Genomic DNA, 144179 nt, shown 5'->3' with positions numbered 1-144179 from the left:
CACACACACACACACACACACACACACACACACACACATACACGCAAGTAATGGAGACTTGAGAATGCTTAGGGATAGGGATGAAATCTTCTTCTTTACACAAAAGAACTAAGTCTACAACATGATAGAAGACTAATATGAAAGTGCCACAACGTATGTACATGCGGTCACTAAGTGTGAACCTGCTAGGAAAGAAGAGATGGCACAATAAATGTGTCATAACACCAAGGATGGACTATGTGGGTGTAGCCCAATTGTAGAATCAATGGTGTATCCTCATGTTAATCACCTAACACACTAGTGAATAATATTATGCCACATCACCAAGGCACATAGTGGATGCCAACTCATGTAGAGCTTGACACCTCAACACTCCACATCAAGCTCAACATGAGCTCATGAACTCCAAGCATAGACTTGAATTGTTGAAGCTCCTCAGCTCCCAAGGCCTTGGCGAAAATGTTAGCAACTTGATCCTTTGTGCTAGTTTGATCCACACATGATACATTGGGTTCCCAGCCAATTGAATGATATTAAGGTCACCACAGTAGATGATCAATTTCTTATCTACATGCATCCCCAAATCACCAAGTAGCCTTCATAACCAAGTTGCCTCACATGTGGCAACTATAGCACCTCTATACTTTGCCTTTGTACTAGACAAGGCAATTGTTGGTTGTTTCTTACTGCTCCAAGTAACATCAGCACTCCCAAAGGAAAACATAAACCATTAGTAGATCTCTTGTCTGCAATACTATTGGCCCAATCTGCATCTGTGTAACTATGTAACTCTAATAGTATACTTGCATCATAAAATAATGCATAGTCCAATGTGGACTTAACATAGCGCAATGTGTGTTGCACTATATCCAAATATGGCTTCCATGGAATCTACATGAATGGACTCTCCAAACCAATCTTGTAATTTAGGTCTAGCCTAGTGATGGTAAAATGGATAAGGTTGCCCATAATCTTCCAATAGATAGTGACATTCTCAATCAAGCCACCCTCATGAGCACTAGGCTTTAGCATTAACATCCAAAGGTATAGAAATAGGCTTGCAATCATCCATACTATACTTTTTCAACATATCCAATGCATACTCTCTTTGTGACAACCATGTACCCTTTGGAATCTTGATTATCTCTATATTGAGAAAGTAGTGCAACTCTCCTAAATCATTAATAAAAAAATCAGCCTTTAGAAGACCCTTCACATTGTCAATCTCTATCTTACTATCACCCACAATGATAAAATAATCCACATATATAGTAATGACCACAATACCTGCATCACTCTCACATACATAGAGTGAGTGATCAACGTGTGCTCTATGTAATCCAATGTTGGCAATGTATTCTGCAATCCTATCATGCTATGCCCTAGGTTCTTGCTTTAACCCATACAAAGCCTTATAAAGCAAGCATACATAATGTGGATGATTCTCATCCACAAAATTAGGTGGTTGCTGCACATAAACTTCCTCTTATAACTCCCCTTGCAAGAAGGCATTTTTAATATCCAATTGAAGCATGATTCAACCTTATGATGTAGCCATTGCTATGACAACCCTTATAACGGTCATTTTAGCCATCAGAGCAAAGGTCTCCTTATAGTCAATACCATGAGTCTGTGCATACCCTTTGATAATCAATAGTTACTTATAGCACTCAATATATCCATTTGACTTATGCTTAACCTTGTAAACCCATTTGCAACCAATAGCTTTCAGGTAAGGGATGTAACTCCCATTTGTAGCCAATAGCTTGACCTCCCATATGTCATTATCCATGAGTGCAACCATTCCTTCATCCACATCATGATTCTAATACTCATTACCCATTGCATCCTCAAAACAAGTGGGTTCCACATCTTGCACAACCTTAGCCATGTATGCATAGTGATGAGCACTTAACGTGCATGGACCTGGATCACTACTAGATGCTTTAGCATCTTGTTGTGCCTTCTACATAATAGATGTTTTAATAGATGGAATCTTCAATTCCTCATCCAAGCTCTGCTCAAATCCATCTATATCAGCATCAATCTAAGAGAAACTTGATGATACATCTATCACAAAAAGTAAGTCCCCAACTTTCTCTTTACCTATTCTTGACATCTGTGATGTACTTGGTGGCGTAACCTGTGATCTCAATCTGGCACTCCAAGGTCTATCACAATAGAATCATGACTAGGAGACTCTTGTGGTTCACTCAATGTCTGTGATTGCTGACCTGTTTTTTGCGTAGCCACACTCTCATGCTCATCAATCCCAACTACATTATGCACATCACTGTACCAACTACTCATTTAATCAAAAGCAACATCCCAGCTAACTCTCAACTCACGTGCAATAGGGTTATGACATCTATTTTTTTGCTTTGGGATCCAATTTACTATGCAACTCAATAGGAATATGGACAAGCAATACATAAAAATATTTTCAAATGGGATAGATTTGGCTTTCTACCTGTAAACTTCTCTTCAAGTGTCATATCATGTTCATCAACAATGGGTGTCCTGTTCATAACTTATATAGTAATAGCAACTTCTTTATCCCAATAGTAATGGGCAAGTTTCTTTCTGATAGCAATACATGAGCCACCTTTGCAATATGCCTATTTTTGCACTCAATAACTCCATCTTGTTGTGGAGTATATCTACATGTATAATGCCTATGTATACCATTTTTCCACAAAAATTTAGAAAACTCATTGGAGAGATTAATCATGAAAAATAAGCAAAAAGTACTTACGTTGACACCAAGGGCCCCTTTTCTATACTCGTAAAAGTATACTTCCTAATTACACCCTATTCTTCAATTATTATCTTCTTTCCAAATTAATAATGGACTCCTTCATCCTCTGTTGTCCTTTACTGCATACCATCCCCTCCTAAAATAGCTTTGTCCTCAAAGCTGGAATCAAAGAATTTCCATAAATAACTAAAGCAGAAAGAAGTGTGTGAATGGAAGCATAAGATGGTAAAGTATCTCCCATGAGAAAAAATGTTCACAAATATGGCAAAACTATAAAAACCCAAGTCTTATCTAGAACAGGGCTACAATAGAAAAATGTCCATAACTTTGGATGGGGATGTCCAATTGAGGCATATGAGGTGTACAAATAAAGTAGACATCATAGGTATCCACTCATGTCATAAAAGTTGAACTCTAACAAAGATACACCAATTATTTTGATGACAAAAAATTATTATAGCAAGTTGTATCCTATTCCAAGACATCATGAATCATGCAAAAGATCCATCTAGATTGAAAGGAATCCCATTATAAAAGTCATCACACATCCAACAATGATCATCCTCATTCGGACTGAAAGGTATCCCAACATGATGCCTGTCTAGGATAGGGGAACTATCACTAGCCATATAGTCATAGCCACCCGGATCAAATGGATATAAGGAATGATCCCCATAATCCACAAGATCAATATCTTAAACATCCAAGTCAAAGTGGATTCATAATCAATTGCATTGAGTGTAACATGAGACTCTTCCCTAGGTACATGTATACCTTCATTAAGGATGGGTTGATGTGCATCATCATTGAGATTTTCATGATTCATTTCATATTTCTCTGCCTTCTCCTCTTCATCTACCTCTTATTCATCCTAAAACTCTATAATAAGTACTAATTTAGCATTCACTTTCCTGCATTTATCTTTGTGATCAGAGGATATTAGTTTAGCACATGTGTAACATAAAGCTTGGCATGTAGTCCTCTTATATCATCACTACTTTAGGAGTTTTCCTCAGATAGCACCATGCTATCCAATATGACGCTCATGCTTCTCATAATGGGGTGGCTATTTATATCATCACTACTTTAGGAGTTTTCCTCAGATAGCACCATGCTATCCAATATGACGCTTATGCTACTAATAATGGGATGGCTATACACAGTCATGATCATAATGCTCCTTATAAAGATTTTCCCGATCATTATATGTATGTTGTCCATAAATATACACATGCTACTCCCCATGAGAGTAAGCATGACCACTCGTAATACTGACCATGGAATGGCTGACCAGCATAAGAAAAATTCCCATCATAAGAAGAGTGTTGCTCATAATATTGATGATCATCATGAGGTTGATGTCCATGCCATGCATATGCCTCATGATATCCATGACATGAATATGTTTCATGATGTCCATGCCATGCATGTGTTGCATAACATTCATGATAAGAATTTTGCATATCTGTGTGGTATACTTGTTTTTCCTGCATAACTGCTCCAAATGCATAGAAAGATGGTGGCATTTTCCTCACCCTACTGAAGTTTCCAAAGGGCATGAAATTGATGTTTATTCCTTACCCTTTCTTATCCATTCCTTGATCATAATAAAGAGCATCACAAATTATTACAAGTAATGAAATAGCTATTCATTTGCAACATTTTCCATCTTCTTTACCTTTCAATACTTTAGATCAATATGTTGATCTGAACTAGCTATTCATTTGCAACATTTTCCATCTTCTTTACCTTTCAATACTTCAGATCAATATATTGATTTGAACTAGCTATTCATTTGCAAAATTTTCCTCTTCTTTACCTTTCAATACTTCAGATCAATATATTGTCAACTAAGTAATTCTCCGCCAACAACAGAAACCCTGGTGCATGTACGGTCTTAATCTAAAATGTGGTAGGATCTGAGACATTTCATTACTACAAAAACCCACATAGGGATGACTTGTTGTCTTTCTCAAGAGAATAACAAAATTGATTACACCAAGCTCAAAGAGATGGTCAGTAAATTGTATATTCTTGTTGGTGTCTCATTCAGCTAGTCTATCACTTCCTATAGTCTCTGGGGTGGAGAAAATTCCAAGATTGACCATGTATTTGCTAAGAGAGCACACTCTAGCATGGATCAATAAACTTGTAGGAGAAAAACAGAAAAGCAAATTGAGGTTGTAGCTCCTTACAAATCATGTTTATATTTGGTTATGAAAATGTTATTAAATGGACTTCATTTGTTGCCAAATTCAACATCAATGCACAATCAACCTCACCCACACTTCTTTTGTTGGGAGATAGTAGGGAAATTGCATCTAAAGTAAGAGCCCTTGTGGACGATGAGGTTGTAGAAAGTATCTAGTGATGTTTTAACAACAAAGCTACTATAGAGGATTATGAATTCAATTTGCAAGAGCTTGTTAGGACAAGAGTGGTTGATGTGTCTCCAAGTTCTAACTATCCTTGATTTGATTTGATTTTACTTGGAATGGGACCACGAGATGGAGATGTTGCTTCCTTGTCTATAGGTCAAAGTTCCTACTCCTCCTAGAGCCCTTTTCCTTCACAATCCAACTTTTTTGGGGCTAAGCTTGACCAACCACAATTTAGTGAATGTCATCCAATTTGATAGACATGTTGAGGGCTATAAGGGCTAGTGAATGGTTCTCATTGACGCAACAAAGGGTTGTGGAACATCACCAATTGATCCTTCCATCTCAATCTTAGCTTTAGTGTGACAACAACTGAAGCAAGATCTCTCTCTATTTGTTGAGCTGTAATCTTTGCTTGAATAAGTGATTTCTTTTGAAAATGGCCCTTTACTTTTGCTGTTCAAGTTGCATAATAAGGAAATATTGGCACTTTTTTCTTGTGGAAGAATTTTAAGCAACTCACTATTGAAGGTGGCGCAAGTAGTACACACAAGACATGAGTTGTCAAATAGCCTCAAGCATTTGCAATATCAATACTGAGAAGTACAAATTTTTGTAAGGTACAAGTAGATGCTCTAGTGATACCAATTGTTCTGCCATTGTCAAGCTCTTGAGAGTAAAAATTGGAGAGTCATTGTAGTGATACTAAGTGAAATCCAATCTAATGCAACTCAAGCTTTGGTCAATAATTTTCTTCTAACTAAAGGATATGTGGACACTACAATTAAATTCCAAATGAAGACAAGAACTAAGGTAGATATGGACATTGGAACCATCACAAATAGAATGGCAATCCACAAATCCATCCAAAGTGGCAATGTTGAAGATGCCACAAAGAAGGCAACGACTTGAATCCTAAGTTACTCTCTATATGGTAGCAACACTAAATCCTCTTTGACTCAACTTCCTCAGCCTTAGTTAGTTGTTCTCTGATGCTTTGTGGAGTAGCTACACTCACATCACCATCTTTGTTGTCTCCTACTGTGCCACATGCAAAGATGTGGAAGTATCCATGTTCAGATCTAACTAATAATGGTAGAATGAAGAAAATCTTGGATTTGTGTTTGATGGGAATATAACTCTCAAGTTGAAGCTCATCCCTTTCAAGAGTTTTATGGCTATACCATTTGCTTTATGCTCATTATTCTCCACTCCCTTGTATGGTACTTATAGAAGAAGGGACTGCAATGCAACAAACAATCCAATAGAAGCAATCAAAGACTTGTTGGTTAACAAACAATGGAGTGAAAGCCTGATATAATGATAGAGGAGTGCAAGTTATATGGATTGAATGTTCACAAAAAGAGCTTCATTTGGAGCTATCATACACCCCGATTGGATCAACCTATCAAGAGATCTTGTTGATTTAGTACATCAACATCTGTAATGGACAACATGGTCACTTCCCATCAAAAGAGCTCTTACTTCATGATTCGATTACCAAAGCCTTACCTTTATAGCTTGGTTGTTAGTCATATCTCTCTTTCTTTCCTACATTTATCTCTCCACTTCTAGTATTTCTCTCTCCTTTGCACTTTTTTCTCTCTATCCTATAGTCTCTCCTCTTTCTCTCTCTCCTTTCAAGTCCCTTCATCACAAATTAGAGTGAGATTGAAGGAATATGTAAATACCATTTTTAGTTTTTATATAGGCAAGAAGGTCACCTAGACAACCAAGCAATAGTTGAAATCTTAGTTTGTGAAATGTCATTTTAGAAGACATCAACACCATGCAAGGGACTTCATAGTAGATGAGCTTTAGGAAACCCTAATAAGTCTAGGAACCTGGAAATCACTTGGATTTCATGGTATATATGTGGAGCTCTAACATGGGAGAAGCAAAGTAGGTCATGATTGGCCTAGATAATAAATATAAGAACTTAGGTCACCTACCTCATTTTTGGACCCAAAGCATTATCTCTCTGATCCCCAAGTATCCCTTTTGCTCACAATTGAATCATTGGTGCCCATCTCCCTTAGAAGCATGATTCTACAAGGTCTTTGCAAAAATGACAGCACTTAGACTTGGCTCAATCTTTTAGAAGCATCTCCACCCTCTCCAACATGGGTTTATCAAAGGAAGAAGTCTACTCAATAATGTACTAAATGTTGTTATGGCCTCTAACTAGGTAGCCAAGTCCAAGGAGAAAAGCGCAATGTTGCATATTGATATTGAGAAATCTTGCGATATAATGGGTTGGGAGTTCATTAAGAGAACTTTATTGAGGATGGGTTCTATAACAAGATTGCTAAGTTGCTACTTATGCTCATCAACAAAGGTGTGGCTTCTATTTCCATCAAAGGCTTCTTGATCCTAGTGGGGGTAAAGGCACCCATGCCTACACCACCTTGTATTTACCTTCACACATCGTGACTACACACCTATACACTGCATGTGGTAGCCACATATCACTATCACTTTATTCTTGATTCTTTAAGTGATTATTGAATAGGAGAAGGTTGATCACATGTAACGTGCCCGCCTAACCGGGCATGTTTTAGTGGTCCACGAATCCAAGCGATGCTGCTCGGCACTCCCATGGAATGTTACAGGGTTTGTCACCTAGGGTTTCTTGAGTCCGCCTCGTAACGGAACGTTCGCGGCTGGAACCCACTCAGATCGACTTGAAATTCAGGTTCCTAGTGGTCAAGGTCTCTTAACATCATTCTAGTGTCGGATCTTGGATATCATACTTTACGCAGAGATACCCAAGCTAAAGCAGATCTATGCCACACTTGGTTCAAAGAGAATGGGAAATGAGAGGGATGTGTTGCTCAATCTTTCTACCATAGGGCCATAGTCCCATTTTGGTCCCCTAAAATGGTATGAATCGGGGTTCTAACCTTACAATTTCTAAGGGTCGCCGGTAAAACCTTGTGAGAAGCCTCTGAGTTCTCTGGGACCACCCAGTCGTAAAGCGGATTTGTTGGGGATTCTGCCCACCCGCTTCCCTCAATAGACATTCTTTAGTTATTTAATTAGGTCCTACCACATTTATGTGTGACATTTAAAATCAGCTTCCTTAATTAAGCCTTTTAGGGAACATGGTTCATTTGTGTAATTTATAGCATTAACATAGAAACAAAGTAAGCAATCCTTTTGACAAACAAGTTCCTTAACTTATCTTCAAGTTAATCTTTGCCTCTTGCCCATACATTGAGAAATTATATGTCCCTTCTACACTGCAGAAGTAGTTGGTTCAAATCACACGGCACCACAATTTTCATCCTTTATCTAGAATAGGATCTTTCAATGCCATAGACATTGGGACCATGGAGGTCTTCAACTTCATTTTGGACTTGGCAAGGGGTGTCCAGAGCTCCACCTCACCCGCAGCGTGCCTAGGAGTGAAACATTATTCTTGTAGTTGGCCTTTTCACCACGACCTTTAGTCCATGAATCGAGTAGTGCCCTTTTCGGGTTGATCCATGGTGTGATCATGGAGGTGATCCACCCGTGCAAAGAACCTTTCCTTAATTAAATCATTTAAGAGTCAAGCACAATCAAAGCAATTAGTCTAATATCAACTTTCAAGAAAACATTCATTTATCCCCATGGCAATTTGTTATCATAGACCCTTGCAATGAATTTACCATCAATCACAAGCACTTGGAATAATCATCCGAACGACAATCCAACAATCAGTTGAATGCAAAAGCATTTAGGATGTTATTTGATCAACCAACAAAACCAATTGCATTTTTCCAAACAATGCAAGAGTAGATGCAATAACACTTCCATCCGCATATTGCTCTCCCCCTTGGGATCTAAGAGCTATTCTATGTATAATTTTTCTTAACACTCCCTTCTTTCGGCTAAGGCATATGTTAAGGTCTCATACAACTATATAAGTTGTAGGGTCCATTGATCACTTCCATTGAATGACAACCCAATATTCTTTCCAACAAATATAAAAGTATTGGCCTTTACTTTGAGGATTTCCTAATCCTTGAGCTCTCCACTTGCCTTTGAGGCCTGGAGTTGTTGTTTGTATCTAGCCTAGCACCGAATTGGATTGATGAAAGTAGTAGTTATCAGATGGATCTCAAGGCATCTTAGTTTTAATCCTTATGATCATAGTTTGTACTAACTACGTAGCACATCATCAAGATCCCAATCTATCAAACATGAGCTATCATTTCGTGATATCAGCAAGAGCTTGGACAAAGATCTAGAGTTTCTAGGATGGATTTCCTTTAGGCTAGGTTGCTTACCATGTAGTCCATCAAGCGTGCAAGCTGAAAAAATATACCTTTAACGTAGCGAAAACATAACTACTAATTTGCAAGAAGAGGGAGTTGATGATACCTTGGAACCTTATATGTTGTTCATGCTATGCATGAATTTATCGCATAGCATCTAGGTGCCATTAACTTCTCTTGATACATGCATTTTGAAGACTCAATCTTTTGAATATTTGAGACGAAGTTTATTCTTTTCAATGAACTATTCTCATGTGGTATAGTTCAGGACCTAACGTATCTCATGCAGGAAGCAAAGCAAGCATCTTTCAATTTGAAAATTATTACTTATGTCCGGTACTATAGTTGGATTGACAGTGATGCCGCCACCCGAAGCTTTGTTGGTGGTTGTGGGATTGCCATCCACACTCAACATTCTTCGCTTGGGGGCCATTCTCGATCTTCCTCTCTTCTAGGTGCAATCCCTGTAGGAATTTCAGTAGACTCTTACTCAAGTAGAGGGGCAACAAGGGGGGAAAAGCTCACGGGATACGGAATAAGTTAGCGAAAAAAAGGAAAAGGAAGAATGCGTGTATACACCCTCTAAGGAGGGAAAAACCTTCAAGAACATTCTCCCTCTCTCTCTCTCTCTCTCTCTCTCTCTCTCTCTCTCTCTCTCTCTCTCTCTCTCTCTCTCTCTCTCTCTCTCTATCTCTCTCTCTCTCCCCCTATAGCGTGTCGTCTCTCCTTTTTTTCCTTCGATGGGGGGGGGGGGGGGGGAGGGGGGCTTTATAATGGGGGAGGTGGGGAGAAAGTGGAGTGTGGTGGTGCCACCACCTGTTTGCATGGTGGCGGGAAGTTCAGCGTCCCCTAGGTGGCTGCGGACTGCCTGGCCGAGAGGGCTAGGGGGGATAGTAGGCCACATGGTCTCCCCCTCGTCATGATCATCGTCACCATCTTCTCTCCCTTGGAGAACTCGAGATGTCTTCATCTTGAAAGAATTGGGGATTTCATTCTGGAACCGATGGGGTAGGACCCATCACACATTCGTTGCGACACTCTAACCACTCGTAAGCATGCGGTTTGTTAAAACAACAACTTATTGTATTTGATATATCTGAGTCTAGATTACAAGATAAAATTTTATTGTAGTTACGTCTCATGAATATCCTGTAGGTTTTATCCTAAGTATCTGATAAATTTCTCGTAGATTCTGGATCACTGAAGCTTGTACAACTCCATTTCTTGTAAGTTCAAGTTCTCTTTGAGTCTTGTTGGGACAATTGACGTGGACATGTCCAATGTTGTGGCACTAGGAGCATCGATGTTTAGGGTGCTTTGAACGTTCCCTTTTGAAATCACCTAGCTCCTTGCAATAGAAACAACTTGAAGCTTTATCACTAGGGGTCACAAGATCCTTGGTTATCTTTGGTAGGATTTTCTTCTTTAGACCAAATTGCAATAGGATCCTTTTAGCGGACCAAAGTGGTCCTTTATCTCGGAAACTCTGTTTCCAAATTGTCCTCTTTTTAGATCTGGACTGACATCCATGGACAATCGTATTTGCTTGTATTACTAAAGAATACTCCCAAGCTTTGACATTCTAGTAAGACCCAATCTATATTAGTTGAGAAGAAACAACTTAAGATAAATTCATTGTAACTTATGATTGTCATTCCTTGCTAAAGTATCTCTGATCACTTGTAAGTTCTAAACTCAAAATTTATGCAACTCATTTTACTTGGGTTAATTGTAGGTAGTTTGCTTGGACGTGTCCTAGCTTGTTGCAGTGGAAGCATCATTAGTTGGGACATCTCTTACAAATGTGCCCTATCTCTCCGCATATGTGGCATCTCTTGTTCTGATCTCGAGAATCATCTTTGTCATAATTGCCCGATTTAAGTTCTTGGATGATTGGCTTTGCTTGAAGTAGTGCATCTTGCAAGTCTATTGGGCGCATTGCTTTAAGAGGTGGTTCAAAGGAGTGTTTAGGCCATGGCAAAACTCGTTTTAGCGGTCCATTGAGGGACGAATCCAAGTGACACTTCCCAGCACTTCCATGGAATGTTACGGGGTTTGTCGCCTAGGGTTTCTCGAGTCCGCCTCACAACAGAATGTTCGTGGCTGAACCCACTGGGATCGATATGAAATTCGGGTTCCTAGTGGTCAAGGTCTCCTAACAACATTCTAGCGTCGGATCTTGGATATCCTACTTTACGTAGAGATACCCAAGGCGTGGCAAAACTCGTTTTAGCGGTCCATTGAGGGACGAATCCAAGTGACACTTCCCAGCACTTCCATGGAATGTTACGGGGTTTGTCGCCTAGGGTTTCTCAAGTCCGCCTCACAACAGAACGTTCGTGGCTGAACCCACTGGGATCGATATGAAATTCGGGTTCCTAGTGGTCAAGGTCTCCTAACAACATTCTAGCGTCGGATCTTGGATATCCTACTTTACGTAGAGATACCCAAGCTGAAGCATATCCTTGCTGCACTTGGTTCAAAGAGAATGGGAAACGAGAGGGATGCGTCGCTCAACCTCTCTACCTGCAAGGCATAGTCCCATTCCGGTCCCCTAAAATGACATGAATCAAGGTTCTAACCTAACAATTTCTAAGGGTCAAACCTTGTGAGAAGCCTCCGAGTTCTTTGGGATCACCCAGCCGCCGTAACCCATCAGGGGTTCCGCCCACCCAATTCCCTCAATAGACATTCTTTAGTTATTTAACTAGGTCCTACCACATTGATGTGTGACGTTTAAAATAAGCTTCCTCAATCTAAACTAAAAGAATGAGAATGAAAGGTATAAGATAGGTTTAAGATAGAGGTTTAAGATAGACCCAGCTCTAACTCAACTAGAGTAAAGTGACTTTGACTCTAACTCTAAGAGCGGTGACACAACTTATAACTTTAGGTGTGTTCACACTAAGAACTAAATAACATAACTTGAAACAAAAGAGATTCAAACCCTCAATATCGTGGTTCGTAGCCTTCCTGCATGTCCATTGACTTGTAGCTAGAACATTTCATCATAAAAGGCCTCTATTCAAGGCTTTCCTCCCGGTAAAAACTGAAAAAGAACTAAAGACTAAAACATTGGGCATTGCCCATATAATTGGCAAATTCTAAAACTTTGGTGTTAGGAAAGATCCTTTGAAGCATGTCATTGAGAGATGTAGGAAGTTTGAAATGTCATTGAACCCATTTAAATCAATCTTTGTAGCTAAAAGAGGGGTATTGCTAGGTCATGTCCTATCAAAGGAAATGGCTTTGACCCAAAGGAAGATATCTGTTGTCCAAAAGGCTAAAGCTCCAACAAACATTTAGAAGGTTATGTGATTTGTGGGGCAAGTGAAGTGGCACAATAGGTACTTAAGGTATCTTTCTCATATATTTTCTCCACTTACTACACCTACTAAGAAAGGCATGTAGTTCATTTGGCTAGAGGATCAAGAAAAGGCTTTTGTGGTGCTCAAGAAGATACTGATGGTAGCTCGTACTTTTAAACCTCTTGTATGGGATCTACCATTCCATGTATATGTTGATGCTTTTGACTTAGTTGTGGGAGCTATATTAATGCTAGAAAAGGTGCCTAGATGGTTTAGGCCGACTTATTATGCAAGCATGAGGTTTGGTTTAGGAGAGAAAAATGATTTGGTGTCGAAAGGATACACTAGGGATGGTGTACTCCCTTAAAAAATTTAGGCACTATCTACTGGGAATTCATGTTATCTTTCATGTTGACTATCTAGCATCGTTGTACCTAATAAGCCTCAACTCACTGGAAGATTAGCCAAATGGATGGATGTTATTGTTTTGTGGAAGTTTCATTGCAAGGTTATAAATAGTCTAAGAAAAGAGTATGTCATTGCAGATTCCTTGAGTAGAATTAAGAATGATGACCCTAAGGCAAGAATACCTGATCAATTGTTGAATGCAAAGCTATTTGAAGTGCAGGTTATGGATCCTGACTCATATTATGATCAATTGTTTCATTTTCTAGTGGAAGGAGTTATGCATGCATACTTGTTCTTTGATCAAAGAAAGAAAATTGACCTTGAGGAATAGATCCTACCTAGTAATATTAAATACTCTATATAAGAGAGGAGATGATAATATCTTAAAGAGATGTGTTTCTAAGCATAAGTAGGCAACTGTACTTTGTGAGTCACATGCTCATTTATCAAGAGGCCATTTTTCAAGAGAGAGCTTTTGAAGTAGTTGTACCATGGAATTTGTTATGCGCTCTTCCAAATTTGCAACGAAGCATAAGTCGGCAACTGTACTTTGTGAGTCACATGCTCGTTTATCTAGATGCCATTTTTCAAGAGAGAGCTTTTGAAGTAGTTGTACCATGGAATTTGTTATGCTCACTTCCAAAATTGCAATGAAACATAAATTAATTCTTGAAAATTTAGTTCAACAATGTTTAGAGGAGTTAGTGAAGGTAGAAGAAGATAGAGTCCTTATAAATTATGGTTTAGGAGTGACCCAATCTAGGAAACAAGCATGGGTCAATAGACATATTGAGGATTAAACATTTGAAGAGGATAACTTGACTATTGTTGTAATTTGTGATTGGGTAAATCTTCAAAAAATTGAAAGTTTAAATTTTCAAAGAGGTTGGCCAGTGTACATTTCTTCTTGAAGATTCATAAGGTTATGTCTTGAAAGCCCCAATAAATGGATTTAGACTCTAAGTATTAGTTCAACCTTACTATTCTAGCATAAATCTATTTGTGACTAGTTTAAAGAACGCACTTGATGTGAATATTCCTGTAATGAATGAGTCACTTCTAGTTGACAAAGAAGTGACATCTTGTGCAAGTTTCCATGAATGTAACTTAGACTTTCACAAAGAAGGGATGGACTTTTCTCCCTACTTTTCAACATTGCCTTCATTCTTGAGCAAGTGACCTACCATAACAACCCACATCATGACTTGAACATGCAGTTTATCATAGCAAGAAAGCCTAACGTTTTCAAGCAAAGTGACTCAATGGTGATGAAGAAGAGGTATTGGAGGTACCATCGGATGATCAACCTAAAGAGGGAGAGACCATGGCATGTAATGCTAGAATAATACCAAGCTCTATAGGTATCGTTATCCCATTTACATATTCCCAATTTACACTGGATGTGATTGAGTCAAAGAAAAATGCATGGCTTAAACAAATTGGCTTGCTTCAGTATGTTATGCTTCCTTTGGGAGTGATGGACAGCCAACATTCACGCTTTAATTTAGCATGACATATTGTGCCAATGTGATGGAAAGATTATTAGTTGTGTAAAATTGACACTGGAGAGTATAGCCACAGCATTTTCACTACTTAATGTTTATCTACTCATGAATGAGAATCCCACCATGTGGAAGTGTATTGAAGCACAAATGTTGGCCACTTTTAGATATCCATGTGGGCCCAGGAATGTCTATGTCTTAAACTAATTGGATGCTAGCAAGAAAATGCATTTATGGTTATTCATGGAGAGATCTATTTTTCTTATCAAAATGGATAGTATAGCTAGGGATACTTTTGGTATCATGTGGTTTATGGAGAATGTAGGGATACCTAATCGGGATGGATTACTTTTGGACACAAATTAAGGCTGAAATCAAGGTTACTAATGCTCAAAAACTATTGTGGCTTATTAAAGGGTACATGACCTCTAATAAGGCATAATAGGCTTCTCTAAGTCAATTTTAGTATTAGACATCTACACCTTGTGGGTTCAAGTCTTAATTATTCTAGTCAACTAGTGGGATGGGCTAGGTGGCCCTACATTACCACTATAGAACCTTAGTCTTTATGCATATGCATGCTAGATGTAAAGTAGTTTGTGCATTTCACCAAAAAGAAGGTTTCCCTTATGCAATTAAACATGATGTATGATTTCTATCTTAATGTCATCTATTTAGGGCATTGCCTTCTTTTGGCTATATTTGATGCTACGTGAAATTGTGTATCATTTTCTTGCATATTAATTTTGTTATTTTCTATGTCCTTCTTATCTAGGAAATACATGGACTAAACTATGAGTTTTTGTGTGTATTTAAGCAAATTTTCTATATGGGCTATTATTCTTGGTTGTGAAGTCTGATAGAAGCTAGAATTGAGGAGCAAGAAGACGAATTAAAGTGCCATTTTTTTCAATCAATGTAAAATTTGAAGGATTTAATGTATTATTTTAGGCACCATTCATATCTACGGTGCACTTCTAGATTTTTGCTACATATTACTCATGAGTGATGAGATATTTTATTTTTATCTTTGTAAGATAAAGTGAAATTCGGAATCACTCTTGTGAAAATTGTAAGATCACCTGAGATTGCAGTAAAATACCCATAATAGATGTGGAAGTTGTGGTCATCTCTACCAAACCATGTCAACATGGCCAAAGTAGAATGGTAAAGGAGAAGAACCAACCATAAGTGGAAAAGGGTAGATGGTATCCTAACTAAATGGACGCCCTAGCTCTAATGTATATAATATGTAAAAATCAATAGAAAGCCCATTCTTGTGTGTATTATTTTCGAGTCCTCCACTCTTCCATGTTATTGTCTACTTGCTTGTTGCTTCCATTGCTTGAGAAGAGGGAGGGAGAGTGAGTGAGAATGTGAGATTAAGTAGGGGACTAGTGAGATGAAGCTGAATCTTAACTCCTCACTTCCATCTCTTCTGTACCTCTTGCTTCTATGGCTTGAAGGGTAGAGAGAGAGAGAGAGAGAGAGAGAGAGAGAGAGAGAGAGAGAGAGAGAGAGAGAGAGAGAGAGAAGTTCTTCTCCTTCTTCTGTTCTTGATGTTTGGAGCAATGGTCGTGTGGATTAAAAAAAGGTGAGATGGTGAATTAAGGAGCTACAATTGAATCATAAGACCATTGATGAGTAATGTATTTTGGACACACCCTTAAGCTCTACACACCCTCTTGAACTCTTTGCTTTCTTGCATTCAAGAGGAATGTGGAAGGACGCTTAGATGGTTTGAAGCTAGCTAGAATATGAGCCAACAAGTGAAAGATAGTTTAGTCATAGGTAACTTAAGCTCTTGAAAAACTAAGCTCCTCTATCCATATCCCATTGTTGAGCTATTGTTGGGACTAACAATATTTCCATAGAGTTCGATTTTCTTATAAAATAATGTCTCATTTGTCAAATGGTGCATCCATCTTTTTTACAATTGGCAATAAAGACTATAGTTGAATTTTTTGCCCCATTGCTCTTAATTTTTGCTTTGTGACAAGATCTCTATATTTGTATAAAGGATTACATAGGGACATGGTTTTAACTATTTGTTTTTCTATTGCTTTTGCTTTTGCTTTATTGAAAGGCTTGCTCTATTCGTCAATTGAAGCAAATAGGACATCATTTTAGAGAAGAGAATAAAGGCAAATTATGCTTCATAATTATATTATAAGAAGAGTAATTTTATAAAGATGTGTATATCTTGTATTGTGCATTTATGTATTAGCAAGTGATGGATATGGCGAGAGAGAGAGAGAGAGAGAGAGAGAGAGAGAGAGAGAGAGAGAGAGAGAGAGAGAGAGAGAGAGAGAGAGAGAGAGAGAGAGAGAGAGAGAGAGAGAGAGAGGGAGAGAGGGAGAGAGGGAGAGAGGGAGAGAGGGAGAGAGAGAGAGAGAGAGAGAGAGAGAGAGAGAGAGAGTGTGTGTGTGTGTGTGTGTGTGTGTGTTTGAGCAGTACATCAATATAACCATATAATATGCCCAGATCCTAGGCATGCAAACATACTTGGGACGATTGCCCAACATACAATCTCAAACTATAGCTCAAAAATCCTCCGACATGCATTAAGTTCTTTATTGTACAAAGTCCAAAATCAAAGATATGCACCTCATAAATCCATTTATAAATTCAAATCTTTGTAGTACATAATGCGTATTAATGCCAAGGAGTGATACCAAGCATCAAAATCACTATTTATCCATTAGGGGGCTTCAAAAACCACTTCATCCTTGTATGATAAATTTATTACAACAAGAAGAAAAGACTTCTTATTGCTCATAAATTTATTCTAAACTTGAGTTTTGAGGATACTCGAACATTCTCTAGTATTAGAGAGTTTGATTCCATCAATAGATGCATTCACAAGTTTGTTTGAAACTCATGGATAGCATGTTGCCCTGTTTTACCCTATTTTGGACATCAAAGATACTTAAGAAATCACTTCTAAAACCCTCATTCAAATCCTTTTATCATAAGCTTTGATGGCTTTCCCTTCGGCCTTGTCTTGGGAGCTTCCTATTGAGCACAATAAGCATACATCTCTCCTTCCCAACCTCTCCACGTTTTTTCCACAAACACGCTCGAAAAATTAAACCTATTTTTTCCCTTTCTGGCTCTCCATGACTAGGCTCACACAAAAGTCCTACTTTTTTCCTTCTTAAGCCCTTTTCATGTTCATTATATTTGGACACTTTGTCCTTGTCCCATAAGCAATGGACACATTATCTCAAGCACTTACTTGTTCTTGACACTTTTGGTCCTAACCATTTACATCCTTTGCAAAGTACATTGTCACCGACTTGACAAGTATATCATATGTAAACTATCTCTTACACTTGATAAGTCTTTTATGTATCTTGACCTATCACTCATACTCCCATATAGTCTTTAAGACATACTCAACTTTCATTTTCCCTACCTAGATCCTATCTCCAACTCCTGTATCTCGTACATATCAAAATCCTATCTCTTGAAGAGCTTTATTTGCTTACTTGCTATAGGAATCTGCAATGTAGTACCATCCAACTCATTGAGTGATGTTCAGATATCAAGCTCTACATGAGCTTGCATCCACTACGTGCCTTAGTGATGTGGTAGGATATTATTTACTAGTATGTTAGGTGATCGATATGAGGATACGTTGGTGATTCTATAATCGGATTACACCCACATAGTCCATCCTTGGTTATGGCGCATTCATTGGGCCATCTCTTCTTTGCTTTTAGCAGATTCACATTTAGTGATTGCATATACATATGTTATGGTACTTTCATATTAGTATTTTATCATGTTGTAGATTTAGTTCTTTTGTGTGAAAAAAGAAGAAGAGGAAGAAGATTTCAGCCCTATCTCTCTATGTTCTCAAGTCTCCATTGCTTTTGTGTGTGCTCTTGGGTTCTTCATCTCTCTTCCATCTTATCTATTTTCATGGTATCAGAGCCATCCCACAATTAGGTAGAGCTCAATTGAAGGATGAGGTAAAGGCATTGGAGTATGAAAATAAGCAAGTATGTAATGAGCATGAAGCTTCTTCACCTTGCTCAATTTGCCTTGGGTTACAACCCGCAGGAGGCTCCTAAGGCTAGCAAGGCTACAATCTCTAATTGCAGTGAAACTTGGTGAGAAAGAAAAATAGTGTATATATTGCAAATAGACCCTTTAGGGTTGTCCCGCTATGATTTTTGGCATATGAGGTCATTTTGACCTTTGTTTTGGTCCTATAAGTGGTCTTGATAACAGTTTTTGGATATACTATAGTCTTTTCTTTTCACTTAGTAAAGCTGTAGCTTTATGGCCTTTTGTGTTCCTTCCTGCTCACCAAGTTTTGAAGCTCTGGCTTAAGCTATAGTTTGACTAAGTGAAAAGAGGGATATATCTATGTGATAGTTGATGATGGTGATTTTGTGCATACATTCTTAGGTAGACTTGGAGATTAATACAATAGCTTTAAGTCATCCATGAATACAATGGATGATTTCCTTGATTTTGTAGACTTGATTTCTATATTGATACTTGAGGAGAAAAAACTTGGCTTGGATTCCTCTTCTTCTCAAATCAAGAATAAGTTTGAACAGGTGTTTTACTCTACTAACAAAGATAGAGTTCATAGTAGAGGCCAAGGTGGTGGTGTAGTCAAAGTTAACAAAAAAAATAGAGCAGGATAGTCTCAAGAGGAAGGGGCAGTTAAAGAGGACAAGTTACATATTCTAATATGCAATAGAATTTTGGTGATAGCAAAAAGTAATGGCATTGTGATCAGAAAGGCCACAAAAGCAATAAGGCAATTATGTATCCAACAACAAAAACAATGATGATAAAAGTGAACAATTGTTTGTTATGTAGTACTTTATGAATAACATGACTATTGATTGTTCATCCAAGAATTATGTATGGTATGTAGACTTAAGTGCCTCTAACCACACGATTTCTCATGGAGAGTGGTTTAGAGAAATATGCAGTCTAGACTGTCCAAGTTATTGGAGATAGGGGATGATACAACTCACCCCGTTACTCATGTTGGGGGGATGATATAACTCATCCCATTACTCATGTTGAAAATGTTTCTTTGTGTATGCATGATGGTAAAACTAAGTACTTAACTTATGTACTGCAATATACCAAATATTATTTAAAAACTTGATTTTTGTTGGTTAGATGGTGGAACATGAATTGTAGGTTTGATTCACATTACATTGCTATCATGTAGAAGATCCCAAAAATGATTGTTGTAAGTTGATTGCAAAAGGAAAATGTGTTGGTAGATTGTTTATTGTTTATGTAAGTCTACCTGAATGGATGTTGCCATGTTTATACAAGGTTCAGATGTTGTGGTTGATATTGAAATTTGGCATAAGAGAATTGGTCATGTAAATGTGCAATGTGACTGAAAGACATGTAGTCAACATAGATTGTAGATAGCTTATCCAAGTTTGGGGTTGATGGGATGCATAAAGTATGTGAAGCATGTCAATGTGGAAAGTAAGCAAGGTATGCATTTCCATGTGAAAAGTATGTATGTAAGAAGCCACTTCAATTGGTACATTCTAATGTGTGGGGTTTTACAAAAACAATAACTGGGTTTACTTTATGTGTGAGAAAAGTGAGGTGTTCACTCACTTTAAAAGTTTTAAGGCTTTGGTTGAGAAGGAGATGTAGTTGCATATTAAATGCCTAAGGTCGGATGGAGGGGAAAATATCTCTCCACCAATGAGTTTTCTGATTTTTTACAAAAAAATGGTATAGAGAGGCAATATACATGTAGATATACTCCATCCCAAAATGGAGTTATTGAGCAAAAAAACATGCATATTGCGAAGGTGGCTTTTGCGTTGATGCTAGAAAGAAACTTACCTCATTACTATTGGGCTAAAGTAATTACTAGTGTTGTATACATTATGAACAAAATACCCACTACTGTTGTATATGGTATTACACTCGAAGAGAAGTTTACAAGTAGGAAGCCAAATCTGTCCCATCTAAAAGTATTAGATGTATTGCTTATATTCATATTCATGATGATAATTTGTATAATAAATTGGATCCCAAAGCAAAAAAATGTGTATTTTTTGGATATTCTCTTGAACAAAGTGAATATAGATGTTCTAATCCTATTACACGTCAATTGAGAGTTATGAAGGATATTGTTTTTTATGAAGAAAGTAGTTGATATAGTAATGTGCAAAATGCAATTGGGGTTGATGGGCATGAGAGTATGGTTATGCCAAAAACAAGTCAATAGTCACAGACATGGACTAGATCACAAAGAGTCTCATAGTTGTGGTTTTGTTGATAAACCTTGGAGTGGTACATTGAGGTCACGCGTTACTCCACCAAGTACATCACAGATGTTAAGAAAAGATAAAGAGAAAGTTTGGGACTCATCTATTATGAAAAATGTATCATCATGTTTCTCTAATGTTGATGTTGATTTAGATGGCTCTCAGTAGAGCTTAGATGAGAAGTTTGGGATTTGGTCTATTTAAACACCTAGTGTGCAAAAGGCATAAGAGGATGCTAAAGTACCTAGTAGTGATCTAGGTCCACACAGGTCAAGTAGAGCAAGAAAACCAATGCAATGATTGACATATGATAGCTATGTAGCTCATTGCTATGCATACATGGATAAGGTTGTGTAGGATGTGAAACCCACTTGTTTTGAGGGTACAATGGATAATGACTATTGGGATCATGCTATGGACGAAGAAATGGTTACACTCAAGGATAATGTCACATGGGATTTGGTGACTTTATTAAAGGCAAGAAAGCTATTGGTTGCAAATGGGTTTACAAGGTCAAGCAAGATGGATCTATCAAGCATTATAAGGCACGACTAGTTGCCAAAGGGTATGCGTAGACTCATGGTATTGATTATAAGGAGACTTTTGGTATGGTAGCTAAAATGGCCACTATAAGGGATGTTATAGCAATGATTATATCAAAAGGTTGGATCATGCATGAATTGGATGTTAAGAAGGGGGGAGTTTCAAGAGGAAGTTTATGTGGAACAACCACCTGGTTATGTGGATGACAGTCATCTAGATTATATATGCATGGCTTCGTAAGGCCTTGTATGGGCAAGTATCCATGGCATGGCATGATAGAATTGTAAAATACCTTATCAGCATCGAATTTTGTAGAGCACAAGCTGATCACTCACTCTATATTTGTAAGTGTGATGCATGTATTGTGGTCATTATTATATATGTGGATTATTTGATCATTGTGGGTGATAGTGAGATAGAGATTGATTATGTGAAGAGTCTCCTCAAGATTAAATTTGGGATGATGGTTTTAGGAGATCTACACTATTTTATTGGCATAGAGATAATCATGACTCCAGAGGGTATATGGTTATTAGATCAACAATATGCATTGGATATGTTAAAGAAGTACGGCATGACTGATTGCAAACCTATTTCTATGCCTTTGGATGTTATTACTAAGCTTAGTGTACATGAGGGTGACTTGATTGAGAATGTCCCTATGTATCAAAAGATTATGGATAGATAGCCTTATCTATTTGACGACTACTAGGTCATTCCTAAACTACAAAGTTGGTTTAGAGAGTTAGTTTATACAGTTTCCACAAAAGCCACATTTGGATGCTGTGTGGTGCACATTGCGCTATGTCAAGTCCACATTGAATTATACATTATTCTATGGTATAGGCATACCATTGGACTTGCATAGTTACACAAATGTAGATTGGGCTCGTAAATTTTCAAATAGAAGGTCTACCAATGGTTTATGTTTTCCTTTAATAGTGCTGGTGTTACTTGGAGCAGCAATAATTAATTGACAATTGACTTGCCTAGTATATAGGAAAAGTACAAAGGCATTGCAATCACTACAAGGGAATGGGGCAATAGCGACGGCCATTTACGATGCAAAATAGCAGTGTCGCTAAAATCATTGCTATCAATGTCACAAATTCTATTTACGACGCATATAGGGATGCTAATAGCGACACACATGGCGATGCTAAAAGCGATGCCGCTCTGAGAAAAAAGTTTCAAAAATCCGAGCGTGACATTTTTTGAAAACATTTGTGAGAAAGAATGACAAAGAGAGTGAGAGAGCTTAAAGCTTTGAGAGGGAGAGGGAGAGAGAGAGGAAAAGAGAGAGAGAGAGAGAGAAGGGGAGATCACCACACCATCGGCTTTGTACACGAAGAAAAAAGAGAAGTTTGCAAGGGAGAAGGGAGGGAAGGTGCGAAGAGGAGGCACAAAGGGTTTCATCTTCAGGCCTTTTAGATAGGTGCATTGCCTTTTCTTGCTTTATTTTTATGTTCTATTCTTTTCATTCTTTATTTTTCTTTGCAAAGAGATGTATGGAAAAAGAGGAAGGGAGAAGAATGAAGGGAGAGGAAGAGAGAAAGAGAGAGAGAGAAAGGGGAGAAAGAAAGTAAAGAGAAATAGGAAGAAAGAAATGAGAGATGAAGGGAGGGAGAGAGGAGGATGAGTGAGAGAAACAATGAGGGAGAGGGGGAGAGAAACAAAGAGAGAGGAAACAAAGAAAGGAAAATAGAGAGAGAAAGAGAGGGGGAGAAAAATAGAGAGAGGGAGAGGGAAAAGGAGGAGAGAAGGAGGAGGTTAGAAAAGAAAGGTGAGGTAAAGAGAGGAAGGAGAGTGAAAAGAAGAGAGAGGGAGGGAGAAAGAGAGATAGAGAGAAAAAAATAGAGAGTAAGAGAGAAATAGGAAAACAATGAGAGAGAAGAAAAAGAAAGAAAAGTAAAGGGACATGGGGGAGACACAGAGAGATAAAGAGAGATGGGGAGACATTGCTTTCAATATCTTTGTTTTTTAAAATTTTTATTTTCTATCTTTGATTGTGTTTGTAACAAGATGCATTGAGTGAGAGTGGGAAGGGAATGAGGGAGAGAAATAGAGAGAAGGGAGGGGAAGGAAAAGAGAGATGGAGGTAAGTGTATTCTCTCTTCTTTCTTTGTTTTTCTCTTTTCTTTACTTCTCTCTTTCTTTTTGTTGATGAAGATATGTATAGAGAGAAGGCAGAGAGATCAAAGCAAGGGATATTGAGAAAGAGAGAGAGAGAGGTTGTTGCCACCGCCATCCACCACGAAAAGAGAGGGGACAATTGCAAAGGAGAAGGAGGGAACCTGTGAAGGAGAAGAAGAAGAATGAGAGAAGCATGAAAGGATTCTTCTTCAAGCTTTGAGGTAAGTGCATTCTCTGTTCTCTCTTTGTTTTTCTATTATCTTTACTTCTCTCTTTTTTTTGTTGATGAAGAGATGTATAGAGAGAAGAAGGAAGAGAGATCAAGAGAGAGAGAGAGAGAGAGAGAGAGAGAGAGAGAGAGAGAGAGAGAGAGAGAGAGAGAGAGAGAGAGAGAGAGATTGCCACCACTATCCACGAAAAGAGAGGGAACAACCACAAAGGAGAAGGAGAGAACATGTGAAGGAGAAGAAGAAGAAGGGGAGAAGCGCGAAAAGATTCTTCTTCAAGCTTTGAGGTAAGTTCATTCTCTCTTCTCTTTATTTTTCTATTTTCTTTACTTCTCTCTTTTTTGTGTTGATGAAGAGATGTATAGAGAGAAAAAGGGAGAGAGATCAAAGCAAGAGAGAGAGAGAGAGAGAGAGAGAGAGAGAGAGAGAGAGAGAGAGAATGTGTGTGTGTGTGTGTGTATAGAGAAAGAGAGAGAGAGATGAGGGTGGAAGGGGGAGGGAGGAATGGAATGAGAGAAATAAAGATAGGGAGGATGAGAGAGAAAGAGAAATAGATAGAGAGAGAGGAAAAGAGAAAAATAAAGAAAAGAGGAGAAAATAGAGAGAGAGAACACACACATACACATATAGAGGGAGAGGTAAAAGAAAAGTAGAGAAAACATAGAGAGAGAGAGAGAGAGGTTATGACAATTGAAGATGGCTCGAGACCTCAATATGAGGCTACAAGAAGAAATCATGTTGAGGTGGAATTGGGAGACTGCCTTTAGATCGAGAGAAGCCACAGAGTAGGCCGAACCATACTTGAAGTAGATGAGAGCCAAAAGAGTTCAAGAGTTGAAAAATGGATTGAAGTTGACCAAAAAAGAACTAAGGAGGCAAGAAAAGAAGAATCGTGTGAAAAAAGATAAAGAATTCTGGACAGATGAAGATGATGAAGAAGAAAAGGGAGAGGATGAGCTCAGCCTGGATCTTGGAATACCTTGGCCCTAATAAGAAGGAGCTGATTACTGCTACCTTGACTACTACCCTAAAGACTACTACCAAGAAGGCTACCCTGAAGACCAATACCTCAATAATGAATACCCTGCTCAAAGAGATGGATACTACTACCATGAATATTTCCCCATCAACTACCACCTAGAAGGAAAATACATATATACTGACTACCCCCCCAAAGAATGCCAACCTGAAGGAGTCCAAGAAGAGAAAGAAATGATGGAGTATTATGTGAAGGGAGAAGGATGGAGAATGGATGTGTGTTCAAAGGTAGAAGGTATTATGATGGAGTTAGGATAGAAGAAAGAAGACAAAGATATATGGATATGTCAGAAGGATGAACCCTTGCACGATAGGTTACAGCTCAAGAAATGGAGTTTGAGAGGGAGGAGAATGAGCTTGATTATTTTGATCTTGAAAAACCTCCATCCATTGAGATTGAGGGTGAGGTCAGGTCGATGCCCTCTTGTGTGGCATGAGATGCCTTTGATGAAGGGTGAGGCCAAGAAAGAAAAGATAGAAAATAACTTAGATGTAAGCAAAAACAAGAAGGAAGAAGTAGAGCTCAGAGACACTACTACTCCTTATATAAGTGTTTCTGGCTCCAACGCCATGGTATAACCCTTACAAATGCCCAAATGCTCCCTCAAAAAGACTTGAACAAGTTTGGAATAAGCTAAAAAGAGAAAAAGATTAATGGGACTTATTCATACCTCAAGGTCCTGACTACAATGAAAGCTTTCAGTGAAGCTCTTATTCTTGGGCCTAAGCAAGTGATAAAAAAGCTCATTGAGTAATACTTTTTTGAATTGATTATATCTAGCTTTTGCAATCATAAGCTTTTATTATCGGGCCTAAGCAAGTGATGAAAAAGCTCCTTACGTAATACCTTTTTGAATTGATTATATCTAGCTTTTGCAATCAGATGATTCCTTTTTTTTAGAAGCTCTGATGCACAATTTTTAGACATTTGGTATATGTGACATTGGTAAATGAATTATACAAGAATATTTAGTGCATATAGCTAGAAGGGTGGCAGGACTGCATGCCCTGCCACCTATTTTTTTCTCCCTATGTAACAGTCGCTATTTGTGTTAAAAATTTACTCTACAACTATCTCTATTTTCGTCGCTAATTGTATCACTATGTGCATCACTATCCTAATTAGCAATGCAAATAGAGATGCTAATAGCGACAAATTTATCATGTCACTAATAACAATGCGAATAGTGATGACAAGGGCAATTTTTTCCATGAATAATTCCATCACTTTAAACATCGCTATTGGGTTTATATGTTATAGTGAATTGCAACATGTGAGGTAGCTTGGTTATGAGAGCTACTTGGTGATTTGGGGCTGCAGGTGGACAAGAAGGTTATCATCTACTATGGTAACCTTAGTAGCATGCAATTGGCCAGGAACCCAATGTATCATGCACGGACCAAACACATAGAGGTCCATTATCATTTCTTTTGAGAGCGGGCTCTGGCAAGTGCTATGACTTGGTTTACGTTAGCATAGAGGATCAAGCTGTTGATATTTCCATTAAGGCCTTGAGAGTTGAGAAGTTGCAACACTTGAAGACTATGCTTTGAGTTTACGAGCTCATGCTGAGCTCAAGGGGAAGTGTTGAGATGCCGAGCTCTACATGAGTTCGCATCCACTATGTGCCTTGGTTATGTGGTAAAATATTATTCACTAGCATGTTAGGTGACCGACATGAGGATACACTAGTGATTCTACAACTAGATTACACCCACGTTGTCGATTCTTGCTTATGGCACATCCATTGTGCCATCTCTTCTTTGCTTTTAGCGGGTTCACATTTAATGATCACATGTATATATGTTGTGGTACTTTTATATTAGTCTTTTATCATGTTGTAGACTTAGTTCTTTTGTGTGGAGAAAGAAGAAGAAGATTTCAACCCTATCTCTCTATGTTATCAAGTCTCCATTGTTTTTTTATGTGTGCTCTTGGATTCTTTACCCCTCTCCCCTTTTGTTTGTTTCCAAGTGAATAGGTAGCATTGTCATGTATATATTGTACCACATATGGACCAAACCACTACTTTGAAAACTTACGAATAGCACAATGTTGATTCTCTAAGCTGCTATCATAAATCAAGACCCAATCACCCTCTTGTATTACCCTTGGTCTCAATTGATGCCTCTTATCAATCCTCTTCTTGTTCTAAAGCCTTGTTCCCTGCAACCTGGAAATTGTTGCCTAAATGTCTTCTGGATTTCTCTCCAACTATCTAATGTGCAAAGTCAACAATTCCTCTCTACTCAACTCTTCTTGCCAAGGCAACACACTCCATGTAGCAACCATCTCCTCAATCGAGATAAGGGGATTTTGACAATACATCAATTATGTAGGCATAAAATCTATCATTGCACTGACCCTCGTCTTGTCAACCGATAATGCAAATGATAGCATCCTTGGCCACTCTTTTATCCTACCTTTGTATGCTTTTTCTAGTGCCTTAATGATAAGCAAACCTCCCCTTTTTCTCATGAGTCTATCATTAATGGAAGGAAGCTTTTTGGAAGGCGATTGGTGGCTCAATGATGAGGTTGACTGCTATCATTAGTATGATTTTGAGGCAATATCTTGAAGTGGGACAATGTTCTCTTAATTATGTTGGAGAGGGATTTTTAGTTAGACTCCCCTTAAAAAATAAACCTATGGTGGCAGATTTGAAGTAGGTATGTTGCAATGATCACTTGGTGACTATTGATCTAATGGTGAGGAGGAAGGGTGGTGAGAAAAGGTCGCAATGGAAGTTTTGAAGAAGACAAATCATCACAAAAAAAACAACTCTATGTTGCACCACCTTTTCTTCAACAAATGCTATATCCAAAGCTTTAGCCACAATATTTTTTAATATGCATCTCTTGAGATTTAAGGATCTAACAAACCACCAAGAACAATTGAAGGAAGCATAAGCCAAGTTCAAAGAGACTTTGAAGCACGAGCTTGGAAATAAGCCATATATATAAATAGGGGTCAAGAACATTCAAGGACAAGGGAGCCTCACACCCAACAATAGTGCAAAAAGGGACCATAGAATTTTAATGGTCCATAATAGCCATCAAGGGCAACTAGGCTACACATGAACACCTACACACTGCATTCAGATTGTACTCAATGTAAACAAAATGCAACACCATCAGAAGACCAACACACTGATAAATCAACTCGGGTTTATATGTTGTAGTGTAAAGCCAACTTAATTCTCAACCATGTGAGAAGAACTCATGATCCTAATCTATATCCAATTCCCTTCTGTATGTTATTGTAATCTTGCCAACACATCCATATCCGCAAAACGCCTCTTCCAAGAGAAACATACAAATAGTCTTTGTAGTCTTCATAGTGAGAGCTCTTCCCTCCACTTGATTTGTTAGATCCTCCTGTGCGAGCACAAGATACTACATCTACCAAAGACCTATAGGCATTGTAACTAAATCAACCACCCACTTATAGTGCATCAACAATGGATAAGTCGACTGCAATCCATCTCTATGTCTCACAATAGAGTGCACCTACAAGTACTTCAAGACCATAAAGTGTGCTATATCCTCGTACATACTCTGCCACCAATATTTTTCCTTGACATTGTCAAAAGCTCCCTACATACCTTTATGGCCAACCCATAGACTTTCATGACATTCCTACATAATCTACAAAGCTGAGTAGCTCTATCCCCAATGACTCACAATGGAGGGCCATTCTTTTTCTTTTCATCCTTCTAGAGATAACCATCTTTTAAGAAAAATCCATATGCCTTTCTCTTTATTATTTTAAACTCTACATCTGACCACTCATCTTCCTTAGATAGTGTGCTAAGAGATTGTCCTATTTTTAGCCAATCATTTGCATACAAGTCCTTGCAAAACTCCTCCATGGTTGAAACATAGCATCTATAATGCTTACTTTCTCCTGTCCATGGATTTTCCTTTGTTGAAACCACTTTGTTTGTTGCTATTGAATTAACTATTACATCAACAACCTTTCTCAGTCTACATGATGTACTTGTTGCATTTAATGTTGTCCATGCATTTATGACAATTGTACCATCATTTATGACACCTATACTTTTGTTTACAGTAACTGTCCAATTAGCCCATGGAGTAAAATAAGCATTTTTAGCAGCTAATTCATCATCCAATTCATCCTCTATCATGTCTTGTTTATCATCAAACTGTGCCCTTGATAGCATGTCAGCAACAACCGGGTTATGCATTTCTGCAGTATGTTGCAACCTAGGATTAATGTCTTAATATATGCTATCTATTGCAACATAACAATGTTCGATGTGGCACAACTAACAATCATCCCCAATAGTGGCATGCAATCTGTTTCAATAATTACATGAGCACCCACAAAATATTCCTCATTACATTTAAGGGTTGTCACAGTGCCCCAAAGCTCCCGCTAATATCGTATTTGCCTCTCATTAAGCAACGTCACACAAAATTTAATGTCATACCTTTTTTCCTCATCATCATTATTTCCAACTACCCACCCAATTCTGATTGTAATAGGCCTTCCATTTGAGTCATCCGTCTTTCTCAATGTAGGAGCAAACTTTAATGGTCTCTTCAATTTCCTCGTTGCTTTAATATGCTACTTTTTCCAATAGAACCTCTGCCCCTTTCTCAATAGAAGCTGATAGAGGTCATCAAGCACATGTCTAAAGTGGGGAAGAGATAGAAAACACGCATCCAAAAACCTTGTGACTTTGATAAGCTGGAGCAAGTCTCATGCAACTTGTTCCATCAATCTTTGCTAGTGAAGACTTTTTGCCACATAGGGGCCGCACATGTGGCCTACAATCAACACCTCCTCAGTCCCAAGCTCATACTTTTGGCCAAATATACAAATATCCCACATCTATTCTCATCCAACTCCTCATTCTTTTCATGCACTTCACAACCCTTGATCAATACATCATCAAGAAATGACATAGTAAGCTAGGGAATAAAGTCTTGCAAAATCTTATTCATCACATTCATCATGTGGGCAGCAAAACTCATTGGTCCTTGCAAAAGGGTACACATGCACACCAAACGCAATTGCAAGCTAAAACCGATCGTATCTTGAATATAAATCCCCCATCGAGTAGATAGACTTGCTAGCAACAATGCTTTAGCAAACTCATCTGCAATAGGCCCTGCACCAACATTCCTTGTCGTGACTTTATTGATCACTTGCATATCTTAAATGAACCATAGTGCCCCATTTTTCTTCGGTACAGTATACCAAGGTTAGAATATGGAGATGAGGATGACTTAAAAAATTTCATCATGATCTTCTCATTTAACAACTCCATCAGCTTAGCCAAGTAGGCTCAAGGCACAAGAATTGACCTTAAATTCCATGGCACATGTAGCACTGTAAAAATGACCATGGGAGCCAATCTATACAACCAATTTTAGCAAGTGGAAATACAAAAGCCTTTCCATGTTTTGCCAACATCTTCGTGAAGCATTCTTTCTCTACAAGTAAAAGAAGCCCATCAAACCCAGCTTTCAACTCCTTTAGTGTATCAACCGTAAATTTATACCCAGCTCCTTTCGAATGCCTTAGACTCGATTGCTTGGATATAGTCTCATACATACTATCGTTGTGAGGGGGTAAAGGTAAATCAATTGGCTTAACCTTTTTATCAATGGTTTTATACTTTATCTCTAGAAGTACTTCGATTTGATTTTGTAGCCCTTTACATTCAAGTTCAACAAATTCTTTTATGACTTCAAACATGTCCAAAGTACATACATGTATAAGACAATTTTCTACCATATTTGCAACATTGGATCCCTTAGATTCAACGGCTTGGATATTGTCTCATATATATTGTCATTATCAAGGGGTAAAGGCAAATCACAATAGGCTTAACCTTTTTATCAACAGTTTTATACTTCATCTCTACAAGTACTTCAATCCGATATCGCAACCCTTTACATTCTAGTTCAGCAAATTCTTTTATGACTTCAAACATGTCCAACATACATATATGTATAAGACAATTTCTCACCATATTTGCAACATTAATAACTGTTGTAATTTTAGCCAAAGTATTAGTAAAAATCAACCCATCAAATAGACCCAAAATGCAATCATTTACAACCAAAATTCCATATTTCTTAAGCTATTTTTTAGCTTTATGCACATACATCCTTTTAGTCACACACATAGCTTCAGTTCTCTTGAATCTTCTGAAACCATTTGCTATTCATACATGAAAACCAATAGTAAAAATATTTTCTCCTTTATCATGAGGTGTAAATATCCTATGGATAACACTATCATAGCCCCTCCTTAGCATTTGATGGCACTAGATAATCCCCAAGAGTCTCTCTATTACATAGATGATTAACATGAGCATACATGCAGTTTCTTGTTCCCCAAGAGTCTCTCTATTACATAGATGATTAACATGAGCATGCATGGAGTTTCCTGTTCACCTATGTTCATAACCATTGTGCAAAGCTACAAAAGTGGATGAAAAATTGGTCTATTTGTAATGACTTTAGGAATAAAATTGCTTTCCTCTTCATCATGAGACTAATGTTCCATAATATCTTTATGAGTAATTCTGCTCACAATGATATTCTCAGCCACTCTTTCCATCATTAATCACCCCATTTTCAACTTCAACTTGCTCTATGACAACAATGGCATCATCAAGAGTTTCCCCATGAATGCCTTGCAAATCCATTTCCTCATCAATATGTATCGACTGATGATATCAATTATCTCATCATGAAATTCTCACTTAGTAATTCCAAGTACCTTGCCATCAACCCTGTTACCAAAGATGTGCCCCTCAAGCATCTTTTTAATAACTTCAAATTTCTTCTTCAATCTACGGCCTGCCATGTAACAGTCTCTATTGTCACAAATGCATTTTTTGCTACCAATTTCTCACACCACTTTTGCATATACCCTTTACCGAAAGTTGGTTCAAGAGGAAACACCATTTCTCTTGCATGAATTTTATCATCTTTTTAAAATACCAAAATTTTGGCCTCTATATCATGATAAGCCACACAATCACGCTTTTCATGTTGAGGAGCTATTACACCAAATACATCTATGTTTCCATCCTTCTCTGATAGGCCTTTGGTGTCCCCTTTACTTCACTTTTTCATCGAAATTTGTAACCTTTAGACTAAGATCACACAATCCCTTCACTAACTCGTCCATTGCATTCTCTTTAATAGATGGACTAGTAGGCATAATTAGCAGATCAACCATAGAAACATTTGGCTTTGCTACAATTTCCGGTGCTTTCACAAAGACAACAAGCATAGTCCCTAAACCTAACTGCAGTTTCATTCATTTCTCATTTACTATCATATTTATAGCTTTTATTACATATACCTATCTATTTTTAGCATTGTCTTCGATGTCTCATCTTCTAAACGGTTAGTCAAATTCTCTTGCAAGAGTGAATCTGCAACTTTCAAGAATAATTCAAATTTTTGACTATATAATGATTATTGGTCATCAACATCCAACTATGTATATCAACCTTCAAATTCACATAGCAAAGCTGTAGTTGCAAGCTCTTTATGTAGCACTTTATTGGGACTATCTACCTAATCCATGAAATTTTTGCATGTTACTAAACTAGTGTATTCAAGGAAAAACTCTTCTCTAGAGCTTTCTTAAAGACAGTCCAATCCAAATCCTTTTTATACATATCTACAAGTCACCCTTTCAATGCGTGCATGGCAAGATGAGCAAAATACCAGCTCCATGCATATTGGGAAATGTCACAAAAGTGTATTTTGAATACATATACCCATACAAAAGTTGATACATTCTAGCCATTAATTTACTTCATCTCTTGTTCCAACTACCTACAAAGCATTCCAATTGCAGTCTCAAGCTTCTCAAAATCCTTCCTTCTTTGTGGTTGCCATCGATGTTGTTATTGTTGATATTGCCGCTGCTGTGTTTGATACAACAAAGTCAAATACTAAGCCACTTGTTGCAATACATCACCTGCACTTGATCTTGAAACTCTTGAAGAATCACTCATCTCGATACTCCTTTTGTCAACTTTAACGTCGGGTTTACCAATATTAGAGTGTATAAGGTAGAAGGTCTACTACAGGGGTACAAGACAAAAGGGTTTAGAGAGAGTGAAATAGGAAACATGAAGAAAGAAAGAGTATTAAGTGTTTATATGAAGTGAAAGACAAGAATAGAGGCACAATTCCAACAATACATCAATATAACCACATGATATGCCCATATCCTAGGCATGCAAACACACTTGGGACAATTGTCCAACACACAATTGAGATTGTAGCTCAAAAATCATTCGACATGTATCAAGATCTCTGTTGTACATAGTCCAAAATCACAAAGATTGACCTCGTAAATTCATTTAATACATTAAAATCTCTATAGTAGATGAGGCATATTAATGCCAGGAAATGATGCCAAGTATCAGAATCCATCAAAACCACTATTTATCCATTACAAGGCTTCAAAAACCACTTCATCCTTGTATGATAAATTTATTACAACAAGAAGAAAGCACTTCTTACAGCCCATAAATTTACTCTAAACTTGAGTTTTGATGATACTCGAGCATTCTCTAGCATTAAAGAGTCCGATTCCATCAATAGATGCATTCACAAGTCTGTTTGAAGCTCATGAACTTCATGAATAGCATGTTGCACTGTTTTGCCCTATTTTCAATAGCGAAGACACTTAAGAAATCACTTCTAAAACCCTCATTCAAGTCCTTTTATCATAAGCTTTGATGGCTTCCCCTTCAGCCTTATCTTGGGAGCTTCCTGTTGAGCATAAGAAGCATATATCTCTCCTTCCCAACCTCTCCACGTTTTTCCCACAAGCAGGCTCAAAAAATTGCACCAGTTTTTTCCCTTTTTGGCTCTCCATGACTAGGCTCACATGAAAGTCCCACTTTTTTCCTTCTAAAGCCCTTTGCACGTTCATTATATTTGGACACTTTGTCCTTGTCGAATAAGCAATGGACATTATCTCGGGCACTTACTTATTCTTGACACTTTTGGTCCTAACCATTTACAACCTTTGCAAAGTAAGTTGTCATCGACTTGACAAGTATATCATATGTAAACTCTGTCTTACACTTGATAAGTTTTTAATGTATCTTGACCTATCACTCAGGCTCCCATACAGTCTTAAGACATACTCAACTTTCATTTTCCCTACCAAACACTGGTCATGGCACGCATATGAAATCACAGTATTTCTATGTAAATTATAAGTTTTATCGAATGGACATGTTGTGCCATGACAATGCACACGTATGCAAAGAACATCAATATTATTGTAGAGATAGAAGAAATTGGGGTTTTCTCTCATGCAATTCATGTATTACAATGGGTACACCATGGATAAAATATAATTCCACACATGTGGATATGTGCATGGACGAGAGAGAGAGAGAGAGAGAGAGAGAGAGAGAGAGAGAGAGAGAGGTATTTGATGAGAGATTAAAATTATGTTTATTAAGTTTACAAGTATCACATTAAGTATAATATGACAATGCAATTAAACATTTTCAATCTATGGATAAACTTCAAACTATTTCCTATTAAGCTCAGTTTAATTTATGGATTTGCGGATTTGAACCTTTGACGAGGGTTTAACGAGTGAAGGGAGGAACTTTGAAGTTTGGAATGCAACATAGCTCTTACAACTGCATTAACATTACTGACATTGAACCGGCAGGCTGCCTCCCAAGACCAAAAACATACCTGCAGTGCAGACAAGCTCGTGTGTCGGGGTGTGGGCCTTGTCGTCAGCATGAACGGCTTGTTGACACCTCGTCATCGTCGACTGCTTCGACCTTTCATCTATTCTTCTGCATGGCTCCACCACAAAGAGCAGCACACCCGCTCCATCAACATATTTTCGGTGAGGGATTTCATCCATTTCACTGTATGATTGCACGCAACACTCACTCTTATCGTTCCCTCATTCGCGTCAGAGAGAATGATTCAACAGGTCATTACACACACACACACACACACCCACCCACCCACCCCAGATAATGTAATTTGGGAACTCAAAGAGCCAAAATACCTCTAGTTAGCTTCTTGGAATATAAATACCTCTAGTTAGTGCGATCTGGGCCGTTTCTATAAATTTGATAAATCCATTGCTCTAAAATTCCAATTTGGAGTTGGAGGGTGAGGATGTGGTGCGGAGTTGTGACATGCTAGTCTCAGCTATTGTCAAGTTGAGTGAGAGAACCAGATAGAGAGAGCAAGTCAATAACATAAAGTAACCTTAAACCCTGAAATAACAACTACGTGTCCTATGTGTCCTTTTTGTCACAAGAACTAAGTGTCCTGTGTATCCTAATTGTCTAACCAATATACTAATTGTGTTAACCAACTATAAGTAGTCCTATGAGGCACATACCAAAGAAATAAAGGCATGAAATGAAAGCCTATTGAACCCTCCTCCATCCTATGGCTGCAGTGGGGAGTGACTAATCGAGTCACAAAAGAAAATAAGGTCAAAGCTCACCAAAAAGCTTGAAAAGAACGAAGAAGAGCCTTCGTAAAAAGATTTGCCAAGTTATGTAAGACAATTGAATATAATTGGCTGATGGTCTCTCTCGTACATATTGAAAATGAACCTCAATTTGTTTTCTATAGGCATGGAACATTGGATTTTCATGCAATGGTCAAAGAACTCCAACTGTCAATGTAGACAACTATAGGAGATGATTCACATATAAGAAGATTTGCAAGTAGCTTGGAGAGTCAAGCACATTCCACCATAGCCGTTAAGACTACCATGTATTCAGCTTCAAAGCTGGGCATGGCTATTGTTTTTTACTTCTCATTGAACCATGAAATGCATGAAGTGTCGAACATGAAACAACTGCCACTATGAGTCTAGCAATATTGAGACGGTTGTTAGACACATTACATGATAGCAAACAATTCACTCCACTTTTGGATAGAACAAGAGTAGCCACTTGCCATGCACAAGTTAATCTTCTTGCATAGGTACTTGTTACTAAAACATGCAATGTGGAGCCTATTTCTTTTGAGGATGATGAGCATCGAATGACAACCATGCAATCTGAATTGAACTTTATTGACAATTTCTTCGAGGCTTTGATGGATCTATCCTTCAGAAATAGTTGACAATGCATCTTCCTAAGAAAATATCCTTAACATAGGTGTTGCTTAGCTACAAACTCTTGTAATTTGCATGACCAAAGTGGAAATACCAAAGATATGCTACCTCTAGGTCTCTTGCAAAGATGGTAGTATGCTTTTGCCTCCTCAAAGTGATCTAGCTATTATAAGCTTGAACAAGTGACCTTGATATTACAATGATATTCTACTTCTTGGGGTCTCATATAGTGCACCTCAAACTGTACAGGAAAATTGGCTAGGATAATTCAAGATAGAGACAATAATCTTTTCTTAATATTGGGAATGTAGAGTATATTTTTTAAACAAATACATCCACTATTAGTGGTAGTGACTATAATGCTTCCAATGCCCTTAATTAAGTAAGAATAATTGATAGTATATTATACCATTTTTCAAGTGGAGACGATGCTAGGGTATCAAATAAGCTTTTATGTGAAGTAATGTGCTTAGTAGCACCATTGTCAAAAAACCATACATGAGTGGTGAATGAAGTGTAAAGGGCCTTTTCTTCTTGTGGATTATAAGTACATATAAGGAAAGACCAAGCACTTGAAATGGCAAGATTGGCCTCTTCAACTTGATGTATAGAACATTTGTTTGAGGGAACTGCCATCCCCGGGTCACCGTGATGGTGATTTTCAAGGGTTTGTTCCTCTTATAGTAGTAAACCAACTAACTCTTCAAATTGAAGTGGATTAGCATTTTTTTGGAGAGAAGTTTAGAGAGAGGTAGAAGTTATGGTAGAAGTCGAGAAGAGAATGTGAATGTGTAAGAGATCATTTTTTTGTTGAGGATTGGTTCTTCAACACTTTCAAGCTCTTCTGGAATATTTCATAGGTTAGTACCTAGGATATCAAAAACTCGTAGCAAATTGAATTGACATCGTTCCCCTTGTGTGTTGCATTGCCGCTAGCCTCTAGTCTGAGCCACTTGTATTACACGCATCGCCCCTACCTTGCTTGCCACTATGTAGCCATGACTGTGTTTGTATTCAATTCTGATTTTGTTTGCGTCCAACCTCGATTGTGCCAATCATGCTGCTTGTACTTAGCCACGCTCCCTTCCTTGTCCCTCCCTAGCTCCCCAGCCTGACTTGCCACCATCTCCTGCAGCTTGCCATAGCTCTTTTGTAAGTGCTGCTTGGTCGTTGACTTGTAAATCCTCCCCCCCCACAACTACCTTTGCCTTTTCCCTTGGTTGAATAACAACTGGCTGCTCCCTCTGTAGTAGCATTGACTCTTGGCGACCAAGAGCTCACTTGGGTGGGTCCTTGGAGAATGTGCAATGGAAACCTTTGGTTGGAGGTTGACGCACTGGTGCCCCATAGTCCAATACCTTGCATGTCTTTCTCATTGAGGAACAACTTCAATCAGATAATGCAAGTAGGAGATCATGATTTTCGGACAAGTCATAGGTCACTTCCCCTCTGTTAGATATGATCAATGCCCCACCCTCATTAGGTGCTACCAATGATCCATGATGCTCAAAGTTGTAAGGCCCCCATTATGAGGAGAAGCCAAATGTGAGCCCGGACATTGGTTGAGTCCTGACTTGTATATCAGATGAGGTCTATGTGACCGGATGGCAAAAAGGTGACTGTTGTGGGTCTAATCTTTGGGTTAGACGGAGTGGTTAAGCTGGTAGCAACTCGAGGCACATTGCATTGAGTTGTGTGGTAAGGGAGTTAAAAGGGGCCCCTATTGTGGGGTCCGGGGGCCGCGGAAGCGGCCCCTGGCTGGGGGGTCCCAGGGGGGCCAGTGGCCCCCCTGGCGGGGGTCCGGGGGCAGCGCCCCCGGCCCGATGGTAAAGGGAATATTCCCTGGAATATTCCTTGGCCGACTAGTGGAGGCTCATATGGTAGGTCGGTCAGCAGGCCGACCTAACGACCTTCGCGGGCTATAAAAGCTAAACCCCTTCACAGCCATCTCTCACTCATCCTTCACCCAGTCAGAGTTGTTGTTCCAGCTAGCCTTAAGCTCTTCACCTATCTTCTGTCTAGATCGCCATCTAAGCTTCACACAGTGGAAGCGCACGGGTGGACAGAGCCATCTTTGTATCAGTTGTTTGGAGTTAAAGAATTTACTGATTCTCCTCTTATCTGCTGTGTACTCTCTATCTCTTTCTCAGATTCTGTTCGCTGCGCCGTGTAATATTTTACACCCTCTAGGGCACGACTTCAAGATTGGATTTATTCCACCTTGCACATTGGCACCTCACAGATAATAGAGGTAGTGCTGATGGGGCAAGGCATGTTCAGGATTTGACTCACCTTTGTGGATGTGGCACAAGAGCTTATTGACAACTTCCTAGTCATATCCTCAAAATGAATCATCTATATGGTTCTATGGTATAGTGGTTTCATGGTTTTTGCAGACTTCATGCTGCATAACATATTTCCCCTATATCTTGCTAACCTTCTCTTCCCAATCTTGCAATCAAGTACCGCTAACTGATTAAGGATTTTGGGCACCTTGTTGTTGGCATGGTCCTCTAACACACTCTCTTTGCTGTTTTCTATGTAGGAAATTTGTGTTTGCAACCTTTGAAGGCTGGGTGATTGCTGCTATCAGTTGGGCAACCTCAAAACACAACCTTCTTGTGATTGATCGGCTGATTTTTGCAGAGATGAGCCATCTACAGGCTTGCAAAGTGTAGCCTTTGTAGTTTCTCTCTTTTTGATTGAGAGAAGATCAACAACAAATACAACATTAGTTCAGTGTATTTTTGCGCATACTCCAAAAGTATAGATGGATCAATTAGTTCAATTGGCTTGATGATTCCAATGAGGACTATGATGACGATCAAAGCCCTAATCGTGTATGTGATGCTTAATGTCATTGTCAAATAGGATGTAGCGAAGTCCATCACGATTGAGAAGATCGGATTGACTTGAAGGAGAATGGAGATTGGTTCACTGATCAAACAAAGATCGGCATTGTGACTGCGGTCAAGAAGATCGGAGCATGCTTCGTAGTATCCTTAGCCTCATTCAATAGAAAGCTCCCCCTACCCCACCAACAAACAAACAAAGCCTCCCTCCAAAAAAACCCCACTCTCCCTCCCTTCCAAAAAAAGAAAAAAGAAAAAAAAGACCCCTAAATCTCTTGTTTCTACTATTAGCTTGCCTGTATTAGTCATGTCAGTTTGTCATCTCCTGGTTGTGAGCTCCTGTACAAGTCTAATAGAGACACAGAAGTTCTGGTAGTTTAGGCTCATTTTATTTCTTTGTCGGCTTCTTGTGTGCATTCCTAGGCCAGTTATTGCTTTCCACGGTCTGTCTACACTTGCTAGACATTGTCATTGCCATTTGGGATTTTTTGGGGGTGTCCCCTATTTTTTTTTGGCATTTTTTCTTTAGTGAGCAGCATTTATTGTTGGTCGGCTAGTATTTATGGCCTCCTCTGGATCAGGTCGGCTAGTTTTTTGATGTCTTGGCTTTCATAGCGAGCCTCCCCACTTGGCAGACATATACACAGTCTTCAGTCTTTAGCCTTCCCTTTGGAGGTGCACACTTCGACACTTTAACTCTCCTTACTTGGTGCTGCCATCGTCATCTGCTTGATCTAGCACCCTCACTAAGGCTTTGGGCTGTGTGTAGGGACTGATCAGTCCATCATCATTGTATCAGCATTCCACTTCAGTCAGTGCAGTATTCTTCCCTCATCTTCTGCTTCCTCATCAGTTGTATCACAGTTTGTCTCATAGGCCAGTTTTGGTCTTTAGAAGACGTTAATATAACTTTCTTTCTTTCTTTCTCTCTCTCTCTCTCTCTCTTTCTTTGTGCTTCTCTCTGTATGTGTTTCTCTTTTGTTGCGCACTCGCACATGATATCATCGCCTATGTAAGGACACAGTTTGGATATTTCTTGTAGAAGAGCAAGTTTTCATCGCAGAGACGCAGCCCAAATTTCCAAAACATAGAGTTTCAACTCGCATTTACTGCGTTTACTGTCCGAATAGGTGTTCCATTACCCGTTTTTGTAACCCCAAGAAGCTAGGTGATAATCTAGAGAGACCAAGTAGCAGCTTTCTGGCATTAGACAGCCCTAGCTTTTGCATTTTGCTCAAAACATAAATTTCTTCCTTCTTGGTACAAGTGACAGCATTTTGCTGCAGGCGACTGCTCCCCGAGCCTTGGTGACAATTTCGTGTAGTAGGCGATAGCTTTCTGTGTAGGCTACAGCTCCTTGACAGCGGGCGACAATTGTTTCTCTGTTAAACGCGAACTTCTGGGTGATTGCAGGTTCGAAGTTGTCTTTCCAGTTCACGAGCTTTGATGACTCAGAGGAGGAGCTTCTTTCTAGACACTCTTTTGAGCGGAGATGCGATTATAGTCGGCATGAAGAGTCTCCCGTTCGCACCCATCCCCCTTCTATTCATCTTTATAGAAGGCTCCATGCTTAGTGAAGATGCCATCCTTGATATCTTCAGTATAGGTGCCTATCTTACCTTCGTTACCCAAAGAAGGCAAACTTGATGGTGAACTATTCATTGTGGTTGTGTAAGGCATACTCCACGCCTTTGATCTTTGGGCTTTTGTTTTAGAGGCGTACTCTCGTTTCTACGAGTGAAAGGTGTTTGTGGAGACCCAAACTACTTTCTAAGTACGTGGCATACGAGCAAATCATGATGGCGAGTTTACTTCTAATCTCTTTTCTTAGTTTTGTAGGGATCACGGCGGGTGGAGTATACCCATCCGAACACACCTTTGGAGAATGGTGTGGTGGAGTGTGAATTGGACCATGCTAGAGATGGTCATGTTGGAGTATCGAGGTCTTCCTCATACCCTTTGGGGTGAGGTGGTGGCTACTATGGTTCACATTTGTAACCACTGCCCGACTTTTGCATTACAGGACACGACTCCTTACGAGGCTTTCTTTGGTTGAAAGCCTTCGGTCTCATTTTGGCACCTTTGAATGTGATGTATTTGTGGGACAAGAAGAAGAGGAAGACAAAACTTGACTCGAAGTCTAGGAAGGTTATCTTCGTGGGGTACAACACTACCATGAAGGGATATTGACTTTATGACCCGATGACACGAAAGCTTGAGGTGAGCAAGGATGTGCTCTTCGATGAGGCTTCGGCCTCCAAGGATCGTATTGATGGTTCTATTACAGGTGATTCTTCGTCATTGATTGCCCCTCCCCCACCCTCAATTCCGTTTCTCCCTTCCAAGTTGCCTCTTTGTACCCCTTCTTCGCTTTTGCCTCCTCCCCCTCCTTCTCCTTCCTCTACTTGGGCTTCCCTACCCCCATAGACAGATGCGACTACTTCCTCTACTTCGTCGCATACTTCCATCCCTTTTGCCTCCCCTTTGGAGTCCTCTAGGGGGTGCTTAGTCATCCGATGGGGAGCCTTCTTTGGATGAGGAGGATTTACCTTCTCTTGGTGAGGAGGAATCCCTACCCTAGACAGGTGCATTGCAGGTACCGAAGACTTGATAATCTCCCTCACAGCAGGATGAGCCTAATCGGATTTTCCGTTGGTAGTGATAGCTCATGTAGAATTCAGGTTTTTCTCACTTTCTTGCTTCTCCTACAGGTCCACGCAAATTGAATCGCTTATAGGCCTAGCGGAATAGCTCACTTTGTGTGAACTATGCTTTTATGCCAGATTCTTCATGATAGTGAGCCTACTACAGTTGAGGAGGCTCTTGCATAGGATATTTGGCGTCAGGCCATGCAAGAGAAACTCAATTCCATTGAACGTAATCAGACTTGGGAGTTGGTTGTGCGTCCCCGGAAGCAGAAGGTGATAGGTGTGAAGTGGGTCTATAAGGCCAAGTACCTTGCAGATGATTCCTTAGACAAGCACAAAGTTAGGCTTGTTGTCAAGGTATTCCTTAGCGGGCAGGATTGGACTATTTTGAGACTTTTGCACCTATGGCTTGGATGTCTACTATTCAGGTTATTTTGGCTCTTTTAGCCCACCATTGCCAGCCTGTTTATCAGATGGACACAAAGTTTGTCTTCTTGAATGGTGTCTTTGCGGAGGAGATTTATGTTTAACAACCTTCTAGTTTTCTTGTGCAAGGAGAGGAGGACTAGGTCTAGAGATCGCAGAAGGCCCTCTTTGGCCTGAAGCAAGCTCCCAGAGCTTGGTACGGTGGTACTAGAGGATTGATTGATTCTTTCTTCAGATTGGCTTCCATCGATCAGCTCATGACCTCAACCTATACTTCTAGGTTGAGGGTGACAGGTGTGTTTTGCTCATCTTGTATGTGGATGATCTTATCATTATAGGATGACATTCTTAGGAGGTTGATCATACTCCAGAGATTTTGTGACAGGAGTTTGACATGAAAGATCTAGGGATCCTTCTCTTCTTCCGTGGATTGGAGATTTATCAGATGGCATAGGGCATTTTTGTTTTGCAGCTCATGTACATTTTCGAGCTTCTCTCAAAGTTTGGTATGGCCGATTGTTGGCCTATTTCATGTCCCATGGACCTAGAGTCCAAGCTTTTGGCTGCAGGAGTTCTATTTCAGATGCTACTCGTTACACGTGTCTTGTTGGCTCCCTATGTTGAGAGTCATTTCCTGGATGCGCCCACGTCAGCAGTGCCGCGTGGCAGCAGTCGGACAATTCGACTGCAGTCGGCTGCATTTAATGTAGCGGACCTGATTATTTATTGATTTATTTATAGCCTATAAATAGGCTGAGTTTTCAGCAGTTTACACATTGTCTCTGACAGATTTCAGTCCGCTGAATTGCGGAGATTGCTCTCGGTGCTGACAGAGATTGAGATTCTCGAGGTGGAGATATACGCAATTATTTTCTCTGCATGTGTATAATTCTGCATCCTTATACAGCATTCTTCACTGCAGATTTTCTGTGTTTCTGTGTCTCTTTCTCTCTCTCTCTCTCTTCTCTCTTTGTTCACTCTTTGTCATGGTCATTTGCTTCCGCATTGCTTCACTCCGAAGTTTGAGATGATGGATTTAGGACTTCTCCATTTCTTTTTGGGCCATGAGATTTATTAGTCTCAGAGGGGGATTTTCATCTCTCAGCAGAGAGATATATAGGAGCTCTTGGTGACCTTTGAGATGGAGGATCGTTGGTCCATTTCTACTCCTATGGATTTGAATTGGAAGGCCACTTCACACATAGATTCTCCTTTGGCGGATGCTACCTGCTACCGTTAGCTGATTGGATCATTGATTTGGCTCCTCAACATTCGGGTTGATCTATGTTTTGTTGTAGGTCTTTTGGCTGGGTTCATGAGTGCACCTCAACAGGTGCATTGCAGGCTGCTCCAAAGGATACTTCGGTTTTTGAGGTGGACCTTTAACCTCGGGATTTCCTATCCAGCAGGTATAGGTCTTTCTGATCTTGTTCTTGTAGGTTGGAGTGATTTAGATTGGGTTGGCGATGTGGATCAAAGGCGGTCTACTACAGGTTATTGTTTTACCTTGGGTGCTGGTGCTATCTCTTGGAGTAGCAAGAAGCAGCCCATGGTAGCCCTATTTTCGATTGAGGCAGAGTACCGCATGTAAGACTTTGTGGCTTCGGCAGTTGTTGGAGGAGCTTGGATGGCCCAAGACTCGTCCTACTATCTTGCGGTGCGACAATGAGAGTTGCATTGCCTTGACGTGGAATCTCGAGTTCCATGCCCGAATGAAGCACATAGAGATCCAATATCACTTCATCAGGCAGAAGCTTCTGAATGCGACCATTGATGTGGAATACTGTAAGACTGAAGATTATCTTGTAGATTTGTTTACGAAGGCACTTCCCCAGGCTTTACTTCATGGACACTCCAGATCCCTCCGTCTGCTTCCTTGTCTAGGATCTGAGAGGGGGTGTTGGCAGTCATTTCTTGGACGCGGCCACGTCAGCAGTGCCACATGGAAGCAGTCAGACAGTCTGAGTTGGTTGCATTTAATGCAGCTGACCTAGTCATTTATTGATTTATTTACAGCCTATAAATAGGCTGAGTTTTCAGCAGTTTACACATTGTCTATGATAGATTTTAGTCTCCTGATTGCGGAGATTGCTCTTGGGGCTGATGGAGATCGAGATCCTCGAGGTGGAGACATACGCAGATATTTTCTTTGCACCCGTGTATAATTCTGCATCCTTATATAGCATTCTTCATTGTGTATATTCAACAGTTATATCACTTTAGTTATTTTCCGTGTTCATTGTCTCTGAGTTATCCTAACCCGAATTGAGTTCTTTTATTAGTTTGTGCTTTGTCGTACGATTGCTATTTGTGTTTCTGTGTTAGAGTATTTCTTTACATCATGGAAGGTTTCCTTTGTTAATAAGGCACTGTCAATAGGATTTTCAACAAGCTGCTAATCATATGTATCAGGACAATAGAGACCTTTTGTGAGGATGCTTGTCAAGATAATGGAAGAAGAAACTTCATCATAATATACCGCACATTGGTGGTGTGTAAAAATAAGATTCTTCTTGATGCTGGACACATAGAGGACATTATGCAATGTTAAAGGTAGTGCCCAAAACAGATACAACCTACACATGACCAATGCCTTTAATTGCATAAGAGGCATTATTAGCACATGATTGATTCCCCCTTAGGCACATGTGAGAGAGAGAGAGAGAGAGAGAGAGAGAGAGAGAGAGAGAGAGAATAAGAGGCGATTTGCTTAGATGCACCACTGTTGAAATACCAAGTAGAAGCCACATCAATAATAGAAAAACAAGTATCATGAATAGAAGGATTACATTGACATTGAATGAAAAAAGTATATACTATAATCCTTAAGGCGAGAATAGTTTGTGGTCTCATGTGTGAGAGCAAGATTGAACTCCTTCTTGATGCAATGTGCTTACGACATTTAGTGATGTCATGCCCGGTCTTTCGGCAATAATTATACCTCTTGGGTTTGTTGACTGTATCTTTGAAGGATTGGAAGAGGATTGACTAGCATGGAAGGATGTCTTCAATGGAAAAGGAGTGGAAGCAGAAGGATGACTAACATGAAAGTTTATTGATTTTTGACCAGCAAGCTTGTTTTTTACTTTAGGTTTGCCCTTTCCATGATGAGTGGAAAAGGCCTATTGGGCTGACATGGTAGCATTGTGGTTGAGATGGCTTTGTTCTTCCTACAATAAGAGAGAGACAAGTTGGTCGAAACTGTAGGTAACTTGGTTGCCCATTGTTACCAACCACAAGGTGGTAGCAAAACCTTGATATAACTTTGGTAGGCCATTAAGAGTGATCGAAACGAGTTAATTATGTGGGACCTCTTCATCAATATTTAATAATTGTTCAATAAGATCTTTGGTATTGATGGGGATAGGCATCCATATTACCTCTTCCTTCCATGTGAATGTCTTCTAGATGCTTATGTAAGTAAGCAACACGTGCTTCTTTGTCCACTTGATACAATGATGAAAGCTTGCCCTATGTATCCTTGGCTATCTGGCATGATAAGATGTGTGGAATTATATCTCTCTTCACGGATAAAGTGATTAGGGCATGCGCTTGGGCGTCCCGGTCATCCCATCAAATTTGCTCGAGTGGGAAGCAATGTGGAAGAGGATGATGATTCGGCATCATGCGAGCCACCTCTGGATGTGGAGGCGGGATGTGCTGTCAGTGTTGGAGAAGCCGGCACAGTGCCATTGACAATATGCCATAAATCTTCACGCCAAGAACATGTCGCATCATTTAAGCCCACATTGGGTAGTTGGTGCTGTTGACCTTGTTGTCATGCACCAAACATACCCAACAAATCATTATTATTATTGGCCATTTGTGGAAATCAGCCATGAAATAATAATTTTCAAGCAAAGAGAGAAAATAAATGCCTAAATAATAATGAACTACTGATAGAAGGGATGCTGGGCACTTCAATGGAGTTGAATAATACGAAGAAGAATACTTTTCTCTTGCTGTTTTCCTGCTGAGGAGAGAGAAAACTATGCTGAAAATAATAATTTTCAGAACTAAATGTTACTCGAACAAGGCAGCAATCAGCTGTATGCTGAAATCAGAGATTAGTGGCTAACGTACTCCTACAATGAGGACAGCAGCAGAATTTGTGAGAATTCACCCAATAAATGTGCCAAAATAAGCGACTTTTCGTCAATGTCGGGAGAAATTAGGACCAGCAGCTAAATAATATGATTTTTGAGCATGTTGAGGCTAGAGAAAATGAATTGGGGCAAAAAGCCCGAACATCGAGTGCCTTGATGGTGAAATTGGGCAAAAGCCCCAAATTTTACCGGAAAATTAAAGAAATTGGATAAAATTATTACTTGATTGACATTAAATGCTGCACCTCAAGCTGGACTGAGCCTTGATTTTGATGAATTTCAGAAAAGCCCCAATTTTTTTGAAGAGATTGGGGTGAAATTAAGCTCAAACAACGAAAAGCCCCAAATTTTATTAGGAAATTGAAGAGAAATTGGAAGAATTTTGTGAATTTTTTACCTAGATAATGCTGAATGTTGCGCCTATTGATGAATTGAGCCTTAGTGTTGATGAAGAACGACAAATTTTAGAAAAGCCCAAATTTGCTGGTGAAATTGGGGCAAAATTTGGCCAATTCAATGAAAAGCCCCAAATTTGTTGATGAGAATTGATACATAAATTCGGCTATGAATTTGGAGTAATAGAGGAAAAGACCCAAAATTGTCTTCAAATTGGAGACAAATTGGGTGATTTTAGTGAAAACCCCCAAAATTTCCCCAAATTGTGATTGGGAAGGGGCACAAATGAGAACAGGGGCCCGCTAGAAATAAAAGAATGAAATAATATTTTAAAAAAAATTCTTTAAAAGAATTTTGGCTTGTTAGGCAATTGGGAAAACAAGGCGGCACGTTGTAAGTTGACGTGGAGATAGTGTGAGATTGCCGGTGCATTTGAAATGTGGTGAGTCAATCGTGCTAAGAGGTGATAGGATAGTGAAGTGGCCAGGTTGGTGTGGCGGTTGGTAGGTCGAGGTGGCATCTATTGGGGAAGGCTCTCCTAAAGTGTGTCAAGAGGGTGGCAACTGATCAAGGGTGTGTCGGGCGGGCATCTACACATGGGAGCACGGCAGAGCAAGGCATTGTAGGTGGCCATTTAGGAGGTTACAACAAGTCTGTGTCATCACGAGACAATTAGATGTGACAATTGGCAGGAATGTTGGTAGCTAGTCCGTGGCCAAGGTGGTAGAGCCAGTGTAGTAGGCAATATGCTAATCAAGGCAGATTACTCAGGAGGGGCTCGAGTGGTGTTGACGTGGACAGGCAAACAAGATGGTGCACTGGTGCAATCGCCAATGAAGAATATAGAGTTGGTGCGAGGCCAATGGCTTGTGGGGTAGTTGGTCAAGGTGTGGCACTCAATGGCAATGATTGCGTGAAAGGTGGTCGCAGGTGATGGTGAATGTGAAGAAAGTAAGTGGCTCTAATATCAGTGTTGGCCTAGGTGTGAAGTAATTGTGCAATTAATTGGTAGAGAATGAAAGGTACTAAATGAATTGATTGATGCATAATAACTCAATCACAAAATGAGAGGTGATGTATTAATGAGAGAGAGAGGATACAATGCCCAAGGTGACCAAAAGGAATAATGTAACATGTGAAGATATGCTAGGGTTTGCACTGAGGAAACACAAAAAGTACGACCATGACTAAAACACAAACTTAGACAGTGATGTGTAAAACTCAAACCCTAAACGCAAAATGCAAAATGTAAAACTCAAAACACAAACACAAACAGAGAAGAGAGAGAACTCTGAAGTGAATGTATGAATGCTGTAAATGAAGGAAAGAATGTACAAGATGCTCAAGGGCCGAGTTGTCCAATAGCTGATGGCTCTTGTGGAAGCGGGTTGAGGGATGTGTTGATGTGTATTGTCCATCGGAGACAGATCTTAAGTGCAGTTTTCACCAGTCCAACCAAAGGCTAATGAAGAAAAGTGCCGAAAATACAAAAATGACTTGATGTAGATGATCGAAGTTGATCACTAGCAGCGTGGGAGGCTAGACGACAGCTGTAGACAACATAGCAGCAATTGTTGGGGGCTGGACAGCTAGTGGAAGAGGCTGATGGCTGAAACCTACAAGACAAGGATGGGGCTGAATGGTGGGCAGCTGATCTATTTATAGACATGGAAGGATCCTCCCAAATTAGGGTTTTGATGTGGCACATAGAAACTCTCTAGCACCACTCCTTGTTTAATGAAACTTTTAGTAATTTGTTGTTTTGGGGCTGTTTTAAAGAGCTAATCGGTGGGGAATGAATTTTTAACTCAACACCAAACTTGCGTGCTAATGATGCACAAAGTGTCTTTTTATAATAAATGAAACCCTAAATGGCATAACCATCACAGGAAACCCTAACCCTAGTGTCACTTAGTGCCTAGGATACTAGGGGCAACAACTGCATTTAATGACAATTTAAATGCCTATGGAGTCTAGATCATCAAAAGGCATCAATGCATAGCCCATGAGATGGCCTATAGATACCTCTCATTCTAGATAGATAGGATTCTTCAGCTGAAGTTCTTTATGTTGATTTAGGTTTTAACTTTTAATCCTTTTTCTTTTCATGGTTTGACACATATGGGATCCGCATAGTCTTCGCCTAGGAGGTAGTTACTATGGAGGATGAGACCAATGGAGGTGTTGTGGACAAGTACATTGTTAGTGACATCTCACGATCGGCATTATAGTGGGCCGTTATTGCTTTATTACTAGTGTGTAGATTGGCCGCCCATTTTCTGGCACCAACATTTGTATTGGCTGACTGGTATTTTTGTGGGTGCCCTATTGGGCTGTCCTACCTATTCATTTGTATGGCTTAGTTATAGGCAAGCAGGCTTCCTCTTGATTTACTTCAGTGATCATAGTACTTGCATGGGTTTGAGAGAGGGAGCCAAGGCCTGCTACCAGTGACTCACATTCCAATTTCTTACAGTGTTTTGTGCCTTGGTATATGAATTCCATTTCTTGAGCATTTTGTTCTTGAGTTCTTTGTTCTTTGCCGTGTTTCTCTTTGTGCTTTGTGTTTGTGCATTCTCTTACAGAAGTTTCTCACACTTTCATTGTTGCTTCCGCTTTGACAAGGCATCAAACATCTGTGTTAGGTTCTGTGGTGCTGTTTTCTGCTGCTGCAAGTCTGCATTTACCTTTGTCTGCTGCTGATTTGAAATATCTGTGAAAGAATGGTTGGTCCCACCCAACAAGAATGGGACAGACAGGCATGTGAATGGATTGTGCCATGAGAGAGACAGGAGGAATAGATCTTAGTGAAGAAAGAGGAGGAGAAGGGGAATGGGAGGCAGGAAGACTCTTGGGGGGGAAAAGATTACTAGTCTTGGTTGTTCGTCATGATGAAGTTCTTTGTGGAAGGGATTTTATGGCATGTGGGCTGTTGAAGGATGCAGCTGCCATGGAATTGGGAGAGTCCAAGCCTGATGAAGAGGGACAAGATGGCAATGACCAGCATCTGAAAACGCAGCAAGGGGAAAACACAGAAAGCAGCAACAAAACATAGCAAGATCTCTCACAGGAGCAACACATTGGTGATGATATCAGGTGAGGAGAAGCAGAAAGATGCTTTCAGAGGGACAAGAAGGGGAACATAGAGAGAGAAGGAAAGGAACACAATAACCTATATAATATTGAATGAAAAGGAGCTGCTTACAAGGTTGCTGCAGCGGAGGAAGGCTTTTGCATGAGTGCGGATTGGTGGCAGGGCAGTGAGGGTTCTAAGATGGACCAGTGGAGGATGAGGAAAATGCTGACATGACTGGTGTTGGAGCCCCAAACACCCTTCTTTGACTTAGATTGAGGTTCACAACCAGGAGATGGACATGGGCAGAGACAGGAAAATATATGACTGCTAACACTATTTGGGGCTTCTACCTTATTGGTTCCCTTATCCAACACTTCATGCTCATACATTTAGTGCTATCTTTTCTTTTGAGAATGTGGTTAAAAAGCTTTGTTGTTGATTCATCCTATTCAACAATGCACATGGAGGCCTTTCACAAAGGTTTTGGAGATCAAACTTCTTTGATCAAACTTTAGGCCTTGCAACTTATGTGTCTGATGTCTGCTGCAAAGTCATGTCCTCATCCTTTGTATCACATATACAGTATCTTTAAATTTTCTAACCTTGGGGATTGTATAAAGGATTGCCATATATTTTCTAACCTTGCAAAAGTAGATTTCATCACTTTTACAGCTGTTGTATTTTGTTTTGGCTTTCAATTTTTGTTGCATGATACTAGTGTCCTTTTTTAAAATGATGTAATGCAGATTTTCAACAAGGAGGCTGTTGAAAAGGAGCGCTTAAGACTGTAATGTACATCCCCTTTTATGTGTGCTATGTGAATTCTCACACTTTTCTATCTTCATGTTGTGACGTGATTGAATATTTAGAGTTAAACAAGGCCATACACTTCCTATCATGTGGCGGTTTAGGGAATGCTCTATATAACCAAAAAATTTGATGATTTGAGACTCTACATGACAGCATTTGTTTTTCTCTTAATTTAGAGAAGTTTGATATCCAGGGGATAAGTTGGTAGGCTGCGTCTTAGTCAGATGAAGGTCCTGGCACAATTGAGGCAGTAGATACCTACATTTTTGTTGAGAGATTCAGTTTGTAGAGGTGGTGCAAGAGTAGATAGATGCATTCAGCATCCAAGCTGTGAATGTATTTGAGTTAATCATGGCACAACTACCCTTTAAGCTGACAGACCAGTACTCCATGATGTAAAAGGAGACACTGAAACCCAGTTTGAAGCTGTTGAATGTCAGGATCCTAAACCTGAAGATGGTGCTGAGTGCAATGGTATTAAGACAGTTATTGGGTAGTGATCCGATGTCCCATTTGGGAATTGGGGGTAAGTCCTCCAAATTCTAGTCTCCATACCAGCCCAAGCTGAACCTAGACATGATGTAGGACGTCAGAAGCCACAATGCTCCGAGTATGCAGTCTAGGTAGTAGACTAGCTGCTACATCTGCTACATCAACTCAGTCCAATTTGATGGTTGCTTTAACTTCCATCCAATTGATGTTGCCTTTCATGGGTTTGAACCAGAAGGTGGAGGAGTCAGCTAATTGGGCTTTTGTGTCAGCTAATCAGAAAGGCTATCCAAAAAGAAGGTGGAGGGGTCAGCTAATCGGGCTTTTGTGTTACCTAATCAGGAAGGCTATCCAAAAAGGCATGGCATTTGGCTCTATGTTCTACTCTTAGTGTATGGTGAATGGAATGGTCCTTTAGTCTTGCTTTTGTTGGAGAGTGGTAGTAGCAAGGATGCCATCTCCACAAAGGGTCACCAGCATACCAAATTGCCTTTGACTCTTTTGCCCTTGTCTAGTAGCAGGGTTTGGTGAGGGAATGCAATCTGCTCTTTAGCAACTTGCATTAGATGTCCATCCATGGGGTTCAGCAGGTTTAGTTATGTTGAGATTTTATGGCTGCACCTCTCATTGTGGGTGGTGTGACATTGTCTTGCAATGTGAGTAGATACCCATTATCTCAATACACCTTTATCATCACCATAGCTGTGTCTAGACTCTAAACTAGTGACCACCAAGGAAGATAAAAGCATGCCTAGTGCATCTCGCTTTCACTTTACAGGCCTGCATGTGAGACAGGGTGCCACTCGTGCACTTCTCTTATTGCTGCCACTGTTTCATTTTTGGGCAGCCAACCTTGTTTGCCTTGTATATGTGATTGCTGATCAGCTTGTTTTTTCGATGCATTTCCAAATCAAATTCTGTGCAACATTTATCCAGCCCAATTTTGAAAGTTTAGGCTGTTCTTTGTCCACTCATTCACAACCAGTTTGTGCAGTGACTGGTCCACTCCATACAGTTTGATACGTCTTTTTAGAGCCATTGCCCTATTACTGCTGTGGTCGTGTTTTGTAGTAGCCAGTCTTGTATTTTCTTACGTGTGATTGCATGATCAACTCGTCTGGCCAACACAGTACGAAGTCAGCATTTCTCAAGCTCAAGTTCAAGTGTTTGCCATTTGGGCTATTTGTTGTCCACTCTAGTCTCTAGCTGACTAGTCACTCCAGTCAGTGTAGAAAGTTATCTAGTTATCTAGAAAATAAAGAAAAACAAATATTCCTTTGGAGGGGGCTCTGGTGGGTATGAGAACCCCATGCAGTGTTCTGATTACTTTCTCTCAATTCTACATGCTTTCATTTCAGTTCAGTTCTTCTGAAGTGTGCTTGGAAGCAAAGTATTTAGCCTTATGGGAATATCCAAATTGCCCATTAACCTTCCTCTGTAATACAAGGGTAATCGTAGAAATTTGTTTTATCCATTGCTAGTTGGGTAGCTTTTGAATTTGTGCAAAACATTCTTTTCTGATGAAGTTACCTGGTCTCTTTGTTTCTTATGAAAGGAAACCTGCCTAGCTGAAGAATCTTAATGGCGTCATTGGCTTTAAGTGATCATTGATGACTGAATCATTTGAAACCTTGCCATGAAAGGTTTCAGTAAACTATTATGCTAATCAATGTGAATGTGACAGTGAGATGGGAACTCAATGCAAACTGGCACATTGTTAAGCTTTTGTTTTATCCTTAATGGACTGTATACCTGTTAGAGAGTGACTCTTCTTTCCTTTTTTCTTCAATGTGGATTTTTCAAAGTAAACACTGATTGCCCTTCTGCATAATCAGCTGGTCTTTTCGGTTTATCTGCAGCTTTCTTCTGTTTTTGTTGATTAACATTGATTAAAAGGTAGTAAGGACTCTGCAGGTTATCTTGATTTGCATTGATTGATGGTGAATTGGGGTTCCATGACCGTCAATGCTCAAAGATACAGCGGTAATAATGTGATTAAGAGCAAGTTAAAATTACTGGAGTTATAGTTACATGTATGTATGTTTTCTGCCCACTGGCAGTAATTCTTCAAAAGGTCTAAAATCTCTAAAACTTTTCAAAAGGCTCTCAAAATTAGGCTAGTAGTCCAAGGATTCCTGTCTCCCACTATGGGTTTAAGCAAACAATGAATTGTAAACATTTGAGCTAGATACACATCAGCCATTTGATGAGCACCTACATTATACTTTACTGAAAAAAGTGTGCCATCTTGCTGAAATGATCAATGATAGTCCAAAATGGCATGATTTTCTTTCATAGTCTCTGTAAACTTGTAATAAGATCCATGGTAATCTTTGGACCAAGGGTGCCCCACTGGGCTGCCCAGGGACCAGACCATGATTGTAGAGGCAATGGATATCTTCTTTCAAGTAGCTCAACTTAATGGGTCTTATAGTTTTCTTTCTTTTCTTTTATGGCTATAAATGGGCATTAAGACTAGTTTTTTTATATGTCCTCCATAAAACAAATCATTACAAGGTGAGAGTGGGTGGTGAAGTGTAGAAGAAGTTAGTTGCAGTGATAACTGCCATAGTGATGATGTGCTGCAAATACGGTGGATCTGGATTAGTTAGACAACCTCATGGGGTGTTGTGATGGGGACTAGTTGAGGAGGTGATCAAGCAGCCATATGACCAACGGGTCTCCATTGATCAATACAAGCACCTTACAATTGTGGCAGATATATTGTAGGTGCTGGAACAAGACCCCCTCTTGTGGAGTAGGGGTAACATTCTCCTCTCTTGATGTGCTTGGGCTCCTAGATCAAATATTGTTGAGAAACCACTTCTTCAGTTACACACTTCATTTAGCATTTCGCACTGAGAGTCCCAAAAATGGTTGATGTCCACATTTTGGCCATTTTTTCAGTGGGTGCCCACACAGTGGTCTGCCACCATAGACAGCTTATGCCTATAAATAGGCAATCACTTCATTCATTCTTAACCATTCACTCTTCAGCCATTCTTCACCCCTCTTCCTCCGTGATTAGACACCATTCCCTTTTCTCCCTAGCCCCTTCCACTGCCCTCATGCCCCTGTAGGAGGACATTGCGGTTTGTGGCTCGTGATTGCCTTCACCCTTCCTCTTTTGCTTTAGGTGCCCTATTCTAGTATCAGGCCTTGCATTTGGAGCATCTTCCACCTGGCATCACCATCCTCTGCTTAGCATCGGTACCCTTCTCCTATAGGCTTCACCTTCACTTGCGTTTTTTAGTTTGGAGGCCTTCTCCTTGCTTGGCGTCATCATCTCTAGCTTGGTGTCAACATCCTAGTCTTTCGTGATAGTCTCTATCATCGAGCGTTAGTGATTTCATCACTCGTCTATCATAGGGGTTGTTGGGACTTGTGTTTTTTGCAGCTTGGCTCCTCCTCCACTTGGCGTCATTTGTCTATCATAGGGGTTGCTGGGACCTGCGTTTTTGTAGCCTAGCTCCTCCTTTATCACTTGGTGTCACTCGTCTCTCACAGAGGTTGCTAGGACTTGCGTTTTTGCAGCTCGGGTCATCCTCCATCATCTGGCATCATCATTATCCATTTGGTATTAGCATTTGCGCTGCTCTCCTTGCATTTGACAGCTCTGACATTTTGGGATTTGCGTTTTACTATCTAGGTCACTCCTCGGTATTAGAGGACTGCGGTTGGCTCATTCGACAGCTGGTGATCATCTTTCGCATCTGTGACGGCATCAGAGGGCTGTAGTTCGCTCCCTCAATTGCTATCCTTTACCTTCTAGTGATTACTTTGACAACCCACAGCTTGGAGGACTGCATTTCACTCCCTTCACTGTGCAGATTTCCCACAAGTACTGCTACCTGATTTAGACAGGGCAATGCAATTATCTTTTGAGCTTTGGCTCTGCTGTATCAACTTTTCTTCTCATAGCATGATTCAGTGTATCATCATCATGTTCTTCTTGTTTTTCTAAATGTTTGCCGTACACACTTAGTGTTATTCCCCGCAAACCCTACCGTCTCTCTGCACTGTCGCTTATTTTGACTTGGTATCAAAGCATACGTGTTATTTTTTGACATGGTATCAAAGCGTAGGAGCTCAGAGAGCTAAAGACCTTGTTTATTAGAGAAGGCAAAGATAGGTTGTAGGTTCGGCATCATCTACTGATTTTCCCCTTCATTTCTGTTGCATCACCAGGAAACAAAGATACCTTTCTCTTCCTCGTCTACCCACCCTCTCTTTTACCAGGTTGACACTTTGGTGCTATGACTTTTGCACAGGCTGATGAATAGACCGGTAGATGCTCCTCTTTAGGTATCATCGAAACCCCCCCTCCCCCATGCTTGTCGACATGGACCTTTGCTCCCTACCCCGCTAGAGAGTATGTGTCTACCCCCTAGTACTCGATGTACCACCTCTTCCTTTTAGGCCACAGAGTTTATTTTGTATTGGCTTTCATATTTTTATGCTCAAGGCAATAAGATGCATTTGATACGCACTAAGCCCTTTCGAGCCACTGGAGGATCGACTAGTGCCATGGCCTCCTCGCGATCACTGCAATGCGCTACAAAGGTTGCTTCTACTTCTTCTAGGGTTTCATGGATGCCACCTCGATAACCCATGGTTCTGTAGTCCGCTTCCTTGAGAAAGAAAGAAAGAAAGAAAGATATATTAACGTCTATATAAGGCCAATGTGGCCTATGAGACAAAATCAGAGTACATCCATGTCTAATGTCATCTCATCAGTAAGGTAAAGATAACATTACAAATAAGTGGGTGGCCTATGAAACAATACTGAAAATAACTATATGATGGGACTATACTAGGGTTGAACCATGTGTAGTGTTATTCCATCGATAGAAAAGAAAAGGAAAGGCAAGGAGAACCAGGTCTGATAGAACCATGTACAAAAGTGTGGTGGGGACTATGGGCTATAGCTGATCTCAAGATCTGCACATGATCTCAGCCATGATGCGGTCCCTAGCTGCTTCATTGATATGCCTGGTAGTGAGTCTGCGGTGTCTCATGATAATGGCTCTAATCCGACTGTGGTGTGGCCTCCTTGGACGTGGTCTTGGTAGACGGGGTCGTCTGCTCGACGAAGGGAAGTGGCTCTATCCAATGTGACACCACAGTGTGGCCTGTAAGGTGTCTGGCGGGATGGCTCTGTCTCTGCTAGGTTGGTAGTGTCAGTAGGGTTGGCTCTGTAGAAGAAGTCTGTCACTGCTCTTTGTGTGTGTCCCTCTGGGTGAGCTGGCCTCTTGTCTTGCTGTAGTGCAGTTCCTCTCGAGCTCCAGGAGGAAAAGACCTAGACATCTCTGGTCCTCGTACTTGTGTCCATATATGCTGGCCGAATAGTGAAACCATCATCAGAGAGACACAAGAAATGACTCCTGTAGAACTCCATCCTCGATCCTAGAGGGAGTGGTGGATGGATCCATGTCCTTGCTGTCTCAATCCTCAAGATATCAGCTCTGATTACCTGGTTCAACTCTGATCGACTGAGAGAAAGTGTAGGGCAGTCAAGGCTATAATCCAAAGGTGGAAGACAGTCAATATCCAAACCATGTAGGCTCATCCAAATAGTCATATGTGAAAACCAACAGTTCTTCTCTCCTCCAGCTGCTAGTTGTCTAGATGAGGTTGGTGCCAATTTAGAGTATCTATGGCGTGGAAGTTTCCATAGTCTATGCCAAAAGGTCACTGCCCTGAAGAGTGCCTCCGTAACTATAGGTGTTGCCCCTAGCTCTGCTTTGACAATGGGATGTGGGGTGGAGGGCTTACTCCTAATCATGCGTACTATCATCATGATCAATGGCCTTTCCACGCTATGCCAACCATCATAATAATCCCTCTCTATTGCAATCTGATCAGTGAGTGGGCTAAGACACCTGTGGTACAAGCTGCAACCCCATACCTTTGCTCCATATAGTAATGTAGGTGTGACTAGGTTGTCAAACAACCAGAGTTTGGTGCGGGGCTCCTGGAACTGTATGTGAACACATTGACTCTCGAGCGCCCCTAGTGTTGCATATCCACGTGCCAGACATTGCCTTTGATGCCCCTCTCAACGAAAAACGTGGGCCAAAGAAGGTGACTCCCAAATAGACATATTCCCTCACACGCTCTTGTATGTCTCCTCCAAATGTGAACTGGTACATAGATCTAGTCACCCATGCTGTTGAATTATTGAAAACCATGGTTTTGGTCTTCCCAAGGTTCACTGTGAGGTCTTTATCTCTACAGAAGATGTGCAAAGTATCTAGATGGCACTGCAATCCCTTCGGTGAATTTGAAATGAGAACAATATCATCTGCATAAAGTAATATCGGTATCAGCACCCCTGCTAGGCTGGCTCCAGCTCCTCCTCGGTCTATGTAATCAGACACTTTATCTATGTATAGACCAAACAATGTGGGTGAAAGTGGACATCCTTGTTTCACTCCTATGGTACTGTTAATCCTCTCTGATAGCCCCCCAGGTGCTCGTACATGACCTGTCATTGCCTCATACAATGCATAGACACCCCATCGTATACCCTCTGGTACTCCAATGTCCTGCAATCTTTGCATGATGCGTGTACGAGGCACTGTATCAAAAGCTTTGCGAAAGTCTACAAAGCAACAATAAATCCTCTTGTCTTGGGTTCGACCCTCCTCAATAATGGCTCTAAGTGTGAGAATATGGTCCAACGTGGTATATCCTCATCTGAAACCTGCCTGTCCTTATGCTCTCTTGCCTTGCATTTCAGCCCACTCACTGAGTTCATGCTCCAAAATAGATCCATATATCTTGGCCAAAGTATGACCGATCATGATAGTCCTGTAGTTGCTAGGAATCAGGGGATCACCATAGCGGGATTATAGTATTGTTTGACCAACTCATAGGGAAACGTTCACATATTGCTCTATTGAACATATGTGCTAATATGGGTGCTAATATGTCACAAGCATGTGAGAAATGTTCTGCTACTAGTCCATCTTCATCCTATGCCCTCCCATTTTGTAATCTATAAATTGCATCCCTAACCATTTTCCATGTGAAGAATGACCACTGTGTTGGCCTATAAGCTTGTGGGGGCTGCATAGGTGGCTGTCTTGGCAGGTTATACAACTGTCTCCCATAGTCAAGCCACGCATCTGGTGATGTAATCTGTATGGGGGGCTGTCTTTCATGGTACATCTTCCATGCGCTTTTGCTATCCCACTCCAAAAATAGCAGATATATCTCTGCTTCTGCTTTCGCTAAGTAGTCTCGTTTCTTCTTCCACACAAGGCGTTTGAAGAACGCCTTTGCTTGGCGATGTGTCTGAGTGCCTAGCTCCACTTCCCTCTATAGGCGAGCTCGTGTGACTCTACACTCATCATCATACCAACTATTTTGGGGAGCAGTAGATCGTGTGGGTATACATCGGGGCAAGGTGTGTGGGAATGCATACATGGCTGATCCATGTATGGCCTCTGCTAAATCCCTTGTACATTCTTCCAACGATCTACTCAAGTCCAATGTATGTAAATTGGTCTGCAGAGAACCACTGCAAATGTGTGAGGTGTCTTCTATAAAGTAGTATTTGGGATGTTTAGGGAGGCATGGTGTTTCATGTTTCATATGTACACAAGAGAGCATGAGTGTCAAAATAGCATGGTCTGCAGAGAACCACTGCAGATGTGTGAGGTGTCTTCTATAAAGTAGTATTTGGGATGTTTAGGGAGGCATGGTGTTTCATGTTTCATATGTACACAAGAGAGCATGAGTGTCAAAATAGCATGATCTGCTGCTATGCCAATTGGTCTCTTAGATATCTTAAAGTTTTGGATGTCTGGTATCAATGCTGGTGAGCCTATCAAGTAGTCCACAGTACTTGCCCCTCCTTTGTGATTCCAACATGTCAAATTGTCAGATCCTGGCCATTGTGGCAGACCATTAAAGATGGCTAGTCTATGTGCACTTCCCAAAGTCAATAGGTGTGTTCCATAGGTACTCACTTTTTTATCTTGGGCTCTCTTGCGTAGGCCTATTTCATCTATGTCGATCTCTTTGAACATGGCATTATCATGCATATAAAAGTCACTTTGTCTATCTCCGGTGCGTGCATTGAAATCTCCTACTAATAATATGTCCCCAATGCTAGCATATCTCATGATATCCTCATAAAGTACATCAAAGGGAGATCCATCTCGTGTGGCATAGGTAGAATTTGAAGGAGGAATGTAGCATATTGCGATGAATCCATAAATATCGTGTATCATCATCTCTTTTCATTACTTGCACTATCCCTTTGAGGTCTTCCTGGTATAGTATGGCCACACCTCCAGAACCCCTAGTGCTTTCTAGTTTTCTAGTTGCTGGACGAAATGCACTTTCCCACCTGTATCCCCGCACGTCTGGTAGTCGACTGCCTTTACATTGGTGTGTTTTTGTGTACATTGCTATATCTATGTTTCGGAAGCTATCTTCAAAGTAACTAGCATCCAAGCGTAGGGCTCCATTACAATTCCATATTGACATCCGAAGTGTCTCATAGGCCTCGTACCGTCATGGAGTCCTTTTGTGAGTGATGATGACTCATCCATCCCTATAAACAGCCCACTTTCCCTCTTTGTGAGCCTCCAATACCTTGGGCATGTGTTCTCTGCGATGCGCTATTTGTGTTGGGATAAGGTCCTCATCCAAATAAATCTTCTCACCCTTGAGGGCTCTCCTCTTGGAGAGGAAGGCCTTTTTTATCTCTATGTCTCCAAAGCGAAGAATTAGAGCCTTGGACTTAGAGTCCTCTTTCCCTACTCTCCAAGCATTGACGATAGGTACGTCAGAAGCCCCAATTTTGTCAGCAAGTGTCTTAGCATCTTCTTGTGGGCTGCTCTTCTCCTCCCATCCTACTACCCGTACATGTAAAACCCTAGCCCGTCTCCTAGCCTCTTCTTCCAAGGTAGCATTCATTACTTCAGTTTTGTTCACTGATGTTCCCTTATTCTTTTTTACTACCTCAATCCATGGGCTGGCTTCTTCTATCTGCTTCGGTGTTGTCTTTGCCACTTCTGCCCATGAGTGAACCTCCCTTTCACATGCCTTCAAAGCCTCTTTCCACATGCCTTCAAAGCCTCTTTCTCTTTTTATAATTCTTCTTGCACGTTCATTTCTTTTTTCTTAAATGTATTCAATTCTTCCCTCAGTTTTAAGATTTCAGATTTGTAGGCATCTACAACATTCAGCATTTCAGTTTTCAGCGTGTGCATTTTGGACAGCATTTGTGCCTGTAAGTCATTCTTAATCTTTATGTGCATGTCTTGCATTTCTGCCCTCTGATTTACCATCAGTTCGGCTTTGATCTACTCTCGTATTTCTTTCTCCAATTCTTGTCTCATAATTCATAGTTCAGAGCGAATCATGAGATGAATTTCTTCGTATTTCTTTTCATTCATAGTGCGTGAGGTCTTTCCATACCTGTCAGATGCTGGGGAGATGGTCCAATCACAAACCCTACGGCCATATGTCTTGTACCGTGTGTTCTTAGAAGGGGTGTTAAACATTGCATCCATGGACGGTTGTGTTAGTTCTTGATTAGATTCGTCTCCCAAATATTCATTTTCCACGGTTTTATGCTTGTTGGATACTGTCACCTCGGCAGTCCGCTCCTTCAAGAGATAGTGGCTGTTTGACCCCTTCTATTACTCCAGCTCTGCAGTCCAGTCGACTAAGAAACAATGATTGTTGCCCACCCATGGCTTAGTGTGCACCTTATCTCTTTCCACTCTCGACTATTTAGGTTTGAGAGGCCACCTATGGGAGTTTGACACCCCAAATACCTTCTTCGGCATGTTGGACGGTACTTCCTTCATCATCAGATGATTCGAAGTCCGTGATCCATGAGTTTTTAGATTCCCTCTCTTTCGCCGAGAGGGATTTAGAGAGGGATGTACTTTTTTTGCCCTCCGAGGAGGCTCCTACTTCTTTGGCTTCAGAGGGGGCCCTCCCTCACCACCCTTAGAGGGGGCACCTCCTCATTATGAAGCTCGTCACCCACCATTTACTCTTTTGGGATGTCTATCCTCGAGCAATCATTTCTCCTTTTGATACCCACAATCTTCAGAGACCGCCTAGATCAAGGCCTTGGAGGTTTAGCCATGACTTGGTGACAAGACCTTCCTTCCAGCATGGAGTTACGGAGCTAGTGGCTTCTCTCCTGGGGTGGAGCTAGGTTCTACAGTTCATCTCGTCTACCGTTCCTTACTATAGCTGTATCCCTTAGTAGAGGCCAATAAATCGCAGGGCAACTTTCTACGTCAAGCCACACTAGCCATTCTTGTTTAAGCAAAAGTTGAAAATCAGCCATGGGTCTCAATGGTAGTACTTGTTCATCTCGTCTACTGTTCCTTACTATAGTTGTATCCCTTAGTAGAGGCCAATAAATCGCAGGGCAACTTTCTACGTCAAGCCACACTAGCCATTCTTGTTTAAGCAAAAGTTGAAAATCAGCCATGGGTCTCAATGGTAGTACGTGCACCAACTATCTATCAAAGAAGAGGGGCGATTTGCCCAAAAGATCATCTTGATTTGTCGCCGATGTAAGCACGACCTTAAGGCTCATAGAAACCCTTGGGGCGTGTAAAAAACTCTTCAACATAGTCACACCTTAGAATGGAAGTCAACCACTGATGGATCCAAGGTATCATCAGGATCCTACCCGTGAAGAAAAGTATGACTCCATGGTCATGACAAGCAAAGAAAGATTGAAGCACTGTGTGTGTCAACTTGCGCATCTACAATGTCTTGTTCATCACAATCTGGAAGATTGCTGTGAATTGTGTTGACCATATTCCCCTAGTAAAGAGTTACCAAATTCTAATAGATGCTCCCAATCCAAGTTTGGGGAATCGTAGGAGTGATTGGCAGCATGTGCATATGAACTCGGTTGGGATTTTGATGGGGCAGGACTCTCAACAATCGTCATAGAAGTATCCACATCATGTTTGTTGTGTTTCATTGCAAGTGGTGCATCAATGCATGGAGCCATTTCCTCAGTACATAGCACCATCTTATCTTCGTTCTCTGAATCTGGCCCCAAAGTGTCAACCACTTGGTCTATGCAAGTTGTATTGAGCTCAGACATGATGACTAAAGGGTGGGCTGTAGATCAATCTTCAGAGATGCCTCCAGAAACCCTTAGGGGACCACTGAAACTCTCTTGAACCACGTATCAAATTTGCGTTTTTCATTAATTAAGCATGTTTTAGGGCTGTTTAAAAATGCTAATCAGTTGTAAAAGGTGTTTTAGCTCAACTCCCCCTCTCAGGCTCAAAGTTGAGCCTAAAAGGGAAGGCGTGCAATGTTTACCTCAAGGCGTCCCACCCCAAAGCAGCTAGGGCATCGGACAATGGGTGCATCTCGGCTGCCCAGTGGCCTACCAAGACTACAAAGGTGATGATTATTTTATTAAGGGAGTCCAGGTAGTCCCCACAGAGAGGATAGGGCATGTCAGACAAAGGGTGCAGGTTGGTTGCCCAGTGGCCTACCAAGCCCTACAAAAGGCCGGATGGAACCACATTGAACTTTTTTTGTTTTTTGTTTTTTTTAAAATTTTAAAATTTTTGGTGGAATTTAGGGATGACAGCTGATTAAGTAATAGTAACCCAAAAGATGGGAGTAGGGATGGTACACCCAACACATCACAAAACAGTAAAAGCTTACCCAACCACTCGAGGATGTTGATGACGAGGGAAAGGGTGATGAAGTATTATGGGAAGAAGGATAGTGGTGTAATCCATTGATGGAAACAACTTAGGATCTATCTAGTGGTGTGCTACACAATGGGATGCATAGTATACTACATTGTGAAGAATGCTCATCTAGTAGGTGCCACTTAGACAATGTTCCTCGTGGGAAAATTGCTTACTTGCCCAAGTGTCCTAGTACAAAGATGATGAAAGCATGCAATGCATAGGGGAAGGTACAACCGGGGGGGCGGGTGGGGGGGAGGCTGATGTCGAAGACAAGTGTCGAAACCTGTAGAATACCAAGAAGGGTAGGAACCCCCTCTCAACCTGGATATGAGGGTTAGGCATAGGCTTAAGACCAACAAGAAGGTCCCAAAGACCCTGAGTCTCGAGCACTTGCTGCATATAGTTCAACCAAGTAGTGAAATTCGACCCGTTGAAACGTGTCTTATCCGTGAAGGCATTTTTGGCCAAGGCAATAGGAGTGGTAGTGCTCGGATAAGGTGTTTAGGGTGGGTATTGTGGTGCAAAGGAGTACACTTGGGAATGGGTCCCATAGTGCCCACTAGGCATTCAAGAAGTGTGCATGGTGGATCCAAATGTGTGCATGGGATGACTAGGCATGGGCATGGTCGCCGGATGAGGACCCCATGGTGGAGGGATTGGGACACGTGGAGCAGAGGATGGGAATCCCTGTGTAGGAGTGATCCATGGAAAGTGTGACGATGTACCGTAAGCAGAGGAAGGAAAGCCTTGCATTTGAGAGGTCATGGGGTGTGTGTAGTTGGGGGTAGTGAGAGGGAAACCCATCACAGTTGTCCGAGTAGGAAAATATATGCCTACATGAGGAACGGTAGAGGAAACTATGTTAGAGGATGGCATTCCCTGTAACGAAGTCCCATAGTGCGGAATGGCTTGTGGAAAAGGGTAGGTGATAGTGTGAAGAGGTGGAATGTCCCCTAACAAGGCATTGTGATGTGAATATGGAATAGAGAATGAGAATGTGCTAGGAGTAGAGATAGAAGGTCCAACTTCGAGTGTGGTAGAGGCAGATGTGGAATGTAAGCCAAGCTTTGGAAATGAGTGTGATATGGCTTCAAGAGAAGAGGGTGGGATGGGATGGAGAGAAGAAGAGTAATTGACTTGCTCAAATGAAACAGAAGATGTAGGTATACTTGATGATGAATGTCTGTTTCTTGAGTCCCCTCTATTAAGATTTACATACATTTGACCATCCGGATCTTGCACACCAAAAGGAAAAACAAGAGAGGGTTTTGATTCAAACGAATCATAGGAATCTGACACAAGGCTTGGCAAAGATGATGAAGATGGATCGCTAGTCGTCCCAAATGTCATATTGCCTCCATGATCAGAAAGGTGGCCAGCCTCAACAATTGGCCCGAAAGGAGTAGCAAATTTGGAAGAAGGGATGTCTTCTGGTCCATACTTGCGAGGTACTCCTCAAACTCCTTTGTGAGGTTAATGAAATTTGGAATATGTGGCATGGTTGTAAACATAGAGGGTGAAGATGGAGTGTCGTCTTCCTCGCTGAGTCCATAATGCCTCCTCAGGGCCTCCAGAGATGGAGAAGCCTGATATAAGACATCATGGGGTCACGAGAAGAGGGTGTTTGTGACATTATGATTCGGTTACGAGTCATATTGTGTGCCTTGTGCAAAGACTAGCACTCCACAATATCCGCAGGATACTCTTTATAAGAGCACTAGCTCTAATACCAAGTGAAGAAGAGTGTGGAGGCATTGCTAGGGTTTGCACTGAGGAAACACAAAGTTTACGACCACGACAAAAGCACAATGAGACAAACACAGACACAAAAAGAAAAACTCAAATGCTAAACGCAAAACTCAAAACTCAAACACAAAAACTAAAACAGAAGAAAGGATAGTTAGAACACAACTCTGAAGTGAATGAATGCTGTAAATAAATGTAAGTGTACAATGTGCCCAAGGGGAGAGGAGTGTGTCAGAGAGTGACGTCCACTGGAGAGAGATCCCAAGTGCTATGACCACCAGTCAGAGTGATAGAGTGAGAGAAACACCAAATGCTGAACACCAGAGTGTGAAGAGACTGAGGTGACTGCAGAGGATGATGCCTGATGATGTGGATGAAGCAATAAAATGTAGCAGTAGAATGCCGCAGTAAAACGCGGTAGTAAAATGCAGCAGTAGAACATTGCAGTAAAATGCCGCAGTAGAACGAGGTGATGGTAGTAGTCACAAAGGTTGAATGGCCACGTGGTGGAAGGTCGATGGCTGAGATCTACACAGAAGGGTAACAAACTTGCATGGAAGAGATGGGACTGAATGGGGGCAGCCTATTTATTTATAGATAAGGACCCTCCCAAATTAGGGTTTCACTAAACTCTCTCGAACTCCTCTCCATTTTAGGGTTTTCATTAAATTAATCTTGTTTTGGGGCTGTTTGAATGGCTAATCAGCATGGAATACATTTCTTAGCTCAACATAGAGATGGGAGATCCAACCCCTAGTGTGCTTTGAGTGGCAGTGGAATGTAATCCAAGGTTTTGGAATGAAGATGTGAGTACATCAAAATGTGAAAAAGATAGTGGTGGGATAGGAGGGAGTTGAGAAGTGTGGTTTACTTGCTCAAATGAAATAGATGGTAGAGATATACTTGATGAAGAGTATTTGCTTCGAGAGCCTCCTCTATTAAAGTTAACATACTGAAAATCATCTGGATCTTGCACAACAAAAGAAGAAATAGGAGAGGGTTTTGGCTCATACGACTCAAAAGAGTTAGATGAACCTGACATAAGGCATGGCTGAGATAAAGGAGATGGATCGCTAGACATGCCGAATGTCATAATCCCTCCAAGTTCAAAGAGATGGCCAGTCTTACCAATTGGTCTAGATGGAGTAGTAGTACTCGTTGGAGGAGTGTAAACCAAATTGTACGTGATGTACAAGTACTCCTCAAACTCTTTATCTGTAAGATGACCAAAATGAGAAGAAGAAGATGGTAAAGGTGAAGGTGCGTCTATCTCCTCCTCGAGACCATAATGCCTTCTCAGGGCCTCCAATGATGGAGAAGCTTGATAGGGCGTCATAGGATGCAAAGAAGAAGGTGCTTGAGACATTATGAGTCAAAATCAAGTCGTGTGTGAGTCTCGCACAAAGACTAGCCGTCACAATCACCGCAGGATATGCTTTAGAAGAGCATTGGCTTTGATACCATGTGAAGATACGCTTTAGAAGAGCACCTTCTCTTATACCATGTGAAGATATGCTAGGGTTTGCATTGGGGAAACACAACATGTACGACCAAGACTGAAACACAAAGACTCAGACAGTGACAAGCAAAACTCAAACTCTACATGCAAAATGCAAAATACAACGTAAAACTCAAAACTCAAACACAAAGACAAAAACAAAGATAAGAAACTCTAAAGTGAATGAATTTTGTAAATGAATGTAAGAGTGTATAGAATGCCCAAGGGTAAAGCAATGTAGTGTCGGAGAGTGACATCTACTAGAGACGGATCCCAAGTGTAGTGACCACCAGTTGGAGATGAGTGAGTGCTGAATAATGAAGGTTAGCAGGTTGGTCACCAAAACACAACAGTCGAAGGTTGAAATCTAGTAAATGCACCAGTATACCACCAGAGTAAGGCTGAAAACTGATCACCCAAGGTAGAGAACTGTCAGGCAATAACATGAGAGGTGCTTGCTAATGTAGATGGCTTGTTGGACAGCAAAAACGCAAGTATTGCACTAGTCGCCTTGTGGGAGAGATGGTAGCAGCTTGTCACGTGACACCAAATGCTGAAAACGTAGGTTGATTAGGTACTATAATGATGCAGCAGATGGAGACATCCAAACAGCAGGGCAATGGCTGAAAACATGCCATGTCAGGTTGGATAGTGATGGGCTGTAGTTGGTGATGGCTGGACAACAGATGGTAGGTGGTTGATGGCCGAAATCTGCATGGTAGAGTGAGAAACCTGCACAAAAGGATGAGACTAAATAGTGGGCAGCCTATCTATTTAAAGATGTTGAAGGGTACCTCAAAAAATTAGGGTTTTGGGGGACCACTGAAACTCTCTCGAAACGCGTATCAAATTTGCGTTTTTCATTAATTAAGCGTGTTTTGGGGCTGTTTAAAAATGCTAATCAGCTATAAAGCATGTTTTTAGCTCAATAGTTGGGGAAGACCAAAACCATAGTCTTTAATACTTCAGTAGCATGGAGGTCCGAGGACTAGATCTATGTACCAGTTCACATTTGGGGGAGAGAGTGTGGAGTATGTGAGGGAGTATGTCTATCTGGGAGTCACCTGCTTTGGCCCATGATTTTCATTGAGAGGGGCATTACAAGCATGTCTGGCATGAGGCTATGTGGCACTTGAGAGAATTTACTCTCAGACAGTTTTAGGAGCCTTGCACCAAGCTATGGTTGTTTGACACCCTAGTCATACCTACACTACTATATGGAGTAGAGATATAGGGCTGCAGCTAGTACCATAGGTGTCTTAGCCCACTCATTGATCAGACTGGAGTAGAGAGAAATTATTATGATGGCTAGGATAGCATGGAAATGCCATTGGTCATGATGATAGCACGTATGATTAGGACTATGTCCTTCACCCCACATCCCATTGTTACAAAGTAGAGCTAGAAGCAACACCTATAGTTACGGAGGCACTCTTCAGGGCATTGACCTTTTGGCACAGATTATGGGAGCTTCTATGTCATAGATACTCCAAATTGGCACTAACTTCATCTAGACAACTAGTAGCAGGAGGCGAGAAGAATTGTTGGTTTTCACAAATGACTATTTGGATGAGCCTACATGGTTTGGATATTGATTGTCTTCCACCTTATGACTACAACCTTGAGTGCCCAACACTTTCTCTTAGCGGCGACGAGAGCTGAATCAGGTGATCAGAGCTGATATCTTGAGAACTAAGACATCGAGGACATGGACCCACCCACCACTGCCCCTAGGATCAAGGATGGAGTTCTACAAGAGTCACTTCTTGTGTTTCTCTGATGATGGTTTTACTATTTGGCCAGCATACATGGACACCCATCTCTCCCATAGTATATAGGCTGCTATTGGACACATTTGCACCGCCTCTCACAGGCTATAGATGGAGAGAGGCAAATGAATAGATACCCTAGATGAGGATAGGACTTGCCAGCTTTGTGGTTGAGAGCCTGAGATAGAGGAGCACTACATATGTAGATGCATAGTATACTATGATATATGAGGACAATGCCACTGCTTCTTACATGATGGTTTTGGAGCTCTTCGTCATGTCATGGAGTATGAGGACAAGAGATGCCTAGGTCTTTTCCTCCTAGAGCTCCAAAGGCACCCCAAAGCACTACTGCGAGACAGGAGGCCAGCTCACCCTGAGGGACCCACACAGAGCAGTGACAGACTTTTTCCACGGACCCGACCCTATTGACACTACGAGCCCAGTAGAGATAGAGCCATCCCACCAGACACCTTACATTCCACGCCATGGAGTCACATTGGATAGAGCCATTTCACTTCGTTGAGCACGACGACCTTGTCTACCAAGACGACATCCGAGGAGGCAGGCCACAGTAGGATCAGAGCCATTATCATGAGACATTGAAGAATTACCACCAAGCATATCAGTGGGGCAATTAGGGTCTGCATCATAGCTAAGATCATGTGCAGATCTTGAGATCAGCTACAGCCTATAGTCTCCACCACACTTTCTGTACATGGTTCTATGAGATTTGGTTTTTCTTTTCTTTCTACCGATTGGACAACCTTAGACATGATTCTACCCTAGTATAGTCCTATCGTACAGTTACTTTCAGCATTGTTTCATAGGCCATTTACTTATTTCAATGTTATCTTCACCTTACTGATGAGATGACATTAGACATGGATGTACTCTGGATTTTGTCTCATAGGCCACATTGGCCTTATGTGGACCTGCCCTGCCCTGCCCTCCACTAACCCAGCACTTGACTTTTCTTGCCTTGACCACCTGGGTTGCCCTGTTCACCTGTGTTATGCCCTGACCACCTACACTGCCTTGTCCACCTGTGCCCTGCCCTGACCACTTGGGCCCTGCCTTGCATCCCCCACCCCCACTGTCTTGCATCCCTGTCTTGGCCCTGTTCTGCCCCATCTCTCTCTCGCCCTGTCCAGCATCCTTGCCTTGGCCCTGCCCTGCCCCGCCCCGCTCTGCCTTGCCCCACCCTGCCTCGCCCTGCCTCGCCCTGTCCACCCCTTGCCTCCCGCATCCAGGCTTCACCCTCTGCCAGCCTTTAGTCCTCCAGCATTCCTGCTTCGCCCTCGCCTGCCCTGTACCACCTGGACCCAAAAGAAACCAGAGTAAAACTGAGGTTGAAACCAACAACCAGAGATGGCAAGTGTGGATGGCAAGCTAGAAACCCTAGAGAAAGCGATGAAAGCCCTAATACCAATACAAAAAAAATTCTTTACAATAGCATCAACCAAGTGCAGCGCAGCCTACTGGATGAGATTGCAAAATTCGAGAATAAGGCTGAAGAGTGGAGTAATGAGAAGGCAGCCATGTTAATGGAAATCCAACCACTAAAAGAGGAAATTGTAGTGTTCACATCAAATTTCAATGCAAATTTTTACATTGAAGGTGTGCTGTTTGAGTTAATGCATGATTTAGCTACCTTATGTGCTCTTCTGAAATGGTATTTTAAATGCTTTTTAAAACACTTTCCTTGACATCGCAATGTGGTCTATTTGCCACTTTCTTATAAGGCCGAAGAGTGGAGTAATGAGAAGGCAGCCATGTTAATGGAAATCCAACAACTAAAAGAGGAAATTGTAGTGTTCACATCAAATTTCAATGCAAATTTTCACATTGAAGGTGTGCTGTTTGAGTTAATGCATGATTTAGCTACCTTATGTGCTCTTCTGAAATGGTATTTTAAATGCTTTTTAAAACACTTTCCTTGACATGGCAATGTGGTCTATTTGCCACTTTCTTTTTTCTAGCAATTCTAATTGTCTCTTTCTTTTTTTAGTGCAGGAAGGATGAACTTAATCGCGGATACTTTGATGATTATCGTGATTTGAAAAAGCATGGTGGAAAGGTTAAATTTTGATCTTGGACAATTTCAAAAATGTCTACTTGCTTTTAAAGACTGCCCACTCTTTGTGATAGTATTACTTTGCTTTCTTGGTCACCTATCTTGCAAGCGATTTAGTGAGTTATATGATGCATAGTTTGTATGTTGCTCTTTGCTCACACAATTCTTCTATAACTGCTGATTGGAAGACAAACATAGAGAAGACATGTTTGTAGAACTGTGCATTGCAGAGATCAAGATGCACAACTATGATGACACCTACATATGGAGTTGCTGCAACTCAATCAATCAAGGTAATAGGATGAACTTGGGAAGAGGGGTAGGTAAATGTTTTGGTTTATGTTTGATCTGGTTGTTTGGACGTACTGACAATCAATCATGTCATTAATTGGCCATGCCAGTAGTTCCCATCGTTCAGCCATTGGTAGATTTGCTGTCCCATTGACAGCTGATTAGTCTGACTGTGCCGTCTCCTATATGATCTTGGTGCATAGCCTTATGACAGCAGCAACTCTATCAGTTTGTAACTGGGTCTTTTCATACTGCCTTATTGATTGGAGTGAATCCTTTTTGTGGAATTTCTCCCAAACTCTTGCAAAAAGCAAACTTTCTTGCTTTGGTCAATGCGAGAAGATAACAAGGTATCCTAATTTTATTTTTTCATAGACTTGAGGGGGGACATTATGATCAAAGCGCCCAGAACCTCCTACCTAAAGGAGATCTTTCAGATTGTAGTATGTAGTGGCCTAAGAGCTAACAAAACCTTGATTGCAAATATACCCTAGATATCACTAGACAGCACCTCCTATGGGGTTGTTGAGTAGTTGTGGTTGGGGATTGATATCTAGGTTGTATTCACCATGAAAGGAAACTGAAACCAAAAATCTCCCACTTGCGCACTCTCATTTGACAATGATGGAGGGGAGAAACTTGGAACTATAAATGGAGGAGAAAATGCTGTACATGAGAAGCAATAAATTCATGCCTATTGCACGTAGAATGAGATAAATCTTAGTGCTGTACACATGATGGGATGCTAGGCTCCAAATATGGATGAAATTGTGGGGCTATAGTGCACCTTTGATGCGTGTATGTTTTTAAATATTTTATTTTCTCTATCTGTGATTAGTGGCATTAGGCACTCCTGATGTGGATAGTAATCTTGATGATTTGTGCTTTTGTCCCATATGCCCTTTGAGGCATCTTGAGGATGTTATTTGATGGCCTTTCTTTCCTTTTTGGGGTAATAGATGATGCATACGAAATAGTCAATTGTATAAAGATCCTTCTAGCCTACATGTGGATGACATCAACCTTTAGGGCCAGCACATATGTCCCATGTGAACACCATTATTGAACCTCAAAGTGATGCTTTGAATCACTTGAATCCAAGACACCACCTTTCTTGGTCAATTACCTTAGTTGCTTTTAGGATAAGGGAGGGTGATTAAATGAAAACCCCTGGTGCTATAGTAGAGAGCCTTCTTATTCTGTGTTGTTCAAGATCCAATTCTACGAGGTGTTTGCCCTCTTGAAGACATAGATTTCTTCTCTGATTTGCCAATTCAAACTTTTCTATAGTATCCTTCCATCTCAGGTATCCCAAATACTCGTCTCAAAATTTGGGTGAGATTTTCAATGAAAAAATTACTTTGCAGTCCTCATGCATTACTATATGATAACATGCCATCTAAAATATCTTTTGAGACATGGCCCCATTAAGCAATTACGGTGCCCCAACTCCACCATTGAAATTGGGTGGGATATGGCAGAGTGACAGGCAGCCAATAGTTATCACTAAACTGGTCCCTTACCCTAGGAAAGTAAGTTACAATATTTGTGAGAGGAAGTCAGGATCGAAGCTCAGCACAGAAATCAGTAGACAGTATGAGAGTGGAGCACGACAACCAATGCTCTAGACTGAAAGAGTGTAAGCTGAAAGTACAAGGTACAACCCTTAAACCTTGGGGTTGTAGGGGGTGTTCACACCCGAACACGATAAGTGCCCGTAAGTGTGTGACATAAGCACATACGAAATAATACCATAAGTCTGGGGGAAAAAACCTCTCCTACCGAGAGTAAAAAGTGCCCCGGTGTCTTATTGATCACCGACACTCCTATGTGAGCATAGGCGTAAGTGAGGTGTAAGTAAAATACCCAACAAGCCCCCTTGGAGTGAAGAGTGATCAAGAGTACAAGGATCATCCGCCACCAAAGGTGATCAAATTTGAAGCATTGCGAAATGCTTCAAATTTGTCTTGAGGAAAAGATTTGGTGAAGATGTCTGCCACATTACTGGTGGTAGGGCAATAGACAAGGCTGATATCACCTACATGTAGCCTCTCTCTGACAAAGTGATAATGTATCTCAATGTGTTTCGTTCAATGGCTGATTTTCTGCACTTTCCAATGGAGCAGTTGGCTGAACATTAAGTTCACTTGCTGAAACTCCACCCGAATCACCAAATGTAATGGACAGCAGCCCTTCAAATACATCACGGGCAGCCTGATATGTATCTAAACTAGCAAGGAACAATTATGATTTTTCATCAAATAATACATCCCTACTGACAAATACCTTTTTAGAAATAGGATTATAGAGTCTGTAACCTTTGCTCTCACTACTATATCCCACAAAAATGCATTTGACAGCCTTGTCATCCAGCTTTTTTCTGAGTATGTGTGGAATGTGTGCATACGCAAGGCACCCAAAGGTATGAAAGTGTCCAACAGAGGTTTCCGGCTGTTCCAAGCCTCAAAAGGTGTAATTTTCTTCAATGCTTTGGTGGGGCATTTGTTCAAAATATGGCAAGCACACATGACGGCTTCCATCCAAAAACTATAAGGCAAGTTCTTTGTTTTCAGCATACATCTGGCCATCTCCATGAGTGACCGATTCTTCCTCTCTGCAACCTCATTCTGCTATGGAGTATAAGCAGTAGTGTACTGATGGACAATGCCCTTCTGCCTCAAAAAAGAATTCAGCATAGAGGATATGTATTCCCCCCCTCGGTCCGAACGAAGAGTCTCAATTTTACAACCAGACTAGTTTTCAGCAAGTGCAACAAAAGCCAAGAATGTATCATACACTTCTAACTTTTTGACCAAAGAGTAGACCCAACAAAATCGAGTAAAGTCATCAATAAAAGTCACAAAATAGTAACATCCTCCTAGTGACTTTTTCTGCATAGGCCCACATCCATCTGAATGCACGAACTGCAACCTGGCTGTTGCTCTAAAAGCAACATCACATGGAAATGAAAAACAATGCATTTTCCCCAAAATACATCCTTCGCACAAGTGTTCAGGAGGTCTCTCCAGTAGAGGTAATCCATCTAGCATTTGTGTACGCTGTAAGAGCATCAAGCTGCCAAAGTTCACATGTCCCATCCGAGCATGCCATAACTCTGCATGTATCATAGCAAGAGTAAGAGTGGATGCCATGTACTTTGACTGATCAACTGAAAGAGCATCCAACTCGTATAACCCATGACATAAAGTGCCAGTCAAGACCAAAATCATGTGTCATTTGTCTCTCTCCATGCATCTGTCATCATCAAATGTGACCTGCAATCCACAACGTGCCAAAGAAGAAATAGAGAGTAGATTCTTCTTTTTTCCTGGCACAAACAAAGTATCCTGTAGGCGGAGAATAGAGCCATCAATGGCTGTGAGCACAATCTCCCCAATACCTCTAACAAGGTATGATGCATTGTTGGCACACTGTACATACTTGCCAACTGGAGTTGCACCAACAGAAGCAAATAAATCTCTGCGAGAGGTAATATGCCTAGAAGCACCATTGTCAAAAAACCCAAGTGCCTGCATCCTCAGTAGAGCTAAATGCGCGATCAGCCTAAGAAGTGTCATAACTGCATGTGTAAAAGCAATAGTCCCTGTTTGCAACAAAGGTCGCGGACTCAATAGCAATGGAAGGAGCATAAAAAACAGACATTCTTGACTCCTCCTTTTTCTCCTTGGTGATTCGCTTTCTGCATTCAGTGATGTAGTGGCCTGGCTTCTTGCAATAATGACATTTGCCCTTTTTGGCTTGCGTGCCCCCTTGTTTTTTACTTGCCTGTGATGTGCCAGAAGTCCCAGAGCTCTGCAGAGCATTCTTTACTTGGCCGCCTTTGCCCTTCTGTCTAGCCATAAAAGCCTGCTCAGAGGCTATAGTATCCACACCACTATTTCTTCTTGTTTGCTCCTCCTCTAGGAGCAAACTGACTAATTAAAGAAAAGTGATCGGCTGTGCGGCAATCCTCATTGTCATGAGGACATGTATTTTTGAAACCTCACTTAACATGTGGATTAATTTTAATCACATGATTAAGTAAATGTTGCACATGTGAGGTGTGCAACTGGGGTTAAAGTAAATTTACGAGCCCGGGACCCGAAGAAATCACGGGATGTCAAAGGCAAAAGTTACTATAAGTTATGCCACACAAGCACTTGGTGGTATCTGGTGCCAGTTGTTGGTCTAGGTCATCCATTTGGCCATAAATGTCAGTTGGTGACACTAAAGAAGTGGCATTTAACGCCAATCTGATGGTCAAAGATGGCGGAGAGACACTCGGGAATGGAAGTTGCTTAGCCAATTTAATTATTGGCTATATTTTTCAGGGCATTGAAATAATTATTAGATTAATTTTCAGTATTTAAAGACTGAAAATCAATATTTAATTATGGAAAATGTCAGAAAAACCATTTGGGAAGGCTGCCACTTGTGAAAAATGCCCATGCAAGACTGAAAAACGTCTTTAGAGGTTGGAGAGAGGTATTTCTATAAATTCAGCTTGCAAGAGAGAGAAGGGGAGGCTGCTGGTTTGATTTGCAGCCATTGGAGAACCTTCTGAGGCAGCCAAGGGCAAAAGAACAATCAACAGCAAGAGACAACATCTACAGGCTGTTGAGGTAGGGGAGCAATAGTAAATGACTGATTTTCTTCAGTTCTTTGTATCTACATGCTGTTGTGGCAAGGCAGTAGCTGCACTTGACTGATTTTCAGTCATTCTTTGCAACAAAACTCTGAATTTTCTCTCTCTACAACTTCTCTCATCTCCCAGCCATTTCACAGCCTTGCTCCAAAGATCTCAGCATTTGGATCCTTGGAGGCTAAGAAATTTCAGATTTCTCTGTTATAAAACCTAATATGCAACAGAAAATTAGGGTTTAGTAGCAGCCTCGAGAATCATATCAGAAATTGGAAGCTCCAAAGCTTGGATTGAACAAGGTTGAAGCTGTTTTTAGCCTATTCTAGTGGAGGGACCAGCAAATAATTGAATTTGGGGCATTTTTTATTTCCATCAAAGTGGGTGAAGGCCAATTGATTGCCCAAATCAAGGGGCAAATCGGATTAAAGACTTGCCAGTGATTCATCACAACAAGGGGAGTTGGAATACCGAAAGGGATTGGGGGAATCCCAAAGTAAATCAACTTATTCTTCAATAAAGCTAAAGAAATACCGAAAGGGGCGCCAATTTTGGGGCCAATCGGGTGTGCATTGTCCAAGATCAGTAGGTAAATTTATATTTTCAGATTTGCATTAATTGTTTGTTGCTGTAATTTAGTTGTAATCAGGGATTTACCACCCATCCATGGAAGGAAGGCTGGTTACACTCATGGTGAGGTTTAAGACTGTATGAAAAGCCAAGTATGAAGGAGGTAATGAGTTCAATGTAGTAGATATCATCTATGCATCCGAATAGTACTCATCAACATTCATGAGTTGCTCACGCAAGTCCTGAATTTTGTTCAAGTGATCTTGAATAGAATTACCCTCATCCATTTTTAATGTCTTTAGCTCTTTCTTTAAGAAAGAGATGCGAGTCTCATTTTTTCCTGCAAACACCTGCTCCAAAGTTAGCCAAGCTTCTCATGAAGAAGCTACTGAACGAATATAGGGGATGATGGACCGCTGAACTGCCAATGCAATCAGCGATAAAGCTTGTGCATCCCGTGTATCCCATGCTTTTTGAGCTGTTGATCTTTGGGGAAGTGGCTGAAGTGGAGCAAGCTGAGGTGCCCATTGTGCACGTCCTCCTGGAGGAGTAGCTGGAGCCACAACTCCAGGTCTAGCTTCTTCTCCACTAACATAATCCCAAAGATTTTTAGCCACAAGCACATTCTTCATCATGAAGGACCAAAGTGAATAGTTGTTTCCATCCAATCTGTCCTCCTTGGATACATAGGTAAAGACATCTCCTCCCTGATTTGCCATGATAATCAATTACCAAAAGAAGCAAAAGAGCAATGTCCAAGCGGGACCAAATTGGAATTCTGAAAATTTTCAGAAATTGCAGGAAATAACTTTTTGCAATTAGCTCACTGAGGTGCACTTTGTCAAAACTATCTTTAATGCACATAGTCCAAGGTGTATTCAGTGTTTAGCAACACTGTATTAGCAAAATCCCCAAAATTTCTTGCCTCAAAACAGACTATCAGTGATTGAAAATGCAATACATGTGCCACTGTCCTCAAAAGACACAAAAGCCCCAAAATGTCTGACAAATGTGCGCGGAAATTTGCATCCACCGTGTCCGGGACACATATCCACACTTCTGTGTCTGTGTGGGTAGAAACCCCCTCTTCCAGAAATTAATTTTGGAATAAAAAAGGTTAATTTTTTTAAAAAAATACCTTAGAAATGATAGGTTGACAAGCTAGTAGCCACGGGCACAGGTATAGGCACATGTGGAGATACAAGTACAGGTACAGGCGAGCTGGTGGGTGTCAAAACCCTAGCGGGAGGGCACAGGACAGACAGGCGTCGCAAGGCAAGAAGTGGCAGGGCATGGCAGCGTTGCAGAGGTGGATGGGTAGGCAACGCTTAGCTAGCGGGCTGCACTCTAACGACGGGGCATAGACGGGCGGTTCTCAGGCGACGGGCGTGCTTGGCTAGAGGCAGTGTGACTGACGGAGCGTGCAAGAGTCTGGCGGGCGTGCCTGGCCAGAGGCAGTGTGATTGACAAAGCGTACAGTAATCTGGCGGGCGTTCAATCTCATGGGTGGCGTTGTCAAGACGTGGCCACAGTGGTTGGGGTGGCACGTACAACAGACTGGTGTGACGCCTGTTAGGTGCAAGACGAAGTGCTGCAAGATAGGGCGTAGATGTGGTGGTCTTGGGGCTGTGGCGACAGGGAGCAGAACTAGACTTGAGCAGAAGACTCTGCTGAGTTGAACAGAGCCAATGCTCTGATACCAAATGTGAGAGCAAGTCAGGATCAAAGCTCAACATAGAAATCAGTAGATAGTATGAGAGTGAAGCATGACACCCAATACTCTAGATTGAAAGAGTGTAAGCTGAAAGTACAAGGTACAATCCTTAAACCTTGGGGTTGTAGGGGGTGTTCACACCCAAACATGATAAGTGCCCGTAAGTGTGTGACATAAGCACATACAAAATAATACCATAAGGGAAAAAACCTCTCCTACCGAGAGTAAAAAGTGCCCGAGTATCCTACTGATCACCGACACTCCTATGTGAGCGTAGGCGTAAGTGAGGTGTAAGTGAAATACCCAACAATATTGGAACCCTTGCCTTATGCAAAGTGAAATGTGCTATAAGTGATTTGAGTCTCTTCTTCCAATGGAGCTCTTTCAATTCATGTAAATATCCAATCATAGGCTTCAAACACTGTACAACTTGTAGTCTTTGCTAACCTATAGATATTTGGAACCACACCGTATGACACTCAAAAAATAGAGGCTTTAAACCCTTTAGAGGGCCTGGGACTATGATAGCGTTAGTTGTTACAAGTCATAGCCTCTGCCAAATTATGGAAATTTGGACCACACACTACAAATAGTCAAAGATAGGAGAGTCTTTAGTGCTTGAGAGGGGTTAGGATGATGGTAGATATAGTTACAGAGGAGTGCTTTAAGTGTGTAGGACAAATACATGCATCTCACAGGCATGGATTGGTCTCTCCGCTAGAGGAGCAATTCTTCTCAGGGTCATTGTGGCGAACACAGAGAGTCTTCACCTTCACATTTGTGGAACGTGGTACACTCATAACAGAGGACTTGGATCAAAGAGAGTAGTACATTGGATGCTCTTGACAGAAGATTAGAGTGGTAGCTTAGTGCAACAGCTGATGGTACATTGAGCTTGAATCCATGACTAGTATTGAGGGGTCGAGAGTTGAGATGTTGGGCATATCAAAGAAAGATCCTTTAGACACTACAATGGGATTTGGAGGAGTGGGTTTAAAGAGATCCTTGTATTGAGAGTCTCTGCAGGGTCTCATTCTTTGGCTTCACTTCTAGTTGGGGAAGAGGAATCAAATGAGCAAGATCACTGCAGTGAGCTGCCACCTAAAACTAGTCCAGATAAGGCATCTCTTCTTCTAGAGGAAATTGGATGATAGTTTTTGGCATAGAGAAGTGTTTTGCCTTCTATGGCTTGTGGCTCATAGGAGTCTAGAAGGGTGTACATGGTTAGAATATGGCAAGTTCCCAATCGCATATGCTAGATCTGGACAGAGAGGAGACACAAAAACAATGATTATGGAACTGCCCTGGAGCTAATAATGCTAGGAGAGAGCTCTAAAATTTGTATTCCATGATGGAGGTGAGGCTCCTATAGTGACTTAGAGGGCGGTAACTTGGGTTAGGGTCCCAGTCATACTTGCGTTTTCTTTGCATATGCAACTATCCTGTATGTTTTATTTGTGCAATTTACCAGTAGAGTCTGTTATGATATCACACGTTTTAATTGGGGGAAAAAAGTGATTGTTACAGGTGGAAAAAAAGCAAAATTTTTTCGACCATTTGCAGCCATGTTTTGGCTGCTTTCTGCCCATTTTCAGTGTCTTGTTGGAGGGATTTTGAATTTGATACATCTTACTAATTCAGCCTTCTTTATAAGAAAGGCTTTTTGCATTTTCACTCACTCTCTCAAGCACTTCTCTTCATGTACCTCCATCTTGAAGGCTTCTACTTTTGGCAGTCACCACTCTTTTCCTCTTGAGTCATCCTCTCCCTCTCCTCCTTCCACTTCATCTACCTCTACATCTACCTCTACTTCTGCCTCCATTCTCTCTCCCTTCATTTAACTCTAACTCTACTTCTATCTTTCTACCTCTACGGCTACATCTATGTCCACCTCTACTTCTTGTTTCTTTTCTCTTCATCTACCTCAACCTCTACCTCTACCTTGGTTCTTTACCTCTATGTCCGCCCCTACTTTTACCAACAGATTCTCTCCTGCATGCCTACTCCTCTTCATGAAGTCTTTGTATTGTACATCTCACACATTGAGAGGGCTTTCAACAAGTGTAATTGCTAACAATGGACTTGCAAGGTTTGTGGAAATACGAGTAATGTGACAAGGCTTGACTTGGAAATTAGTTGTCCATGATGAGTAAACGATTCGGCCCATGCCATGATATTTTGTGAGAGTGCTCAATGGATGTAGGAACACATTGAGAAGAGAGAGTAAAGATGAAACACAAAAGAATAGAAGGCACATTGATCTGTAAATGTTGAAACAAGGATGCACACAATCAGTCCCTAAATGCTGTAGAGGAGTGTCAATGAGGGCATTGGGCTGATGGCAGAAGATTTGATTGTGGAAGGTGAGTGAGAATGATCATGGTTGGAATGATAAACATAGAATGAATTTGGAGACATGGATTGGGGCAGAGCCTATAAATAGGCAACTGACCAAGAAACAAGCTGGCTTGTTGGAAAATGCCCAAAAAGATGTCTGATCAGCTAAAAATGGCCAACTATAGGCTGCAATGAAGGCGCCTAAGTGCCATGCGGTAGAAGCGGCAAATGCACTCCAATAAGATCGGTCTAGAGTTTGAGAAGGCTCAAGTGGTCTAGAGTTTGAGAAGGAACTCTAATCTCCAGCTTAATGTGCTTGAAATGGAAAAGAGTGGCACATGAGAATGAATGAGAGATTGAGATAGTGCCAGAGCTTCCAAAGTCCTTGTCTGACTCAGATTGAAATTTGAGGCTCACAACCAGGAGATGTATATAGAAGAAGACAATGGATAACATGTCTACTAACAATCCAGTCCCTCAATCCTAGATGTGGTTAAAGGAAAGAGAAGTAGAAAATCTGGTGGAAGGTCAGACTATGTGCATGTCGTTGAAGTCTGTTGATTTATATCTCATCAAATATTATGACCCCCATCTAGTCTATTTTGGGCAACTTGGGTTTTGGGCAGCAGTTGGAGAGGCATTCACTATAGGCAACTGCTGCAATTAGGGTTTTGACAGTGGAGGATCACAAAATACAGCAGGTGACAACATTCTTTACCTCTTTGGTAGTAGGCGATATTATCTTGGGCATTTGGGATAGTAGGTGACCTGATTTGCAAGTGTTTTGAGCTAGATGACTGTGGCAGCTGATGTTCTACAGCGTGCAAATGCTTTTCCCTCTCTCATCTGCTGCTCTTATGCTTGAGGATGCACGCGTTTGCCAATTATGCCACCAGGAGGTCGAGTCTAATGAGCACTTTATTTGTAGATGTACTATGTATTATTAGATAAGAGGAATAATTCATTACCTTTTCTAGGAGGTGTTTGAGCCTCTCCACAGGGTCATGGAATATGAGGATTAGAGATGCCTAGCACTGTTCATACTAGAGCTCTGGGCATATAGAGAGAAGCTTCTGATGAGCAGGACAAAGACAGATACAGAATCAGTGAGCCTGCGGGTTCTTATAGATTTTTTCAGTGGTAGCTTCAGAGCTAGCTCACTATATGCTACTACTATAGCCCCCCAAAGGATAAATGAAGTTTGACTTCTAAATGAAAGCCATTCAGCAGTGAATTTCCTGATTTAGATCAACCATCTATGATAGAGCCTAGAGATGATTTGCATGTGAAGGTCGAAGACTCAATTTGACTCCTTAAATGCACAAAATTAAGGGGCAAATTGAGGATTACTGCTGTTGGTCATTTGGGGCTGCAAGAGGTTCTAGATTTTGTGAGAGATTGCATTTGATTTACTGAAGATTTTGGGATGCATTTCTTGGAGATCTGGCCCATGTTTTGGTTTTACAACAAATATTCTAATAAAGATTAAAGAAACACTGTGAGGGGTGCCAGCTCCAATTTTGGTGCCAATTGATGTTGGTTGAGATTGTGTTTGATTTGCTGAAGATTTTGGGATACATTTTTGGAGTTCGTGGTGTGGCCCACCAATTTCTTGGGGATCTGACCCATGTCTTGGTTTTACAATAAATTTTCTAATAAAGATTAAAGAAACACTGTGAGGAGTGCCAACTCCAATTTTGGTGCCAATTGGTGTTGGTTGTCTTGTGTGATTAATTTGTTAATTTCTTGAGTTATTCCTCGCTGTAAATTGCTTGTGAATCAGGAAATCACAACCTGTTGAGCTAAAAACTCGTTACCCATTGATTAGCTCTTTAAAACAGCCCCAAAACATTAAATTACCAAACGTTTCATTAAATAGGGAGCAACTCTAGAAAGTTCTTGTGTCCCACATGCAAAACCCTAATTTAGGAGGATCTTTCCATGTCTATAAATAGACAGGCTGCCCACCATTCAGCCCTATCCTTTTCTTGCATGTTTTGGCTATCAGCCCTCTTCCACTAGTTGTCTAGCTCCCAATGACTGTTGCTATGTGGTCTACGTTGGCTCGCCTCCCACTATTGTTGGTAATTGGCTACCTAAATCTTCAATATGTCGTTTTTGTGTCTTCATCACTTTTCTTCATCAATCTTTGCTACGATTTGCAGTATCAATTCATTTGTTGTTGAGGTTCTCTTTTCTCTTTTTTTGCATTTTGAGTTTTGAGTTTTGCATTTAGGGTTTGTGTTACTATTTGAGTTATTGTGTTTTAGTTGTGTTTGTTTTTTCAGTGTTTTCTTTGTGCAAACCCTAGCATATCTTCACATGGTATGAGAGTTGGTGCTCTTGTAAAGAGTATCCTGCTCAGGATCCCACAATGTCTTATAAGGCTTTTCCATCATTGGAGGCCTTGAGAAGGCATTGTGGACGCGGCGAGGAAGACGACACCCCACCTTCACCTTCACCTTTTTTTTTCTTTCCCTATTCCAAACTTTCGTCACATGATAGAGGAGTTTGAAGAGTACTTGCACATCATGTATGGTCAAGTTTATACCCCTTCTACCATCTTTGTCACTACATCCGGACCGGTTGGTGAGACTGATCACCTCTTCTATCATGGAGAACATACGACATTTGGGACGACTAGTGATCCATCTTATTCATTAGCTAGACTCAGTGTTAGATTCGTACAATCCCTTTGAGTTGTATGAATCAAAACCCTCTCCTATTTCTCCTTTTGGTGTGTAGGATCTGGATGATTTTCAGTATGTAAACTTCAATAAAGGGGGCTTGCGAAGCAGACATTCTTTATCAGGTATATCTACATCTTCTGTTTCATTTGAGCATGTAAACCACTCTTCTCAAATCCCTCCCATTCCACCCTCTTCTTATCCACACCTCGATTTCCTCTCTTCTTTATTCCAAACCCTCAGATTAAACTCCACTTCCGCATCCAGTATATTAGGAGTTGGATCCTCTCTTCTTCATTCCAAACCCTCGGATTACGCTTTGCTTTTGCATCCAGCACACTAGGAGTTGGATTCTCCATCTCTAATCCTTGCACTTTCTCTTTTTCCACTCCATATTATATCTACCCCCACTTCACTACCTCTTTGTACCTTGATACATCGTCAGGGGGAATGCCAACATTGTGCCTTCTAGATACTCACAAGTGAGTACTTCTTTTCACCCTAGGACGGGTGTGATGGGCATTCCCCTCACTACTCTCGATTACTCACCTCCCCTCTCCTCCATTGGCTACTGATACGGTCACCATGCTAATGCCTAGTCAGTCCATGCCCACATTTGAATCCGCTGTGCACACTTCTTGCATGCATGGTGGATACTCTAGGATTAATTCCCAAGTGTATTTCACTTCCACACCCTACTCCTATTATACACCTTGTCCATCTCCTAGCACTACCATTGTTGTTTCAATGGCCAAGAATGCCTTCATGGATAAGACTCATTTTAACAGGTTGAATTTCACCACTTGGTCGAACTTCATGCAACAAGTGCTTGAATCTTAGGGTCTTTGGGGATCTAGTCATTGGTCTAGCGCTGATGCAAGATCCTTGACTAGCTCACCCTAATCACATTCGTGAATGGAGAGCCTACACTGCCACAACCAATGTTGAGCTAATGCAAGGGTTGCTTCTTGAGTTTCACTCTTAGTTGCAGCATTTTCCCCTTGCATTTGAGCATTGGGGTCATCTCATTGACCACTATGTGGCACAAGATCACACTGCATATAAATCTTGACTTTGTGCTTCAAGAGTTTTCCATTCAGGAAGGGGATGATTTGAAAGTCAAGTTGGCCGAATATCGGTGGTTACTCATTGAGTTTGCCACTATTGGCTTACCAAAGTTAGATGACAATCAAAGTATATTCTTCTTAAACAAGCTGCCAAAAAAATACTTCCACTTCATTCAACACATTATCCCTTTGCATTGATTGCCGACCTTCTATGAGTTCAAGTATTACTTCTCCATCTTGTTAGGCGTTTCATGGTAGGGACTTGCTGATGAACATGTGCAATGGTGGCCACATTCCTAGTCTTTCCTTCTTCAATCTTCCGTTGCATTCATTGATACATACACACAAATTGCACATATTTCATATAGCTTTACTTTTCTATTTTGTTTTGAAGCATCTCACTACGAACCTTTGTTTTATAGATTTTGATCTCTCTTGTAGGGTTTTGTATCTCAATATAGGGCTAACATGTAATTTGCACCAGTCCTTTCTCACCTAGAGGCATGAAATACGCATTGTTCCTTTCGTGGTTTCATCTTCCTAGGAGATTTGCTCTTCTACCAGTATGGAGGCTTTCCCTTCCAAGGTGGATCTTGCAACATCTCTCTTGATGCTATCATGGCAGTGGCTTATACCTTGCTCTTCCGGTTGGGGTGTTTCATCCTCATCTTCATCTATCATCATGGTTCTCGGCACTACACGAAGATCGACATTAGGTTCCTCTTTTTCCTGTTGTACCTTCTCCTTTGTATTGCATGATTTTATCATCTTTGTATTGAGCAAGTTAACAATTTTTCCACTATCGAAGTAGCACTTGTTGCATGTGCATTCTCATCATGTAGCATACTACTGTGCATCTCATTGTGGGGAGCACCCCTGAGTGGATCTTGAGCAGTCTCCACTAGCGGTTCTTCACCACCTTACCGCCACCTCATCACCCTTTTTCCCCACATCGACACCCTCGAGTGGTTGGGTTAGCTTGTTTATTTTGTGATGTATTGGATCTAACCATCCCTTCTCATTCTCCCCGCAAGGCATAGTTACTTGAAAGGCCAGAAACCAATTCCATTCTCACCCCCCCAAAAAAGAAAAAGTAGAATGTGGTTCCATTTGCCTTTGTAGGACTTGGCAGGTCACTAGGTAGCTGATAAGCACCCTTTGTCCAATGCCTTGTCCTCTTTGGTGTAACCACTTGGATTCACTTGGTAAGATATCCATTGCCTCTGTAGTTTTGGTAGTGTCAGAAGTGGTGCAGCAATGGAAGCATAAACAACATGCTGAAATAAACTACTGAAACACAAGACGAAAAAAATAAACACAAATATAGATGAGAACTCAGTTGCACTCACACTTGAGCTGACTAATCTGCTAACACCCTCTCTTAGATCAGGGGTGATCTGATACAGTACAATAGTACAATGATAGGGTATCATAAACTATACAACATAGAACCACCAGAAGAACCATGGATATCCAAGCAGTGAGTGGCCAGCCCACCACCAAGATCCCTCGGAGAGTATCTGACGTCGATGTCGATCATAACAGCACCACCTAAAAATAGAGAAGAATCATAGCAATTCTCTGTGTTATGTCACCTATGTCATTCAAGACACACAAGATCAATCTGCCAAACATGTCTCTGAACATGTGACCATGGAATCCCTGCCTTTGGCCAAAACCGCCAAAGTGTCCCCTCATGTGAGCTCCAGACGAAAGCCTCTCGCTCTCTGTCAAGTAACCAGTCCATCATGAACCTGGATGTCAATCCTAGCTCTAGGATTTGTACCTGCTAGACTTCGCATGATGCGTCAGGGATGTCCCTCTCTGGATTTGCGCATCTGTATAGACATATAGATGAGGCACGACTGCCCCATCTCACCACCCTCTCACACTCCCTCTCTGGCACCGGAGAGTCGTGAGGGATGTCCGCATCACCATCACTAGAAAGCAGCTGAGGAAGGGGCCACTAAGCCCTTCCCACGATCCGAAGAAGAGGATCCCTTCCGCGCCTTGGACTTCGCCTTGGCTGGAGGATCGGACTCGGAATCTGAGGCAGATGATGACTCGTCGGAGGAGTCTGCATCCCTCTTCGTCTTCTGCTCCTTTTTCTTCTTGGAAGCCGCTAACTCTTTGCAGTCCTTCCTTAAATGACCTTTCTTGCCACAGTGGTAAAACAGGGCCTTCGACTTCTTCATCTTGGAACCCCTCTCTGAAGCTACAAAAGCCTCACCTGAACCTCCATAATGTGACGGAAGCCACCCCTGTAGTCGTGAAGTAGCCTCATGCTCAAGTAGCATAGAGGACATGTGAAGAAAACTGACAGGAGTCGTAGATGTTTGCGCACGTAAAGCATTCACCACTCCATTGAATTCCCGAGGAAGCTTGTAGAGTACTGTACCAACAAGATGTGCCTCTGATAGGGCAAATTGCATAGTGTGAAGCTGGTCTTGGAGTTGGGTAACACGAAGTAGGAAGGATTGAATCATATCTTTGGATTCAAACTTCAGTTGCTGGAGTTGGCCATAGAGAGTAACGGCCGGCATGGTGGAAGGAGCCTCGTACATCAACTGTAACTTTGACCATACATCTGAAGCTGTCGTACAGGAGGTGACCGCCGGTAGGACTTCTTTGGAAATACACCAAAGTAACGCCGAATAAGCACGGGCATCATCCGAATCCCATGTAAGCACAACCTCCTCATGGTTGTCTTCATCAAAATCTGACGAAACTGGAGAAGGTTGTTGAGGTTGTACCACAGCTCCGTTAACCACGTACCATAACTGCTTCTAAATAAACCAAGCCTTCATCATTGCACTCCACGTGTAATAATTAGGTCCATGGAGCTTGTCATCAGTGGATGTGCATGGAGGAGCCATCTGGAGAGGATTTAGAAAAGAAGTAGAGAAAATAAGGGATTGGGAGAGGGAACACAGCCAAACCACGAGCACAAACTGCAAAGAGCAAGAGTTCACATGCAGTATAACCCAAAAATTGATCAAAATAAGCCAAAATCTGCTGCACAAAGTCAAAAAATCAGTTGAAATCTGCTAGAAACAGCAAAAATGGCCTGTTCTGCCAGTCGCCCAGCCCAAAATAGTGCTGTAAACAGCAAAACGCAGGCTGTACACTGCTAAACAGGTGTAAGGAACTGTGGCCGGCAGCCTGATGAGGAAAACACAGGCAGCAGGAGGTGTAGGACAGGTAGGCGATGCATATGCTGACCAAAACGCAGAATATGAAAGGCAAAATCTAGTTGCAATCAGGTTGACAGCAGTCGCCAGGGCAGCAGAGGGGTAAATCAGCCCTGAAATCAGCAATAAAACACAGCAGAAAAACAAAACCTGAAAACTGATACCATGTCAAAAGTGGTGCAGCAATGGAAGCATAAACAACATGCTGAAATAAACTGCTGAAACACAAGACAAGAAAAAAATAAACACAAATACAGATGAGAACTCAGATGTATGCCCGGGAAACAGAATCCATATCGAACACGAGACAGCAACATACAACAGTGAATCACTGGCTGTGTGGGCACCGTGGCACCGGCTCCTCTCTCCTCAGAAAAATCCACAAATGATGGCTGAAGTACACAAGAGGAGGAGGAGCCCTAGCAATATATAGGCATAAATTGGGGGGGGGGCAATAAATGCAGTCGGCCAGCATTAAATGCTCCCTAGCCCTAAAAAGGGCACGAGAAAATGCCAATAAAAATACTACATAAAATGCTGTAGTCTCTGTAGCACAGACTCACACCTGAGCTGACTAATCTGTTAACAGGTAGGCCATTGGGCAATCGATGTGCATCCTTTGTTTGATGCCCTGGCTGCTTCTGGGTGGAATGCCTTGGGGTGATACATGGACTTGAGCTCTTCTTCTAGTTCCTTCTTGGTTTCACTTTTGGGTCTCAAAGGGGATATTGAGCTAAAAATTCATTACCCATTGATTAGCTCTTTAAAACAGCCCCAAAACAATAAATTACCAAAATTTTCACTAAAGGGGGAGCATTTTTAGAGAGTTTCTATGTCTCATATGCAAATCCCTAATTTGGGAGGATCCTTCCATGTCTATAAATAGATAGGCTGCCCACCATTTAGACCCATTTTTGTCTTGCAGGTTTTAGACATCAACCCTCTTCCACTAGGTCCTAGCAACTGTTGCTATGTGGCCTATGTTGTCGCCTCGCCTCTCAATGTTGCCGTCGATTAGCTACTATCATCTTTAGCAGGTCGTTTTTGTGTTTGAGCACTTTTCTACATTAGCCTCTGCTTCGACTTGTCATTTCTGCACTTGGATCCGTCCTTCATGTACAACATTGATTCATTCACTTTAGAGCTCTCTTTCTTCTTTGTTTGCATTTTGAGTTTTGCATTTATTGTGTTACTGTCTGAGTTATCGTGTTTTCATTGTGTTCCTACATTCTATGTTTTCTTTGTGTAAATCCTAGCATATCTTCATACCACCCTCTCCATCAAGGAAAGCTAGTTTCACAAGATACTAGAGGACATTTCATTTAACGGATTCATTTTGTAGGGAGACATTCATACTCTAGAAAGTGATATTGCCATCCCTAATGAAGACATCGAGGGTCTTATGCAAGCCATCCTAGTCCTAGAGGGGGCCAACCACATCTTCCAAGTGCTAGAGGGGGCCACCTACTCTAGTTTATTTCAGCTTATCTTCTAGTTTCAAAGGTAAACTATCTACATGATTTTGTAAGTAGGGAGATATTCAAACTTGAAAGGTGGATATTTCCATCCCTAATGCAAATATCAAGGTCCTTATGGGAGCCATTGTAGTTCTAGAGGAGGACTAACCACATTGTCTTACTTGTGCCAAAGGGCCACTTAGGTCCTTGAATGGGCTACCTTAGTCTCACATAGGGCTTTCACATTTTTGGACCTCATTTTTTTTGCTGAATTTCCAACCATATTGGAGGATTCTCAGTTCTCCATCTTTCCTAAGGAGTTACTATAGTTGAGTTGTTGCATCTAGAGTTCAAGGTTGAAGTTCTCAAGAATAGTCAAAACTCCCTTCAGCATTAGGTCAAGCATCATGACACACTTACCATACTTCTTGAGAGCAAGATGTATGATCTCCTTCCTTTTAAGGTCTAGTTTGAAGCAATCTCTATGGACTTACTGCTTTATGTGGAGTCCATGTTCTCTTCTTGAATTTTTTAGTCTTGAGAGGGGAACTGTCTGTTTCATCCTCTTTCTATTTTGGACACTCCTCTAGCAAATTTGGGGTTCTCATTTTTTTTTCTGAAGGTTGTTAGTTTTATTTGTCCCCAGGTGTGAACACACATTATAGTGTGTTCAAGTGCATGTCTAGGTGTGAACACCTTTTACATCACTTAGCATTAAATAAGGGTCAAAGGTGTAGGTGGATGCTTTAGTCTATATGTTCAAGCCCTATTAGTTGTACTTGTATACCTTACCCTAGATACTTAGGTCCTATTAGTTGTACTTGGACCTTACTTATTATTATTAATCTATCTTTTAGTTTGTGTACGCTCTCCCCTCCCCCAAAAAAATCAAGTGGCTACTGTAGCTATAAGCCAATTATTTAACCCAATGAGTCTAGTTCAAATCTCCTTTTTTTTTTTTCCTACACCTATACTAAATGACCGTGCTGCGGAATGTAGGAGTTGAACCCAAGGTGACCTAGTTACCACATGTCCAACTTAACTAACTAAGCTATATCCATTCGGTCAAGAGCTCTCTCTCTCTCTCTCTCCCTCCACACCTCCCCCCAACAACCCCCCCCCCCCCCCCCCCCCCCCCCCCCAACCCCCCAAACAGGCTATTGGTCACACACGCGATCTCCACAGCCCAACAATGGTATTAGAGCATGTAGCTGGCTGCTTCTCATTCTCTCACCCTACTGATTGAAGCTGGCGAAGAAGCCAAGACTGCTGTTGCTGCTGATTGACAAGTAAGAAGGAGAAGATGAAGTTTCCAGCGCTGCAGTCCACCCACCCTTGTCCTATCAGCTCAGCCTGCATGCAGCCCAACTGTCACCGCCTTTGCCAATATTGCTGTGTATGTAGCAGCATAGGCGGAGGATGAGGAGGTGGTGGTGGTGGTGTTCGCCTTGGCCTCACACCATAGACTTGATTCATTGCAGCTGCCTGAGTGCCCTATTAACCTGTCTGTCAAACGCTACACAATGTCACCTCATCTCCAGCAACGCGTGCAGCCTGACGTCACCTAATGCTTCATTTGGAGACGCCGGATCTAGCTGCCATGTCAATTTTCTCTTCATCACGTTATCTTCAGCTTGCCGCGTCACATCCACACGTTTCTTTGTACCTCGAACATTGACATTTACAAACATATGTTTTTTATTAAACCTATACTAATTAAGGTTTAGAACTTTCGAAGTTAGGGGCAGTTCATATGTAGTTTGAGGTTTTTCAAATTTGTTGCAATTTCTCAAAACTTCTTCGAAAAATTTGGGGCTTTTTTACGTTGGAGTCCGTTGCTATCAAATTGAGGCCCTAGACGATTAATTGAGCGCTCACGTTTGATGCCAGGAAACAAAATGACTCGTGAGCCAACTTGTGCTTGCCGAGGTTGTCAAAAGCGGCTGACATTGAGTGCAATTTCCTTGACATGGCCATTGAGGGGGGATTTTAATCCCAACAATTTTTTTTAAAAATAAAAAATAATATTTAAAAAAAATTACAAATAGTTTCTTTTAAAAAAGGTAAAATATGTAAATGTGGTTGGAATTAGACATTGGCCATGCTTATGCATGTGCTAAGACCTCTCCATTGCATAAATATTAAATAATTGTGTAGGGTCCTCTACCCAAATTTTAATCCAAAACAAGTTGTATTTCCTTCCAATTCATGAAGGAGTTATGTTTTAGGGGGATTGTAACCACTTTATGCATGACATTTGAGTTGAGCTTGAAAGCTATACCCACATATCCGGCCTTTGGTCATGTGCCCAATGCCTATGAGCCATGCTAGCTTGTGATCAACCTCTAAGCTATGCACAGGTACGTTTGAACTATGTCCTACTTTGGGTCTATGAGCTTCTCTGTAGACAACATGGTGACCTATCTCATGTTGTATTTCTCTTACTTATGTATCTCCTTTCCAAAATCATTGTACAGGATTAGACATTGCCTCTTTAAGGTGAGACCTTATCTATTTCCTTTCTTTATATTTTAGTATCATGGGTTCAATTACCCATGACTAGAAGGGGGATTTGTTAATTTTATTTATTCCAGTGTTAAAGTGCGTGTCTAGGTGTGAACACCTTTTACACCCCTTAGCATTAATAATTAATCTTTTCCAGTTAATGAACTGATAGTTGGTTTGACAAAGAAGCGACAAGCTTTTTATGCTGATGTACTAAGCTCACCTTTGATATTGCAATGCTCTCACTCAAGGTGATGATATCTATGCCATTAATCTTGTGTTATGTTGGTTTCTAGAGTTAAGTTTTCAATCTGATCTTTTTCTAATAAATGTGAAGAAGGGCCCTGGGGCAGGGGGGTGAGTTTTAAAAGGGTCTAGGCTTGCTAATTTGCTCATAAGCTGTTTGTTGTGATTGCAGCTGGCAACTGCCAGCCAGGCTTTAGCTCCCATTGCTGCTTCAATCAAGTTTCCAGCTCTTGAGGTGAAGACTGCAGATGGTGAACAACTCATTCTTCCATCAGGGAAAAGGCCTGAAGATGAAATTGTTGACAGTTCCATGAGAACACCTGCTACACTATTGTGCGTAGCTTTTCGTGCTAGTGCACAGGTCTGTTTTTTGGTTTCTTGCAGTCATTGACTGTACGATAATTTCCCTTGTTTCATGGACGGAGAGCAAGCTAGCTAATTATTTAAGAATATGTAAAAGAGAGATTGTCACACAATTTCTAGCTGTCTTTGGCTCTAGTTTGCTATGTTGCATGCCAAGTTTTGCATTAGCTTTGCCTGATCAGTACAAGCTCGAAAGCTATAAATGCTTGAGGGTTAACATGTACCATGTAATACTCACTGGTCCATGCTGCTGCAAGCATCTTTATATTGACTGTTGGTATTCTTATAAATGCTATGTTCTGATTCAGTATCAAAGTAGGCTCAACCAGCTGACTGCATGATTGATATGCAGGGACTTGTGAAGTCATGGATCTTACCATTCACAAGCTCTTTCCAATCCGAAAGCAATGTTGGTGTTATTGAGGTATGACCCCTAAATGTTACAAATCGGTACGTTTAATGCTAGCAGATGCACTAGCTTTCTACAAATAAAGCCATATTGGCCTTGATGCCACCTGGCATGAAGAATTCTTTTCAGTCGGTTGACAAGCACTCTTACGAGAACCTTATAAACAATGGCATCAAAGTGATTGGCTGCCAATCAGCAATTGTTTCACATAGTAGTTGTTCAGGAAATAACTGTACCGGTCCTTTTTGAGTATCTGCTACAAGGCTATCCCATCCAAGAGATTTCCATTTACCTAGTTTTCTGATGGCCTTAAAAGACTTGTATTCTGTGAAAGACTCTTCAATCAGAAGCATCAATGATCAGATGAACATGACCCAAAAGCAGCCTGTTGAATGTTAGTTGTAGGATCAAATGTTGCTGCAAATTTACCAGTCCTTTTGAAGTATCCACTAAAAGGCTATCCCATCCAAGAGATTTCCATTTATCTAGTTTTCCGATGAACTAAAACAACTTGTTTTCAGTGAAAGTTTCTTCAATCAGAAGTATCAATGATCAGATGGACATGACCTAAAAGCGGCCTGTAGAATATTAGGCATAGGATCAATGGGAGCTGCAAATACATTACAAAATATTCTACACAAGGTATCTCCAAAGACTAGAAACAGTCCAATTACCATTAGCCTTCACAGCCCTTGTGATAGAGTTTTTGTGCCTTGAATCATGCATCCTTTTAAAAAAACTGTTTGAAGAACATCCCTTATCATCCATAGTTTCATCTAGCTGTGAGCTGCCATTTGCTTAGCTCATGCTCATTGTTTTCAACCAGGTGTCTGTTTGCTAAAGCCATTTCATCCAATTCTATAAGCAAAGCAGTGGATGATTACTTGTCTAATGCAAACATTCCAATGTAATTTTGTTTCTTAAACATGCTTGGTGAAGCCCATGTAATATTCAACATAGTTGTGGATGATATGTGCATACGAGGAGAAAACTTTCCAAGCATTATCAACATCATCAAGCATTTGAAGGTGAAGAGTATCTATCACATGATGAACTTTTGGTTGAAAAGCATCATGTGAAAGATAAAGGATGAAATCAGCCTTCCTTCTCAGATAGGGTGGTAAATTACTCGATTCAATACCAATTACATTAAGTAATTAACTCACATAAATTGAAATGCACACTTTACCTCTTAAGTCGTGGACAATGGACAGCTTGTTGGCCTCAAAATTGGTGCCCCTTTCAGTATTTTTTAGTCTTTTATTGCAATTGGATGGAGTACAACTGAGATTTGCTGTATCTCCTTTGCTAATCTAAGTGCTGCTTGCTGTCATTAATGACTAGCAAGCCTTCAAATCAATTTACCCCTTGGTTTGCTTGGAAAATTGACTTTCATCCTACTCCTTGAGAGACAATTTAGGCCCAAACTTGATATTGGCTGGCTTACCTCTTGAATTTCCTTGAAATTCTTCAATTTCAGATATTGGAATTTAAGTCCTAGGCCCTCAATTCTGAGGAGGCATGTCGATCAACTGTCAAACCATAATTCTTGTTGTGAATTAGGATTACATAAGAGATTAACCAAAATCTTGACCTCTAATGACTCAAATGGCTGGAGGATGAGAGAAAATTCAAACTTCCATTGCTAGAAAATGGAAGAAATCAGCTTTTGTCTCCATGAAAGCCATGAAAGCTCTCTCCATTAATGAAACACTCCGAATATGATGTTGCCTAGCTGAAGCAACCCTCAAATTGTGGTCACCTGTTGTTGTAGCTCTTTTGGGCATATCTTCAGCTCTTGGACAGTCTCTTGCTGGCTTAAAATGGCCTGTCGATTGTTACAACAGCAATGATAGCCTTCTCCCTCTGTCTCTTAGCTTGCACAAGGTTGGAATGACCCTCTTTCTCTCTCTCTCTCTCTCTCTCTCTCTCTGCCCTCCCCCCCAACCTCAAAGATGTTTTTTCCACTTGTATGGGCAAGTTTTGCTACGTGGCAGCCTTTTAATCCCATTTTCTTGCATTATCTAGCCAGTGAAATTGAATTTTTAGAATATTAATTTAATAATTTTTTGAGTGTCCAAAAATATATTTTCACTAACCAATAGTTAAATTGGATAGGCCAATTTGTCTCCCAAGTATCCTTGAGCAATTATTGGCCCTTAGACGAGCATCGATTAATTAATTAATACTTATTGTCTAATATTACTACTGACATTAGTAGCCAATAAATTGGTCTAGGCCCAATCGGACACTAGGTATTACCTAGTACATGTTAGACATAACTTATTACAACTTTTGCCTTTGATACTCATTGATATTTCGGAGTCCTTGGCCTATCATTGTAAAATAACTAACTTGCACATCACATGTGCATCTCACATTTGCACATTTGATTAATATTTAGTCAAATGCTAAGCAAAGCATCAAAATTCCATGTTCTCGTGACAGACCTCTCCCTTGAAATCCTTGCAATCGCCCTCAACTGCACTCCAATTCGTCAAAAGCATTTGTTGTCACTATTGGAAATACATGCTGGCATCACAATCAAACAACATATGCACCTATCGCTTAACCATGCTCATGCCCTTTGTATGTCTGAAATTCTAGCCACTTGAATGAGTTACGATCCACACATATGAATCATAAGCATTGTAAGAATGATAAGGGGTGTATCCACATACCAAAACTCGATACTATTTTGACAACCAAGGCATTGTAATGCATGAATTGAGCATAAACAACACCTCATTGGTAGTAGTGGATAATGGAAGCAATCGTGTGGCGGTGGGACATATGCTTGAGGATAAGTTTCGTAGGATCACATGGACTCTATGTGTATCATATTGCTTTGACTTGCTTATTTTAAATGTTGGTCAAATATCTTGGGTGGATATCTTAAAGATAATAAGAAGTATGGTAAGATGTGCAAAAAAGAGGCCATCGATTACTAGCATGTTTTGAAGGATGAGCATGCTTGAGCTACTTAAGCTCTTTGCTACAAGATTTGTTTACATGTTTATTATATTATAGTCTTGTATTGGTCCATGTTCAAATTCGATACGAACCATTGCATGTTACGAGTGGCTCACATGGAGTGAAAGAGACTTCAAAGAGTCTCAGATTTACGCATAGTAACTTGGATGATAGTTGGTGGCTTAAGGTTTAGCCATTGTTGAAGACACTCACTCCTATCTACATTGACTTGGGTATCATTGACATGGAAAGGAGTACTCCAGGTCTTCTCTATGAGTACATGGATAAGCTTAGAAAGGCGTTGCTATGAAATAGCTACTTGTTGCAAGACAAGTAAGTTATCTTGTGTGTGTGACATGTGTTCATTGTTGATTTATCATTATCTATCTTTTAACTTTTATCTATGGCTTATTTTATTTTTCCTATGATGCATCACTCTTAAGGATCGATGAGATCCGTACAGTATGGGACATATGATGAGATTGGTTTCATACTTACCCATGCTATTGTATAAGTAATGTCTACTCTTGGACGCAATGAGGAACAGCTGAGTAATGATGAGCTTGAGGGCTTTATGCAGTATATGCGCATCTTAGGTCATAACTTGGAGATGATGAGGTGGATAGAGGATGATTTGCTAGCTTTTTACAATCATTTTTATAATTTTGGGTGACTTAAAGAAACACAACTTCAGGCATCTCTTGGTGGGGGAAATATGGCAATTGTACTTCTACTTTGATATGCGACTTTTAATGAGCTAATAGAGCTTGGTGCCTAGTTAAATGTTGTTTTTGTTAGCAGTCATGTTTATCATGCATTGTCATCTCTTGCTAGTGAGCCTCAGACAGGGACATTAGGAGCTTTGACATGTTAGTTGTGTTTTGACAGAGGAGGCAGCTCTATTTAGAGCATGCATTTCTTTTGCCGGTCACTTTTTTAGTGTGCATTTGCTTGGTGCTGGACAGCCTATGCACCCCTTGCATATTGTGATCTGCCTTCGCAATCCTTGTCAATTATTTTCCAATGATATGTCATCCATCATTTTCATGAGCAATATGTGTTGCTTGGATTTTTTAAATAATGCTCAATTGTATATTTTGGAGGTCTTTTTGGCAAGTCCGCCAGTTTTAGGGTTTTTTAGCTATATATAGCCAGCCCTCCACTCGTGGCGGAACATTCTTTTCTCTTTCTTGTAGGTGTACACTTAGACTACAGAGTTCCGTCATTGTCTCTAGTAGGGGCTAGTGCTGTATACTCCATTTCCATCACTGTCTTTGATGTTGTCATCATTTTCCAATGTGATCTAGTGCCCTCACTGACGCTTTGGGTTGCATGTAGGGATTGATCAGTCCATTATTGTATTCAACATTCTTTCAAGATTTACTACAGATTTCTCTTTTACTCTTGCTATCTTCTTTCTTCTCCTTCTCTCTCTTCCTCTTCCATTGCGCTCTCACATGGTATTATCGCCTAAGTGATGAGATTGAGGTTTCCTTTAGAAAAGACCATCCCACACTTAAAAATGTAAAATTTCAACCTGCTGTTTGCCGCTGAAAACACAAGTTTTTTTGTGTTTATAGGTTCATTTCACAAAGAGGAGACATCTACAATTGCTTCTTTGCAAGTATAGCTAATTATTCTCTCTGTTTGGGCTCTTCTATAGTGTGATCATTACAAAGATCGGAGGTTGGATTCCCGTTCTGAATGGGAACCCTCTCTTGCCAAGTCACACAGATCAGAGCAATCATCTCCTCCCCCCTCTCTTCATATCGCTGATCGGGCCCATCCTTCTGGTGCCAAGCTGCTTATGATGGCACCATCAATCTAGGTGCATGTTCTTTCTTATTTGCCCAAAGAAGACTTTCTAGATGGATTAAATTATTTGATTTGGTCTTATAAGGTGGAATGTGTCTTGACACCTTCAATCTTTGAAAGTTTGTTACCATTTGCGTTCCGTGAAGGGTCAACATGTGGGATTGATGATGGATCATGTAGCCCTTTGGGATTGGCTCAATTCTAGAGCCCAATTCTTCCTCTTCATGAGCCTATAAGATTTTGTCCTAGTGTATGTATGCAAGTTGCAAATAGTGGTAGAAGTGTGGACAAAACTTGCTTCTTTGTATCATCAAAAGACATTTGCCCACTAGATTACCTTGGAGAAGAAAATTTAAATGCTCAATCTTGATGACTCTCCTTCCATGAAGGATCACATCAGCAGATTGGAGGATATGAGGGATGAGCTTGGATCCCTTAGAGTGGTAGTGCGTATCAATATGCCGCGTTCAAGGTGTGATGATCGGGTTATGAGCTAGTGCAATCGCACTTTGGTTGTTGTTGTAAATAATAGTTGGTGTAGCACGTGGGAATTGAAGCGTTGCCAGTAAACTCCTCAAGTAGATGCCCTCAATGGTGGCATCAAAGAGAGCCCTATACTCAACCTCTGTAAGTGCAGGGAAGAATGTGAGAATGTCAATACTTTGAACTTAACCAACTCGATCAACTATCACCATGAAAATTAGGAGAGAGAGAGAGAGAGAGAGAGAGAGAGAGAGAGAGAGAGCAATCTTCAGAGATTCTCTCCTTTGCGTGAGTTACAACCATTGTATCCATGTCGTGATTAGATGCGTGTGCTTCCTGATGATTTTGAGAAAATGTCAGCTAATAAGATATATCATCAAATGGTGGAGGCTAACAGATGGGTTATGGGGAAAGTTAATAAGTTATGGCATCTTCGGGATAGCAAAAAGAAGTGGTGGGAAAGATTTATCCAACTTTGGAAGTCTAAGGTTTCGTATCAGGTTAAAGTGTTCATGTGGAGGATGCTCATTGGGGGTCTTCCAATGGGAGATGTGCTCCATGTCCGAAAGATCTCTGCAGGTGCTCGTGTTTTCTGCACTACTTGTGATGAGACATTGCTTCATCTCTTTGTCTCTTGCCCTGTTTTGCGACAGATCTGGAATTTCATCTCCCGAGTGTGGTCTTCCGTAACTCAGCACCGCATTTCAGCTCATCGTGGATTATGGGAAATATGTCCTCTATGCCTTCTTTGCATTCAGATTTTTCCTGCCTATTACATTTCCTCAGATGGACAGCCCTATGGCATATATGGCGTACTCGGAATGTCTTTATTTTTGATTCAACATCAGGCATCCATGGGCATGCGGCCCGTGTGCGTGGATTAGTGTTATGGCAAATCTCTTCTATGATGTTAGTTGACCTGGTTCTTTCGGATATTGCTGCTCCTTGGCTGGCGATTGTTCGCTCTACTCCAGCTGTTCTTTCTGTGTGATTTATTAGTAGTATTCATGTAATAGGTTTCCGGTGGTTCTGATAGCCTACAGGCCTCATGTAAATATTTCCAGTGAGAGAGAGTTAACGTCTGTTACTTCTTTGCTGACTTGATGGTTTGATGTAAATATTTACTGCTTGATTCAATTATTTTCACGGAAAAAAAAAGAGTCGATACCATGTTGGAAGGGGAACTGGTCCCTCCCCCTTTTCGATTATTGAAACAAAACCACGGGCACTAAGTGCCTGAACCATATACAAAAGGGTTGGTTTATTGCAATTCAAAAAGAATTTTGAAACTCTAATTTCTGCAAACTCCGGGGAGCAAGTTGATTTTCTTCTTTAGTGCTTGGATTAGATTAAGCGAAGTAGAAAGTGTTTCTTAGATGAGAGATAGATAGGAGAGTATAAAGCATGCAGCTGAAATTTCAGCATGATAGCTTATTTCAAATGAAGAGAGAGACCTCCAATATATAGGTGTGGGGCTTGGGTGCTCAAAAGTGGAAAGTAGAGGTTGTAAATGACAAGTGTTTGCTGAAAATGACAAGTGTAGAGACACTTGTCTCTTCAAAATGACACATGTCACTTTTCTAGAGAAAGAAGCTTCCAAACCTTCTACTCTAAACATCTTTCAAATGGTTAAGAATTTGAGATAGTTGTTGAAGACAAAATTGTTCTTTGCGAAATTTAGAGCCTTTGACGTAAGCAAAATTTCCATTGGAGTAACTTTAAAAAGTAGTAACCTCTTAAAATTTAGGTAGTTGCTAAATTTAGCTTTTGAAGAGCTTTATTTTATAGGTTCACCGGTTCATGATTTGTTTCTTCGATCATGAGCATACGGTTTCACTTTTTGAAACCACTCATTATATATGCTTCTAGTCAGTGTGACTATGTGAGTGTAATAGTCTCAGTCATCTGAGCTTTCTGGTCTATCTGACCACCTGACTAAACTTTTAATATCTCTTGGGCATCTCATCAATGACGACCCAAGTATAATTATAGGGCATTCTGACCATTGGCCACTCTTAAACAGAAAGATGAACATTTAATTATATTTTGAAACATAAATAATACAAATCGCCTTTCAAAGTAGATGAGCATCAAATTAATTTGGAATCATTGAGGCAATATGCCTTGGAATTGATATACAAAAGGTCTGTTACAATCTCAACTCCTACTTACGGGTTGACTAATAAATGGAAGCCACCATATCCAATTAGAATTAGTGTACCCCTACAAATATAAGCTAGAATTATAAGTTAGACCATAGGAATATGTATATCTCAAATATCTCAAAACATGAAGACAGGCATGATGCAATCGAATGTGACATCCTAGATGTTGTGAAACATTGATTGAGCAAACTAATCTAGTACGCTAAATCCAGGGTTGTCAGGTACGAAAGATACGATAAGGTACGGTACGATAAAATAAGGTACTAATTGGTACCTTATGATTTTATAAGGTACGGTACGATATTAGTACGAAAAAAAAACAAAAACTTAGTTATTTTGGATTATAGATAATAGAACACATGTTTAGAGCTAAAATAGCAATGTCACTTGAGTTAATAGGATGAATACATGAGGATAAGAAGGAAAAAACTCATGCACAACATGCGCAATGCACTACTAGAAGACAGATGGGAGTGTATATGTAATACATCAAAGAACAAAGCAAAGTTTAGGGTGGATGGACAAACAGGCTCTTCATTCTTTTGTGTGTGTGTGTGTGTGTGTGACGCGAGAGAGAGAGAGAGAGAGAGAGAGAGAGAGAGAGAGAGAGAGAGAGAGAGAGAAACTTGGCAGTTTGGAGAGAGAGGAGGGGGGGAGGGATGCTCTTGAAATTGCATACTCATCTTGGAAGTTGGGAGAGAGAGAGAGTGTGTGTGTGTGAGAGAGAGCGACTTGGAATTATAATAACAAACATAAGGCTTAGGAGTTGGAAGATATTGTATGGTCTAGTCTTTAGAGGCCAAAAATAGCATGTTTTTTGGTACAAAATGGTACGGATACGTACCGTACGGTACGGTACAAACCGTACGGAACGAACTAGTCCGTACGTAGTACGAATGCAACTATGGCTAAATCTCGCCTAGTAATCAATCAAAAAGATTTTCATATGATAGATCTGTAGATATGCTCATCAAAGGGCTAACCTAGGCTAACCTAGGATATGCTCATCAAAGGGCTAACCTAGGATTTTTATATGATAGATCTGTAGATGTGCTCATCAAAGTTCGGTTTATAAAGGGTAGAATGGTATCCTTGAGTTTGAAGGAACTCATTCATTCTTTAGAACCAAGACCGTGGTGCTTGCTTTAGTCCATAAAGAGCTTTCCGCAAGCAAAAGATCTTATCTTTTTCCCAAGTAGAAGAAAATCAAGATGGCTGCTCCATATAGACTTTCTCCTCCAGATAACTGTTTAAAAAGACACCTTTGACATCCATCTCATAAATCAGCCAACCGTGGTGAGTGGCTAGCGCAACCAATTGATAGAAAGATGTTAATTGCGTAGTAGGAGCAAACATCTCTTCAGAGTCAATACCTTGCTTTTGTTGAAACCCTCACATGACAAGGCGAGCCTTGTACTTGTTTGAAGTCCCATTAGCCTTTAGCTTTGTCCTAAAAATCCACTTTGCCCCGATGACTTTCTTATGACTTGGATGATCCACCAAGGTCCAAGTCTCATTTTGATCAATACAGGCTAGCTCCTTCTCCATGGCCTCTCACCATTGAGGATATACACTATGTAATCAATTGTAAACGACGACACAAATGAAGCTTGATTCTAAGGCCCTATGAAGTGGAACCTGGTGGAAGGATCCCCAAATCTTGCATGGTTTGTTGGTATGCATGAGGTAACAAGTGTCACGAAGGGGGTATGAAAGGTGAAGAATCTATGGGAGGGTCAGAAGTGGGTGATAGACCCGGCTTAGAAGGCACTGTTTTCGATGGAATATATTGAGGAATCGGCTTAGAATTTTGTGTAGAAGATTACATAGTATTCATCTTATAAAAAATACATCTCTTTTTATGATCACCTTATTCGTCGGAGGATTGAACAAGCGACAGGTCTTCTCTTCGAAGGACTATCCTACAAAAATGACAAGATCAGCTTGAGGAGTGAGCTTTCCTATCTTATCATTAGATGTGTGTGTGTATGGACGATACCCAAAGACTCTAAAGTGAGATACTACAAACTGAGAGCAATAGAATGCCTCATACGAGGTCCTCTAAGAGACAATTGCAATTGAGCACTGGTTGAAGATATATACCAAAGTGTTAAATAGCCTCGATCCAAAGGTACTCAGGGAGCTCTATTGCGAATAGCATAGAGTATGCCATATTCTTGATGGTCTAGTTCCTATAATAAGTTTTCCCCAAGCCAGGGAACATAGTATACATCATCCAGCGTAGCTAGATTCAGGCCTTGGTTAGGCAAAACCGACGTGATTGTGAGCCCGAATCTTAACAAAGAACTTGTTTCCAATGCGGACTTTCTCGATCATAAGGGCTCGGGAAATGAAAATGTCCTCCATGGGGTTCATATGATGAGTAGCTTCACTGTCCACAATCCAAGGAGTAGCTGAAGTACTCGGCTGTGACGAATGGGCCTTTCCAACTAACTTGTCGGGAGGCCAACTCACAGATATGGATGTGACTCGTGTCCTCAAATGTCTTTAAGGAGACAATGTGGGCCTCTGCAGACAAGTTAGATATGCCCTCAGGTGTTGAGAATGATGTTGACTGTGTTGGCTGACCGGTAGTAGTGGGGGTCTGGTCTCACCACTGTCCTTATTGGGCGTTGCTATCACCTTGCCTCCCTTGCTGGGAGTTGCCTGAGTGAGAGGCAAGGATCCAAGTCTTGGGTTTTGGTGCTATGCCTCTTGCCTTTCATTGACGCTCGTTGTCAAAATGATGAGCCTTTTGACAATTCTGGCAATACCTATTTTTCTTAGACAATGTCCGTGGAGATTCTTTCTGTGCATGTGAGCCACTCTTGATAATAAGAACTTCATGTTGAAGATATTCTTGTTTTGTACAAGTTGTAACGATGTCCAAAGTTGCACACTTCTTTGTAAATGCAATGTAATGAAAGGAGAGTAAGGGGTTGGTAAGAAGAATTTCATGGAGTTGGGTGAGGATTTTCTGTTCTTAGGTGGATTATGAGCTTTGGTTCTTATGGATTGATGATTCCTTGTATGGGAAGACAGGTATAGAGGTTTGTGTTGTTTGTCTCTACCAAATCCCAACACTGTTTTGGGCTGAAACAGTGTTTCAGGGTACCATGCTGTACATAGTGTTGTCTATGCACCACTTAATATCCTTGTGGGTTTGGGAATCTCTATTTAGGGCGGGGCACTTCTACAAGAGTACGAACATAAAGTTGTTCATCCTCATAAGCCTCCATAAAAAATATTTAGAAATCTTGTATGGGATGAGACATTGCTGAACTTCAGGAGTAAGACCTTCCCAATGCATTTGCATGTACTGCAGCATTAGAAAATACCTTGCAGAAGGTGCTAGGATGTGTTGGCATTTTGTGTTAGAAGTCTGTTACCAAAGACTTGGAAGGGAAAAATTAGGAATATTTTCGCTTGTATGTAAGCACATTTATGTGTGCAAATGCACCTTTTAGAGTTTGGGTGTGTCACACCATGTGAACATACTTTGGGTGCATCAAATAAAGGTAAGGCTAGTTGGTGTGCTTCTTGCCCTACATAAACAAGACACAACATACCTTGCATTGTATTTTCTTTTCCCCATTTGTCAACAAACAGTCTCTAAATCTTTCTCTTCTTCAAGTCTTGCCCTCTATTTTTGAATTTCACCTCTCTCAATACCGGTAGAGGCTATGTTGGGCCCCTGATTTGACCTGTCCATGGTGCATGCCCAATCAGATGTATTAACTTATTGGCCCCCTAATTTTCCTTGTTCACACCCAATCAGATGTATTTAGTTGAGTTAGCTGAGCTCTTTATGAATGGGCCCCTCCTGCCCCATTACGGGAGAGAGTGCTATGTTGAGAGACTGGACTAATTCAAACTGGGCAGGTAATCTAGACACCTAGAGATACACTATGAGTTTTAATTTCACCTTGAGACCAATGCTCCTTTGTGTGGAGCAGCATAAAAATGGTAGATGGTCCTTCAGCATGACAATTAGAGCTAGCAGGAACTTGATGTTTCATGCTCACTGGAGCACATGAGGTCTAGTATGATCGTGTTGGAGAGAGGATCTTGGATAGGAAGTTGGAGCTTCTCTATTAACCCAAGAGGAATGATTTGGCAGGCGTCTTTATGAAGGCTTTTCCATTGCCTTCGCTTTCTCATTGTTTATGCTCCTTACGTGTTCAGGCACACCAAAGATCTAAGAGGGTGTCCACTCAAACTCTATCAAGCCATGTTCACCTAGTGAGTCATCTGTTCCTATTTTAGGGCAGCATACTATATTGTGGCAAACTCAGGCAATTCTCTGTTCTTCACTCCTTGGTGGCCTCATTGTGAGTATGCATCATACCTTGAGCCTTGTGCACAGATGCATTATAACCAGTCATTTTCATTTGCTTTTGCTTTTAAGTTCATCATCTTCAGTCTTGTCAGCATTGTCAGATTCATTTCACTTCATCTTTTGCTTCACACTGCATGCTGATACTGACACCCTCACAGGGATGGCCTACAAATTGGTATCAAAGAATGTTACAAAGGCTGATGGATTGTGATAGCCTAATTGGGTTTTGTGCTTGGGTTTGTGTCCACATAACTGCCTTTATGATACAGTGATAATGTGCTTATGAGGATGGAAATGTGAATTCACAGGGGATTTTATTTCAGCCTGCCAGTGTTCTAGTTCACTCACCAACCACCTCATTGTTGGTACATATTGTACCTCCTGCAGGGCTGCATTGCTATCAACCATTTTCATTGCTTTTGCTTGTATGTGATCACCTTTAGACTTATCAGCATTTTCAGCATTCATTTCACTCAACTTTTGCTTCTAATTGCTTGCCAACTCTATCACTCTTATGTGGGTCGCCTTCTATTTGGTATCAAAGATTTGGTGCATAGGCTGGTAAGAGCTTTTTTCTTGGGGTTGCATCCACAAATACTCTCTCTGGAAACATGCTTGTGAGGATTGAATATGTGAATATACAAATCTGCAAGTAGAAATAGCCAAAGCTATTGATATGGTGCAGTGGATTCTATTGTGCAAGCTATATGATCTGTCTAAAACGGGCTTTGGAGAGAGAGTGGATAGAAGTGTCCATTTGCTGGTGTCAAGATGGGACAACTCAATGCATACTGACAAACAAAATGTGCGGGATCTTGTTTCTGCTCTTCAACAATTTCGCATGGAAGCAGGCTTTTTATTCCAGACAAATGGAACTCTATTTAATAACACCTTGGAGAAAATTCCCTTTGGTAAATATAAAGTAAAAAGAACATGTAAACTGCAGCTGAGTAGATCATAAAACAAATCTGGTGTGTTATGATGCCAGACCATGTAAGGGGCTTGGTGAAAGAAGAAGCCAGTCTCAAGTCTCCAAGAAGGCATCTCTCCTCCTCATCCTCTCAGAACCACCCTGCAGCATTTCCCATCTCCTGTGGAGAGTATGAATCTCTATGCATGGGAGCAGGCTTGCATGTGAACTTTTTCAAAGTAATTTTGGTGTCATTAAACAGAGCAATGACATAGCCCAGTATGGCATGCACAAATCACAGATATGATACAAATATAATGATGCAAAGCTTTTAAGCCAAGCTTGAATTTTGGGAACTGCCTAAATGACACTTACATTTGGGACTCAAAATGCAGTGCATCTTGACAGCCTTCTCAGTGTTATTGTAGTGCACAGAATCTGAAAAATCAATGCATTTATTTGACAGACCTTGGACATATTTTGGGCAGACAATGTTGCAGAGGAAATTGTACTTGAAAGATGCTTAAATCAATGGCCATAAATTTGCACTAGCTGCTGTAGAAGTAGTATGAAAATTGAAGGGTACTCTTCCAAGTTTACAGAATGTGAATGCACAATGCTATTCCAGAAAAAATTTATTTACATGCATATGTTCCTTGTTGCTCATCTTATTTGTTGGGTGAAGCTCATTTGGGAAAGCAAAAAAGCCTTGCATGAACTAGTGATTAGTTAATTATTTTTCTTTAGAGCTTCACTTGGGCAGTCCCCGGTATGGTAGTCCGAAGGGTCAAGCAAAAAGATTGATGACCACAAATTTTTTTGTTTAGCTTGAAAAGCCTAGTAAATTTTCTTCACCCATAGAAGGCTTCTCTTAGTGAATTAATAGACAGTGGTTATGAAAATCTTTGTGCATACTCAAATATCCTCTTTATGAGAGCTGATCCTAGCACAAAGGTTGGCCGTTCATAAATGACATCAGTTAGTTTGTATAGATTATTGACTAGGAAAACACCTAATAGAATGTGTATCACTGCCTTAAGATCTTTTGCAAATGAGATGTTGATTTGAGAATGCAACTGGCAAACCAGTAGCAAGCAGCTTTGAGGCCACAAGTTTTACTTTGAATGACAAGCCAACACTCTCTTGATTTGATGATGCAGGTATCTTATGTGGACTCTTGGTTGCTCTCCTTGGCACCAATAAGACCTTTGATGCTCCGAGCTATGCAGTCTTCAGAAAAGCAGAGTCAAGTTGAAAGAAAGCATGTTGTCTTTGCATTTGGAGATTCCTATGACTTTCGGAAAAGGCTACATATCACAAACCTGCTAACAGGGTAAGAACTCATAAACTTGCTAACAGGGTAAGAATTTTCCCAAGGTGTTCAAACATGAAGGTCAAGGTGTCAGAGGGCCAGAGTGGGAAAGTTGTCCTGTCACCTGTGACCTGTGTGTATGTTTGTAGTGGATGAATTGAGTTCCTTACAAATTTGTGGCTGTGCATGATCAGGTATATCTTTCTACTAGACAAACAAGGGAGAGTAAGGTGGCGAGCTTATGGTCAATCTACTGACGAGGAAATATCCTCAATGATTTCATGTACATATCAGCTTTTAGATGAACAAAAAGATAGGTCTTAAGCTTGATTTAGTTCAATTTTGCTGCTGTTGATCTTATTAGCTTTGAAACTCAAGATAATGTGAAGATTGTCATAAGCAAACAAAACATCAGGGAATTACAAGTTTTGGAAATGGCAAGAATACAGACCTTTTGGTGTTAAGTTTAGGAGGTATGAGCTCATAGAGGGTGATAAAATTGCAATTAGACTACTACTCGTAATAAAGTTTGATCATGGACTCAAGGATTGGATACACCAATCTGAGATTTTACTTGGGAATGAATATACACTCCATGATTTTCTACCCATGGACTGTACAAAGAGGCCATGGTCTATGCGAGCATGTGTAAATGACCCAGTCGCCACAGTAGCAAAAGGTTATCTAGGTCTTTGTTTTCTTTCAAATGTGGCACTATTTCTCTCTTTGTCTTATGTGCATGGCTACCATTTTGCCACATGTTTGGGGAAGCAAAAAACACTCTCTAGGTCTTTTCTAGGTCTTTAGTAGTTTCTTTCAAATGTGGCACCCTGTGAGACTTTCAATCTCTGTCCTATGTGCATGACTGCCATTTTGCCATATGTCCGTGGAAGCAAAAGAGGTTCTCTAGGTCTTCATTTTCTTTCATATATTTCACCATGTGACACTATTTCCATCTATTTGTCTCAAGTGCATGACTGCCATTTTGCCATACGTATGGGGAAGCACAATGATAATCGGTAGTACAAAGGTTGAATGCCAGACCCCACACTGAACAGGTGCCTTCTCTCAAGACAATTGTAAGAAGGTGGCCACACATTCTCCTTATATGTGCAATGAGGATGACAGGTCAGATGACGATGATGACAGCAGTCTGATTTTAGAGGATGAGATTTTGTGCAATAATCTGGATGATTCCAAGAGTGCAGGAAGTGATATAGGTGCTGCTGATGTTTCAAGGAGGTTTCCTAGTAAGGATGGGGCAGAGAGAGCCCTTGAAATGGTGCAAGGGCTTGCATAGTTGCAAAATCTTAAGCATGTGATTTAGGTAGAAGCTTGTGAGTACTTTGTCAGCCATGGGGCAGTCATTGAAAATGAGCAGTCCAAGATGAACAAAGAAAATTACTGTTATGTGCATGACATGATGAATAGCACAGAAGTGCTGACACCAGAGCTGTATTATCAAGGTGTTTATATGCACTAATGTTAGGTATGACGACAAGGGAAAAGGATAGCAGTGCTGTGCTTTCCAAGGAAAAGGTGATCAATTTGGATATGGGGAGGTTTGAGACTGCAGCAAGCAATATAAATGAGGTCATGTTTGTTGGAGCTTTTTCATGAAGGACGGGATAGAGTGTTTTTAGGCATTCACTGTGCTGATCATAGCAAGATTCATAATGCAAAAGAATCGAGTCAAAAGAAAGTAGAACTGGCTCATAAAACTGTATGTAAAAATATGGTCAACATCCTACACTTTCAAAAGAATTCGAAATGAGCGAAGGAACATGAGTATGTTGAGCAATTAATGTAGATTCACAAGCTGTCTTTAGAAGAAGGGAGAACTTTCAAATTTCTCATCTTGAGTTACATTTTCGCCTTTCACACCTTGGGGTGGATGACATTAGCATAATGCCACATGTTTACAGCCGGATGTATGGTCTTGAACAACATGAATTGTGAAGCTGAGATCCAGTTTGGTATCTCATGCTTACACGGTTTCTGTTCTCGATTACAATCTGTTCCAAGTTTTTTTGATTTGCGATTGGCTTTGGAGTCAAGGCAGCAGCCAAGTGATTTGAGAATGTTGTCTTTGATTTGCACATATAGACAGCTCAACTTACATGCTGACACTTAAGCTTGGCCAACGAGAGTGTTACCTTGAGTTCAATCATTGACTTTTTGAGTTTGTTGGCTCTTGTTCTACACATCCTTAGGCTTGTTGCTTTTGTCCAACAGCTGGAGTGTCTCCAATGTTAGTCCCGATACTATGACTTCCACTTACATGTTTCCCACACAGCAGTAGTCTGCCTTTGTTTATCATCTGCTTTGTTGTCATTGTTCCAGAGCTTAGGTTTATGTGCTTCTACGAGGCGCAACGAGCTTTGGAATGTCTTATCAAGGCATTCTAGGACTTCCAACCTGTTGGCCAACAGATGTTCACCTAAGAATTCATGCACTAGAATCACTACACTTGGCATGACACTAGCATGTTTGCCCCGAATATTGGAGCGATAAAGTTGCATTGGTCCGCAATAGGCCACCTAGACCCAGCAATCTTGTTCAACAACTACAGTGAAGTTACATGTTTTCCTTGCTGAGATTGCTGCCACTTTCTGCAATAATGGTCATTATCATGTTACGTAGGTAGCTAGAGTGAGCTTATATCCATGTTACTACATTGTCCATCTAGAAGCCAATCAAGGGTGCTTTGATATCAGGGAAAATACTCTGATGTGTGGCAACATATCAATGATTAGCATGCTCTGTGCAGAGTATGAGGTGATGATAGGCTCCTCGCTCTTTGTCAAGGTATGCTTATTAATCTTGAGCATAATCTTGATGGAAACTTTGTGATGATTTGACATCGAATATAGACTTGTATATATAGCAAGTTCACAAGGGAGCTATAGATTTTCTAGGTTGTGCAATCGTTTACAATAGTTGAGATGCACAGCAAAATCATGGCAATACTAACACAAGGGGACAAAGAAGGTCAAATTTACTGACAGACATTAAATGATTATGATACCTCAAAGGATGACACTAGAGGGTTGGACTCTCTTTTGGGATGGCAGAATGTACTTTTGATAGTTGGCATGTGACAAATTTCTATCATATTATTAGTAATTGTATCTTAATAACATAATGTATCAGATGACCACAGTTGATGAGCTTTGGATCTTCCGTCTCATAGTTTTTAGTTCCTTCTCATGATAAAACGCAAGGTTTGGTATTTGAAAAGCGACAATTTTCAAGCACATCAATGTATCTCACATAATAAACTTAAGTTTGAGCCTTGTAGTGTACAAGATGTTGATCTCAAGATTTCCCTTGTAGAAAACTTCAAAATTTATAGCCTTTGTCTCACAACTTAAGCTTTTCCCACATCATGTAACATAGTTTTGCTAGTTGAAAAGTGACAATTCTCAAGCACAGTATTCAAGGACCTATCTTCAATTGCAATATACATCACATGATCAAACTAAGTTTTATCCTCCTGGTTTATGGGATGTTCTTCTCAAGCTTTACCTTCTAAAAAAATGCATAGGCCTGTAGAGGTATTATCCCAATATTTAGCATATTTAAAAGACCTTAAGTGTTTTGGTCTCAATGCAACAAATTTTAATGTACTTCACATTTAATTTATAGCCATCATTCAAAGAGAACTAGTAAAACAATGTACTTCCAATCCCATTATACTTGAATTAGCTTTGGCTTAAGATCTCTTTATAGAACCACATGACATGACTAAAAGGAAACGGGCATCCACTTGATGATGAATCAAAAAAGTTTTGCTATTGCAACTATTTTGCTCCATCAAGAGTTGTATCTAGCTCAAAAAATAATGATGTAAATATACAACACTGACATCTTCAAGCAAAAACTTTTATATTGCCAATGAGTATTGCTTCTCACCTTACATAGGTTAAGAAAATATTACACAACAAAATATAAATAAAATTGGGCATCCAAGGGTTTGAACATCTAGAAGTAACTCTTGTACACGGGTGAAATCTCAATCACAACCCTTGTTTCATTTGAACAAAACATTGATGAGCATATTTTGCTTTTCCAAATATTGCTCCATCACAAAAAATGCAGGACATGTAAACTCACTTGTTTGTTGTGTAGACCATCCTAACAACCATGCAATTGTTGTTATCTAAAGAAAACTTTCAAGCTCTTGAGTTGTTTAATTCCACATTTTAATGAGATAAGTATGCCCTTAACTTCCCTTTGGCACACACTTTTGCTAGGGTTTTGAGCGACAACCCCTCTTTCCTTGAGGTCATAGTTTTTGGCTTGTGGTGACAAGTCTTATGAGAGTGAGCTTGAGATGTCTTGGCCTTGATGTGCCTTGAATTTGTATTGTGGGGAAGAAGATGCTAGGGGGTTAGAGATGGAGCTAATTAGTCAATCCAATTAGCATCTCTAAACTTAAGGATCCCCAGGTGCAATGAATGTGGTCTACTTATCCTCAGTTGGAACTTTTGCTCCTTTTTAATATATTTTCTTTTTTTAAAAAGTTTGTTTTTGTATCTCTTTTTCTAAAATCGATATTGAGTGGTTAAAGGTTTATGATAAGTAGTTAGCACTCAAGAGGCAATCCTTAGGCAATCCTTCAGCAACTTCATTTGTGGAATAGATGACTCCAAAAAGAATGGATGTGTATATTGTAAAGGATGGATGTGTACATTGGGCAAATTGCTATTCATCATATCCTCCAGAAGAGCAATATGACAGAAGCATAAATTCTTAGAGAGGGAGCCATGCCATCATAACAACTATGTCAATCGTGGCATTGATATCAAAGAATAAGAGATGGCCTATCCTCATATAGCATTGGCTTTTGGATAAGTAGTTTAATTGGAAGCTTGAGGTAGTTGTAGGTGGTGATAGATGGATATTAGGGAAATTGTTGAACTTTCTTATGAAGGTAACAAAGGATACCTTCAAATCTCTCAATTGGAATATATATATGTTTTTAGGCTCTATGGCATGCACATTGAGGATCTTCGAGAAGTTATATTTGCCGCGATCCTTTGGATCATAATTTAAACCATAACATCTAAGATATGGGAAAAAAGTTACATAAACTCTCTTTAGTGGAGAAGTGTATCACAAGCCAAACCAGGCGTGCTCACTTGCCTCTAGGATAGTGTAACATGACTCTGGCTACAATTTTCGTCCATCCATGGGCTTCATTCTAAGAGTGGCCTTGTTATCTTTTCTATTCTGGCAAACTATTCTAAAGCTTGTGTGGCAACCTCTTCCCAAGGGTTGGGCAATGTGCTTGACATTGAAAGTATTGATATAGTCATCTAGAATCTCATTTCATTTAGCTCTTTATTATCATAGCCTACAAAATTTAGTTGCTGTACTAACTTTCCTTTAGCATGTGCATATGTGTGCACTTCATTTCTTGGCCAAAGTCATGTAGTAGGAAAATGTGGCTAGTGATAGTTTTTCTTTAGCTCCTCCACATCATCTATACATGGTGCAGCGGTAGTAAGGATGGCCTTTCTATAAAATTCTTGGTGCACAGCAATGATATACCCACATATCGCAACTTGTTCCTTCCAATCACTCTTTCTAGACAAAGCATCTACCAAGTCCAAGGCCATCCTTAGCCTTTTGTCCCATTTTTGCTTCTCCTTATGCACTTTTAATTGCTTTCACCAAGGAAGTGACTATGATGCTTTGTAACCCTATGAAAGTCACCTTGATTTGTTCATTATGTTTGGTGGGTGTCTTCTAGCTCTTTGCTTAGGGCTATTACTTTTGTCTTCTCTTATTCTAGTGAGACTGTGAACTTCGCCACTTTATTTCGTGCTTCGGGCTACTGCTATTGTCCTCTCTTGTTCTTCTGAGATTGTCAGCTCGACCACTTTGTTTCTTGCTTCTTCATTATGTGTTTGCATCTCTTCCATCTCCTCTATGGTATTTTTTATTACCTCCATGGTAGTTGTTATTACCTCTATCTTCCATTGTGCTATCAAAAGGGTTCGTGTGAGTAGAGGCTTCAACATTTTCTTGAGATGTAGCATTCTCCTCTAGCTAGACTTGGAGCTCTTGCCACTCTTTGATTGCTCCAAACTATCCCATTTAATTTATTTGCAAAGTCTTTTGAGGGTGGACATAGTTCCAAAGATACAATTTATTTTGGTGGGTCAGTCCAAAGAGTTAGTTGTAGTGTGAACATACTAGTAGTTTCTTTAGTTTTTATTTTCTTCCTCATCCATGCCATTTCATCTTTAGCTCTTATATGATTGCGAGTAATCTTAGAAGGTAGTAGCCCTTGGAGGTGTTTCTTTCACAAACTTTTCCTACCTCAAAAGACATCCTTAGGGCTACTGAGGTGCCTTTGTACTCCTTGAAATGAGTTGCTCCTCTAGCTTCAAACTCTTTCTTTGATTGTTCTAGTGTAGTACCAAACTCTGATTCCTTTTGAGAATCATTCCTAGTGGTAGAGGTTGATTTTTTATCATTCCTTTTCTTTTTCACCCACTCTTTTTTCATGTCTTCTACAAGTCTACTTTCCTCATCTCTTTTTCTCTTTTTAGCTTCTTCCTCACTAAATGTGCCTTCCTCTCTTTCTTCAATGTAGATGGAGCCAAATCTTTTGGTGGATAAGTGCTCCATTGGTGGGGTGGGACTCCTACATGTCGATTGGCTTGTTGAGATTGTTCTAATGTGCGATGGGGCATTTTGTCTATCATTTGTTTTAATTGCTTGGTGCGACTACTAGGGTACAAATACTACCCACATAACCCTATTAGAATCGAGTCGCATGCAAGTTGAGTCAACTTCAGTGAGTCAGCTAGGCCAAGTCCAACTACATGTGGCATCTCCATCCTCCTCTTCTCCTTCTTCTTCTCTCAATACTAGAGCTAAAATGGTGCAACTACAAAGGAGGACATGTCACAACTTGAGGAGTAATGCATGGATCATGAGACTACTATCAAGCCTTCCATTCTTTTCAAATTACAACAAGGTGATGGATTTAGGTGAGTCTACTACACCTTTGGATCTCTAGCTTTCTTTTTTGTTATATGGGCTAAATCAATCTATAGGTCATTTAGGTTCTATCTCATAACTATTGGAGTATTTAGATCTTTATTAAGGGTAGATCTATGTCATGCTATCTGCACAAAAACAAAAATGCATTTTCTGAAGGGATTTTTTGGCACAAGGAAGGAAAAACTGCTCAATTGGGGAAGATTAACTACAAATCAATTCTTATGTACAATCAACAAAGTGTGTAAAAGTATCCACCAATTATAGAAATATGAATTATATTGAAGGTTTGCTAAGGACTGTAAGTCGAATGTCTACATGCTAATACACATATGGTATGATGGAGTACTTTTGCAAGCAACACCTTATCCAATATAGAATGATTTTGAAGTTTTGGTGGGGACTCTAGATTGTGTGCAATAATTATTAACCTTATAGAAGTGGGTCTATAAAACATCGAGGAGTTGTATTGGTGTGTTTTAATGGTCCATCACTACTTGGCATTGGTCATAAGATTACTATTTGCATTAGTAATTTCTACGCTATGTTTTACAAAGTCTTTGCACCACTCTATTCAAAAGGGAATTTTGGAGTCTGTTTATTTGTTTGAGATCTTCTAGGCGCATAGGGTGCTATGAGTCAAAGAGTTCTAGCCCCCTCCTCTATCAAAGTCTTTAGGAATCCCTCTTGGAGGCAAATACTCTTATGATAGATGTATTTGTGATCTTCCCATGGTGTATCCCAATGGGCCATGACCTTGATAACATTGCCATACACAATACCCACACCAATCACTATGTAGGCTATGGCTAGAGTACCAAATGTGGTATCAAATTGGATAAAGCATTCTTCCATTGTGAGATGTATTGCCTCAGCTAGCTTTTTAGTTGTTCTATAGATCAAGCATCAAGTGTAATTGAATTTCTTTCCAACTAGGAGCTTGGGTTTAAACATACTCTCCTAATGGTGGGGTTGGTTCTTAACCTCCAAATATTTTTCTAAATTCAACTTCCGGTTGGATACTTTAGTTTCTTTCAATTATAGGATATCCTTACGTATAGATTGAACTAATTTGTAGCCGAGTCCATGAATCCATAATGATGTCTGGGGTTGTGGGAGTTCTAGTTTCCCATGATGGAGCAACATTAGTATAGTAGAAAAGTGTTGCTACTAGCGTCAATTCCAAGATATGGGTTTAATGGTATTTTTCATTTCCTCATCTAGCTTAAGCTACATGGTTTGAGAAATAGGCGAGGTTATTATTGCTTTGGATGCATAATAAGTAGTTCCTTGTGCTTGTATATCACTATAAGGAATTCCTTACCTTGAGCCTTTAAAACCGACTTTTAAGGTCGTTCTTTCTGAACTAGTATGGGCTTACACTCCTAAGGTGCTATTAGTTTAGCTTTGTGGCTACTTTTGGAAATCTATAGGAGATTATCGCCTTGCTAGTATCATTGTGCATTGAGAAGGGCCTTAAGCACCCACCATGCCAAGTTACTTCACCATTTGTGGTTCTGTTTTCACTTGATATACATTTTCCATTTAGATTTAAAAGACTTGGGAGGTTGGGTATTGCATTTTGGTGCCGCCCTTGGATCAATTTTGGATTGTCATTGATATTTGATGGTCTTTTGTTTGCCTTTAATGATTTGGACTCACTCATGAGTTGTAATTTCATTTCTTGTGCATTGATTAATGTAACAAGTCCTTGTTCCCTTGCTCATTTAGGCTATGCATGATGGTGTTGGAGCTATTTTCTTCTTCTTCCCTTCTAAAAGTTCCCTAGAGCTAAAAATGAAGCTTACTTAAGCTTTTTGGAATGCCAAGAGATGTGTTTGTGAATGTACTCAAGATTGCATGATACTTGAGACTTGAATGGTCATTCCAAGAGGATCTCTTTCCCAACACTTTCTTGAATCAAAAGAACATAGAAAAGGGCATGAATTCTTTCAATCTCCACAATTACATGAGTTAGCTTTTCCTAGCTGTGCACGAGGAGTGTCATTATATAAGTTGAGCTTCTTATTTGTACGCATTAACTTGGTTGACCAACTTGATTTAGAAAATAGTACTATAATGTATTGAAGTCATACCCTTCATTATTAGAGTATCAACACTAACCTCTCTTTTTACAATTGACTTGACTTCAAGGTATATATGTGGTAGATCAATTTGTCTTTAGAGTTAGTGATCATCACATCCTTAACATGGAAATTTAATGCTTTTTTGAAAAGGGTTCATAAGTGGAGCAACATGCACAAATTGATCAATCAAGCTTAGCTTGTGTTGTAATTGCTCATACCTACTTTATGACTCTGATGGCTTTGATTAGAATGTCAAGCTCACCCATTGGAGGCTCATGCTCAAAGTGACCCCTAGGGGGTAGAATTTATTGATTCAACTATTATTGAAATATCATATATTTTTTCCATGCAAGATTTCAAGCTCCACATTGCTAGATCCTATGATAATGTGTACATGATAAGGTTTGAGGCCCTTAAATCTTACTTTTTGCTTATAGCCCTTAATTGAGTGACTAATACTACCAGATTACCTCTTTCAAAGCTTTTGTACATGTTTATTAAATGAGGCCTTTATCTTGGTCTTTCAAAGCTTTTGTATTGTACATGTTTATTAAATGAGGCCTTTATCTTGGTCTTTTCCATGATCAAATGATGTGTTTTTGAGTTTAGTAAGGTAGGTGGCCTAAGCTTTTATACCTTTCCACTACTCTTGCACCACTATTTGTAAGTTGGAAATAAGGAACTCCACAAGCACGATGGCATGTGTGCCATACATAAGTTTGAATGGATTTTGGGGTATGGCTATCTTGTAAGCTATTCAATAAGTTCACAAAGCTACAATGAGCTTGTTTAGCCAGTAACTCTTATAGATAGAGATTATTTATGTGAGAACCTTAATCAATGTCTTATTTGTGGATTCTACTAAGTTGACCCGGGGGGTCCACCTTACAAAATCATGGATATCACGTGCGTGCAAAGGCATATTTTAAAACCCCTCTGTAACCTTTTTTGCCCTATTTAATATATACCTCCTGTTATCTTTGTGGTATATTATAATAACCCTCCTGTAATTTTAAAATTTTAAGCTTATGCATTTCTCCCCCCCTCCCTGTATAATTTACATTACAAGATCTTTGGTACTACGCAAGAGTGGATTGCCAGACCCGATGAAGAGAAGTCCCTAACTATGAAGAGAAGTGTTCAATGAGTTTCTAGATTGAGAAAGCAAAATGCCCAATGAATATGCAAAAAAATACACGTGTTAGATATGCAATTGAACTCTTGCTTGAAGAATCAACGACGAGTATCAAAATACAACTAGATGGTGGAGTTGGGAAGAATAAAGGGTTAAAAAAGTATTAATAGCCTCAATTGCACCAGCCTTTGTAAGACCTACAAAATTGAGAGATGTCTATGAGGATCCACCACTACCATATGCCCTTTTGAAGTGGGAAACAACTGAAAACAAAAAGAAAAGAGCGTAGTTGTCAAAATTGGAACCACATGCAGAGGTATATTATAGCCATCCCATCTAATAGAATGGGACAAAGAATAGATGGACAATAGTAGCTGCACTTAAGGAGAGAATATTTCCTTGAGAATAGGTCTGCTAGACCCATCCGATCTTTTTATTTCTAGTATATTCTCCAATCCATAAAAGACAAAATTGGCATGACTTTGAGAGGATTACAAAAGAACACCCTAACTGCTTGAACCACCCAATCTTTCATGAACCATTGGGTGAGCCAAGCTTCAACCATAGGTACACCCCTCAGAAGTCACAAATAGGCTTACTTGAAGAGATAAATAAAGAATGACAGTATTGCATGCTTCACCATATTGATTTGGTGTGATAACCTTGTAAGAGTATCATTTTATGACTCTATTTCGCACATATTCGCATGGCTCATAGGCTTTCAAACCATGGCAACTATGGCTTATGACCATGTGTGCAACCACTCCTTCCACAATTAAATATTATGCTATTCGGCTACACAAATGTTTCTATCCACAAAACTGTCCATTAGTAGAAAGATGGAAGACGCCAAAAAAAATTTTGATAGCTTAGTAACAGAAAAACAGGTCTACTCTCAACATTTCTGCTACACAACTTCATAATGCCAGACTGCATAGGGCTTGCATGAGTCTAGACTTTGCTTTAATAAAGTCTTAAAATAGACGTATTCTAGGTGACAATCTGGCACACTTGGGCACTAAGACCTTGCTTTGATAAATTCTTAAAACAGAACTATGCTAGGTGTGACAATCTAGCACATTTGGGTACTAAGATAGACATTGTCAGAGCTGCAATAATCATTCAGGCCCACTTCTAGCACTTAGTTCCAAGCTAACACAGCCTTTAAATGCAACCCATAGAGACATTTTCTAGCGAAGGACCCTCCAACGACACTTAGCTAGGTATTCAGAGAAAGACCATTCTTGTCCATGGGACATGTGTCGAGGCTTTTGCTGAATCGTCCAGGCCCATTCACTTGAGGCACTGGATGGAGAAGACATTTTATGTGAAAAGTTTCCTTAACATCGTATGTGGCACTTGAAAGCACTCGGTTCAAAAGTAATCTAAAAAACTGGCTCGTCTGATTGCAGATCTTTGTCAAATGTATTTGATACTGCAACTAGAGAGTGGCTTTCCAACCTTGACTGAGAACCTTCATTAGGACAAAGAAAAACACCTATGCAGGTTGAAATCCATGCTATTAGGGCCAATACAGCAATAAGAAGCAACTGTCCATCTTGTAAAACGTAGTGCGGTGAAACACATCAGCCCTTTGCATTGGGCATGCCATGGAGTAAAAAAATAATAATAAAGAAAGCGCAGCATTCCATATAGAGAAGAGAGGCAAGTGTGTCCTTGTGAGATCACTCCATAGTTCAACCCTTGATGCCAAGAGCTCGAAAAAGCAGGAGTCCCTACTCAGATTGCAAAAAGTTCTTCCTGTTCTTATGAGACACAAAGTAGAGGCCAACATTAAGAAAATGACGAGTGTATCAACACTGACATTTTGGTCACATCTCAACCACCCTCAGCATTTAGGGTATGAAGCTACAAAAATAATACGCTACTACATGGCAAAGACATGAAGACAATGAGGCTGCTAAATATAAATTTTTGACTTCAATATATTTCCTTGCATATGATTTGAGCACCAAAGAGAACTTTTTTATGCCACCAGCAGGCAAATGGGATAATCGGTACAAAGTTGACTTTGCATGCCAACGAACCTAATAAGGTATCACATGATACAACTCAAGGAAAATATGTTAGTTTTCTCACCATGCACCAGGAAGATTGTAGAGAGTATTACCTGCCTAAACATAGCGGTCACTAAAAAACTGCATTTCAGAAACCAAATTTGAAGCTGCCAACTTTGGCATCCATCACTGTGTCCCAAAATGAGCCAGCATTTCTTTGCTTAGCTTTTGCTGCAGCTTTACTCTCCAGTTCTTCAATAGAACCAGGAAACATCTGGACATACAAGCTCTTGAACTTGTCATGCAAATTTACATGGTCTCTTGTGCCTGATACCAGTTGAGCAGAATTTGGCCGCTTCAGAAAGTCTAATACATTGAGAAGATTGCTCCTGCTCAACAGTGTAAAAAATATCAAGTCTATGTTCATCATGAATCAGCCCAAGTTTACAGCAACGAAAAGTCGACAAAGAAAAGAATGATCATGGTGCTGTAACAGGTATAAAAAGAAATATGTTCAGCTACACAACTTTCGTCTAGTGGAAAGCTATCAATGCAAATCAACAGAAGAAGCTACCTTTGAGCTTTGTACTCCCATGAGCATGATCATATTGAAGCTTAAAATTAGATGGAACAATGGAGCTTTGTACAGATAGGTCTGCATTTTAAAAAAATGAAAAAGATAAGATGGAATCTAAAATATAACTGCCACTGACCTCCTTCACTTAGGCTCCACTTATTCTTGTGAAACTTTTATACCAAAGAAATACATAATACAAACAGTAAAGTGAACAATAGAGCTTACCTGGTCTTGTGTCTGTGTTACTGGCATGACTACCACTACCATAATCTTTTATAAACCTCTCTTGAAGCTTCAGTTTTTGGAGTATTATATTAGAGGAGTGCTTATTTGCTTCCTTGTTGACCTCTTCGAGTTCGTCGTCACCTTCTGAAGGGGCAGATGCAGATACACCATCCCTCACAATGATATCTGGTGTTTCGCGACTTTTTCGACCGAACTTCAGCAAGCGCTTGAAACCTCTTGCAGGTTCTTTGGGTGGAACGATCACTACTATAGACTTTTGAGAGGAGCCCAACTTCTTTTGTGAGTGAGTGAGATCCGTATCAGAAGAATACTGAACTCCAGAAGAATCCCGAGAAGCAAGACTTCCAACTGGGGACTCCACAAGGGTAGTAGCAGAGGGACTGAAGTAGTCAGGAATGATAGCGCCTAGACGCTTCAAACTTGAGCTAGCCGGAGAGGCAGCTTTCATAGGAGAGACTCTGGGCGCATATTGCTCTCCACTTGCTAGATTAGCACGAAATGACGCAGAACCACTTGCTGAGGATGCAATATGCACCACCTGGCCAGTACTCTCAGAGAGAAGTTGAGACAAAGTAGCACTTGGCACTCCCTTTCCAGCTGCTTCATCCCAAGGTGTGTGAGGTACAGAGTCTGGCTCAGATGCAAACTTACTATCGTGACGTTCATTAGTGCCCAATTCCATGGGAAATGAAACAATGTGACAACCCCTCTCAACGTGTGGCAATTTATCATCCTTCAAAAGTTCAGTAGCCTTGGCATCTTCGCATACAGCAAAGAAGCCACCATCTGAGTTATGAGTTACATCAACATCTGACAGCTCTAGAGTCTGTGCTTTCCCTTTCTCCTCCTCCTTGTAAGAAGATAAGGAAGCATCTGCAACTGGGGCTTCCACAGGAATGCATTCCCCATCGCTGGTGTCCATGACGCTCCTTGCAGATGCATGAGCCTCTTCATCAGAAATTCTTGTAGGAGTTCCTGGGACATCTTCGTCAGAACTCTTCACTGCTTCGGCCTTCAGTTTTGCAATCCCTGGCCCAGCACCAGGTCCAATGCCAGACCCTTTGCGCAAAAAGGGCTTCATTTCCTGAATAGGAGCAACAGAACTTTGCCTTATCTTGCTCATGATAGGAGCCTCCACTTTTATGTCAGTTTCAGTGCTCAAGAGGGAGAGGGAGACCTCCCCTTCAGGCATAGGAGATGGATCTGTTAATTCACCTGTCACAAAACTCTGCCTGGTTTGCCTTGGTCGGGTCTTCTTCTCTACCCTTGAACTTCTTTTGGGTACACTGCCATTTGGTCCTGATTGTAAAGCCTTGCTTGCTCCTGGATGCTGAGCAGGAATCCCAGCATCCTTGGAAAGCACTATCGCAGAGCCCGACAACTTCCCTGGAGATGGTTTCATGTTTTCATTCTTCGGGTCTGAAAAGCAAGGAACCAAGGAGGAAAGAGAGTTCTCAGGGGCATTTGAGGAACTAGGGGTCCTCTGGACCAATGGCTTACCCCAGAGTTCCTCAAGGAGTGGTTTTAGGGGAGATGGAAACTATTCGTCTGGAGCTCCCAGGAGTGCTTGAGTTCTTTTGAGATGCATACACCGCCTTCTTTGCCCTATGAGCTTTTGGTGTCAATGCCTGCTCTTTCACCACTCGGGGTGTTAAGGGAGGAGAGGGAGGACTACTATCAGACCTCGAGTAATCCTTTGTCAACAATGGTAGTGGTGGATTGCCATGCCCAACCATTCCATCCTCCTGCCAACAGATGTCAAATATTCATAACACATTAGAATCTATGGACAAAATCTCATGCCAAAACAAATTCAGCCAGATCTTTACCTGGAGTCTTTGCATATCCCTCAAGTTGGCCTAAAGGGCAAGCAGCTTGGCAGCACGAGCCTTGGCATGAGCTTTGTCATTGAGCTTGGCTATTTGGGCATCCATCTCCGCTTTTCTACGCTCTAGAGTTTCCTCCATCAGTCTTAGTTTGGCTCATCTAGAGTACAGCTCTTAGCCTTTTCTTCACCATCGCTGCTGCTACTGGTGTCCATAACATGGTGTCTCTCTTTACTCTGGCGTTCAGAAAAGTAATTGATACTGCGAATCACGACCGACCCGGCCCGCCGGCTCCCAAATCGACCAACTTGAACCTTTTTTAAAGGAGAGGCAGACCACCTTCTAGGAGAAGCTCTTTGTGAAAGACCTTTGCTTGGGTACCCTTGCGGCGGTCTCATTGGGCTTACTGCTGCAAGCTCATCAGGCAGTGGCATTGGGCTTGTACATTGTGAAACTACAGCTTCATTTATAGCAGAACAACCCCCTCTTGTATCACAGTTATCATACACTTGCGAGGGACTCCAAGATACTCCTCCATCAGCCTCTTTGGTTGGATTTGGCAGCTTACTCTGTAACTTCGGCAAGCCATGCAGGACTGCCAATCTGTCAGACGCCCTCTCCTCTCGTGCGGTGAGCTCATAGAACCAATTGCAGGCTACACTGCAAGAAAAAATAGGAAAAAAGCAGCTGTAAACTTGGGCTGATTCAAATAGCTGCTCTCACTAGATACTCCTTGTTCCAGTTCATCAAGGCTGGCCACTTACATAATGCATCTGTTATGATTACTAGCTCATTCGGTTCTTCATAGTTTGTGATAAACTCCTGCACAGAAAGGTTGCTCCGCCTGTCAATGTTGTCCACTGAAAGCCACTCCTGTTTCATACTCAGGCTGCTGCACAGCCAGCCCAGCTCTGAAAAAAAACCAACCACCTGCTCTTGTGTTACAAAAGGAGACCTTGATAGTGATATAAAATTTCACAGTGACTTGCAAACAACTGCTAGATCACATAGGGGTCGAATCTTCCAGTGAATTCGCCAGATTTCTTGCTTCAACTAGCTGAACATAGAGATGGCCCATATAGCTTGCTTCCGGATCACTGTCAAAAATACTTTTTAGAGATGACTCAACACAAAAATTAGTTACTGACATGCTAAATCAACAATTGAACAAAACAACTGATAGGAACCTTCACCATGTTGTCCTCTTAGATATTCTTGCATACTGGAGAGAAGCATTTGACAGATATTAGCCTATACAACTCACTTAAGAAGGAGGGTAATTCATTTATACCTGTAATCACCTGGAAAGACTGGTATAACTGCCCGACTTGGCCAAACCAAAAGGTCCTTGAGAGCTGCTAGCAAAATATTATGTACATGCCCATTAATTCAACCGTCGAAGGCCTTAATCGTTAAAGGCCTTAATACATGCTGCTACGAACCTGTACTGCAAATATCAATAACACAATCAATTGCTACGTGAAACTAATCTGAATTTGGGCTACTATAAAACTAGAGTACTATACGAGATAAACCCCGTTCTTCCAAGAGACAATGGTTGGAATTTACCTGCTCTCCCAAAAAACATATAGTGGATGTCATTCAGCTCATGTCATTCCACAAAAAAACACTTCAATCCCACAAAAAACACTTGAGTCCCACAAAAATTCAGCTTATGTCATTCCAACTCCTTCCCAAAAAACACTTCAGTCCCACAAAAATCCAACTCATGTCATTCCAACTCCTCCCCACTTTGCAAGGTGGAGGATTCGTTGCCTGCAATCATATGAAAATGGAAAGAATAAGGTCACCTGTGTTATAACATGACTAAAACACAAATTACAACCAAATGGTTCCATACTTACATGATTTAAATAAACATCTAACCAGCAGACTTCAAGAAATCGTTAAAGATTCGATAATCATTTTGATCAAGAACATATCTATCAGTAGCCTCATTGTATGTTAAATGTGCCAATGCAATAATTGACTCAATATCAACCATGTTTAAGTCTGTCACATCATAAGAGTATGTATGGTGTCCTTTCACCTTCTGATACCAACCAAGCTGAACCTCCATCCCTTGTGGTCGATCTACCAAGTCAAGACCTCGCTTGTAATCTACATACCTGCCACCTACCTTCTTTCGCATCTTTTGGACTCTTCCAAGATACCATGTACTATGAAGAGTTTGCATCTTCTTCAACCTATCTTTTGATAGTGTTGAGTTTCCATTGAGTTGACTCACCAAAGTAGACTTGAAGATGAATTTCTTGTCAACCTCCACCACGGGCGAGATAGTCTTGTTTTCATCCTCAATGCTTGCCTCATCTAGAATCCCATCCACCTCATGTCGAATCTCACTCAGAGCAATGACCTCGTCATCTCCGTCGCTGCCTTCAATGGAAGCTACTGCTATGGATGGGATGGAAGAGGGCGATCAAATAAGGGAAGCGGGTGATCATGGTGGGAGAGTCAACATGAGGTGGATGGGATTCTAGATGAGGCAAGCATTGAGGATGAAAACAAGACTATCTCGCCCGTGGTGGAGGTTGACAAGAAATTCATCTTCAAGTCTACTTTGGTGAGTCAACTCAATGGAAACTCAACACTATCAAAAGATAGGTTGAAGAAGATGCAAACTCTTCATAGTACATGGTATCTTGGAAGAGTCCAAAAGATGCGAAAGAAGGTAGGTGGCAGGTATGTAGATTACAAGCGAGGTCTTGACTTGGTAGATCGACCACAAGGGATGGAGGTTCAGCTTGGTTGGTATCAGAAGGTGAAAGGACACCATACATACTCTTATGATGTGACAGACTTAAACATGGTTGATATTGAGTCAATTATTGCATTGGCACATTTAACATACAATGAGGCTACTGATAGATATGTTCTTGATCAAAATGATTATCGAATCTTTAACGATTTCTTGAAGTCTGCTGGTTAGATGTTTATTTAAATCATGTAAGTATGGAACCATTTGGTTGTAATTTGTGTTTTAGTCATGTTATAACACAGGTGACCTTATTCTTTCCATTTTCATATGATTGCAGGCAACGAATCCTCCACCTTGCAAAGTGGGGAGGAGTTGGAATGACATGAGTTGGATTTTTGTGGGACTGAAGTGTTTTTTGGGAAGGAGTTGGAATGACATAAGCTGAATTTTTGTGGGACTCAAGTGTTTTTTGTGGGATTGAAGTGTTTTTTTGTGGAATGACATGAGCTGAATGACATCCACTATATGTTTTTTGGGAGAGCAGGTAAATTCCAACCATTGTCTCTTGGAAGAACGGGGTTTATCTCGTATAGTACTCTAGTTTTATAGTAGCCCAAATTCAGATTAGTTTCACGTAGCAATTGATTGTGTTATTGATATTTGCAGTACAGGTTCGTAGCAGCATGTATTAAGGCCTTTAACGATTAAGGCCTTCGACGGTTGAATTAATGGGCATGTACATAATATTTTGCTAGCAGCTCTCAAGGACCTTTTGGTTTGGCCAAGTCGGGCAGTTATACCAGTCTTTCCAGGTGATTACAGGTATAAATGAATTACCCTCCTTCTTAAGTGAGTTGTATAGGCTAATATCTGTCAAATGCTTCTCTCCAGTATGCAAGAATATCTAAGAGGACAACATGGTGAAGGTTCCTATCAGTTGTTTTGTTCAATTGTTGATTTAGCATGTCAGTAACTAATTTTTGTGTTGAGTCATCTCTAAAAAGTATTTTTGACAGTGATCCGGAAGCAAGCTATATGGGCCATCTCTATGTTCAGCTAGTTGAAGCAAGAAATCTGGCGAATTCACTGGAAGATTCGACCCCTATGTGATCTAGCAGTTGTTTGCAAGTCACTGTGAAATTTTATATCACTATCAAGGTCTCCTTTTGTAACACAAGAGCAGGTGGTTGGTTTTTTTTCAGAGCTGGGCTGGCTGTGCAGCAGCCTGAGTATGAAACAGGAGTGGCTTTCAGTGGACAACATTGACAGGCGGAGCAACCTTTCTGTGCAGGAGTTTATCACAAACTATGAAGAACCGAATGAGCTAGTAATCATAACAGATGCATTATGTAAGTGGCCAGCCTTGATGAACTGGAACAAGGAGTATCTAGTGAGAGCAGCTATTTGAATCAGCCCAAGTTTACAGCTGCTTTTTTCCTATTTTTTCTTGCAGTGTAGCCTGCAATTGGTTCTATGAGCTCACCGCACGAGAGGAGAGGGCGTCTGACAGATTGGCAGTCCTGCATGGCTTGCCGAAGTTACAGAGTAAGCTGCCAAATCCAACCAAAGAGGCTGATGGAGGAGTATCTTGGAGTCCCTCGCAAGTGTATGATAACTGTGATACAAGAGGGGGTTGTTCTGCTATAAATGAAGCTGTAGTTTCACAATGTACAAGCCCAATGCCACTGCCTGATGAGCTTGCAGCAGTAAGCCCAATGAGACCGCCGCAAGGGTACCCAAGCAAAGGTCTTTCACAAAGAGCTTCTCCTAGAAGGTGGTCTGCCTCTCCTTTAAAAAAGGTTCAAGTTGGTCGATTTGGGAGCCGGCGGGCCGGGTCGGTCGTGATTCGCAGTATCAATTACTTTTCTGAACGCCAGAGTAAAGAGAGACACCATGTTATGGACACCAGTAGCAGCAGCGATGGTGAAGAAAAGGCTAAGAGCTGTACTCTAGATGAGCCAAACTAAGACTGATGGAGGAAACTCTAGAGCGTAGAAAAGCGGAGATGGATGCCCAAACAGCCAAGCTCAATGACAAAGCTCATGCCAAGGCTCGTGCTGCCAAGCTGCTTGCCCTTTAGGCCAACTTGAGGGATATGCAAAGACTCCAGGTAAAGATCTGGCTGAATTTGTTTTGGCATGAGATTTTGTCCATAGATTCTAATGTGTTATGAATATTTGACATCTGTTGGCAGGAGGATGGAATGGTTGGGCATGGCAATCCACCACTACCATTGTTGACAAAGGATTACTCGAGGTCTGATAGTAGTCCTCCCTCTCCTCCCTTAACACCCCGAGTGGTGAAAGAGCAGGCATTGACACCAAAAGCTCATAGGGCAAAGAAGGCGGTGTATGCATCTCAAAAGAACTCAAGCACTCCTGGGAGCTCCAGACGAATAGTTTCCATCTCCCCTAAAACCACTCCTTGAGGAACTCTGGGGTAAGCCATTGGTCCAGAGGACCCCTAGTTCCTCAAATGCCCCTGAGAACTCTCTTTCCTCCTTGGTTCCTTGCTTTTCAGACCCGAAGAATGAAAACATGAAACCATCTCCAGGGAAGTTGTCGGGCTCTGCGATAGTGCTTTCCAAGGATGCTGGGATTCCTGCTCAGCATCCAGGAGCAAGCAAGGCTTTACAATCAGGACCAAATGGCAGTGTACCCAAAAGAAGTTCAAGGGTAGAGAAGAAGACCCGACCAAGGCAAACCAGGCAGAGTTTTGTGACAGGTGAATTAACAGATCCATCTCCTATGCCTGAAGGGGAGGTCTCCCTCTCCCTCTTGAGCACTGAAACTGACATAAAAGTGGAGGCTCCTATCATGAGCAAGATAAGGCAAAGTTCTGTTGCTCCTATTCAGGAAATGAAGCCCTTTTTGCGCAAAGGGTCTGGCATTGGACCTGGTGCTGGGCCAGGGATTGCAAAACTGAAGGCCGAAGCAGTGAAGAGTTCTGACGAAGATGTCCCAGGAACTCCTACAAGAATTTCTGATGAAGAGGCTCATGCATCTGCAAGGAGCGTCATGGACACCAGCGATGGGGAATGCATTCCTGTGGAAGCCCCAGTTGCAGATGCTTCCTTATCTTCTTACAAGGAGGAGGAGAAAGGGAAAGCACAGACTCTAGAGCTGTCAGATGTTGATGTAACTCATAACTCAGATGGTGGCTTCTTTGCTGTATGCGAAGATGCCAAGGCTACTGAACTTTTGAAGGATGATAAATTGCCACACGTTGAGAGGGGTTGTCACATTGTTTCATTTCCCATGGAATTGGGCACTAATGAACGTCACGATAGTAAGTTTGCATCTGAGCCAGACTCTGTACCTCACACACCTTGGGATGAAGCAGCTGGAAAGGGAGTCCCAAGTGCTACTTTGTCTCAACTTCTCTCTGAGAGTACTGGCCAGGTGGTGCATATTGCATCCTCAGCAAGTGGTTCTGCGTCATTTCGTGCTAATCTAGCAAGTGGAGAGCAATATGCGCCCAGAGTCTCTCCTATGAAAGCTGCCTCTCCGGCTAGCTCAAGTTTGAAGCGTCTAGGCGCTATCATTCCTGACTACTTCAGTCCCTCTGCTGCTACCCTTGTGGAGTCCCCAGTTGGAAGTCTTGCTTCTCGGGATTCTTCTGGAGTTCAGTATTCTTCTGATACGGATCTCACTCACTCACAAAAGAAGTTGGGCTCCTCTCAAAAGTCTATAGTAGTGATCGTTCCACCCAAAGAACCTGCAAGAGGTTTCAAGCGCTTGCTGAAGTTCGGTCGAAAAAGTCGCGAAACACCATATATCATTGTGAGGGATGGTGTATCTGCATCTGCCCCTTCAGAAGGTGACGACGAACTCGAAGAGGTCAACAAGGAAGCAAATAAGCACTCCTCTAATATAATACTCCAAAAACTGAAGCTTCAAGAGAGGCTTATAAAAGATTATGGTAGTGGTAGTCATGCCAGTAACACAGACACAAGACCAGGTAAGCTCTATTGTTCACTTTACTGTTTGTATTATGTATTTCTTTGGTATAAAAGTTTCACAAGAATAAGTGGAGCCTAAGTGAAGGAGGTCAGTGGCAGTTATATTTTAGATTCCATCTTATCTTTTTCATTTTTTTAAAATGCAGACCTATCTGTACAAAGCTCCATTGTTCCATCTAATTTTAAGCTTCAATATGATCATGCTCATGGGAGTACAAAGCTCAAAGGTAGCTTCTTCTGTTGATTTGCATTGATAGCTTTCCACTAGACGAAAGTTGTGTAGCTGAACATATTTCTTTTTATACCTGTTACAGCACCATGATCATTCTTTTCTTTGTCGACTTTTTGTTGCTGTAAACTTGGGCTGATTCATGATGAACATAGACTTGATATTTTTTACACTGTTGAGCAGGAGCAATCTTCTCAATGTATTAGACTTTCTGAAGCGGCCAAATTCTGCTCAACTGGTATCAGGCACAAGAGACCGTGTAAATTTGCATGACAAGTTCAAGAGCTTGTATGTCCAGATGTTTCCTGGTTCTATTGAAGAACTGGAGAGTAAAGCTGCAGCAAAAGCTAAGCAAAGAAATGCTGGCTCATTTTGGGACACAGTGATGGATGCCAAAGTTGGCAGCTTCAAATTTGGTTTCTGAAATGCAGTTTTTTAGTGACCGCTATGTTTAGGCAGGTAATACTCTCTACAATCTTCCTGGTGCATGGTGAGAAAACTAACATATTTTCCTTGAGTTGTATCATGTGATACCTTATTAGGTTCGTTGGCATGCAAAGTCAACTTTGTACCGATTATCCCATTTGCCTGCTGGTGGCATAAAAAAGTTCTCTTTGGTGCTCAAATCATATGCAAGGAAATATATTGAAGTCAAAAATTTATATTTAGCAGCCTCATTGTCTTCATGTCTTTGCCATGTAGTAGCGTATTATTTTTGTAGCTTCATACCCTAAATGCTGAGGGTGGTTGAGATGTGACCAAAATGTCAGTGTTGATACACTCGTCATTTTCTTAATGTTGGCCTCTACTTTGTGTCTCATAAGAACAGGAAGAACTTTTTGCAATCTGAGTAGGGACTCCTGCTTTTTCGAGCTCTTGGCATCAAGGGTTGAACTATGGAGTGATCTCACAAGGACACACTTGCCTCTCTTCTCTATATGGAATGCTGCGCTTTCTTTATTATTATTTTTTTACTCCATGGCATGCCCAATGCAAAGGGCTGATGTGTTTCACCGCACTACGTTTTACAAGATGGACAGTTGCTTCTTATTGCTGTATTGGCCCTAATAGCATGGATTTCAACCTGCATAGGTGTTTTTCTTTGTCCTAATGAAGGTTCTCAGTCAAGGTTGGAAAGCCACTCTCTAGTTGCAGTATCAAATACATTTGACAAAGATCTGCAATCAGACGAGCCAGTTTTTTAGATTACTTTTGAACCGAGTGCTTTCAAGTGCCACATACGATGTTAAGGAAACTTTTCACATAAAATGTCTTCTCCATCCAGTGCCTCAAGTGAATGGGCCTGGACGATTCAGCAAAAGCCTCGACACATGTCCCATGGACAAGAATGGTCTTTCTCTGAATACCTAGCTAAGTGTCGTTGGAGGGTCCTTCGCTAGAAAATGTCTCTATGGGTTGCATTTAAAGGCTGTGTTAGCTTGGAACTAAGTGCTAGAAGTGGGCCTGAATGATTATTGCAGCTCTGACAATGTCTATCTTAGTACCCAAATGTGCTAGATTGTCACACCTAGCATAGTTCTGTTTTAAGAATTTATCAAAGCAAGGTCTTAGTGCCCAAGTGTGCCAGATTGTCACCTAGAATACGTCTATTTTAAGACTTTATTAAAGCAAAGTCTAGACTCATGCAAGCCCTATGCAGTCTGGCATTATGAAGTTGTGTAGCAGAAATGTTGAGAGTAGACCTGTTTTTCTGTTACTAAGCTATCAAAATTTTTTTTGGCGTCTTCCATCTTTCTACTAATGGACAGTTTTGTGGATAGAAACATTTGTGTAGCCGAATAGCATAATATTTAATTGTGGAAGGAGTGGTTGCACACATGGTCATAAGCCATAGTTGCCATGGTTTGAAAGCCTATGAGCCATGCGAATATGTGCGAAATAGAGTCATAAAATGATACTCTTACAAGGTTATCACACCAAATCAATATGGTGAAGCATGCAATACTGTCATTCTTTATTTATCTCTTCAAGTAAGCCTATTTGTGACTTCTGAGGGGTGTACCTATGGTTGAAGCTTGGCTCACCCAATGGTTCATGAAAGATTGGGTGGTTCAAGCAGTTAGGGTGTTCTTTTGTAATCCTCTCAAAGTCATGCCAATTTTGTCTTTTATGGATTGGAGAATATACTAGAAATAAAAAGATCGGATGGGTCTAGCAGACCTATTCTCAAGGAAATATTCTCTCCTTAAGTGCAGCTACTATTGTCCATCTATTCTTTGTCCCATTCTATTAGATGGGATGGCTATAATATACCTCTGCATGTGGTTCCAATTTTGACAACTACACTCTTTTCTTTTTGTTTTCAGTTGTTTCCCACTTCAAAAGGGCATATGGTAGTGGTGGATCCTCATAGACATCTCTCAATTTTGTAGGTCTTACAAAGGCTGGTGCAATTGAGGCTATTAATACTTTTTTAACCCTTTATTCTTCCCAACTCCACCATCTAGTTGTATTTTGATACTCGTCGTTGATTCTTCAAGCAAGAGTTCAATTGCATATCTAACACGTGTATTTTTTTGCATATTCATTGGGCATTTTGCTTTCTCAATCTAGAAACTCATTGAACACTTCTCTTCATAGTTAGGGACTTCTCTTCATCGGGTCTGGCAATCCACTCTTGCGTAGTACCAAAGATCTTGTAATGTAAATTATACAGGGAGGGGGGGAGAAATGCATAAGCTTAAAATTTTAAAATTACAGGAGGGTTATTATAATATACCACAAAGATAACAGGAGGTATATATTAAATAGGGCAAAAAAGGTTACAGAGGGGTTTTAAAATATGCCTTTGCACGCACGTGATATCCATGATTTTGTAAGGTGGACCCCCCGGGTCAACTTAGTAGAATCCACAAATAAGACATTGATTAAGGTTCTCACATAAATAATCTCTATCTATAAGAGTTACTGGCTAAACAAGCTCATTGTAGCTTTGTGAACTTATTGAATAGCTTACAAGATAGCCATACCCCAAAATCCATTCAAACTTATGTATGGCACACATGCCATCGTGCTTGTGGAGTTCCTTATTTCCAACTTACAAATAGTGGTGCAAGAGTAGTGGAAAGGTATAAAAGCTTAGGCCACCTACCTTACTAAACTCAAAAACACATCATTTGATCATGGAAAAGACCAAGATAAAGGCCTCATTTAATAAACATGTACAATACAAAAGCTTTGAAAGACCAAGATAAAGGCCTCATTTAATAAACATGTACAATACAAAAGCTTTGAAAGACCAAGATAAAGGCCTCATTTAATAAACATGTACAAAAGCTTTGAAAGAGGTAATCTGGTAGTATTAGTCACTCAATTAAGGGCTATAAGCAAAAAGTAAGATTCAAGGGCCTCAAACCTTATCATGTACACATTATCATAGGATCTAGCAATGTGGAGCTTGAAATCTTGCATGGAAAAAATATATGATATTTCAATAATAGTTGAATCAATAAATTCTACCCCCTAGGGGTCACTTTGAGCATGAGCCTCCAATGGGTGAGCTTGACATTCTAGTCAAAGCCATCAGAGTCATAAAGTAGGTATGAGCAATTACAACACAAGCTAAGCTTGATTGATCAATTTGTGCATGTTGCTCCACTTATGAACCCTTTTCAAAAAAGCATTAAATTTCCATGTTAAGGATGTGATGATCACTAACTCTAAAGATAAATTGATCTACCACATATATACCTTGAAGTCAAGTCAATTGTAAAAAGAGAGGTTAGTGTTGATACTCTAATAATGAAGGGTATGACTTCAATACATTATAGTACTATTTTCTAAATCAAGTTGGTTTACACTCCTAAGGTGCTACTAGTTTATATTTGTGTCTACTTTTGGAAATCTATAGGAGATGATCGCCTTGCTAGTATCATTGTGCATTGAAAGGGCCTTAAGCACCCACCATGCCAAGTCACATCACCATTTGTGGTTCCTTTTTCACTTGATATACATTTTCCATTTAGATTTAAAAGACTTGGGAGGTTGGCTATTGCATTTTGGTGCCGCCCTTGGATTACTTTTGGATTGTCATTGATATTTGATGGTCTTTTGTTTGCCTTTAATGATTTGGACTCACTCATGAGTTGTAATTTCATTTCTTGTGCATTGAGTAATGTAACAAGTCCTTGCTCCCTTGCTCATTTAGGCTATGCATGATGGTGTTGGAGCTATTTTCTTCTTCTTCCCTTCTAAAAGTTCCCTAGAGCTAAAAATGAAGCTTACTTAAGCTTTTTGGAATGCCAAGAGATGTGTTTGTGAATGTACTCAAGATTGCATCATACTTGAGACTTGAATGGTCATTCCAAGAGGATCTCTTTCCCAACATTTTCTTGAATCAAAAGAACATAGAAGAGGGCATGAATGCTTTCAATCTCCACAATTACATGAGTTAGCTTTTCCTGGCTATGCACGAGGAGTGTCATTATATAAGTTGAGCTTCTTATTTGTAGGCACTAACTTGGTTGACCAACTGGATTTAGAAAATAGTACTATAATGTATTGAAGTCATACCCTTCATTATTAGAGTATCAACACTTAACCTCTATTTTTACAATTGACTTGACTTCAAGGTATATATGTGGTAGATCAATTTGTCTTTAGAGTTAGTGATCATCACATCCTTAACATGGAAATTTAATGCTTTTTTTTAGGGCTCATAAGTGGAGCAACATGCACAAGCTGATCAATCAAGCTTAGCTTATGTTGTAATTGCTCATACCTACTTTATGACTCTGATGGCTTTGACTAGAATGTCAAGCTCACCCATTGGAGGCTCATGCTCAGAGTGACCTCCTAGGGGGTAGTATTTATTGATTCAACTATTATTGAAATATCATATATTTTTTCCATGTAAGGTTTCAAGCTCCGCATTGTTAGATCCTATGATAACGTGTACATGATAAGGTTTGAGGCCCTTAAATTTTACTTTTTACTTATAGCTCTTAATTGAGTGAACAAATACTACCAGATCACCTCTTTCAAATCTTTTGTATTGTACATGTTTATTAAATGAGGCCTTTATCTTGGTCTTTTCCATGATCAAATGATGTGTTTTTGAGTTTACTAAGGTAGTTGGCCTAAGCTTTTATACCTTTCCACTACTCTTGCACCACTATTTGTAAGTTGGAAATAAGGAACTCCACAAGCACAATGGCATGTGTGCCATACATAAGTTTGAATGGATTTTGGGGTATGGCTATCTTGTAAGCTATTCAATAAGTTCACAAAGCCACAATGAGCTTGTTTAGCCAGTAACTCTTATAGATAGAGATTATTTATGTGAGAACCTTAATCAATGTCTTATTTGTGGATTCTACTAAGTTGATCACTTGAGGATGATTTGAAGGCAATTTTCTATGAATGACTAGGACTATAGAGAGTAGGTGCTCAATAACTTGAATTACAAAGTGTGTTCCTTGGTTGCCCACTATCTTGATGGGGCATCCAAATCCAAATATGACTTACTCCAATAACAACTTAGTTATGGTCTTGGCATCATTCTTTTTAGGGTACTAGCCTCAATCCATTTGGTCATATAGTTTGCCATGTACTTGCTAACCACTCCCACTACAAAGGCAATGTCAGGACATGTAGCAACCATAGCATACATCAAACTGCCAAAACGGCTGAAGCATACAAAATCTTGGCCATTTCAACCTTCTCCTCATCGTATGTAGGGCTATCATCTACACCAGGATTCACATATGGAGGCAATGGAACTCCAATTGCTTTCCCCCCTTCATATTGAAACACTAGAAATTCTTGGATACATACTCCTACTGAGATAGATAGAGTAACCCCTTTGATCTATCTCTGAGTATCCGCATTCCAAGAATGTGATTGGCATCACCAAGATCCTTCATGTCAAAGCTACCATGAAAACTTTGCTTCAATGATTCCAAGACATGAGTATCCCTTCTAGCAATCAACATGTAATCAACATACAGAACCAAGATAATCATGCTACCATTTGTTGCCTTCTTAAAGTATCAAATTTATGATACCATTCATGCGGTGCCTGTTTCAGCCCATACAAACTCCATTTTAGTTTACAAACCATCCTTTCTTTGCCTTTAGCAATGAAACCCTCAGGTTGTTGCATATATATGTCCTCATGCAGATCACCATGTAAGAATGCAGCCTTTACATCCATCTGTATGAGCTCCATATCTTTAGCTACAACCAAGACCAAAATGGTTTTTAGAGTAGTCATCTTAACTACTAGAGAGAAGATCTCATCAAAGTCAATTCCACGTCCCTGCTTGTACCCCTTTGCAACCAACTGTGCTTTGTACTTTGGCAAAGAACTAGAAGTGACCTCCATCTTGTAAACCTAGTTGCATGGAAGAGTTTTCTACCCTTTAGGCAGTTGCACCAAGTCCCAAGTACCATTCTTATCAAATGATTCCATTTTCGACAGCATGGCCTTGAACCACTTCTTGTTGTCCAATCTAGTCATTGCTTCCTGAAGCATGACGGCTCACCACCCAGAGTCAGTAACCATGACATAATCTGCAGCATACCACACACCATGAACAAACTTGTTAGTAGGTGGCCTCGATGGTTGGGTTTACCTATGAAGTGAAGGCTTAGCATTTGCAGGATGTGGAACTTGCAAACCTGCATTTTTAGCTTATTGTCCTAAAATCTTAGCATGATGTCCAGTCCCTGTTGGCTGTCCTAACTGGATATTTCTTGCTATAACTATGGATCATCTTGGCAATACCTTGCTCGTCATTTCCAGCACCATTCCCTGCATTTTCAAGGCCATTTATAGCATGTATATGCTACTGTCCACTGGGCACAAACGATTGTCTAAAAAGTACATCCTCCCTGAAAACAACCCTCCTGACTTCCTTAGTCTTCTTGGGCTGCTTATGCATGCCATCTTCATGAAAGATGACATCATGGGTGTGTATCTTTTTTTTCTTGGGATCCCAAAGTCTATACCCCATCTCACTCTCATTACCATATCCTAGGAATATGCATTTACAAGATTTTGGTTCCAGTTTGCTGTGTTCTTCTTTCTATATATGCACAAAAGCATCACAACCAAACACTCACAAATGAGCATAAGAAGGTGGGTTGCCTGACCACTCTTCTTGAGGGACTCTCCCCCTCAAAGACCTGTTCAGTGACCTATTAATAAGATAAACGACTATCATAATAGCCTCTGCCTAGAATCCATGGGGTAATGCAACATGAGAAAGCATCGTACGGACCTTATCCTATATAGTCTGATTCATGCACTCTGCAACTCCATTTTGGGGTGGATTATGAGGGGCAGTGAGATCCCTCTTTATCCCCTTGTTGTCACAAAATGCTTGAAAGGCTTTGGACACATACTCCCCACTGTTGTCAAAGCAAAGACACTTAAGTGTCTTATCAGTCTAGTTCTCAAACCAATGCCATGAATTTTTGAAACTTGTCAAGGACTTCGTCTTTGCTACAAATAGGGTAAACCCATACCTTTCGAGTAGCATCATCGACAAATGTGACAAAGTATTTCTTTCCTCCTAGAGATAACCCTGGCATTGGAATGTAGTAACTCTAAAGGCAAAGATTTCAGTGAAAGAGACTTTTTATGAGATATTTGCACATGCTTACCATAAACATAATGATCACAGTGCTCAAAATCAACATAATGAAGACAAGGCAAGTAATCCAAATGAGAAAGTACTTTCATTCCTGTTTGATTCATGTGTCCCAATCAGTCATGCCACAAGGAAACACTTGGCTGTTGGGTCACAATAACAACATGGTCATGCACACTAGATACATGGAAAGGATACAAAGTATCGCTCTTTGAGCCTCTAGCAATAACGTTAGATCCTCTGCAAATCTTCCATTTTCCATCGCCAAAGGTGGTATGAAATCCATCATCATCTAGTTATCTAGTACTAATCAAGCTCTTCTTGAGCTGCAATTCATGCCTTACATTCTGAAGAGTGAAGATAAATCCATGCTGAAACTGCAGTTGCACACTACCAATGCCTGCAATGTCACATGCATAATTGTCCCCAAGTTGTACAACACCATGTCAACCTCATGTATCATGTATAGTTTGTAAACCACTCAAGGTGAGGGGTGACATGAAAAGAGGCACCTGAATCCAAAATCCAAGTGTGTATGTCATTATCCGTATTGGCTATCAAAGCATGTGCACTGAAACATGAAGAGACAAAGAGTACATCATTCCCACTGTCGCTCTCATGGCTAACTACATTCACCTATTTGATCCTTACACTGCTCTTCTTAGGCTGACGCTCTTTCTTCTCTTCCTTGCTATCATCCATCTTCTTGCCCTTCCCTTTCTCTTTCTTCCATTTATAACAGTCATGTTTGAAGTGACCCTTCTTGCCACAGTGATGGCATTCAACATCCTTATTACATGATTTACTGCGCCACTTGCTATCAGATTTTCCTTTCTGTTGTGATCTACCTCAGTATCCAAAGCATTGGAAGACTTTGTGGATGCATTGTTCTACCGATTCATTTCAAACATGAGTAGAGCACTCTCTACATCAACATACAAAATCATAGCATTAGAATTGCCCATAGCAGTCTTGAAGGTATCCTAGCTCTCTGGTAGAGCGCAAAGCAAGAATGTAGCTTTGAACTCATAATCAATATTGAACTTCAAAGTGGCAAGCTTGCTGAAAATGGAGTTAAACTCACTTAGGTGGGTAGACATTTCAGTACCCTCTTTCATACACAAATCCATGAGTTTTTTCAATCAATGAACTTTTCTTGTAGCACTTTTCTGACTCTCTACATCAACATACAAAAGCATAGCATTAGAATTGCTCATAACAGTCTTGAAGGTATCCCAACTCTTAGGCAGAGTGCAAAGCAAGAACATAGCTTTGAACTCATAATCAATATTGAACTTCAAAGTGGCAAGCTAGCTAAAAATGGAGTTAAACTCACTAAGGTAAGTAGACATTGCAGTACCCTCTTTCATACACAAATCCATGAGTTTTGTCAATCAATAGAATTTGCTTGCAACACTTTTCTAGGCATACAATTCTTCCAGTCACTTCCAAATGTCATAAGCAAATTCCAACCCTTCAATGTTAAACAACAAGGCATAAAAAATTGATAGCTCAATGGTCGAGCGTGCAAGCTCCTTCAGCTTGTCCTAGTCATCTTGCTCTTCATTAACTGATTTTCTTCCCTTTACTTTAATCAGATTTGCTTGTTTCTTCTGCAGCACTGCTTTTGACAAACTGCAAAGTTGTGTGCTCCTTCAAGCTTCTTGATATGCATAAGATGATTGTCACTACTGCTAGCCATGATTCACAGCCAAATAATTGTATGACAATAAATGAGAGCTAATGCCAAGCAATGGAAGCTCCAAAATCCACTCAGCAGTATCTTAGGAATATCCCCAAGTATGTAGCAGCAAGAACATACATCGATTCATTGCCCAAAATGCCTCAAAATCATTCAATGACAATAAACATACCAATTTCTTGACAAAAACATAGTGCTGACTTGAAATTCCTAACAATATAGGTGGCTGTCCTACAATTCAGGAGTGCAGTTCTTGACATTCAGGATAAATATGTCCTAAAAATTCAAGAGTGAAATAACCTCTCAAACTGACTAAGATTGAGGTCTAGAGATCATGCAAAGTTGCTCAAAACATCACCATAATGTTCTTGCATAGAAACATTAAATTTCTTGGCAGTGAGGTATGATGTCCTCAATATGTAGGAAACTATCCTGAATGTACAGTAGTAGACCTATAGGTAAAGCTAATCCAAAAATGAGCTTTGATCACTGCTCAAATGCATTTCGAAATCAAATCCAAGCATGTAACATCAACCACAAGCATAAATACATGGTTTAGAATTCCCGAGACCAAGTCTAAAAGCAAGACATAATGCATACCAGTCAAAATGTCATTCATCCTTATTATTCCAGCAACCAAGTCTCTGTCAAAACCAATAAAAATGATGACTCTAATCACCCCAAAATGATCTCTAATCATGGACATAACATCTCCAAGTCATGTAGCACCAAATGGGCATTAGATATTCATCACATAAGTGAATCATAAGCATTATTCACTCAAGAAATAGTTGCTACCCTATTTCCATCCACAAATATGTCTGCAAAATGAGCCAAATCCTTGCTAATATTAGCTCCGAATGGCCTCAAGACAATGCCACATGGTTCCTAAAGCATCCAGCATCAAGATACATCCAAATAGCTACCATATGAGCATCAATCTCAAGAGAGCAGGTATTGCCCTGTTTATTACAAATCTGAATACTATGTATTTTAGACTTGAAGCTGAATGTATATCAGTCCCAAGTGTAATACTACACTTCAATGCTCAACGCTAAGCATTAAATGCAAATTCTGGAGCACAACCATGATGCCAAATGAAGAGGAGCAGTTGTTGTAGGTCTTGATCATGTTGAAAACTAGATCTGCATACCCATGCTGATGGCGTCTTCAACCTTGAAGAGATTGAAATGTTGGCCCAAGTGTTGGAGATGATGGGTAGGGTCCCCAAGTGGCCAATGATGGCCAACAAGCTCAAATGAAGAGGGAAGCTTCAAGATTCAACAAAAAACTTCAAACCTTGCTACCCTGCCCGCAAACTCATCACAGTGAACTCTTCTTCAACTTCAAGCTCATGCACCTAAAGAAATGCCAAGCTCCTGATTACCTGAACCAAGCTCTAATACCACTTTGTTGTGTTAGCTATAATGGAGCTTCTGTGTAGAGATGCAGGTTGAGAGAGAGAAGAGGTAGAGACACAAGATTTTTGGTACTGAAGAGTACCTCAATAATGTTTTAGATAGGTATATGTACTATGTATAGGCTGGCCCTTACGGGCGGATACGGGCACTGTCCTTTATCCCAACAGTGTCATGCAGAGCTCACAGTGACATGTCTACCAATGTTCTTGGGATGTCCTGCCCTTGAGGTGTCCTAAGGGGGTTAACGCCCCCTATAGGTATTATAATTGTGCATGGCTCAGATCTCCAGTTTGCTCTTTCTCCACCGCCCATGTACCACATCCTGCATCCAGGAGGGATCACCTGCTATTAGCAACTTCGACGACTGCTACTACATCCCAGGATAGTATATCTCCCTGCATCTGTTACATATACACATCGCACCACTTTATCACAGCCGACAGTTGTTCCCCTATCACAGCCGACATTTGTTCCCCTTTTGTAGCAATTATTTGGAGTACCAGAGCTACATACGCACATACACATACACGACACTTATCACACTCACAGCACCGTATTTTCAGTTTCTAGTTTTTAGCTTTTCATTCAACACTTTTATTTTGGATAGCTGGACCTCATCAGTTGTATCACAGTTTGTCTCATAGGCCATTTTTGGTCTTTAGAAGACGTTAATATAACTTTCTTTCTTTCTTTCTTTCTCACTCCTCTCTCTCTCTCTCTCTCTCTCTCTCTCTCTCTCTCTCTCTCTCTCTCTCTCTCTCTCTCTCTCTCTCTCTCTCAACAAAATAATGTACAAGTAAATGATGAGGACTTCATTGGGGCTCTCTCTTATTCTGCAATGGTAGTTGGGGTAGTGGCCGCAACAATCTTTCTAAGCATGCTCTGCTCATTATATATATTTTTAGTGCAGACCTTGCTCCCAGGGGTGTTGTTGTAAGGAAAGGGTGGTTAAAATTGGTGAACTAGTTGACATTCATGTCTTCTAGGAGCTCAAAGCAATATGCCGGTAGTAATGTAGCATGGAGAAGCAATCTCACCACCACATACCTAATTATTCCTACATTCACATCAAAGAATGGTGGGTAAAGACCCTCCTCTTCTACCACCTTCTTTTGGTTGAGCAATTGGAGAAGCAATCTTAAATAATTGCACGTGTTAATAAAAGTAGGGCCTCAACAAGAAGACTACTCTTAAGGGTTGCTTTAGCGATCTTCTAATCACTAGGGCTATGTCTTCCTGCTCTTGCTTTCTAAGGTGCTCCTTCTCCTCCTATTTTTTTTTTCCTACATTCCTCTTCTTCTCTTTTGGAGGCTTCTTTCAAAATTTCAACTTCTTTCTCCTCTTCAGTCATGCCCTTCTCTTGTTCAATTGACACCTTGATGGTAAAATTTTCCACTTTTTTTCTTCTGATTAATATTGATTGTGGCTTCTATTGCTACTATTGGATTTCTGGCCTCCCATGTATTGTGGATCTTGGAAGCTCTTGCTCCTCAACTCAAACAACTGCTCTAGGGCCATGTCTTGAGCCTAAATATCAACTATTATGGGTTCTAATTGAGTTGCTTCCTCCACCTATTTCTATCCATGGTTGTTGCTTTACTGTGACCAACTCACTATGCTTATTAGGATCATAGGTCATGAGAAATTATGTGCACTACTTGCAATTTATTTACCCCTCATATTTTTACATGTACTCATTCCTAGCATCTTGATTTCTAGCTACCACATCTTGATTTTTACATGTACTCAAATTTCCTAGCATCTTGATTTCTAGCTGCCAAACTATTGGACTTGCTTGATGAGTACGGTGTACTTTTCATGGCCAATCGTGCGGTGCTTATCACCACTGATTGCAATGGTACTAAGGCAGAGTGCAAGAGAGAATTGTGCAAGTGGATCAGGGTGACAGGTCTAACCATAGGCGAGACAAGCTCCCCAGGTATGTCCTGCATTTGATGTGCCCTGAACAATTGTGGGTGATGGTAAAGGGCTAGGGGACTAAGGACGGAGCCAGTTGACCAAGATCACTAGACGTATCTAATTTGAGGACCCCTAGGTACAATGCTGTGATCATGGGTGCTTTTTTTTTTCTTTCTTTCTTTCTTTTTGTTTCTTTTTCTTGTGCTTTTTTCTTTCTTTCTTTCTTTCGTTCTGTTCTCTCTTTTTTTTTTTTTTTTTTGGACTTGCGTGAGTACAACCATTACAATATGTTGAGACTAGCCGCCTTTCAATGGGTTGGAAAATGTCAAGCTTCGAAGGCTCAGGAAATTGATATTACAATGATGATTGTGCCCTAGCCTCGTTGTTAGAGAAGCAGTTGTTGAGATGGGGAGATACACTTGCGATATTGCAAACCTCCTTGCGACACACACGATGTTGGCACAAGTGAGGTAACGACTGCCGTGAGCCAACTATAGAGCTTGACCCAGAAAGAGAGTGTGGCCCATGAATGTGTGTTGGTCCATGCGATGTGGGTGATTTTTGCTTTCAGCAGCATGGCTTTGTTGCAGCTCTTTGTGGGGTCAATGGTCTTGCGGTGATCAGGCATTGAACACTTTCACACAAGAACCTGTATTATCCTGCATCCACTTGTCACTTCGTGAGAGTATATGCTCGCTTGTGTTAAGTACATCAAACAAATGCAATCATGTTAAGACATAATTTTTTAAAATTCTATGATGTCTATTGGGATGCCTATTTTCTTGCTTGTTAAGGTCGCATATAGTAACGAGAGGTAACGGAAATGTGTATAAGTGGGGATCTTGCCCCTTTACTCATCAAAAAACAAAATGTGCTGGCATGCTGACTTGTCAAGCTACTTGTACATCAAAGGGGTTTAGTCGATAGGTACGAGGCGGGGTGAGTCCGATTGGCTAGGCGACCGGGGCGGTGCTAGTGCAGGGCTCCCGTGAGGCTGGGCAGGGAACATGTCGGCTGGGACATGAATGGTGTAGTCCCGGGCCGTGACCGTTTTCAAAATGTCTTTAAATAGTTCATTAAATTCTTCCCTATCCCTGGCCGCCTTGTCACTTCGTGAGCACCTAGTGCCCGAGCGTGTGTTGGGGGTCTGTGCAACTGGCATTGCCACATTTTGTGTGCCTCCCTGAGCTTCTGCTCCCCTGGCCTGCAAATTCTTTGGCCTTCGTCCGGGGCAGTGTCGCTTGGGGCCGCGTTTCTTGGCGTATCTTTTAAGAGTGGACACGTAGCGCACCGGTGGAGGGGCGTGTGTTGCATGTTCCTGTCGGCTGCGGAGAGCGTCCTTGCAATCTAGCTGCCCTTGGTTCTCCATGTTTTCCTTGCGGGGGGCCTGTAAGATGCGAATCAAGGATTAGGATTTGTCACATGATAAGACCATTCATATGTAAGGGGTTATAGTGCAGATTATCAAGCGCATAGGACGAGAAGGGGAGGGGTAGGGCATGCAGTGCTTGTTGCAGAGGGATGGCCCCCGTGATGTATATTTAGCTTCCTGCCATTAGCAGATCTTGGTTTACGTCGAGTTACATCGGCTGGCGGTCATGGATTTAGGCAGGGCTCCTCCTCAGAAGGATAGACCAGAAAGGGGGAAAGGTGTATAGAAAGGGACAGTACCCCATCTACACCATCGGAGTCGTTGGTCAAGGCTTCCTATGGTGGTAATGAGGGTTGCATGCCCTTCACTTGGAGGTGGGAATGGTCACACGACTTTTAAAAGTGTGATGAGAGGAGGACCTGAGGAGCTTAGCCTGTCAAACCCAACTCTTCTCCCTGCGCTTGACTATCATTGCTTGTGTTTGTTGATATTGTTTATACATGGTGACACAAAAATCAGTGTTTATTTATATACATATTTATGAATCCATGTCACTTCACGAGGATAAGAACCAATTGTAGAACTGGGGGTTGTACTGGAGCGTGGCGCACGCATCCAGCACTCGTGGCAGCTTACTTAATACCGATAGATATTTTGCCACATCGAGCAGCATGGAACCTTGTCTGAGTCTACTGCCAATGTGTAACTCCTCCTCAATGAGAACCTTATCAATTAGAGGGCTCTCTAGGCTAGTTGCAGCTAAGTCCGCACCCCGAATGCCAGTTAGCACTCGAAGGGAAGTTGGTGCCACATAGGTTGGGTCCCTTTGGGATCGCCATTTGGCTAATCGCTCCTCAGAGACTGTCATGATCTGAGCCCCTAGTTCGGCCATTACAACGCGAGTTTCGCACCAACGCTGCTCAAATTAACTCTGGCCTGCTGTCAGTCGCTTTAGTTACTCTATGTCTACGAGATTCGGTCGGCAGAGCACTTCATTGAACGTGACGGTTAAGCGCAGTTCGTCAGCCTCCTCGTCAGAGATGAGTCGCATGCGTTCATACAGGAGCCTGTCATAGTGCTCGTTAAGATGTTCCTGCTCTTCCCAAGATAAAGCGAAGGACAAGTAATCTCCAAGCTGCTCCTTGGGGATTATGCCCATGTCCGCAAGGACGTAGACACGTGCGACCACTTTGAGCTTAGCATCCAACTCAGTTAAGCATTCTGTGACACTTCTATGTTCAACGAGGGCTTGCTTGGTTGCTATCTCATGCAAAGTTCTAAGAGTTTCCTTAGGCTTTAGCATGGCTGGGGGCTCAGGCCTAGATGAGCAAGATTGGTCAACGCTAGGATTTCTTATGCTCTTGGGGTTCTCACGTTTCTCCTAAGGTTTTGCTGCTATTTCGTCATGGTTCTTCTCGGGTGTGACTGGTAGGACCTTGTCACCCTATTGTGACAGCGTTGTATCCACTCTTGATTGATCAATGTGAGTTCTATTGTCAGTGGATAGAGTGTTGCAAGCAACTATTGATGGCAACAGTTGCTTTGGTTTTTCAGAGCACACGGATGTGTCTGAGGGTTCACCACTGTTAGGAGAGGCATTAATGTGTTCATTGGTGGATGGACTCGATGCTTTATTCATCAGCTCTCCACCGCCCTTCGTCTCAATGTTCTTGGGGTCCACAACCACCTGCAACTGTTGTTGTTTTTGCTGTTTTCTCCTCTTTTTCTTGGTTAACGCAGGTGCATCTAACATCTCAGGACCCTGGGCTATATTGACCGTTGATGTGCTTGGTCAGGCCTCAGCATTTCCCTTCTCTAGTGTGTCCTTATGGGACATAGCCGTGGTTTGCTGAATAGCCTTTCCCGATTGTGAGGGCACAACTGCCGCTCTTTTCAGAGAGTCTAGCTTTTCAACCAACTCCCTTGCGTTTAACTCCTCCGTCCTAGGCTTTAGGCACTTTGAAAGTGCTGGAGTTGTCCAAGAAGTTGGTTGCGACACCTCCTCCACAGGTAAACTACTAAGGACATGTTCCACAAGGGGCGTTGTCACGGCCAAGGGCTGTGACTGCTGTGATTTCTGATTGGAAGTAGTGGTGGCTAGTTCAATGGACTGGCTACCATTGGTAGCTTGCGGTGTCAAGTCCTTAGGCAGAGCAAAAGTGGTCGTGCCTTTTGTTGCCCTTTGCGTATTCACTTGTGCAGATTGAGTAGCGGTTGAGCTAGCCACGGTGGATTGCATAGGCACATCCTTAGGTTGAGAGCTAAGGTTGGTGTCGTGTCCTGCCTCTTGGACATTTGGAAGCTCTGATGTAGGTAGAGATTGGGATTGAGTAGCCTCACTTGACGAGTGTTGTGCTTCGTGTGTCCATTTAGGGGAAGAGGGTGTAGGAGGCTTGGAACTCCTAAGTGGCTTTGACACTGGCTGGGAGATTTGCTCGTGGCTGATAGATGATTGTGCTATTTGCTTTGTTGAGCATTTAACCTTGCCCTGAGCAATGTTGTGCATATGATGCTTGCTATCCTCTTGGGGAATCAAAAGCTCCTTGGGCACTAGCAGCTTCTGCGTATCCTCAACGATTACATCTGGCATCTGCTTGTCAAGCACGCTAGGCCGAGGATCTACCCTCCGATTGGTCCTGTTTGGTTTCTTGATTTCGATCATGAGGGGCTCGGTCACTCCACTGTTGTTGACTCGAGACTTGGTTTTTCGTTTAGATCTCCTCCTACACTTCTTTGCTTTTGATACGATCTGGCCTTCAGTCGACCACGGAGGTTTAGCAAGGGGTTTTGGCACCCAAATCCATCGGTTGCCTGCATAATACCCTTGAGCCCGAAGCAACACCTTGGATATCCATCGTGGCGTTGTGCTAGCTCTCCATCGATGCTTGCGTCTATAAGGCTTGGGCTTCTTTTGGGGTCTTCTACGATATTTGTAAGTCCAAAGCCTGTCCTTGGCATTGTCTCTTGACCTTCTTGGTTCAGGCATAGCCTCACTCACCACTGGCTCTCGTTGTTTGACCTGTGCTTGTATTAACTCTTCCAACAAGTCCTTGCTCTCGTTAATGGGCTTGACTGTTACGTCAGCACCTTCCTTGCCTTCCCCTCGAGGTTTGCTGAGGTCACCCTTGCTAAAGGTCATGACTATCCCTGCTGATGTTGCATTTCACCCTGACTAGACGTGGTCTGAACACAATGTCTTTGTGCTCTTGTGGTGTGGCCTTTTTGCCCTTGATGGCTAGATTGGCCCATTGATGTTCTAGGGTCTCTGTTTCTCTCGGATCGGGTATGGG

At 40.9% G+C, this 144179-nt stretch overlaps 1 protein-coding gene and 3 pseudogenes across 3 annotated transcripts; 2 read left to right on the top strand and 2 right to left on the bottom strand.

Moving 5' to 3' along the window:
* The first annotated feature begins 34446 nt into the window (after positions 1–34446).
* On the top strand, positions 34447–105704 carry LOC148039027 (ATPase complex subunit). 3 transcript variants are annotated; one of them, XM_087674902.1, is made up of 8 exons: positions 34665–34727; positions 50217–50257; positions 52684–52752; positions 69505–69573; positions 90447–90635; positions 90990–91061; positions 104892–105064; positions 105238–105704. In XM_087674902.1, exons 3-8 carry the CDS (start codon positions 52735–52737, stop codon positions 105365–105367), a joined length of 651 nt encoding a protein of 216 aa, XP_087531028.1. In that variant the 5' UTR covers positions 34665–34727; positions 50217–50257; positions 52684–52734; the 3' UTR covers positions 105368–105704. The 3 variants fall into 3 exon arrangements, with proteins under 3 accessions (XP_087531025.1, XP_087531028.1, XP_087531027.1); XM_087674899.1 differs by lacking the exon at positions 52684–52752 and having other exon boundaries at positions 34447–34727; positions 69510–69573; positions 105238–105701; XM_087674901.1 differs by lacking the exons at positions 34665–34727; positions 50217–50257; positions 52684–52752 and adding an exon at positions 62761–69347.
* On the bottom strand, positions 59296–60074 carry LOC148039028 (uncharacterized; annotated as a pseudogene).
* Positions 105705–117448: 11744 nt separating the features above from the next.
* Positions 117449–122029, bottom strand: LOC148039026 (uncharacterized; annotated as a pseudogene).
* A 292-nt stretch (positions 122030–122321) lies between these two features.
* Positions 122322–127282, top strand: LOC148039025 (uncharacterized; annotated as a pseudogene).
* The last annotated feature ends 16897 nt before the right edge of the window (positions 127283–144179 follow it).

This window comes from Lygodium microphyllum, chromosome 3 (genome assembly GCF_053477565.2).
Source record: "Lygodium microphyllum isolate KBCC chromosome 3, Lygodium_microphyllum_v1.1.10, whole genome shotgun sequence".
Lineage (NCBI taxonomy): Eukaryota > Viridiplantae > Streptophyta > Polypodiopsida > Schizaeales > Lygodiaceae > Lygodium > Lygodium microphyllum.
The sequence above is the reverse complement of the archived record's forward strand: the minus strand, read 5'-3'. Positions and strand labels throughout refer to the sequence as shown.

What these genes read in the sequence shown, in the direction of transcription:
- LOC148039027 (XM_087674899.1), top strand. Translation starts at nt 34,617, where the DNA reads ATGAACGGCTTGTTGACACCTCGTCATCGTCGACTGCTTCGACCTTTC. An exon ending in GCAATGTTGGTGTTATTGAG is followed by an intron (nt 91,062 to 104,891) that starts GTATGACCCCTA and finishes TTGATGATGCAG; the next exon opens with GTATCTTATGTGGACTCTTG. An exon ending in ATCACAAACCTGCTAACAGG is followed by an intron (nt 105,065 to 105,237) that starts GTAAGAACTCAT and finishes GTGCATGATCAG; the next exon opens with GTATATCTTTCTACTAGACA.